Raw genomic sequence first — 144,179 nt, forward strand, 5'->3', positions numbered from 1 at the left:
TTTCAGTGTATTACTCTGTGTTTTAACCATTCCTTGGTTTTGCAAACTTCCCTACTGTCCCCTCATCTTCTATCCTGCATTTCCCTTTGTGCCACAGCTATTTTTCCAGTAGAACATGTGCTCCTCATAAAGCTGGAGTGTTGGTGGACAGTGTAATGTTGATAAATTGTTAGCAAGGGCAACAGGGCCCATGACAGTAACCACAAAAAGAACAACTAAACAGATAATATGAAATGCTTAAATTGTACAGTAATTATGAGGCTTATAGATCCAGTACAAATATAACAGGCAGTTTCACTTGTTCTCATACATCAATACACACAGGAGATAGGAAAATCTTAAGCCCCCCAAGAAGGTTAACATCTCTGTGAACTGGATCCTCTCCAGTCGAAGCCTCCCAGGGATTATTTTAGCCTGTGTCCCATTGCTTTAGTCCCTGGACTAGAAACCTTCCTTTAATTCGCACTACTCAGTGGAGCACCGCAGTGGAGCTAGCCCTGCTGTCTCCTACAGTGTATTCATACATGTGCTATCCTATCACTTACCACCTTATTTCCAGGGTTCCTGTTCCCCAACTTTACTAAGGTGTTTGTTACCTTAGGGCTTAATGCATCTCCTGTGCTGTGACTTTCCTTTAACGTAGGTGCTCCAGCACAAGCAGCTCTTTTATAGACTAGGGCACAGGAATTTCCAGTACTGCCACCCTCATGGCACATCTCACTACCTGGTGACTTTCTGTAAGATAGGGAGAGGTTAACTCTTTACAGAATTCATTTTTAACAATGACAAAAAGATGAACACTCTTGATGGTCCACTCCCCCCTGAGGTGGCACTACCACTTTCCTCTCATTTACTGAATCTGACACATATTCAGCAACTCTCTGTTCAGATAAAGACAGTACTTAAAATTCTACAACATCTTGCCAGCCTATTTTAATATTAAGCAAAATGTCACCTTATCTGAAATTTGGTTTGATTGGTGATTGGTGCATGTCATTTTATAACTTCTGCCTGAACTAATTCTGAACTAGTGCTGAACTGCTGATTTATGGCCTGTAACAGACACGTGTAAAATGATGTTTTAGTCTTTGAACTGAACCTGCTTTTTTTTAAAAGCTAATAGAAAACTCAACAGTACTGTGAACACGAGTGAAGTTTAACTATAAGACATGCATTGTTAAATACTACTTTAAAAGATCAATGTTTTTAGGAGAAGCAAAGGTAAAATCACTGGTGGGTGCATTCTAGTCAGTTACCCCCTTCATCAAAAAATGCACCAGCCTGAGGTACTGTTACCAAGTTACCATTTTCTTTCGCCTCCCAGGGGCCCCTTGTCAGGCTTGGGTGGGGTGCACGTGCACTCTTGCTGAACTTTCTGTGCTGTGGGTCCACCCTGCTAGAAGTCACAAATGGACACTACTGGTGGCATGGCTCCCTGTAACTTGCACCCTGGACTGGTGTATTGTTTAAGAAGAGGAGCACTAGTCCGGAGTCACATGTAAGTGACTAGAATCACTGAGGAGGTGCCTAACAACTTGGCACATCCCAGTGATTTGACATTGCCTTTTCCTTTAACCTCTTCATTGTTTTTACATACTTACAAATAAAGTGTTGTGGGATGGGTGCCTGATGCATGTAGTTTTCTAGAAAAAGTTTCCCAGTCCAATCCAAGAGTACATTTTGCTTTTAATTACTGAAATATAAGTGACTTTGGATGTACCATCTACAAGCTAAGAAAGCGCATTATTTTGTTTACATATTATTTACATAGAAACACAATTGCACGTAGGGCTTGGAGTTTTATTACTCAGCTGGAATGAGGTCCCTGCCTCATAGAGCTTACAATCTATCCTTGGCAGATGTTCAACTTGGTAGCAGCACAATCACAACACTCCCATCTTCTTAAAATCTATGCAATACAAGGTACTTAATGCATTTCTAAAAAAGGGTCAAAGTGGATTATCACCAACATTATTTATGCATTATATCTTTATCCCATTCACATAGGCTTAGAGGTGCTGAAGAACAATGCACTATATAATAAAATACTAATTGCTCATAGGTGTGTATGAACTTGAGGGGGGTGGGAGTATAACCATTTTCATTACACCAGCATTGTTTAGGGTGTTTATTTGGATTTCCTTTTACCTGCCACCTTTTCTTTAAGTGGAAAGAAAAATGTTTTTTCTGTCTCTGCTATGTTTTCTTCCCTGTTATTACATCAAGTATAGTTTTTGGGACAGCCCTCACATAACTCTACACCCTTAAATGGTGCACATGTTTTTTAGGGTATCAGAAGTTAACTTATCTTAAGGTGGCCATACACACGTTGAAAAAAAACTACCAACTAGGTTCTTCCATGTTGACCCATGTATCGGGCCCAGCAACAGACCGGTCTGCCCAATATCTGGCTGAAAATGGGCAGATATCAAAGTTGGCAGATTTGATATTTCCCAGACTTTGAAGACTGCAATGGCTCAGTGACGCTATCCTCTCCTGATGCCTGCATTTACCTTCACTATAATACAAATCTTTGCCTCTGGGCTTAACGATCGGCAGTTATCACCCAGCTCAGATGAATATATCTTTAGTTGTATCACCAGTTTTAGCACTGCCATTTAAATAAAAAAAAAAAAAACAGAGGGGGAAGAATTATGATGTGAAACGGGCACATTATGGTGGACCATTGGTAACTGGGGAATAAAATAGAATTCATAACAATGAGAGAACTTTAATTTACTGCAAATTACACTTCTAGAAATGTGCCATTGTTTTATAGGATAGATCACTACAATGCAGGACACCTGACAACCTTGTGTTTTTATATTTTTCTAACTCTTGTACCAAGAATTCACACAGGCTGCCGTCTATGAATGGTTGGACATTATATGTAATGCAATTAAGAGAAGAAAATACTGTTAATCAAATACTGTTTAAAAGAAGAGCGACCGTAAAACTGTTGTGGGTTACCCCATATGTTACATGCTAGATGAATTATATTTATGAGGGTATACACACCTATCTATGTAAAATGAATGGCTTTTTGTAGTATAATATTTATTTATCAATGTTTTTTAGCAGACAGGCCTTTAAGGTTCAAACAAGAACTGACTAGATGAGTCTAGTAAACTAGACTATTGGGTGTGCACAATAATTAGAGGATAGTGGGGTCAAAACAATAGTCTGTAAGAGAAAACTCATAAACTGTTGAAAATCCTAAAATATAGCCATACTTAAAGGGAACACAGTATGGGAAATGTATGAAATAAGAACAATAATGTATTTTGATACAGAAATACTGGAATTCATTGAAATCTGGGATTTATATCACCATAACTATACATCATACGGTGTTAAATGCATTTTTACATTCTGTTAAGCCCTGCCATGTATTGCTGGTTACAATATGTATTAGTTTTATGATGTTTAATTCCCTTTCCCTGTGTTTTCCTCTTCCCTCACCCCTATGTCTTTCCCTGTAGGTTTTCATGATTTATGGCATTTAAACCCTTTTTTGTTTTCTTTTTCTTTTTTTAGTGTAACCCCTTTACCCTCTGAACAGTTTCAGCTAGAATTAAATGTCATTTGTAGGCATAGACTATCAGCATTGTGTGAGACTTGAGAAAGGCAGCATATGCTTACAGTATATATCTACTACCAACATAAGCTTACCAATCTTGTGCTAAAGGAACAACAACATTAAACTATAGCATAGCTTTACAAGAAAACATTAAGACATTTGAGATCATGTACAGTGTCATTTATGTAGTTATGTATGTTATGTATATGGTGGGGTTAGGTGGACACTATCTAGTTAATGTACAAATGCCAGAAACTGGTAAAAAAATACCCCTATACAGATAAGGCTGTAATGATGCACCTGGCTGGCTCGTTCCCAGTGACATCACTAAGCTGTTCTGGCCCAGTGATATCAGAATCATCATGTCTGGTTCAGGCACTGTGTGATGATATCAGGACCCCTTTCTAGTTTTAGAGAGTTGATGTCAACAATAGATGGTGACAATTATTTTAGGTTACCTCTTGTTTTGGAAGGAACCTGCATATGTACACTTGCTTATTATACTTGGTATTAATTATTTGCCTGTTTCATGACCCAATCTTGAGCACTGCCTATCTTGACATATTGCCAGGACATGGACTTTTAGCCTTGTTAATCCCTTCTGTACCCTGCTGTGACACAAAAAGTGTTCATTTTTTCATTCTCCTTTTACTATTCCAGGGCCTGTTCCGCGACCTACTTTACCACCTAGATTTGTCTAGCTGTGCCTTACTAAAGCTTGTATCCTATTTTTAAGCACCTGTCCTGTGTGTGGCCCTTTTCCTGCTTCCTTCTTGGTCCTTATTGTAACCTCTAGGGCAGGGGTCCACAAACAGATGTAAAAAGTGTTGGTGAGCCACACAAGCATGAAAAAAGTTCTATGGTAATGCCAAATAAGGACTGTGATTCGATATTTGGTAGCCCAATGTGGATTGCTAGTCAATAGGAGTCTCTGCTTGGAGTTAAACTATGTCTCTGGGCTTAAAAACTTGCCTACAAGCCAGGAATTAAAAAATGGGCAACTACTTTAAAGCCACTAGGAGCAACATCAAAGGGCTGGTGAGCACATGTTGCTCATGAGCCAGTGGTTGGGGATCGCTGCTCTAGGGCAAGTGGTCATAACAGGCCCTAAGTGTTACAATACAAGGATTAAGCAGAGTATTAGTCAAATATTTACATATTTCTCATCACAATGCTGATAACTAGCATTAAATAGAACTCCATTCATGCTATTACAATATCAAAAAGCTGTATACATACCTTAAAAAATTAAGTTATAATTTAATTTATAAATATATGTGATTAGCCGTTGAATAGTCTTAAACCTCTTAACTTAGTACTAAAATATGTCAGTGCTTTAAATAAGCAATGACCCACACACACACATACACATCTCCTCCTTGCTTTTTTGATGAGAAGTGGCAGCAAGAAAGCCAATAAACTATTTAAGTTGTTGTGTGGGCTGATGCAAATAATATAAGGCAGTGATGTTGATGCTTGTGAATGAAAAGGCCATCTTTCTCCAGGCAATGGTGCAAAATGGAAGTACCTGCCATGCTACTGCATAGGAAGCAATTAGTAATCAGGGATGTAATTGTGCATTCAGTAGGAAATAAGAGGATTTGCATAATTATTGCATTGGATTATGTCTTTTTCAGGCTCCATGACCTACTATCGGAGTACCAATCTACCTCATGAAACTGGTCCTTACAATTTTGTTTTACTAAATGGCTGTCTGAATGGTGTATAACTCCTCTTCATTAATACATCCCAAGAAAGCATACAATATACAGATGTTTCTTTGGGACATAATCCAACATATACAGTTACCATGGCTTGTTGATATCAATTACATTTTGAACAAACAAATGTCTGATATATTACAAAGTATATAAATGTGAGTAGAAAATAGTACAGTATAGTTGCACAATCATAATAATGGACAACTGCAGTGATAATGTGTTAACTAAATAAGCTATTTGTTAATGAGCTGGGAATGGCTATGTACTAACTAAGGTGTGTTTCACTATAGGAGGAGCTTTACCCAATTAATTGTAGCTGAGTCTGACATACTCAGAGGTTTCACAGCAAGTTTGAGGTAAAGATAAAGTGTGTGCTGTGACTGGAGTGCAGCAATTCCATGATAGAGGCATTGTAAGGATTTGCCCAGCCCACCTATCCAGCTATCCATCCACCACCCCCCGCCCACTTATCCCAACCCCAACCAGACACCGGTTTGTGGGAAGAAAAGGCTGCAGAACATTTATTACAAGTAAAGTTGTTGTGTTAAACGTACCTTATTCAAAAAACAAAAAAGCATAAATATAACACAAAATAACATTTATTTTTGTATAACATAGCAAGGGAACTTCTGCCATGAGACAAATAGAGATACTCACCTCAGGCAGCAGCAAAAAGCCACTCCTCATAGCTTAAAGAGCCAAAACTATGATTCTTGGGTCTGCTGGTGCAGGGAGCGCTATTGCTCTAAATATGGAGGGGCGGGGGCAGCCCATAGGCTGTTTCAAGGTGGCACATGTTTTTCCTCTCCTTTAGGGCTCCTTCAGGTTTGGGGCAGGAGTCTGCGCAGATCTCTCTCCCCCTCCCTTTTCTTTACTCCCCCTTCCATAAGAATGTGTGATCTGAGCTACCAACGGCTAGAGCTACAGCAGAAAACTAGGGAAGACCAAGTTAAAAAGGCAGCTGTTATCATAAATAAAGGGAGGGAGCTTCTAGGGCTGTTTACTCAGGTATGGTAAAGCTTTCTGCAGAATAAATATAGCGTTCTAGGTGGCACTAATGTGGCTAATCTATTGGCAGTAAAATGCCAAAATGCCTTTCCTTCTCCTTTAAGCAACCTCTGGCTCTGTCATATCCCTAATTTCCTAATCTTCGCTGCAGGTTGTTGGGTTACTTTCCTCTTATACAGATACAGATCTCTTTGGGAAGCTTAGGCATTCTGTTTTGCACAATAATCCTGACAGATATTCTAACCCAAGTAAATATTTTCACTTGCAAATATTGTATGTATATAAGTAACCATAACTTTATTTTATAGCATTACTATATCTTACAATCTACGTGGATAACATCAAGGCACAAATAAGAGGTGGATCAAGTACCTATGCTTCCTCTACCTTCAGAAATGATTTCAGGCCACCAAAGGGTTTGGCTGTGTTATGAATGCCTTCATTGTGGCATTTGTTATCCTGCTGTGGCTGGACTTTAAAATCAGCTCAGCTTGACATAGAAAGGCTATCCTGTGTGTTCTCCACTATTCATATGTATGTGAACCTGTGGTTTATTTCTAGATAGTTTAAAATGTATTTTGCAGTGAGCTTTGGGAATCTGGGTTGTAAATTTCTATAAAAAATACATTTACTGTAGCAGCAGAAAGTTTTTTTATGTACAACGATATGTTCTATTGTTTTACTTCCCATATGGTGTCTTCTTTCATAAAATGTATACTTCATTAGGTTTTATGGGATTTTATTAAGTAGTACAATGTGCTTCAGGAAAAAAGCCTGGAAAAAGGCACATTTAGTTTCAGTATTACAATATAAATATGTGAGCTGTGTGGAAGAGGGTTGTGCTTCATACCACCCAGGTTGATGAAGTTATGAAATTTAGTATTTGGCAACAAGTGTGTGTAGAAATGGTTATTGGTTTACAATATTTGATATTATTTTCCAAATCAAATTCAAGACAAAGGGGCACTGAGAAAAGAACCCAAAATAGTGGGGGTTATTTATCAATACTGGGCAAATGTGTCCATGAACAGAAACCAATGGCAACCAATCAAATTGTTGTATACATTCTTCTAACTGCGACTGGCTAAAAAAAAGCCAGTTGCTGATTGGTTGCTATGGGTTACTGCCCATGGGCAAATTTGCCAAGTAGTGATAAATGAGCCCCATTGTCATTAAATACTGTGAAAAAACCTTTATTATAAAATACAGGGCAAAAAAATCTTAAAAATTAAAAAAAAGTGTGTTTCTTTTTGATTGTGATAGTGTGCATGTTATCAGTTTTTTTTGGTCAATATCTCTTTAGCCTTAATTTGGTAAATAGTATTGTATCTTGTTTTGCTCCTTTACTCCACAATTTTATTTGGTGTCTGTGTGGGAAATTAATTTTTCTTTATACAATACTTGATATTACCCAGAAATGAAGACACTTATTATTACAATTATATGTTAATTGACAATGATGGATCAACACTCTTATGTGTGTGAGAAGTTTTATTACAGGTAAGGTCATCCAGAATGCTGGGGACCTGGGGTTTTTCAGATAAGGGGTCCTTCCATAATTTGTCTCACCTAACTACTAAAAAATTATTTAAACTTTAAGTAAACCCAATAGGATTGTTTTAACTCCAATAAGGATTCATTATATCTTAGTTAGGATCAAATATAAGGTAAACATTGCAGAAAAAAATCCAAAAAATTAAATAGTTTGATTAAAATTGAGTCTATGGAAGATGGACTTCCTGTAATTTGGTGCTTTCTGGATAATGGGTTTTCACATAACAGATACGTGTATACCTGTCCTTGGCTACTTTTAGCCCTCAGCCTTTCCTGGACTACAACTTTAAGCTTTCAAATAGAATGGTGGGGCTTTAATTATTCAAATTAAAAACTGAAAGCTAATGTGTAGTTTCTGGTTTTTACTGAGGATCAGTAAATGTTCCTTAATGGCTTCTAATATTCATATAGTCAGTTGCAGGGGGTGTATTAAGCTATATATAGAATCTTTAAACAGAAAGCAGACATAAATTAGTCACAGTGAGTATATTGTATGTGTGTTCTATCATTACAATAACTGTTGGAACTGTAAATTAGAATTGAAGAAATTGTTTGTAAGATTCTTGCATGGCAAATATTTTATCTACTGTAAGACAAATTCCAGAAGTAAGACAGTTGCAGTTGAAGTGACTATTTTGGAATCAGGATTGTTAGGTTTCCATTTTTAAATTTTGCTCTTATGGTTTCTTTAATGAGATGTTTAAAGCATTAAAAATAGTAGTAACATTTAAACGGATAAATGGCAGTGACACCGAGGCATTTCACTAGAGCGCACACATGTCTAGGAGTGCCCATTTAACAGATCTTGAACGTTTCACATAATGCGGTTGTAACATCTCTTGGTGGAGGATGGTTACCTACTGTCAGATCAATGGAATCATAGCTTGACATTAGTGATAAATGAATTTGCTTGCCACCTTGTTCCTAGTAATTCTTTACAGAATAAAGGTTTTTACCTCAATAAAAATAAAGGCAAAACCAAAATGTGATGTCTCGTAAAAGTGTCTTATTGGGGATTCATTCAAGTGTACCCCCCAAGCAAATCTTAGGCTGGGTTTAACATGACCTATTAATGGCTGTACATGTAGTGGGAAAGTGAGATTTTTTTTCCTCTTATTAATATGATCTTTTTTTCCACATTTTGCCATTTTATCATATATATATATATTTGGTGTGAATAATTTAATTTATATTGTTCTTGTTGATTGCAGTGCCTTACATTATACTGTTACTGCACCTACCACGGGTGGGCGATATCGGGAGAATCCAGGCTAATTCGATCGTTTGGCCCTGGGGCCAAACAATCGAATTATAACGACGGGTATAGGCAAAGTCGGTCCGGGGACTGCATCAACAAGCTGATGCGGTCCCCAGTCCGAATAGATTTTTTAACCTGCGCGATCGATATCTGGCTGATTTCAGGCCAGATATCAGTCGGGCAGGCCTGTTGGTTGTGCCCATACGCGGGCCAATTAGCTGCCGAATCGGTCTAAGGGACCAATATCAGCAGCTAGAATTGGCCTGTGTATGGGGACCTTTACTGGTATGAATTTACTTTGAGTGGAAATGGAAAGCCATTTAAGAAATCTGGGAGCAGCATTAGATATCGAAAATTTTAGAAGTGAATAAGTGAATAAGTCCCCCAGTAGCATTAAAAACAGAGTCAGGTTATCAAACATAGGGGCACATTTACTAATCCACGAATCCAAATCACGAATGGGAAAAAATCGTATTGGAAATGAAAATTTCGTAAGATCGCAAATATCACGAAAATGCCCACGAAAAAATCGTATTAGTCACGATAATATCGTATTGGCGATCCGAAAGTCACGAAATTTTCATACCGAACAATTGTAAACAGCGGTAAAACCTTTCCGATTTTTTCGTGCAAACGTCCGAAAAAGTCGTGTGCCGTACGAAAAAGTCGTGCGGACGCCCGAAAAAATCGTCAAAAATACGATCGCAGCGTTCGCATGAACGCTCGAGCGTTCGTGCTTTTGTAAATGTGCCCCATAGTGTAGATTGTAACGCCTCTAAGGAAATAGACTGGATATGGACTTATGGCTATGACTTGTGGCTTCTGAGCTAAGATAAGGGTATATTTAGACAATATTGTGCAAAAAAATAGTTGGCAAGGGTTTGACTGTGAGACTTAAAAGGCAACATGTATGCATTTATGTTTAATCACAACTAACCAGGATTGCCATCTTTGTCCTATACTACATTTACACTCTTTTTCTGCAACATAAAAAATGTGCTATTTTCAACCATACTGTAGATGAGCTATATGGAAACTACAGCTCTTAAGTGGTTGCTGAATTCATTACACTCAGCACTGGTTAAGGGTAACACTTTTTGTAGGCCAGCAGCTAGTATAGGGGACCAGTGATGCTAATGTAGTAAAAATATCCAAATTATCTGCAGAGCTTGGCCTATGATGGCACACTGCAAACCATTCACTTCAAACAGTCTCTGCGGACTACTATAAAATTAAAAATGCCTTAAACTAGCTACATGTGGGGGGGAGGGGCACCAACTGAATGGATTGTTCATAATTAGGGCATACCCTTGGGTGTCCAGTTTGCACAGGAATTTAAGTACAGCAAACATAACTTTCTTCTGAATGATAACCTTCCCTATACGCTGATGGGAGACACCATACTAAAACATCAAAAATGATGGCCAACTTTTTTAAATGGTTGTCTTTCTACCATAGGTGTTAAGGTGATCAGTACTAGCTAACTAACTGTGCTAGCTGGTGTTAATCCTGCTTCAGGGGTTGATAGAGGTTACTGCTACTACTGGGACCAACAGAGAAGGCAGATGTCATGGCATGGACTGAATGACAGGGTGTGTTTAGGGACTTATTTGGAGTAACTGTACTGAAGGAGACTGAGAAAGAGAGTGACCTGTTGGTCTAGGGGTTAATGCTGCTGTAGGGTGCTTAAAGGGAAGGTCAATAAAAGGGTAGAACTTGATAAACTAAGCAGGCTTACTATTTCTATGGTAGAAATAAAAACCTTTTGCAAAGAATAATATTACATCTAATACTATTTATACATTTTCATATTTTAAACTAAAAAAAATGAATGTATGTGTGAATATTTAAGAACACTATAAATATATATAGATGTGTATGTAAATGCATGTAAGACTTTAAAATAGAAACACATTAACTATTTCACCTTGCTTTACAAAGCAGAGGGGTTAATATTTTCTCCTGCAACTTGGCCTCTTTTAAAGTCCCATCTCGTGCACACTCCCTTCTAATCTGATACCGCAGTGTACATATCTAAACATGATCAGTGACAGTTTTAGCTGCGGGGTGAGACTTTCAGTGACAGGGCTAGAGAGCTATGATTTGAGACCAGTCATTGCAAGTGACTTCAGCTGCCTCTTCAAGTGACATGCCGTTACTTGAGGAACGAGGAATGACAAAAGTTCTTTGGACAGGAAACTTTCACTGACAAGACGGTGACAGGTCTTTGCACAGCTGGTCTCTGAGATGCCTTGGATGAGGCCCACATAGATGCTAATTTAAGCTTAGTGGTGGCAAGGAGCCTAGAGCAAGCAAGTTCTTGTAGGCTTGTAAGTCATCTGTAGGCATGACAGCAGTGCGTGATGCAGTACACTTGTGGAATTAGTGTTGTTGTATAAGATTACTTATAACCCAGACTTATTTAAAGAAGATGGTGAAGTTAAATTACAAGCTGCTTCTTTAACTCCTACAAGTGCAGCCAAATTTTAAATAATTAGAATTTTATTTTTGTTCCGTACATTGATGCTGTGAAAGGAGGTGCACTGCTTGGATTTTGAGCCACCAGATCCTGCCCCATAGAGCTTCCAATTTAATCTTGGGTCCCTGAGGTAGTGAGAGATAAAGAGATGTGCCCTAAGCCACAGCAGCTGATACTGGGATTGGTGTTCGAGCTCTCACCTAGTTCCCGTAAACCTTAAGCACATTAACATCTGAATACATTTAGGTTAAATTTCACCAAATCTCCAGGATGTGACTTTTATAGTAGTTATGTATTTTTTTTAAAAAATATCCTTCTGATTTGTTTTAATAAAGATTTGAACTTCTTTAATCTAGACACCAATCATTTGAAAGTATTTATATATTTAGAGGTTGCACACAGCAATAGCAAAATAAATGCAACTGACGAGACTACATAAAATAACAAAACAAATTTAAAAAATCTTTAGCAAAAAAAACAAGCAACAAAAAAGTAGATGGCTGCTTCTCGTATACCTCTCTTAGATCCAAATAGTAAACTGCCACTTTGCTATCAGCTTCTTAAAAATTAACCCTGATGGTTAAATATAATTCTAATTTTGTTGTTCTGAATTTACAGTTTTTGTTCTATGGATATAGGGAAACTGGTCACTACTTGTTTTAAAATGTGAGTTTCTCCTTCCTCCGTTTTGTTGTTTTTTTCTAGCAACTAAAAATGTTTATAATTTTCGAAGCAGGATGGGCATATAAATTCTACATGGCGTATGTGAAAACAAATAAAATTTGAGAGAATGTATTTGAAAGAGTATTCAAATGTACAATAGCAAAGGGTTTACCTGATCAAATTGATGTTATCCCAAGTTACAAATGGTTGCATTTTTTGGAGCTCTCTTTCCAAGTAGCTATGAAATGACCTAATATGATGTTCATCCAGTTTATCTTTTACATAGATTAAGTTGCAGATTTAGCAGTTAGGACACCGTCCTACAGCATCCACTGACTAATTTAATCAGACGTGAGTTCCAATCACATTCTAGCTCAGCCTGGATTGAAGATGCTGTACAGTGTCTTTAGTCCAACACACCAATTTGGATTACATAGCCTAAACTCAAATTCATCTTCAGTGGAAGTAATAGGTGTGATTGAACCCTAATCAATTTTGATTGAATAGATCTTATGGAGTACTGTAACTAAATTGTTTACCATGACTTTACATATTGTAATCAAACATTTGTTCCTTTATATATAAAACACATTTACTGAACAGCTGCAATACTTAAATCACAAAAGAAACAAGTAAATCACTCAGTATTAATCATGTGAAAGCTCTACAACTAGATGAGATACTGGTACAATGTATCTACAGGGACTATTCGGTCTGTTTATATAAATTTAGAAAGGAAGTTTTTTCCTGTGTGCTTTTTTGTGTAGCCTCAGTAAAATCTTCAAGTGTAATGAAAATATTATGTTGAAATGTAATGAGACTGGGACAGTTTTTCAGTTTGTATGGATTTAGAAGTAAATATGTCCCTGTATGCAATCTGTTTCTTTGCCCTCTCTTTAACAAATGCAATGGTGATTAGCAGGAACTTGTGTGCATGTTATTTTTAAAATATATATTTATATATAGCTATATACCAAATTAATATGATATGTATTTATGACCCTTAAAAACACAGTAAATATATTAGGAATGTGTTTCCCATAGCTTCTCAGATAAAGACAATTTTCTTTTACAGCTTGCACCTTTATTTCTGAGACAGACTTGCTGCTATGTTGAATAATGTAATGCCTGTTAATAGTGTCAAGTACTTTCTGATTAAAGTTGTCCATTTAGTAGCTGTTTAAAGCATTTGCAAGTCTGCATCTATTTAAGGTTTCTCATTTTGAATGCTGGGAAATGTTCAGTGGATGGGCTAATATTGACAAATGTTAATGAGTTGGCAAACAAAGGCTGCTGCTGGTTTTGTATGAAACATATTTGCCATTACTGTGACCCCTTAATATAACAGAGATAAAAACGTGTACTGACTGATGAGTGAGTCAGCTCTGTTACAAAATGCAAAATTAATCCGAATTTCCAGAATTATCTAAATATAAGGGCACTTTTTGCTCAGGCACTTGACATTTGTACATTTTTTTACATTTTCTTTTGGTGTGAATGCCACAAAATTGTCTTGTAATGTTATTTTTGGTGCATTCTTTCTTACATTCTAGCCTGGCATATTTTTCCAATTAAATATAGACATAGCCCTCTTGTCTACTTTTGAGTGTATGTCAGTTAAATGCAAATGCACATTTAATACACCTATGCAAAGTATAATTTTAATTATACATTTTTAATTTGAATTCATTAATTTTTTTGTTAAGTAAAAACCATTGCTAATTTAAAAGATATACTTTTCAACAAATTTTTGCAGGTTTGTCACCTGATTCATTGGAACAATTAAAATATAAATTAAAAGAAATGTATAAAGTACTACATTCTAGATCATCGTTCACCTCAAATTATTAAAGTTTGCAAAATCTAATAGAAAAAAAAATAAAAGATATGGCCGTATTCTTATAATATCAGATTCTTTTAAAATGGAGCATTTAATTAGGTTCACACGTGTCTTTCCACTTTTATTTCCCATGAAAACTGCCCAGGGTATTTCAACCAGACTCCATTGTTCCAGAATTACATGAAACAGTTAAATGTATTTACCAGCAATTTTCAGTTGATAATTAGCTCAGCTGTATCTGCTAACCATGGCTTTTTAAGACAGATTTCCAAATAGTTGAATTGCATTTTGCAAGCTACCATCTGCTCTAAACCTGCCCAAGATGTCAACAATTTTATTCTAAATATTTATATACTGCCCATTCTCTGGCCATTCTTGCTTGATCCTCCAGTGAAAACCCCATATGACTTTAGCCTGATAATATGTTAAGCTGACCATACATAGGCTAATATTACCTACTGACAAAGTTGTCAGCTTACTGTTCTGTGTATGAGGCGGTCTTTCCATCAGGGGTTTAATTAGGACTCGATAAGATGATCTTCAGGCATCACAGCATTTGATTTGACCCCCTCCCAACAGGTCTGCCTGGGGCCAACAGGAAAATTACAAACAGGAAACAGGAAAACATTACAAACAGGAAAACATAAACATTGAAGATTTGTCATGAATAAAAAAACAATTATGATTAGTTGATATCTGACTGAGCACCCTTTATTGCTGTAGCACTTTCATCTAGGGTTGCACCTTATATTTATCTTTATCAATAAAAATAATAGAATATAAAAAGCTATCATCATGTTTGTGGTATCTTACTTTGTAAAAACAGACACATTAGGCATTTGAAAATTACAGTTCACTTGCTTCATGGTTTAAGTTGTTCATGTTACTTAGCCACTAGAATATCATTGGTGTAAGCATTTTATCCTATACTAACTGCCCTCTACCTTTGCCTGCTTTTCTTCTAATGATACACTGTACATATTTTATTTAATATAACTATACATTTTGAAAAATTGAATAAAACATGTTTATCAGGGCACAGGCTTGATTAAGAATACACAAGCCTTTGAAGCAGAGATTTTCAAAAATGCGGCTGCAACTAATTGCAGGCCAGAAACCAATTGCTCTCAAAGGGTGTGTTGCTGAGATTTTAGATGGAGTCATAAATACAACAATAAGCAGAATAAGGGCCGTGACACACAGAGAAATTAGTTGAGCCGCGACAAATCTCTGTTGTCACGGGTGACTAATCTCCCTGCAATGCCATCCCACTGGCTAGAATGTAAATCACCGGTGGGATGGCATACGCGGCACCGCGATTTGCTGAAGTTTCCTCTCAAGGCGCCACGTATGCCATCCCACCGGCGATTTACATTCTAGCCAGTGGGATGGCGGGGAGATTAGTCGCCCGCGACAACAGAGATTTGTTGTGGCGCAACTAATCTCCACATGTGTCATGGCCCTAAGAGGGAACATTACCCATTTTTCTGTTTAATTTGTTTAGAATTTTGCAGATTTGAATGACACTGATTATAAAATTAGTATGAGGGGTTAACAGATATAGAAAAATGCTACCATATAATTGCACCAAGTAAATCTCAATAAACATGGGTGAATGAGGAACAGAGGAGTTTCCTCACTTCTGTTATCTACAGGACTCCCTTGTGGTTACAAACCAATTCAGTCTGAAACTTCTTTGTACTAATATTTCAAATAACTTGGGCCTCTTACATAACCTTAGGGCTGTGGCACACATGGTGTTTTGACATTATGGTGTTCGTGATGAGCTGAGGTGGTCAGAACATCCTTAAAGGAACAGTAACACCAAAAAAATGAAAGTGTTTTAAAAGAATTAAAATATAATGTACTGTTGCCCTGCACTGGTAAATACTGTATTGTGTATTTGTTTCAGAAGCACTGCTATAGTTTATATAAACCATGTAGCTGTGTAACCACAGGGGCAGCCATTCAAGCTGGAAAGAAGGCACAGATAACAGATATGCTCTTTAGAACAGCTTATCTGTTATCTGCTATGTAACCTTTGCCTTCTGAAGCAAACTTACAATTTTTACCAGTGCAAGGCAATAGTATGTAACACCTATTTGGCTATAATATTGCCAACCCAGGCTAGTAGCGTGCTGTAGAGTATGTGTTACATGCGACCTTAATGAACAGGAGTGGACCTCTGCTACATGGGAGGTATTAATGGAGCTGAGGGTGTAGTTGAACTACAACTAGATAGAGCTTGTGTGGTGCAGATAGAATAATGGACGCCAGAAAGGTTCTTGATGATGAACTATAGTACAAGTTTATTGGACAAGGCACAACTTAAATAGTGCAGCAGGGATTATACTCACAGACACAGCAGTATAGGATTATGTCACAATGGATAGTAGCAGGTGTGACACTCTAGGAACAGAATAACCCACTTGGAGGATGCACAGGGGATTAGCTGGATACCTGAGATGAAGACCTTTCAGTAGGGAGTGTTCCGGCCGACTGTGGTCCAGGGGCTAGCACCTAACCTGGTACCTGGTGTCTAAAAACCGATCCCTAAAGAACGACAACAGAGCCGGGGTAGGCTAAACCCTTTTACATCTCCTGGATGGGGCTATTAACTGCCCTTTCTAGATAAGCTGACTATGCTCACCACTCCTAGAGGGTGCTATTAATAAAACTGACTGTGCTGGCTTTACCTCGTTCACGGGGCCCTGTCCCCGAGAAATGGCTGGTTCTCTTTACTGGGGCCTTATGCCTCAGGCTCAATGACGTGAAGCCCAGAGACAACAGCAGCCAGAGAGGAAAACACTCCTCCTTGCAAGACACTATATAGTCTGCAGAGGGCTAGACCTGGGCTAGACCTATTAGGTGTAGCCTAAGAACTGTAACCTGAGTGTAGAGGGCTCTGCCCTATAACAGTACAGATAAGAAAAAGATAAGGGATAATACCATAGGGAGCTTAACACTATGGGTCCCTACAAGTACATAATATATTAATTACTTTGATACACTTTCATTTCTTTGGTGTTACTGTTCCTTTAATCACTTGTCACTTCCTGTACAAAAGCGTGGGAAATGCTTTGCCTGTTACAGACTGGCAATGACAGGGACTCACAATTCAGAAATATTCAAGTGATCAGCAGTCAAAACCCCCTGGTTGCTACTGGCTAAAAGCTTGCCACAAATGAGCAGATTTGCTTTATGGATTTGCTATATCTTGTCTTTTGGCAGTAATCTGAAGGACCAAATTATTGGGCTGGGGGATTAAATAGTTTTTATAACTGGAATACAATAAGAATTGAAGCAAGTGGATTTAGATTTAATAAAGGAGGGATGTAATTAGAGACACAAAAGGGATCATTTACATAACAGATGTGTAAAGTGCAAAAAAGTGCACTTTTTGGACACTGTGTTCTGGCCTTTTTGTATCGCTCTTTGGTCTATTTCATTAGTGCTGCTTTAGTCAGCGCTGTCTTTTTAAGGGGTGGGGGGGGGGCACATAGGTGTCCCCCTAACCTGATAAATTTAGGATTAGCAGTACTAAGTACTAAGGAAAAGACTGGCCTGCACCCCCTGATGCTGCTTTCTGTATTAAGGAAAGGGCTGGCCTGCACCCCCTGACACTGCTTTCTGTATTAAGGAAAAGGCAGGCCTGCACCCCCTGACACTGCTCTCTGTATTAAGGAAAAGGCTGGCCTGCACCCCCTGACACTGCTTTCTGTATTAAGGAAAGGGCTGGCCTGCACCCCCTGACACTGCTCTCTGTATTAAGGAAAAGGCTGGCCTGCACCCCCTGACACTGCTTTCTGTATTAAGGAAAGGGCTGGCCTGCACCCCCTGACACTGATCTCTGTATTAAGGAAAGGGCTGGCCTGCTCCCCCTGACACTGCTCTCTGTATTAAGGAAAGGGCTGGCCTGCTCCCCCTGACACTGCTCTCTGTATTAAGGAAAGGGCTGGCCTGCTCCCCCTGACACTGCTCTCTGTATTAAGGAAAGGGCTGGCCTGCACCCCCTGACACTGCTCTCTGTATTAAGGAAAGGGCTGGCCTGCACCCCCTGACACTGCTCTCTGTATTAAGGAAAGGGCTGGCCTGCTCCCCCTGACACTGCTCTCTGTATTAAGGAAAGGGCTGGCCTGCACCCCCTGACACTGCTCTCTGTATTAAGGAAAGGGCTGGCCTGCACCCCCTGACACTGCTCTCTGTATTAAGGAAAGGGCAGGCCTGCTCCCCCTGACACTGCTCTCTGTATTAAGGAAAGGGCTGGCCTGCACCCCCTGACACTGCTCTCTGTATTAAGGAAAGGGCTGGCCTGCACCCCCTGACACTGCTCTCTGTGTTAAGGAAAGGGCAGGCCTGCACCCCCTGACGCTGCTCTCTGTGTTAAGGAAAGGGCTGGCCTGCTCCCCCTGACGCTTCTCCCTGTGTTAAGGAAAGGGCTGGCCTGCACCCCCTGACGCTGCTCTCTGTGATAAGGAAAGGGCTGGCTTGCACCCCCTGACACTGCTCTCTGTGTTAAGGAAAGGGCTGGCCTGCACTTCCTGACACTGCTCTCTGTGTTAAGGAAAGGGCAGGCCTGCACCCCCTGACGCTGCTCTCTGTGTTAAGGAAAGGGCTGGCCTGCTCCCCCTGACACTGCTCTCTGTACTAAGGAAAGGGCTGGCCTGCACCCCCTGACGCTGCTCTCTGTACTAAGGAAAGGGCTGGCCTGCACCCCCTGACGCTGCTCTCTGTACTAAGGAAACGGCTGGCCTGCTCCCCCTGACGCTGCTCTCTGTACTAAGGAAAGGGCAGGCCTGCACCCCCTGATGCTGCTCTATGTACTAAGGAAAGGGCAGACCTGCACCCCCTGACGCTGCTCTCTGTGTTAAGGAAAGGGCTGGCCTGCACCCCCTGACGCTGCTCTCTGTGTTAAGGAAAGGGCTGGCCTGCACCCCCTGGCACTGCTCTCTGTACTAAGGAAAGGGCAGACCTGCACCCCCTGATGCTGCTCTCTGTACTAAGGAAAGGGCTGGCCTGCACCCCCTGACGCTGCTCTCTGTGTTAAGGAAAGGGCTGGCCTGCACCCCCTGACGCTGCTCTCTGTGTTAAGGAAAGGGCTGGCCTGCACCCCCTGACGCTGCTCTCTGTACTAAGGAAAGGGCTGGCCTGCACCCCCTGGCACTGCTCTCTGTACTAAGGAAAGGGCAGACCTGCACCCCCTGATGCTGCTCTCTGTACTAAGGAAAGGGCTGGCCTGCTCCCCCTGACACTGCTCTCTGTACTAAGGAAAGGGCAGACCTGCACCCCCTGATGCTGCTCTCTGTACTAAGGAAAGGGCTGGCCTGCACCCCCTGGCACTGCTCTCTGTACTAAGGAAAGGGCAGACCTGCACCCCCTGATGCTGCTCTCTGTACTAAGGAAAGGGCAGACCTGCACCCCCTGACGCTGCTCTCTGTGTTAAGGAAAGGGCTGGCCTGCACCCCCTGACGCTGCTCTCTGTACTAAGGAAAGGGCAGACCTGCACCCCCTGACGCTGCTCTCTGTGTTAAGGAAAGGGCTGGCCTGCTCCACCTGATGCTGCTCTCTGTACTAAGGAAAGGGCAGTCCTGCACCCCCTGGCGCTGCAGAAACTGAATAATATCTGTCCTTCTATGGCTAGCTTTAGTGAAATTCTATGGTGTATGTATAGAAAAATGGGCTCATCCATAATGAAAGCCTTACAGTGGATTAGGGATGTAGCGAACATCGCCAAAAATGTTCGCAGACCCGTTCGCGGACTTTCGGCAAAACTCACGAATATTCGCGAACTTTGCGAACCCCATAGACTTCAATGGGAAGGCGAACTTTAAAACCTAGAAAAGCCATTTCTGGCCAGAAAACTGATTTTAAAGTTGTTTAAAGGGTGCCATGACCTGGACAGTGGCATGCAGGAGGGGGATCAAGCAAAAATTTCTCTGAAAAATACTTTGTAAAAAAAATCGCCAAAAAAATCGCAAAAAAAAAACGCCAAAAAATAACCCCAAAAAAAAAACCGCCAAAAAATAACGCCAAAAAAAAAACCGCAAGCTATTCCTGTGTATACGCAAAGGCGGAAAACCGAAGCGAAAAAACGTGGCGGAAAAAACCGAGGCGAAAAAAACGCAGCGCAAAAAAAAAAACGCGGCGAACCCAAAATGGCGAACATCGCCAAAAGTTCACGAATTTCCGCGTTCGCGAACACCCGATGTTCGCGCGAATTAGTTCGCCGGCGAACAGTTCGCTACATCTCTACAGTGGATGTGTGTGTTTGTCTAAAACCTTTACATACATGTATTCTGTATTTAATTGTTCTTTTATACACAGGACCTTTATTTTAAGTTCAGTGTACAATGAATTCATACCATCATCTGCATCAGATATGTATTTAGCTCATTTAGTAACATCCCCTGTTCAGTGTTAGGCTATCCTGTCTTTTTGTATCACCTGCTCACACTGCAAGAACTCCTCGTACACATCTCTAGCCCTGTGTGTCATTATCATTGCAAAAGGAAATGAATTCCCTGAGGTACAAATAAATCCACAAACATAAAAATCAAGCGTAGAGGTGCGATTACATGCACTGAGTGTTTATGTAAAATTCAAGCACAGCATCCAGTTAGATAATTTGCCCACAAGGCAAGCTAGAATACAATTTCTTCCATGATCTGCAACTTGGATTATTAATGCTCAGCAAGAGATCACCAAATGAGGCTGAATGCTCTTATACAGCCTGGATGGGCAAGTCAGCATTGTTAATGAAGAGGACAGTTTAGTTAGTGATGTGATAAATTGTACTGTGGTGTGACTTCGAGTGACTGATCTAATGAGGTAAGTGGACATCTTAGCCTATAAATGTGTTTATTTTCTACTTGTTTGCATTCATTCTGATGCTAGTTGTGCCTAAAAAAAGTATTTTGAGGCGGGCCTTTCTGGCAGCAAGGGTTACAGATGATTATGTGTGTCTTGATAGTGATAGCTAAGAGACTGCTAAGGGTACCAGCTTCTGAGTGAAGATGGTTATATGGTTTAAGGATATCTACAATTCACTTGTTTTCTGTGATATTTTTTTCATATGTTTTAAACGATGGTCATAATATCACAACACTGAAATGTGACTGTACCTGTAATGTTTTAATAATTTAATAATCTGTGTAGTATTACCTGTAGATATTATGTACAATAGGTATACACACTGGGCCTGTGTGGAGCCACACAGAACCAATTTTGTAGTGAAAATGCATACATTCATGCTTTCTTGCTGATACAAGCTCCATGTACTGTAGCTATATACAGGCCAAAGCCAGGCTTGTCAATGGAGCAATTGGGGTGTGTGCATTGGAGCGGATATGATTTCCTCCAAGCAGAGGACAATGGTCAATCCTCTTAGTGTGCCATTGCCTTAAGGGGTGCAATTGTGTATTGAGTAAAACTGACTTGTAATAGATTGATTGTTGCATCCATTAACTATTGTAACAGACTGATTGCCAGTGATACTTTTATATCGATTTATATAGCAACCTCATTGTCCTACTTTGGGCAAGACGAAGAAAAATTTAATGCATTTTACATCTTATTTGAACAATTTAGTTTTTACTTTTTATTGTAAGGTTACCTTACACGTTCCCTGCTTTTACTATATGCCTTTACAATCTAGCCTGTAGATGGGTAGATGGGATGGGAACCTCAGCCGTTTAGATTGGAGGAGTCATAGACAGCAAAACACTTTTGCAGTTACCATGAGGCATGAGGTCTTATATGTAGGCCTTACTAAAACAAAATCATGGCATCTTACAGCAGGATTCTTCAAAAGTCAATCATTTACATACAATCCTGTCATGAAGTAGGGAAAAAGTAAGGGTAAGTTAACAATTACTCACAGGGAGGACAAGTGTCATAATAAATACAATAAATACAGAGAGATTAAGTGCCCTGTGGTATGAGACACAGTATGAAGGAGGTCCCTGCCCCATAGAGCTTACAATCCAAGTTGTCAGGTAACATACAGGTACAAATTGGAAGGCAAGAGTGAACTAGGTATGGTCATTTGCCCTTAAAGTGGACCTGTCACCCAGACATAAAAAGCTGTATAATAAAAGCCCTTTTCAAATTAAACATGAAACCAAAAATCATTTTTTTATTACCACATCCATACCCATTATAAAAGCATTTAAAAATCCCAGCTGTCAATCATATATTGCCTGCCCCGTCTCTATGCCTTAGGCATAGAGGTGTGGCAGACAGTTACTTTCACTTTCAATTCAGAACTTTTTAGATGTTGCTGCACTCCTCACATCCCCCCTCCCTCCTCACCATGTAATTTTGTAACCAGTGCATGGGCAAGGGCATTAGGTCCCCCCATACTGGCACAGAAACAAGATATTGGCAGGATGCAATGCCTGCTTTGATAACAGTGTCCACAAAATGGCCCCTGCCTGCTTGCTGCAATTATGAATTCCAAGGCTGAAGAAACTAAGATTAAAATAATTTATATGGTGTAAGTAAAGTTTATTTTGCTTGAAAACCACAATAGAAAACAATTTGGAATTATTTCTTAAGGTGACAGGTCCGCTTTAAGCGCGTGACTAGACAAAATAACATTTTAGTGCTCCAGAAGGTAGCATCTGAGTTTTTTCTTAAAGAGAGTAAGTGATTGTTCCCTACGGAGGAATTCAGGGATAGAGTTACAGAGATAAGGAGGCTCTAAAAGGAGCAGAGGAGATGACCAGGAATGTGCAGGGAGACCAGTGTAGAAATGTAGTGAGGAGCAGAGGAGTTGAAGCGCTTTGACTGTTAGCCAAAGGATTTTGTATGCTATACTTTGCTTAACTGGCAGCCACACTAGAGAGATTACTGAACAGGTTCCCTCTTAGGAGAGAGCAGGAGGATCATTTAAAATATAAAGCACTGCCTTATCGTTATACAACATTATATAACTAACGTTATAGATACATACATATATATATATTGCAATATTCTAGTAATCCATTTGTAAGCTTTTCTTCAGATGCTTCTTATCCTAGAAAGGTGGGTGATATTTGCAGGAGACGTATCCAAATCCCAAGACTAAATTAGAATTCTGCTTTAAACAAAGTTATTGGAATTTTGCATATTGTCTCTGTGACAACCTTGCTTTATTAAGTTCACATAGCAGTATAATATTATTAACATTTGTTAACATTTATTTATAAAGCACATTCAGATATTTAATTGTGAGACATTTATATAAAAATTGCATGGAGATATGTGCTGTTTGTTTAATCCATGTATTTTAACGAGTTATTGGATTATTTGTTTAATGAACAAAGCCGTCTTGCTATTTTTAGTATATATTTTGTGCTAATAATTTGAATTGCAAGACTGCTAATATAGCTGTTAATTGACTGAAACCCATGTTTTTGACATAAAAGGGTTTGGGAAAGGAATATTTATACAAACATAGCCAAGTATACACATCCAGCCAAAAAAAATAAAAAAAGAGTTAGGTCAAACTTTATAAATATATTTTATTGTTCTTTTTAATAATCCCTGTTAATAGCCAGAAGAAATGTTACACCAAGGCCCTCAGAGAAGATTTCAGTTTTTTAACACAATGTCTGACTCATCCACAGATTAAACTAGACACTGAACTCTTGGAGTATTCTATTATAAAGCTTGGAGGTGTACATCACCCACTGCTATATTGTCTCCTGAGTGGATTTCTCAGTGCTATTCTGCTACTCTGGGATTCTCACCCTAAACTGCATAACAGAACATAAAACTTTGGGTTTTGTAGGAGATGAACAGTGATCCACAACGTCAGCTCTGGCACTCCAAGGCACTGAGACATGATGTCGGTTAGAACAAAAGTTTTATTAAATCCATTAAGGTCATCACCTGACCCATTTTGTGTGCTTTATCAGCCCTGTACTTAATCACAGGCATGCAACATACATACAAGCATCAAATCTATAATCTAACAGACAAAAGTGACTTTCTTAGAACACCACCTCACATTAATGGGTCCATAATCATAGTATAAACATATCTATTAGAAGACAGTTCTACCTTCTTTCACCAAATTTCCTTGATCTGTATTAGTTGAACTTATTTTATTTTTTACTTTTTTTTTTTTTTTAATGTTGACTGTATATTAGAACTATTTTTAACCAGTTAATTGAAGTTAAATAAATTTGTTTTTCAAATGTAATAAATAAAAAAGTTCCTTCTTTTAAAATCCATTTATAATTACTTATAGGGAGAGTTGTATTTTATAATTATTTTTTTTTAAAATACATTTGGTTTTTATTCATCTGGCTTGTAAAATTCTAAGCTCAGGTTTCTGAAGCCAAGGAAAACATTTACTTTTGGACCTTACTTTATTTTCTAATATTGTAGAAGGACCACATATATCAGCATCGTGCCTTGTCTAATTTCATTAATGTGATCTTGTGTCCATCCTGTGGCAGTTTAATGGCCAGTATTTGTGGCCTCCATCAAATAAAGTATTGGACATAAATCCCACGTCACGTAAATGAAGACATAAATGTCAGTCGGCATTACTATATAATATCTGTTTTTTTAATTAAATGAAACTGATTGTGACATTTATTAGATCACAAGTTACTTGTTAATAACTGTGAATGGCATAAAGATTGCTTATTTTGTAAGTGTAATTCTTAAACTCTTTGCTTATAATAGTTGTGTTATGATCCCCCTGTGTATAAAGGCAAATAACCCAGTGCAATACTCTGTGTTTGTATTACCTGGTGCATAACCTATTTCAAAGGGGCTTCATTGTAGAAGATTATTTTAAATATAGATACCTTTAATTTAGCTACGATAATCATAAGACGTAACAGTGAATCAGTAAAACCACTGGTTCCGGCATGGCAAAACTGCTAAACTCCTAAAATGATTTCCACAAAATACCAAAAACAAATGAACATTTTTTTAGTAGAGAACAGATAAAATGTAACTTAGAAAATTGTATAACAAAGGCTGCAATTACTTGTTTTTTTATGTCATTTGCATTAATTAATACATGTTAAGTCATTATTACCTTATAGATTTCAGTGTTTGAAGCAGTCCAAAGTACTGCTGCTTATTAACGGTCATTGCTGTAAAGAACTGTGTGTGCAGATGGAATTTTGAACAGCACATTGTGGTGAGCAAATAAAGTTATGTTTTGTAGTATGTAATTGTTGGCAGCGCAAAGGAACCTTTCTTAAATATATAGGGCTGTGCTTAAGAAGCTTGATTTTCTAATCGTTCTCTGAGTAATTGAAATACCTTGTTGGTTTCATTATTTAAACAGGTTCCTGATTCCAGTTAAAATCTTAAAATTGCAATAGAGGTTCAGTCTACCACATTCAACATGTCGATATTTTATTAAATTAAATTAACATGGAGGTTATGGTTATAGTTTCTGTACTGGAAAATGGTTTTCATTACATGTTTTATATAACCAATTTGTCTAAATCATGATGATAAAATTATAAAAAGTCTATAGCATCTGACTGTGGGAGCACTGTTAGATGCTGTGTCCTAAATTGTGAATTGCACATGAGGGAGCAGTAAAGCCAAGGTGAAAGGTAACATAATGCCCATAAGGGCTTGCAAATTCCATGGAAAAATAATCAACAACCCCCAAACCACATATTTTTTCTTCCTTAAATACTGTAATTTGAAGCAGCCTAAATGATGTTGTAACATAAGAGGCAGTGGTGCAGGTCTGCCCCGTTCTATAGTGCTTGCATTAGTTTAACCCCTACTTTTGACCTTCTAAGATATGTAAATAATGTTTAATGTGTAATCGTGAATAAAAAAAGACATGTATTTTTTGCTGCATGCATTCTGGGGTCATTTTAAAGAGATTTTACAGGAAGAATCACTAGAATAGTGGGGGTATTTTAAAAATGAAGCGTCTCATAATTGTATCATAACATAACAAGGGTGCTTATATTTTAGAAGGGTAACTGGAACAGAGTTTGCTAGTAACTAATACCAACCAACCAACTACATTTATCATGTACTTGACTACTGCAATTTGAATTCTGAAATAAAACATCTGATTGGTGACTTTGGGCTACAAGCCAACTTTAGACCTAAGCTTAAATTACACTGATGCAATTTTATGATTTTTAAATAACCATATGGTATCTTCTTACAGCTATCTTTCACTTCATTGTGCAGGTATAACCAATAAAGGGCCAATTATTTTAACTATATTCACTAGGTGAACTGATATAAAACATACCAGAACTGTGAGTATACAGTTTTCATGTTATAACTGTGTGATTATAGCAATACTATAAATCATTAATACAAATAAATCATCAATACTATAAAGTCAACCGAAATCTGATGTTGAAATACATAGCAGGAGATGAGAGGGTCACAGGTTGGACAACCTTAACATAATCAGTGATCTTCAAGAACTTTGACTTTTAAGAAGGAAGAAGCTTTTTATATAGGTTTTTTAACTACTAATTAATGAGCAGACTAGGGAGGTTGTAACATAGATCTACATTTTCTTTATCTAGAATATTCAAAATAAATATGGTTGGTGTCTATGGGTGAGACATGACATAGTAAAAAGCCACTATTTATACATTTTGGTTGTCATTGTACAGGTTAGCAATAATAAAATAACTGCCAGCCTAAGCAGTACAAATCACATACTTTTTTATTTGTACTTATACTTACATGTATAACCAAGACTCATTTCACAAGGGTTGAAGGAACTACCTGTAACCTAACAATTCTATAAGATGAATCCATCCAGAATTTGAATTTTTGGTTAGGTTATTCTAAGGAGAGGCTTTCTAGAGATAATGGCAAATTTGCAGGCACGATTGTGGCAATTAAAAACCCCCCATGCCTGGCAGCTTCTTGCCATTCATATGTCTGCTGGTAGGCTGATGGAAGCGTTAATAACATCCATAGACATACAAAATGAACTACAGTACTACTGAAAATAATTTTACACTGTAGAAATCCCAAGGATCATTTCTCTTATTCCCTAATGACACATTCATTTTATCTAAACTTCTTGCACTAAGTACACATATGACCCATATTTACAGAGGCCATGAAATATGTCTTAATGAATTTGCAACATTAAATAGCAAAGTAATTGTCTATGCCATCAAATATCCATGTGACCCATTGTATGTTGGCCAGACAACTAGATCTGTCAAAATACTCACTGAATTCATATTCATTGACTAATACCCCTCAAGCTAAACATTTATGCTGACAGTAAACTTAATGTCTCCCAATTCAAATGGCTGGTTTAGAGAAGTGACCTTAAGGGTAAACTTACAGAGCAAACGCTGTGAGATTTTGAAATTAAACAAATTAAAAAAATGTTCTAAATAAGAATACAATATCCTTTGTTTTATAAATGTTTATGATACAGTATTTTAATACTAAAGAGATATCCTAAAAATGATGGCCTAAGCAGATTTATTTAGGACTACAGGTATGTTATCTTTTATCTAGAATACTTAAAATGTGCGGTTTCCTGCATGAGGGGCCTTTGTATACGTTGGATCATCACACCTTATCTATTATAAAAAACTCGTCACCAATTTTGTTAGTTTAGTTAACATCAAATAAAAAGAACTTTCTTAAATTTTGAAATCTGATACAGGTAAAGGATCCCTCATGTGGAAACCCGATATCCAGATTGTTCTGAATTACGGAAAGGTCATCTCCCATAGACTCTATTATAAGCAAATAACTCTAAGTTTTCCTTTTTTTCTGTAATTATAAAACAGAACCTTGTACTTGATCCCAACTAAGATATAATTAATTCTTATTGGAGGCATAACAATCCTATTGGGTTTAAATGATGTTCAAACAAATTTTTTGTAGACTTAAGGTATGGAGATCCAAATTACGGAAAGATCCCTTATCCAGAAAGCCCCAGGTCCCGAGCATTCTGTATAATACGTCCCATACCTGTACCTGTATTACCATGAAACCTTTAATTATGGGACCACAAATTATTTAGAAATGCATATTTTTTGAAGTATATATATTATAAGCAATTATGGTTGCATAAAAAATGCTCAGATTTTACACTGGTGGGCTTCATGGATCGGTCCAAGCAGTCTGTGTAATCTTTCTGTTTCCAGATAGCTGTTAGATATTATCAGTGAAATGGAACTACCAGAAAGTAATCATTTCTAAATGTGCTATGTGTGACTGTCATGTCCAGCGCCACCATACTGGTTTTTCTTATACAGTTCTGTATGTTTCTGAAAACAGAAGATTTAATAATATCTTCCACATCAGCAGCATTCAATTCTATGTATTGATTTATATTAGCATACATAAGATTAAATGCAACGCCGGTATTGATTGGGAAAAAATAATTTAGCAATCAAGTGATCATTCTCAACAAAATCACAAGCTAATGTTAACCTGTATTTTAGTATCCTATAATCATCCAATTCTCGGTCAACTTTACGTTTTTGAGAATTAATTTGCAGTTGTATACATACAATGTTTAGTGCAGTCAAGCCCTTATTATCTTTTTTTTTTAACAAGCTTGACAGTTTTTCAAACATATTCACTGTCAGCCCTTAACAACCTGTCAACAACTGCAACGATGTGAAAATAGCAGATCCTGGCTTGAGCACTGCAAGAAGTGACAGCCGTGCCACAAGGATAACGCTTTCAGAACCGGTGGGCTAAAACTTTTGAAAGGTGCTTGAATTCTTCCAAGTAAAAAATGAACAGTCGGATGTCTGGAAAACACATACACTTGTCACATCTGATATTGATTTCTTTTCACGTTCAATTGAGATGTTGCTCAGCCTGTATAAGTAAGTGAACGCTAGAGGAGATACACTAAAGCCATTGTAGCCTGTTATTGGCATTAGTATGGCTGTTTCCCTATGTTGTTTCTGTGAAATTATTTGTTCCACAAGTTATATTTAAGATGCAGTATACAAAAAGAAGTCAAAACACAGTGTTCTAGGTATTCAAGGAAACTCTGCAAGTTGCAAATTTCTGTGGATCATATCTAGTATGATTTAAACACAACTAAAACCAACTGGAATGAATCGTCCTTAGATTTCAATAAGACAAACCTTGTCCTCTTTGTACTTATCTGGGTCATATGACTGATATGGAGAAAGTAAGTTTTCAGCAAGGCCTAAATATCTATACATTCTTTTAATATCACTATTGAGATATACATTTTTAGATGTATATATTTACATTTATTTACTTATTAAAAGGGACAGTGGTTAGTTCTATTGTGCTCATATGAATATAAATCTTTTTAAATGATTTGCGGATGGCAGTGGGAAAAAGGGCCCTGAACTAGGGGTAAGAAAAGAAGAGGTACGTGCTTAGTGTCCCCTCATTGTTTTCCCCAGGCACATGCCTCTTCTGTCTACCCCTAGTTCCAGCCATGGGTTCCTAGCCAGGAGATTGTTTTTATATATAGGAATTAGCTTCTTGGAATCCCCCACACTATGATATACCAATATATAGGCTTTGCTTGTAGTAAGGGTGCGGCTGATATACAGGTTATTGTTCTTTTTTTTTTCAACTTGAACTTTTTTTATTGATTTTTTGATATCCAGATAGAATAACAGTTCATGGTGCATTAGTTATACAATGTGGTTAAAATTTGCTGTACATAACAATGTCTATTGGTATCTCATGACCCAAATGTTTTGTTTCTCCACAGTATCCTAATATTGTGCATCTATATTGAAAAGCCATTAGAAAAATAAGATTTTTACATTCTATACTGTGTTTGTCGTGAGATATGAAAAGTTACCATGGAGAACTCTGTAGAGTAGGTTTTTGAGAGAACAAAAGAGTAGAAAGAGAACAGAGGAAGGTGATTGCTCTTGAGTTAAAAAGTTGATAAATTTGCAAGCATTACCATTTATACAGTTTTACATTGGTTAACTTTTATAGTGCCTGAACAAAATTGGGAATAAGTCCCACAGTTTGAGAAACATTGATGTTAAGAGTGGAACACATGGAGGAATTAAATAATTCAGTCTACACATGCCAGGTGACATATTTTTTTCAAATGTATTTACTTAGAATCCTATTTACTAATCATAACAGCTTATTCATCTTATGAGACAATCAATATTACATTTTGAAGCAATGGAAAAACTCCTAGCTTAATACATAAATCTCAGATACTTCCATACTTCCATATTCCATATTGTCATTAATTTAAATTAAATTAAACCTCAATTTAAACCTTATGTGGCCCCCTGCAAAAAATTTATTCCTGGGCTTCACACCTTCATGTGCATGATCTCTCCCCAATGCCCCCATGCATAAACAACTTGCGGCAGAGGGAAATTTAATGAAATAGTAAGCTAATATATGGGGTCCTATTTTCTTATAACTGAGATGAGAATGAGATAATAGCAGAGTACACTACTAGACTATTTAGGTTTCAAATTATGTAATGGCAGACAATACAAACATGTGATGCGGGTGCAAATGATCAGACTCGACTACAATAACCTCATAATTTGAGGACATGCACTAGAACCTATTAATAACAATGACAACATGGCATAGTGGCCACAAGATAACATGTTTTTACAGGCATTATATACATACAATATATACACATTATATATATGTAGGATTGTTTTATGATCTTTTACGGTGCATTTAAGGAAACAGTACATGCTTTTGACCCATATGGAAACGTATGCACAGCAGTAGGCAAGGAGTGGGGTGCGACAAAAAGTTCCACTAGCACACCCTTACCTCTTCCAATACTACACTTGATGCACAGCCTAGAGAGTTGGCATCTCACAGGAATCCAGCAGAAAATTGACCGGCACAATGAGTGTGATGCAAGCAGGGTTGGTGTGATGCAAGGAGTGAGGTGCACCATGATTGAAATCTTACAGAAAAGAATCAGAAAAGCATATGGGCCTGTCAAAAAATTTACCAATTCCACACCTGTAAGAGTACCATATCATTCCATCCATACCTGTTTTAATGTAAAATATTCATTAAATTTGTTTAGTGCTTAGAAAAATAAACATAGCCATTATGATGCAAAAAATTAGGAAAACAAAATCGAAAATATTACATTGCTATTAAAACCTCTCATTTTAAAGCCTTTATTTAAGTTCATGTGGAACTGTGAGAAATGTAATTTCTTTCATGAATCCTTTCTTTTCCGGCCTGTGTTTCTTTATCAGTTTGCTGTAACACCATCTGCTTTTATTTTGTTTTTGATTAGTCAATTACATAATGAACAGGCACAAGTTAAAGACCCTTGGTTTACTGGTTAGTCTAATGGTCAATCTGGTCAGCTAATCCCAGGTCACAGATGGCTTTTAATCAATGTCTAATAGCTATTTAGAAAGCTTAGTTTCAAATGTGGCAGGCTACTGACCGTAATACCTGATATTAAAAAGAAAAAAACACCAGATTCTATTTTTGCTACAGATTTATCTTTGTATGCTTGCTTTGTTCATATTAGTAAGATTGTTGAGTTTATACATTTCATTAGCTGGTAAGTGCTTGTGATAAAGAGAAATCAGTTTCCTGCTCTCCAGTCTTGACATCTGGCGTCATTCAGGGGAATAAAAGGCATGGGCAAAAGATAAACAAAATAAATGACTGTGCTTAATACAAGGCTAATAACGTTTAGGATTGCTTGGCCCTGAGTAGCTCAATATTGTTTTGGTTGGATGATAATTTAGTCTGGGACATGGAGCTAAAGCTTTATAGGCAAATCCTGAATCAGATCTTTATCTTGTAGAGGTTAGCAGGGGTGAAAGCCTGATGAATTATCTAAGTGTGAGGGATGATTATCCATACACGCCATTTCATTTACTCTCTAGAGATGTCAGGAATCTAGTTACTTACGATTCACTAGGTTGGCTAAGAACAAGTTTCACAAGTTATTTTTAGCCAATTAAAAATTGCTAACCTGTATCTGAATTTTTGGTCAGTTTTAACAGCTTTGTTTTCAGCTCATTATTTTAAAGGAAACAATCCCATATCTCCATCATACTAGTTATTGTAAAGGTCTATTTCACACACAGGTCTATTTCACTATTTCACACAAGTTTCTAGTGAAACACATTATTGTTTTCTAAGAATGAATGCCAATGCTCCTAAAATGGCCACTGGAGGAAACTTTTGTATTATTTATATAAATTTACATAAATTATTGTAATAATTGAGAAACTCACAAAAAATTGATCAACAGAAATTTGATAAATGATGTAATAAATACAGGAACATCATTGATCAAATTTCTGTTGATCAATTTTTTGTGAGTTTCTCAAAGCAAAAAAATCCAATTTTTAGTAAATCTGCCACTTAGATTCTAGATTTTTTTCTATGCCCTGAAATACTTTCTTTGTAAAAAAGATCATTGGCAGGTGCTGCTGATTATTTGCTTGTTTATAGGTTGAAAAGGTTAAGGAAGCTTAAATGACCTCTGAACCCACTGCAGGTGAGGATAAAGTAGTGTTTGTTGTTGGAAGGCAATTGAGTGCATTATATATGTACTTGTATTGATGTGACCTTGTCAACAATATAAGTTAAACACTTGTCTGTAAGACACTTACATATTTTCCCAACACAAGCTTTGTAATGAAGTGCAGACTCTTGCATACTTTACTGGCAATTTATACAATATTATGAGGGTGTTTCAGTGTTTATATCATTTAATAGGTCTCTTGTTTTTTAAATACGTGCATTATACAGGCTAATGAAGTCCGATAGTTGTCAAAGTACCTAATTCAACAACCAACTGGCCAATGAAACTATACTCTACAAAGAACCTTGGTTTGATTTAGTGAGTGCGAGATTTCTGCCATATACAAGTGAAGAAAATAACTGTTTATTTAAGAAGATGTATTAAAAACTATTTGCTGTTTATAAAAAGCTGATCTGTGTTCTATATTAATTGTGCCTGGTTGGTTTTGTTGACAAGAGTGTATAGATTGCAAAGCAAAGTCATTCACGGAATAATATAAATGGCAACCCCCATGACATCAATGTGAATGATGAGGTGATCTGGTTGGACGCAGGGGAATCACTTATTATTTTATTAATTATGCTAATTGAACAATGCAGTGATTTAGAATGTTCTAGTTTGTATGTATCTTTCTAGCTCCCCTGTGCAGAAGGATGAGGTTGATACATTAATTTATCTGATGTCCAATATAACATAATTAATTATTCTGGTGTAGATATACTCCTAAGAATGTTCTGCTCATAAAGAGAGTGAGTGGTTAAAAAATACATAGCAGTCACAAGTGCAACCTAGACTAGAGAGCAGGGTAGGCAGAAGAGGCACCTGCCAAGGGTGCAATGGTGGGGGGCACCAGGCAGATACCTCTTCTTTTTCCTACCTCTGGTCCCGGACCATTTCCCCCCACTGCAGCAGCCTGGCAACCCCGCCACCCAGTGTGTGTGCATCGTGTGCTCATTTGCGTATGAACGCGTGCACACAGTGGAGGGGGGGTCTGGTTGGGGTGGGCCAAGCCGACCAGGTTGCCTAGGGCACCCAGTCCGCTTGGCCTGGCACTGCTAGAGAGTTACAAAAAACAGAGAACCTGAAAAAAAATCATATATTATTCCAATTGCACAAAACTCCAAATATACTTTCCTACCATAATCAATATATCATCCATTATTAGACATTATTTAACTTTACTACTGTTAACTCAGAACAGTGGTACACCAGTAACCGCATGTTAGGTATAATAAAAAAAACTTTTAAAATAGGATTGACAAAATGATTAGGGGGGTTTAGAAATGACAAAGATGTTTATAGTTTGGTGCTTTTATTTAAAAAACAAAAAACAGAACAGGAAGTGATGTCACGGTCTGGCCAGAACTATACTCACTTTAATTTGATTTATTAAGAGTTTTTGTATTTCTTTAGACATTTCAACATTGAAACTTGCTTTTACTGCTGCCAAGTGCTCTTTTTATGGGACCCCAACCTGACAGAAGTTGGGAGCTACAACGTAGAGCTGCCAACTTTTCCTGCAGAAAGCTGTATAATGTTATTGCTTTATAGCTATTTAATAAAATATAGCTAATTCAGTAGAACGAATGTTGCCATCTTAATAGGACAGCTCAACTCTACCAGAGACCTCTCACCAGCCTAAAACAGTAGAACCCCCAGAGAAAAATCATGTAAAATCCTGGAACATGTAAAATCAAGGAAATGCATTATATATTGGTGGTAAGACTAAATAACTGTGTAAAATGAGAGGAAACGTAAATTGAGGTTTCACAGTATTCTTTACCAAAATAATCATGCTGCATCAATACATTACTGAATTGTCAGCATCTTTGCCTGGGAGAGCCCATTCTGATCTTGTCTTTTTATGTCTAGTGTTGATAAATCATTAAAAATATTGCTGTATAAAATGTTTGAATATTTCTTGTAATACTATTCAGGCTGCATCTGTGCCCTACTGATTCCATAAAATTAAAACAACACTTTATACAATTAACCATCTTGCACACTGTTAATTGGCTTGCTAATAAAAGTGCACAAATTAGCAGGTTTGTTTTAAAGTTAATGATGGCCACTAAACCTTTTAAATACTAAGGCCTTAGCACTACTTAGTAAAATAATTTTGACCCCTCTGCCTAAAACATTGCTTTTATTAAATACATTACTCACTATTGTTTCCCATATGGTAATAGCTTGGCTTAGATGTATTACGGCATCTCAATAAACAAGAGGGGACATATGTACTGTTTGCTTACTGCATACTTCTAATTTTACAGCAGCGGAAGAAATTATACTTTTGCTGGAAAATTGCACTAAAGGGACATGTTGAAAATTAACAATAATGTTTCTTATGTAGAAATTAATATTAAACTGTCGAAGTTTTCTTTTTCAGTAACCAATTACTTTAAGCACCATGTAATTAAGCAAGTGCTTAATATTCCACCTACAGATAATTATCTTACCTAACTTCGACCCCAAGATGACATTTACATTTTATATGCATCTTACCACCTTTTTTAGCATGCAATTAACAGGATTAAACAATACATGTAGGAAAACAATTTTGAGGATTGGAGGTATGTTTGGGAATTTCCAATTATTTTTCTCTTCTGTGAACAATGGGAAATTAAAAGAAAACTTAATAAGAAATCTATGCGGATATCTGTCATTTATTCTTTTGTAAGTCCAACTAGGAATCTGTTTTTGAACTCTGCTAATGGCTTTTGTGTATACAGGTAAAAAAATAAACAATAGCATTATAACAACAAAGGAAGCTACCATGATGATTTACCTTTACATTATTTCTATAGGAACCTTCCTAATCCCTGCATTTGGTATCATAAAGAGAATGTGGGGGAACCAATGTTTGTGATCATTTTATAATAATATTTCAGAGGATATACAAAAAAAACACTAAATTGCAAACAATTAGCAGATAGCTTTTACTGGTCACCTGTTAAAAAGCAAATATTTTATTGGTTTTAATGGGTTACGGAGCAATGCATTTCATTACATATGAGGGACAGAGTTATAATATTACACAAACACAACCAAACTTTCTTGTGTATATGCAGCCCCTGAAAAGATCACCTTGTGTGATCCACCTCTGATCTGAGCATCAAAAATGACCAGTTACCTAGCTCAGAGCATGTATGGGGACCAGCCTGTATAATAAAGGCTATTAAGTTGGCTATTCAAATGTCTTTGCCTGCCTATAGTTATGTGTCCCATGGGTTAACACAGGGGTCCCCAACCACCGGGCCGGGGACCAGTGCCGGGCCGTCGGCTGTGCTGAACTAGGCCACCTCTAGTCCTAAATACCTGATATGTTAATTCTCCAATGTGTTACACAGCCATGACAACAGCAATGTGAAGCCCTGGAAGCTTTCTACTGATTGCGACAAGGGCCAAAGTACTTAAAGTTCCATACTAAGCATCAGAGGATGTCAACCCTTAGGTGGGAGTAAGAAAAGCAAGGGTGCTGGGCGCATCTAGTTGCAGGGAAACAAGCTCAGGTCCCCCACTGAGTTTGCATTATGATGAGCTGTATTATATTTTATAATAAATAATAATAATAATAAAAAAATAAAGTGCAATAATAATTACATTTACATCATATATGTAATAATTCAATTATATACTATGCATTGGCTGCTCCAACCCCCCAACCACAACCCCGGTCCTTGGAAAAATTGCCTTGCTTGAAACTGGTCCGTGGTGCAAAAAAGGTTGGGGACCACTGGGTTAACAGATACATTATTTGCACCTTGTACCCCAGTCATCGAAAGGTCTCAATAGTGTGCAGGGTATAGTACAACCCCCTCAAAATCCAAAGAATTGAAGATAACCTAAACCAGTGTTTTTCAACCTTTTTTGGGCAAAGGCACACTTGTTTCATGAAAAAAATCACGAGGCACACCACCATTAGAAAATGTTAAAAAATTTAACTCTGTGCCCAGCAGCAGTGCCCCCCTAGTACTTTGGTGCCCAGCAGCAGTGCCCCCCTAGTACATTGGTGCCAAGAGCAGTGCCCCCCTAGTACATTGGTGCCCAGCAGCAGTGCCCCCCTAGTACATTGGTGCCAAGAGTAGTGCCCCCCTAGTACATTGGTGCCCAGCAGCAGTGCCCCCCTAGTACATTGGTGCCCAGCAGCAGTGCCCCCCTAGTACATTGGTGCCAAGAGCAGTGCCCCCCTAGTACATTGGTGCCCTGCCTACGGCACACCAGGCAACATCTCGCGGCACACTAGTGTGCCGCGGAACAGTGGTTGAAAAACGCTGACCTAAACTACACCACTCACCATAAAATCACTGAAAAAACAAACAAAAAATCTTAACTTGGACAAAAATGGTAAAAAGAATGTAATTTGGAACAAAGTATAAACCGATGGTTGTGAATAGTGAAACCCAGATTATGTTACAAAGGTTGGCTTATTAAATAGTCTGATAGCGATGAGCGAATTTCTTCACCAGGCATGGATTTGCAGCGAATTTTCCATGAAAATTCGGCGTGGGAAAATTTGTTTCAAGGAAATTCTTTTGTTGCATGTCAAATTAGGCACGTTTGTGGCAAAAAAGTGCCACTGACATTAATCTATAGTGAGCAATTTTCCCACTACGTCTTTTTAATTTTGTTATATATTTAACATAACTTTTGACTAACCATACTTTTTCACTTTTGGAGGTGACTTGTTTTACATGGTCATTTTGACACTGGTAAGACTTAATAAATGGATGGCAATTCATTTGATGGTTAGAAGGATGTCACTTTAGATTAGTACTTTGCGTTGCACTGTTTTCTACTCATTAGTCAGTTATGGATAGAGATTCACTTTGGTGGGTCTGGCCTTAGATTAGCATCTCTCTAATGGCTTCTAGTAATTTTACAGTGAGTGGGGTAATTTTGGGTAAATTCTTTAAAGTACTTTCTGTTGGAAATATCTTATTATATCCTGTATGTGGTCAGCAGTAATACAGCTGTAGGGTGAAGACACACAGAGCTACTTAGTAGCAGCTACTGAATGCCAGAAAATACCATGCCATAGACAATAATGAGAATTGCTTCTGATAAAACACACATAGAGACAATTATCAGTAAAAGATCAGTATTTAGTAGGCACAACAAGTAATTGCTACTAGTAGCTCTGTGTGTCTTCACCCTTAAACTAAGGCAATATGTTGGGGAGGACTTACTGGAAACTTACTGACGTGGAATTATTACTGAACCTGAAGGTGAAGCTGGCGGTAGTTGTATTTAGGATTGTTTAGTGAGTTTATCCTCCATCCCTGAATTAATCTGGATATTGTTTGTAGAGCAAAGGTAAATAAATAGCAGTTATCTTAATAGAACTGGAGATAAATGTATATAACACTCTAAACTTCACACAGAGGTGGAACACAGCTGTCTCAAAGGCCAATGGAAGTGTAGGAAAAATGTGTAGGAACAATTTTTTTATTTTACATTTTATTGTTTAATCCCCTCATTTTTCCTGAAATTTATGGCTAATTGCAGACAGGCTAAAGCATTTGTAATGAAATCAGAGTCAGTGCTTTGGAGTGATGACAAACACCGCTGCTGTATCAGTTGTTAATTGCAGGTTCTCAGGACAATTCTTTGTGTTGCTGTACATTGTAGCTGCTGGATTCTGTCACTTTGGAAACAAAGTTGTGTCTTGAATTTGCTTATGTCAAAAAAATGTAAAATAACAAAAAAAGCAGATGCTTCTACAACACTGTGATTTTGCTCACAAAGAAAAATGATTGTATCAGGCATGCATATTTTAACAAAAACACAGAAATCCAAGTGATGAAGTTCTGTGCAGCAAAGCTGGGCATATGGTACAAATTGGTTTAGTGAAGATAAGGCATTAAATAAACCAAGGCTTGAAAACAAAACAACAACAATGGGGAAAAATGTCATTATCCTTATTAGGTCTGAACTCTCTGGCTTTCGCCTGATACATTTAATTAAGGAGGCTTGGGTCTAATTAGGTTGCTGAAGACATATCCAGGCTTTATAAAAAATGAGCTTGCAGAGTTTGAATTCCAACTGATCTGCATATTATATTGCAATTGAACAGTTGTCCCAATTAGCAATAACATACAATTATTCACTCTCTACGTGTGCTTTTTTTTTTTGGTTAAATATCTGCTGCAAAAAGTTAACCAATGAAAAATGTATTCCTTTGCTAGTAATAGAAATATTAAATATGTTATACTTTGTATAATATAATAATAATATGTTATTACTTTGTTATTTTATGTATTTTGTTTGTAGGATAACTTTTATTTTTGAACTGTAATGAACATTCCTATAGCATTACATACAGATTTTTTTTGCTTTCAATTGCTGAAAAATATGTGAAGATCAGAGTTCTCCATAAAATTATTGGCTTGTTACCAGGAATCAATAATGCTATGCATTTACTGCCTGTGCCACTTCTTAATGGAATGTCCAACCATTATTAAGTAGATAATGTCTACCAATAGGGCACTAGGACCCCCATTTTAGGCATTAATAAAGGCAAAATATGCCCTGTCTATGGTATAAGTCCATTTATATTTCATTTAAGTCTTGCTGTCTACATACACCTCAAAAATCGCTTTTCTACTTCATCACAATTTCGTCTCACTTTGATTCAGAAAGCTTTCTGAATTTACATATTTACTAAAATTACAATGCACCAAGTAATGAACAACTTCATTTTATCCTCTTCATCAGAACTTGTTAAATTGCCTTAGTTATGACCATAGGTAGGGATCAGGGAAAGATAATCCTTTTTACCCACAATCGGTAACACCAATACACTGATTAATAAAAAGTACCGTATTGAAGGTAAAATCAAGCCTGTAGTCTGTTCTTAAATAGAAAACTTTCCTGTGCAGGTGCTTGAGCCCAATTGGATACTGAATTGGAGAAAGGTCTTGACTGCTGAAAGTGAAAATCATAACATACATATAACATAACATTTGGATTTGGGGGGTGGGCCATATTTTAATTAGAATGGTATAAATAGCCCCAGGGTGCCAAGGACCCTGTCCAACACCTGGGGCAGGGTCGGACTGGGGGGTGCAGGGCCCACCGGGGCTCCCGCCCCAGGGGCCCTGCAGATGCCCCAGCCGCGTCCCCTAACCCCCCCCAGGGGCCCCCTTAACCCCCCCGCAGGGCCCCCGCCTGACGTCCTCCCCGAGTTCGTATAAATTGAACGCGTCGGGGAAGAACTGTCAGTAGGGGGAGCGCCAGCAAAGGTCGGACTGGGCCGCTGGGACCCACTAGGGCCCGGGCTCACCGGGATTTTTCCCGGTGTCCCGGCGGTCCAGGCCGACCCTGACCTGGGGTGTTCAAAAGTGGCAGGGACCTGTTTGATCTCTTGCCCTGCAGTGTCCCTTTTGGACAGGGACCTTGTACACTAGGGGAAATGAGTGTTTCACACATTAGAAATAGTAGTTCATTTTGGATAAGCCATGATTAGTATTTAAAGTTGTGATGCAATAGTGTTCAGCAGTATGGTTGCATCCTCACAGTACTGCTCCATCTCTTTTCCTCATTACGCAAGCTACCATGAAACTGCATAGTTGCATTGGCTCTGCCTGTTCTCTCACTAAGGTAAAGCAAGGGTTGGCTGAACTGTTCCCTATTTTGGTAGGCACAAATCTAAGGCCAATGGAACACAAGGGCATTCTGGCCACTAGACCTTTTGTTGCCAGCCCACTAAGGTAAAAATCTCCCAGACTTTAAAACATGCAAATGATCCTAAATTGTTTTACTAATATCATATTATCTTGTACAAACTATATAGGCCCCACTTTAATAAGCATCAACGTTTATTCCTATTTTCATATAAGAATTTTGATGAAAACGTAGAGAACACTGGTTCTCCAGTTAGGACATTAGCTATTCCTGCAAAAAAACAACTTAGAAACAACTTAAATTGGTAAAATTAGTCTTAAATATGTTGCTTTGGGTCTAGCATTATCTAGTGCTCTTAGGCACCAGGTAATGACATCATTGGTGAGTACTGCAGCAAAAAAATCTAGTAGCACACTGATATTGCAAGCCGTGTAAAAAAGTGTTTTATTTGCCCAAGTACATACAGAAAACAAGAGCAACGTTTGGGCCCCTCTGGAGCCTTTCTCTAACTTGAGAAAGGGTCCGGAGGGGCCCAAAACGTTGCTCTTGCTCGATATCATTGGTGAGTACTAGCTGGATCTTGGGTTACCACATTGTTTGAGGTGGTTTGACATGCTCTGGTCTGGAAGCAGCCATGTTGTGAGGGTAACCAAGCAAACTCTGCTTTTTAAGAACATTTTCTAACTAAAGGTGGCCATACACGTGGCGATCTGACGATGTTTCGTACGACCATCGGTCGCACGAAACATTGTAAGATCCGCCACACACCATTCAGGGCTGAATCGGCAGGTAAGGAGGTAGAAACAATAGGATTTCTACCTCCTTCTGCCGATTCAGATCTGAAGGGAGAATTTTGGTCAGGCGCCTTCTATGGCGCCCGATCAAAATTTTCCAACTGGTCCGATCGGCGAGTCGTCCGATATCAGCAGGTTCCTGCGATATCGGTCGACTCGCCGACATACCATACACGCACCGATTATCGTACGAAATGAGGTTTCGTACGATAATATCGGTGCATGTATGGCCACCTTAAGGCAATATTAGAGGACAATTTGGTTTTGCTTCTCTGAAAAGATTTCTTCGCCAAACAAAAAGTTGAAGCTTGCTTGAATGAGATAGCGGTAATCTATACATGGGAATAAACAACATTGCAGCTTATGTATTTTCTTTGTATTAAGAACTTAGTTTCCCAGTGTTCCGAGTACAATTCTGCCTTCAAATGCAGCTTGATGCTAATCAGTTGGTCTAGATCAAATTAAAGCAATAGATCAAATTAAAGCATATAAGCTTTTAAGTAAAATATTGTTTCCCACCTCTGCATATGTGTGTGTGTTGGGGGTGGAAGCTGCCACATTGCTTACAGTGACATTTGCTCTCCCATAAACAGAAGCTCCACAAATACTAAAATATTTTGAAATGGAGAAGTTATCTGATATTTTTCCTCCTTCCCTATTCAATTCTGCATGTTTAAAATATGTAGGTTTATTATATAATCTACTGGCTCTTCAATGTGTTTGAAAAGGAGAATGCCCATGTGTATTTCTCCTACATAAGGTACTAACATTGCAGAGCTGTACTAGATGCATTCAGTAATAATGTAAAATATCATTTATGTCCCTGCATATTCTATGCAATTCCATATGTGCATTGCTAAGTAAAAGCAAATTTACAGAATGCTATCTAAAAAGGTTATTGTACTTGTAACACAGACACCCTCATTCAGCAGGAATAATGCATTATTAAGACTAAATATAGTCCTGAAGGTGATATGGTTCATTATCTGTAATTCTATATATTAAATCACTTTGAAGTGTCTATATTAGCCCTGCATATTTTTACATTTTGGACCCTTGCACCTTTTGATGAAAGAATAAAAATTTGACATAAATTATTGTAGCAGAATGCAAAACTTCCCAATGTTTCGTTCAGCTGGTTGTCTTACATGGTAATGCAAATCCCTTTCCAAAACTGTGACTCACTATTGTCAGAGTGGATAATGTTCTCTACTATTATCCCACATCTAGTGACAAGCCTATAATTTATTCCACTTTAAATAGTCTAGTTTATTTAGTCTTTTACTGGTACTGTCAGTTGTCAAGGACTGTGGGCGTAGAGGTAAGAATCAGTTTGTCGATAGGGTATTCTGGTAGTGGATTTTTTTATGCTTTCTAAGTGTAAAATAAAATATCTCAGGGCAAAAAATAAACCCATTATTAGACAACTTTTAAAATGCAAGCATTACATTTTGTATCCCTCTATAGCTCTGGATGTGCAAATATATTACAATTATTATAAGGAAATGGATTGTCTAGATATAATATGATTATCTACCGATCCTAAACTAAGAAGGCCAACCTCTTGTTAAAAAAATTTGGAGTGCGAGTTATTTGCTGCTCCTTTTGGGGCATAATCAGCTCATGGCAGAAGAAGCCTTACTTATCCAGACATGGCTACTTCAGGTACTGCTATTGTACAAGTCTCATATTGTGAGGAAAATGACCCATAAGAACTTCTAAGCAGTGATTGCCATGTATCAACACAGGGAAATACTAGGAAAAGCCCAAGATTAGTAGTTTGGTCTTGTATGGAATAAATAAGGTGGTCATTTGTTTCATTTTATAGCTACAAATATATGGTGGATTTTCATTTTAGTCACTGTCAGCACCAGTTACCTACTGTTATACCATTTATATCACTTCAGTTTCCAATTCCTCCTTCCTCCTACTGATTTTGGCATAGTATATATGTCATTATGCCACAATGCTCTGCTTTCATAAACCCATACCTTTCAAATGATATTATACTATACATATTTAGTACTTTATAAACAATCAATAATATGTTCATATTAATAATACACTTTACTGTAGCCTATTGTCGTTCTATGCCCATTGTGCCCCATCTTATAATTATTATTATTTGTAGTAGAAGTAGCAGCAACTAATCCACATCTTGCCTGAACTTTCTCTTTATTCCATGCTCATAGCTGATGAATGATAAGAAGCCTTTGTGCCTTTTTGAAAACTCCAGTTACTACTACCTACAACCCCTCCTCAATCACTTTGCCTTCTCTGTGGTGTCCATTGGCTAAAGTTCATAATAATTGTATATAAATCACTGCCCATTAATGCTGCACATTTTTTTGCTTTATACATGTAACTTGGCTCCTGTGCAATACTCAAGTGCAAAACACCAAAGTTGGTTTGCAATAATTAGAATTATTTGTTCAACTGTAACAGCCAATTTTGATCTTATTTAGCATTATTTCTAGTGCAAGTTATCAGTGCCCATTACCCTACTTTTGTAAACTGATTCTAGAGTAATTAAAGAGATACTGACACTGGAAAATAAAGCTTTTTTTTTTTTTTTAATTTGACAATTTTTATTATTTTTCTTTCCATTAAAACACATAAACACTCACATTGCAAAGGTATAGCCTTTCCAAAGGTTAGTCAACTTATGATCTCGCCTTCCGGCCATACAACTTTTATTAACTATACTCTATACTCAATATAGAGAAAAATTTAGAGGATAGAGAAACAGAGAAGAGAAGGGAAAGATAGGAAGGGAGAGAGAGAGAAGAAGGAGAAAAAGGAAAAATAAAGCTTTTTTTAATATTCTTCATAACATTGTCTTTGCATGCAATTTACAATTTTGTCTTAACAGTATTTGCCCAATGCTTTTAAATTACCTATCTGATCCCCTATGTTCCTCTATGAAGGGGCTGCCATATCTGTGCAGCAGCAGTGGATTGACATTAGAAGCTGTAAGTGCCAGGTTGAGTAGGGACAGGCAGTTTGGCAAACCAGTCAGGTTTAGGAACGTCAAGGAACAATTATATAAAAGAAGGTCTATCAGCAAAAAATGATCAACATAATCTATAGGTAACTTTTAATGTACATCCAGCCTGTTGACTGAAGTAGATTACTGTTAATCAGCTCACAACAGTATTAAGTTCTGGACCCTGCTTGCAAAAAGTCAGAACATATTTTATAATATTGTGCATTTTCAGACACATTTTTATTGCACATTTCTTCACAGTATTGCTAAATTTTAAATCTGGAATTTCTAATACTTATAAGGGTAAAAGTTTAACTGTTCATCGAGTGCAATTTGAGGCCCTTGGGGTCTATGACTGGGTTTGTCATTGAGAAACAGATGTTAGAAGAATGTGTTAAGTTAGTTTGCAGTGACTATGGTAGTTAGTACTGGCAGGTGACAGAAGGAATTATGAGAGGATTTCCCTGACACCTATGATAATGAAAGATTTCTTCCTTGTTCACTTCATTTTCCTTCTGTGTTCACATCTTTTTTTCCCCTCCAGAATTTTTTTTTACATATACTGTTTTCCATGTGAGCGCTTAGCTACTTATTCTGCAGTACAGCTGCCATAATATCCCTAACGCTGAGATCTTAATTTTATAACTTTGTTTTTTGGACTGTAAAATACTGCTTATTATTATAGGCATCCATTTGGCTAATGAACTGTAAAAGACCATATGTAGCTAATCCCCATTACATCAAAACTGTATGCCCAATAGATATCACTACAAAATAGATAGTGGTTAGAAGTCTGCAGACAATTTCATGATGTAGCACTCTTTGTGCATCATCTGCTTTGTTGCTGGATGCACTGATGGATGCTGGTTTGGGCCCAAGTCATGCTGCAGGTGTTGATAGATTGATCACCTGTACTTTATTCCTGAAGCTAAAGACCAGATCTCTGCAAGTGATTTTATAACGTGTAGTAAGATGAAATCTTCATGCAGGTGGTGCACCCAACCAGAGGTCCCCAAGCAGTGTGGTTTGACCCTCATGTCGTGCTACAACTACTGGCTGGGCCACTAAAGAGTGATACTGAAGACCACTAAAGAGTGATGCTACAGGTAAATGATATTTACTTCCCCCGAATTTATGGAAGTCCACTGTCAGGGTCAGTTAGGTTGAGATGGAGTATTTGACATCCAAGACATTTTTTTGAAAGCAGAGTTTGCAATAAAACACATCCTTAGGGTGGTCCTCATGTTGAAAAAGGAAGTAATTTTTACCGCTTCCTATGGGGATTATACTAATAATCAAATGTGGCAGTAGAAGTGAGTTTACAAAAGAGAATGCAGCTGTTTTCTTGATTCTCACAATGAAAGATGGGGATGTACTGCTTTGCAAGGTTCCAAATACCTCCATAAATGACATTTTATCACTACTAGTTCTGTTTTTAAAGGATTTATTTGACTTGGTCTTGTAGAAGACAGATGCCATTGCAAGTTACACTTCATATAGAATTTGTGAATCCATGGAGCAACCCCTCTAATCAAAAGTTGTCCAATTCTTCCTTAATTAAAAAATAACCACAACAATTTGACATTGCAATTAAACTAGCAATGTACTATATCTGTTTGAAAGTTAGTAATGTTCTTGAATTTAAATATTATATTAGATACAATGTCTCTGTAAAATGTATTTATAATTTATAGCTCAGGCCTAACCCCAACAGAAAAAGATTTTAAACACTCTTTAAATAGATGAATCTAGTTGGTTGTATTGAATCCCACCACATTTTTTGCTCTTTGTGACTATCTACTAGGAAGATGCTAAACAGTATGTTAATATTAATATTTTTGATACCTTGCATGGGTAATTTCCTTCTCATGCTAACACCATCATCCTGAAGCACAGATAATACAATCTGGAAGGATAAATGTCCGCTTAATACTGCATTCAGGCCAATATTTTATTCGCCAAATCTTCTCCAAGATGAAACCTCATTTGGCCGTGCAATTAGTCTTTACTAAAAAGGCCTTCATAATGCAGCTGGCAACTAACCTTTAATTACAGCTTTGTGAATTTCCTAAGGAAATACGATGTCTTCAGCCTGATTTTTTATTTTTGCTGGAAAGAATCTGTTACAGCCATTAACAAGCCAGTGATACTTTGGAGCAACCTACTTAAAATTTTCCTCCGGGGCAAAAATGTTTATGGCATGGTTTAAATAAAACATACTATGTGTTTTGTATTAACATATGTATTATTATCCCTGTGGCTGGAGCTGATATAATTCCTGACACTGTGAGCTAAGCCTCATGCAAAATTCATAACACTTCATTAACGTAAAAAAATATGCTGGTTTAATGCACTAATCTTTTGCTAAACGGGCTATCTTTTTAAAACTAATACACGCAATTAGATAGCTTCAGAAGCAAAGTGTATGAAGCACTAAATCATTAGGACTCAAACGGAATGCCGTATTTCCATATTTGTTCATTTTTGAGCACTGCATGATACGGGCCACTCACAAATCCTTTTGTCTTAATTAAGTTAATTTATTTAAATATATTTTTTGCGTAGTACCCAGTCTTTTTCTTCTGTTTATTGTGCTTTCACTGTATATAAAGATTTCTTTTAAATCTCAGGACAAGAAAGTAGAGACATCAGGATGTATCCAATTTGAAGGGGAATAGTTAGTCCTATATTGCAGGCACATACTCCATCTGGCCATCTGCATGTCTACAATAAACAGGCATATATATTTTTTTTTAAATGGTATTAAATGTTTTTTTTAAACATGGTATAAATGAATAAATTAAATAAGGCATACCTTCATATACAGGAAGTTCTGTCATACACAGCAGACATTAGTTGGATCACATTTCTATTAAATGCAAAGTTTTCCAATGAAGAAACTAAAGTGTAACTAACTATACACGAAGAATGGAAAGTGTGCCATGCTTTTATTAGTTTGGTCTTAAAACATTTCATTGAATGGCTTATTCATTGCAATAAAATTTTGGCAGAGCAAAAATATTTACAAAAAAAAAGTTTTACCAAAAAAAATTAATCTGGCCAAAGTTCAAGGTTTGAATATTCTTTCCTTGAACAGTACTACAGTATTAAAATATTGTTCTATGGCCTTTATATGTAGCTCAATATAGGTGACTGTAAATCTTTTCTTTTATAATCTGTTATAAAGGTTTGGATTGAAACATCTGCACAAAGAAGGGCCCTTTGAGTTTGTAGAACATGGTATGTACTTATTTTTATTTACTTTTTTTTGTGTTCAACAGGAAATTGTTGCTAAATTTTAAATACCCCTTTTTTGGAATGGAAGCATTGCAGATAATACTGTATACCAACTAAGATGAAGTGGAACTTACCAATCATGAAAATCTTGCACTGGATGATGGTAACCCTTGACCAAGGCATTGTTTTACTGGGTTAAATTAAATTCTGCTCTAAAAATTCTTCCTATTGTATTTCACATTTCAATCATATATTTTATTAAAATGGTGTTGTACATGTTTTGCCTGTGTTTATAGTCAGTGCTAAAAGTTTTTTCCAGTCCAAGGTACCAAAGCCCATGCCATGTTACAGTATGGGTTATATATTATACACCAATCCTTTTATTTTTCAATCTTAAGGTGGCCATACACAGAAAGGTCTGCTCATTTGGCGAGGTCGCCAAACGAGTGGATCTTTTCCCGATACGCCCACTTAAGGATGGGCAGCCAGGGCCAAACAATTGAATTACAACTATGGACATAGGAGCCAGTGCACCGAGGACCACATCAATGAGCCGATGTGGTCCCCGATTCATTAGAAAAATCATCCTGCCTGATTTTCGGCCAGATATCGGGATCAGATATTTGGGAGGCATGTTAAGGGGATGGCGGATAAGCTGCCAAATTGGTCTAAAGGACTCGAATCGGCAGCTAAAATCTGCCTGTGTATGGCCACCGTTACTAATTTTTCATTCCATCCCCATTTAAAAAAAGTGACAACGAAATTGAATTTTGAACAATTAAAAAAAGATAAAAATATTATCATCCTTGTTTCATGTGATACCAGGCATGAAAATGCATCAGCTTTCTTTGTTTACATGTTCTCAATGTATTAATAATAATTTGAATTTATTTGAAATAATTTAATATAGAACCGTGAAAGAATAAATGTGATTTTATCTCAATTAGTCAGGGTAATTTAAAGATACTTATCATCACCTAAACTGTTGTGGTGTTGGTTCTTAATTATCTGTTGCTGCATATTATGGTTTTTTTACCAGTGAACCAAATTGGAAGCTTCACTTTCCTCCTTTCCACGTTCTCTCTCCCGTGCTCTCTCTCTCTCTCTATATATGTGTGTGCATATGTATGTATAATAAACTAAATAACTTGTGCAAGTGGTTGAAACAGACTTGGCTATTGGGCAGCACATTTTGCAATGGTGAGGAGTTGTGTTTGCAGAATCTTAAATGTAATACAATTTCAATGTAGGACTAATGCATTTTTGCCTTCACATTTGTGTAGTGGATTAAAGGAGAAGGAAAGGTATATATCAAAACTGCTATATGTCAGGTCAGTTACTGCCAACCAAAACTGCTATATAATTTTTACTTTATTTGCTTGCTTACATTTATTTATATAAAATATATTTTGTTAATGTGCCTGTCATTCTCCCTAGCTTTCTAGTTTAGCATCACCTCCTCCAAGCTCCACCTGGTGATGTCCACACTGCAGATTTTTTTGACCCTGATATTATGACCATGTGTCACAGTATTTTTGTGTGATATCCAGATGTGTGATAGCCCAGGGTAAAGGGATAGAACAGATGCAGGATAGGTACTATATGGGCATAACTTGAATGATTGCAGAGTAGTGATGAGTGAATTTTTTTGGCAGACATAGGGGCTGATTTACTTACCCACGAACGGGTCGAATGGAGTCCGATTGCGTTTTTTTCGTAATGATCGGTACTTTGCGATTTTTTCGTATGTTTTGCGATTTTTTCGGATTCTGTACGAATTTTTCGGATCCAATACGATTTTTGCGTAAAAACGCGAGTTTTCCTATCCATTACGAAAGTTGCGTAAAAAGTTGCGCATTTTGCGTAGCGTTAAAACTTACGCGAAAAATGCGCAACTTTTCGCGTAAGTTTTAACGCTACGCAAAATGCGCAACTTTTTACGCAACTTTCGTAATGGATACGAAAAACTCGCGTTTTTACGCAAAAATCGTATTGGTAACGAAAAATTCGTACAGAATCCGAAAAAATCGCAAAACATACGAAAAAGTCGCAAAATGTTCGTTTTCAAGTCGGAACTTTTCCAATTCGGGTCGGATTCGTGGGTTAGTAAATCAGCCCCATAGATTTGCAGTGAATTTCAGCATTTCACCATTGGTGAATGGTTTTGCTTAACTTCCACGAAAATTTGCAGTAAAAAAATTTGTTGCTCATCAAAAATAGTTGCGGGTGCGTCAAAATAGGCACAGTCATGTCAAATTTCGCAAATTTTCTTCTTGTTTCTCAAATTTTCCGTGAAGCAAAAGATTCGCTCATCACTATTGCAAAGCACTGTCAGTGTGCTTAACTCCTTATAATATGGCTAACATAACCAAAGATTGTTCGTGTTTAACTTTCCTTTATCTTTAAAATTCTCATGATCATAAATTTGTCTAAAAAGAATATACACATTCACAAACCATTTAATACCTGATTAAACAGTGAGCCAGGGAATGTGAATCGATCACTTTGTATTGATGAATATATCAGATTCCAATTCATCTGGTAATGCAGCACCTTTATTTGTAGTACATGGATGTTATCAGAATGTACCTTATAAATTCTGTGAGGGGATGGGTTAGTTCTCAGAACTTCTTAGTACAAGGTGCTTTATCAGTGGGCAAGCCACTGAAATACACATGAAATCATAAAAGCAAATTAACAGGTTATATCAGTGAACTCTGAAGTGTTTTGATGTTTACTTAAAGTCTGAGTCAATGTAACAGTCCGCAAGCACCTTAACTGGCTAAATATTCACAGGGGCAAGTCTGCAGATTTACACATCCAAAGGATTTATCTTTGATCCAAACATGAGTTATGTGACATGAGATTGTTCATAAAAACACTGCAGATAAGAGAATAAGAACATGACTGCCACTAAATTAACACTTTTTCTTCCAGGGCAATAAGGAAGCCAGTGCAAAACTGAACAACATAATTTTTATGACCGCTTCTCTGTCTGTTCTACTGTCAGATTCCATGTGTGTACAATGAACATTCCGATATGAAGGTGCAAAGTACAATATTTATCCTTCATATTATGTAGTGATAGGAAGGGCACATGTAATGGATCGTGATTTTGTGCATGTTCCTTTACACACACTTTCACTATTGTATTCAGGTCTGTGGAAGCTTTCTTAAAGAAAACATTATTTTATTACAAAAAAAAACTATTATATTTAAACAACAAAGAACAGAATATTAATGGGCTAGCTTGGTCAAAGGAAGTATTTAGAATCTTGAAATTCAGGATTCTAAGTTCAAAACAAAAACACCTGTAGCAAATAGGTTTTAGCAAAATATGCTTAAAATAAGGGGGATAGGAGAAATTTGTATAATTTGATCTTAAATTTTGGTGTAGGCCAAAAAAGAATTTAATTAATTTAACTTAACACAGTTTTGGAGACAGCGAACTTGTAAAACAGAGCTGCCTGTTATACCAGTATTAACATGGCTGGAGAAAAGTTGTGGAGAATTTGCTAGAGAGATAGTTACAAAGTTACATCATTGGGTTGAAAAAAGACCAGAGTGCATCAAGTTTAACCTTTCTATGTAAACCCAGCACACACTAACATATACTGACCTATCTATACACTCACATACATAAACCCATACTGACCTATCTATCCACTCACATACAGACCCATACTGACCTATCTATACACTCACATACAGACCCACACTGACCTATCTATCCACTCAAATACAGACCCATACTGACCTATCTATCCACTCACATACAGACCCCATACTGACCTATCTATATACTCACATACAGACCCATACTGACCTATCTATCCACTCACATACATAAACCCATACTGACCTATCTATACACTCACATACAGACCCACACTGACCTATCTATACACTCACATACAGACCCACACTGACCTATCTATACACTCACATACAGACCCACACTGACCTATCTATACACTCACATACAGACCCACACTGACCTATCTATCCACTCACATACAGACCCATACTGACCTATCTATACACTCACATACAGACCCCATACTGACCTATCTATATACTCACATACAGACCCATACTGACCTATCTATACACTCACATACAGACCCATACTGACCTATCTATCCACTCACATACAGACCCATACTGACCTATCTATACACTCACATACATAAACCCATACTGACCTATCTATCCACTCACATACATAAACCCATACTGACCTATCTATCCACTCACATACAGACCCATACTGACAAATCTATACACTCACATACATAAACCAGGATCCCCCAACTCACTACCATTTAGTGTACTTTGCACTTGTCAACACTAAACCTCATTTTCCATTTTGCTGCCCAGTTTTCCAATTTAATCAAATTGCTCTGCAAAGTAGCAGTATCTTATAGTTTAAAGTTTATACTTATAGTTATAGTTTATACTTATAGTTTTGCACAATTTAGTGTCATCAGCAAAAATAGAAACAGTACTTTCAATGCCCACCTCCAGGTCATTAATAAATAAGTTAAAAAGCAAAGGACCTAGGACTGACCCCTGCAGTACAGCACTAACAACACTGGCCCAATTAGAAAATGTTCCACTTACCAATGAACTTATATAATAGAGCTTCCTGTTATAGTAGAATTTACATGGCTGGAGAAAAGTTGTGGAGTATTGTACTGAAATGTACTGAAAAGCACCCTACTCAATGAACCTTTATTACAATAGAGGGCAGGTTTATTAACATTAAATTCGAGTTTTTACTATAAAACACAAACTCAAATTAGCATTTCAGAAACTATTCAAGATTTATTAAACCCAACCCCCCATTTTAAATGATTCAGTGCCATGTAAGGATATTTTGGAGCATGATTTCCTACAGCCAACATAGTGCCCTATGTGCCCTTAGAGTTGCCTCTTGGTTATCTTTCTACTGACCATCTTTTACCATTTTACCAATAAATCTGGGGTGCAGATTCAGTCGTTACATTCAGTCACAAGTGTGCTTTGAAACACATTTTAAGGTTTTTGTCCTGGAAAACACATCTGCCTTTATGGGCATCTTGCGACTGATTATAATGGGAAGTAGGACATGAGTATTTTTTTTGCATCTTTTTGTTCTGCAAACTATATGTACCACAGTCATGAGTTTTTTTTATATTGTTTATTTGTGTCTATCCCCTCTGTATGAAAAAATCATGTGTTACAGAGATTTTTGGTGATTCTGGTAATTAGCAATAATCATGCCCCAGAGCCCATTCAGCTGCCATTATCCTAGGAACTGCTCCAAAGAGATGGCAGTTACAGGCTAGATACATTGACTTGCACAAGGAAAAAATAACTGGGTTAAGGCCAGATATCACCCTCATTCTGCTTGTCTTTAACAGGAATGGAAACCACCTGTCACTACTAGTTTCAGAGAATGCTCACTTGTACATTTTTGACTGATAACCACCTGTTTATGACTAGTTTCTATTCATGTTAATGACAGATGAGACAAAGGGGTAAAGGGGTATGAAGTGAAGGTGGCCATAAACAGGCAGATTTTGTTGCATGAAACTAAGGATTTCAGGATAATCTGATCAAATTGTCTACTTATTGTCACTTTTATAGGGTGCAAACAATTGTAAAATTCACAATCATTCCGATCACATTGTCAGTCGAATGGACAGGTTTAAAAATGTTTGTTGTGAAACAATTAAATTGGTCAGCAGATTGAAAGAACAGATCATCATCATTAAACGAACATTCATTGCACATGCCTTTATTTTAAAGGGTTGGGAAAAATGTGAGAGAAAACATAGGAACAGACAGGGATCTGTTAATATATGTATGATATTGCAGCCAACAGGCCAAACATATGACAAAACTGTCCTCACATATCATTAAACAGCCGCCATATCTTCACAGTGTGGCGACAAAATCTGTCCGTGTATGGTCAGCTTGACATTGGCCTCAATTAACCTTTATATTAACACTGATACCCTGCCTAAATCAAATGATTATTCTTTTAGTACAACCTAATTCTATCCTATGTACTCTATATATATTTTTCTATAGAAGAATTGCATTTATTTTTCTGTGTTGTTTTGTAAAACATATTGGCACCTGCACTTGGTAGGGAGCGATATTCTTTTGTCAGCCATGATTGTTTGAACCAAAGTAACTTTTCAGTTGCTAAATATTCATAACTCTTGATACACTGCTTGGATCAACTGAGCAGTAACAGGCCAATTATTATTTTCTTTCTATATCCATTATCTCAGGGGGCTCAAACTCAATTTACCTGGGGGCCGCAGGAGGCAAAGTCAGGATGAGGCTGGGCCGCATAAGGGATTTGACAAAAAATTGGCTTTCAAGGGATAATGCAAGGCACAGCGGGCGGGAGCTGCTGATTGCGGAAATGACGTTATGCCATCATAACAGTTATTATGGGAAGACGTTCTTTGTGCACAATTAGCTCCTTAGCAGCTAATTGTGCACACAGAACGTCTTCCCATAATAACTGTTATGATGGCATAACGTCATTTCCGCAATCAGCAGCTCCCGCCCGCTGTGCCTTGCATTATCCCTTGAATCGCAATACAAATTACGATCCATTCATTGCTTTTGAGAAGGCGTTGGTGTGGGCCACAAGATAATGTACCGAGGGCCGCAAATGGCCCGCAGGCCGCGAGTTTGAGACCCCTGCATTATCTAATGTGCTTTAAGACTAAGCGGGAGATTTACTAATCCACGAATCCGAATCCCGAAAGGGAAAAATTTGGATTGGAAACAAAAATTTCGCCGTCTTTTCGTCGCTGTCGCGACTTGTTCGTATTTGTTGCAACTTTTTCATTGCCGCTGTTGCTTTATCGTATTTTGCGCAACTATTTCGTTGCCGTCATGATTTTTTTGTATTGAGCAATTGTAAATGGCGGAAAAACCAATCCGTTTTTTTTGTGACGGCGATGAAAAAGTAGCGGAAAATATACAAAAAAGTCACGGCAGTGCCGAAAAAGTCGCGGAACATACGGAAAAGTCGCGGCGGCACCGAAAAAGTTGCAAAAATACTGGTCATGACGAAAAAAATGCATTCGGACGCCTTCGGACCGTTCGTGGATTAGTAAATCTACCCCTAAATCTGTCAGTGTACTTTCATAGACTAGAAATTAAGTACATTTTTGTTCCAGCATATCTACTGTCCTTTATTTAATTGAAGACCATTTCTCCTCTAGCAGTAAACAAGTGAATATGGTTTTTCTTTCATTACGAACCCATCTCTGTTCATTTTGAGGGTGAATAGCACTTGTGCAATAAATACACATCCAGTTTACGAGGTATATGTTTCCATTTGATTTGTGTTTGATATGTTGTTTAGACAGATAGATCTGGGCAGTTAAACTTGCACTTAAGCTTGATACATTGTATTGGCTTGACACGCAATAATGTTGATATATAATTCCTGTTGAATCTCTAATTAGATTTTGTCAGCATGGACCAAGTCATGGAAAATCCCCCTAATCTTCCTCACTGAAATAGTGTTTCTTCAAGAAACCTTGTTAATGGAGTCCCTTTTAATTAAGCAGTTGTCTTCAACAGAATATTAAACTTCATGCCCTTTCATTGCCTTCCTGCCCTTGTTATGTGTGTTAACTTCCTTCCCTATGCTGTAGAATGAATTTATTAACCCTTTATATTGTATTACATAAGAAGGGTTAAGTAAATAGTAAGATCTTAATGAAATGTTACTTTGTAAAACCATTTAAAAAATGGCAATTGCTCTTTAATAGTCATACTAGCTCACCTTTGGTTTACTTAAGGTTCTTTTTACTTAAAGGATTCTAATATAAGCCCATGCATTGTGTTTGTGGTCTTGTGTGACTATATTGGCCAAGTGTGCGCCATTGTGCTCAATATATAAATATGCAGTATATGATATCTAAGATATGTTTTCTATTACTTCCTTATCACAATATAGACTGTAAGCTAATGTCATTGGTGAGTAATATTTAGATACTGATATGCAATTTGTACAGTCTAGAGCCAGAAAGAATACAAAACAGGACAACCTGTTTGAAAAACATATTGAAAAAAACCTTAAGAACAACATCATATTTAATTTATTAGCTACCAAAAAAAATTGAGCTAATTTCCACATAGCAAAGTAGCTTGAAATTATGTTTACCTTACAAAAAGCTTTGTGTTTGGATAAAGTTCCCCTTTAACACATGTGATCTGTCTTGGTTGATGGAGGACAAATATTTTAGTCCTGTCACAACTTTGTCATCAAAATATATGTTTGGGTAAATATATTTTTTTCAGTACTCATTTTGCTTCAGGCTATTTAGACTTTCTTTTATTTATATATTTATCATTTATAAATATTAATATTTATTTAATAAGATTCTGAATTATACAAGAAAAGCTAAAATTCTTGGAAACAACATTGCTGCAAAAGGTCCATATAACAATGAATGTCAGCAAACCTCCTTTTCCCTTCAAGGTAACTTGCAATATTATGTAGCAATGCTTCCTAGACTTCTAGGCTCCTGGATCACGGGGAATTTTGTCCATCCCTGCCCTCAGGTGGAGAAAAGCAGCAGACAAAGCTACTCTCTCTGCCTGTCACTTATCTCTTGACATTCTAGCTGCAGTGTTTTTGAGGTCCAAGTGTCCTTGCCTGTGCGTAGAAAGGAGTGGTGACAGGTGGAGGGGGGCATATTCTCCACTACTGTTTTTCTAATGCGGCTGACAAAATGCCCAGTGTGCCTGAAGACTAGGGATGTAGCGAACATCGCCAAAAATGTTCGCGAACCCGTTCGCGGACTTTCGCCAAAACTCGCGAATATTCGCGAACTTTGCGAACCCCATAGACTTCAATGGGAAGGCGAACTTTAAAACCTAGAAAAGCCATTTCTGGCCAGAAAACTGATTTTAAAGTTGTTTAAAGGGTGCCACGACCTGGACAGTGGCATGCAGGAGGGGGATCAAGGGCAAAAATTTCTCTGAAAAATACTTTGTAAAAAAACCACCAAAAAAAAACGCAAAGGCGAAAAACCGAAGCGAAAAAACGCGGCGGGAAAAACCGAGGCGAAAAAACGCGGCGCAAAAAAAAACCGAACCCAAAATGTCGAACATCGCCAAAAGTTCGCGAATTTGCGGACTTGCGAACACCCGATGTTCGCGCGAATTAGTTCGCCGGCGAACAATTCGCTACATCTCTACTGAAGACTTTAGGCTAATGGCACTCCAGGTGTGTTTTTCACATGAGCTGTTGATCTAAACATGTACAGGTGAATTTGGGGCCAAAAACTATATATAATATATATGTATATGTATCTCTCTCTATATATAGTAGTTCCAATGAGCTGCACTCACAGGTTTTATGCCAACAAAGGATGTTTATTCAAAAAGTGAAAGTGATGTTTCAGCTGCTCCCACAGCCTTATAAAAAAAAAAAAAAATATATATATACAAGGGTCCCTGATGAAAGTTCCAGACAGGAACTGAAACATCGGACTGAATAAAGCCTCAAATCTTCTTATGTAAACCTTTGGTGATTCTTCATGAAAAACTGCCTGCGAGTGCTGTCATTCTAACCTTGTGTATCCACGTTTATCTGCACGGGCACCCAGGTATCATCTGTATTTTATGGTGTGCAGCTTTCCAGCAACTTGTTTCTATATATATATATATATATATATATATATATATATGGAATATGGAGCTATATATATATGTATATAAAATAAAAAATACAATATACCTTTAAATAGAAACAGTAGCAAAATTGTTCAAATACATTATATTAAAACTATAGCAGTCAGCCTGTATATTTAATATGTATTGATTGGCCTACATCCATATGTTTAACTTTTGGTCTTGAAGAATTTTGATAGTAAAATTGAATTTTCCAGTATAACAGCTGCCCTAGCTGTGCACTGTAGTCTAGTGTTATCTGATCCATTGTGTTTATTTAATTCAGATCTGACAACCTACGACCTTTGCCTCTGTTTGAATTGAATGTGTTTGCTCCTGATTTCAAGGCCCATTAGTTAGACTCTAATGATTTTTTCCTCAAAAGCAACAGTAACTTCTGTGCTCTGACCACCTGTTTGTACTGTACATCAAGTAAGAGCAGATAAGACAAGCTTCAAATCACAGTTTTAATCATTCCCATCCAATTTGCCTCTAAAACAAAAAGAAATGACTAAAAACCCTATACCAGGCCATTTCCCAATACCATGTCTATTTAAATTAAAGTTATAGGTAATGAGGCAACCATCAGATTTAATGTTCTCAGCCTTAATTCTTTCAGAAGTTTCAGAAAAAGTCAACCATAAGGGCTTTTAAAAATTGTTGCGCCTGTCAAAAAATTTTCGCAAAAGTTTCACCAAATCGAAACGGGACAAATTCGATCATCACTAGCAGAAATGCCTGTATGTAAGAACCCTAAATATGTTCCTTTATTTCTAAATTTCAGTTTAGAGGAGCTGGCCTATCTTTCCATATAGTTGATATATTATGATTATGATATACGATTATGTTTTCTTACTCTTTGTCACAATGGAAATGCAGTTCTAATTGTAAACATGTCAGGTTTTCTTTTTAAGAATCAGATTTTGATTCCACCATATATTAGTGTGCCCCAAGAACATTTTAAATTCTGTAATCTATGACAAGCTAAGTTGCAATCTCTGCTGCCAAACCAACATTTCCTTTCAAAGATGGTTAAAACGAATGCTTGCAATTCTGCCTACAATTTCCCTTTTAGTGCATACCTTTTTACTGTATGTTTATGGTGTAATAAGTGAATATAAAGTGAAGAAGGCGGATAGTTAGTTTGGTGCATTCTTTCTATGGAGTCCCCCTGTGGCACCACAAGTGGAATGGCTCTGAGTGCAAGTTATAATTATAGAATTATATTCAACTCAAACATGAAATTCTGGATATAAATTGTGAGTCAGTCCCATACTTATTAAGTGCCTTCATATCAGGCAGGAAAATATTGCCTAGATTTAAAAAGACCTGCAGACTCAGAAAAGCAACTCTAATCAAAGTCAAATAACTTAATGGCAAATTTCAGATTTTTAAATCTCAAGTCAATGGGTGAATTTAATCATATTTTCTAAATTTTAAACCTTTTATATTTGTGTATACTGGGCCAGCTGTGCAGTGCTAATCCATTAATGAAACATATATTTTAATTTTCAAATATGCAGTGCTGCATGTATTTCTGCCTTTTGGCTGCATCGTGCACAGCTTGTCCTTTCATATTGCCAAGCTGTACATAGTGAGCCCATTTTATCTGTCTGCTAAAAGATCCATGGGTTTACTTTGATTATGCTAAGTCCCAGCAGAACTGCATTAAATCTAAACAAGATTAATCCAAAAATGCACATGAACTTTTCTCTTGGACTGTGTTACCATGCATAAACAAACAGCTAGGTTAATATAATTTCTCTGTTTTATTAGTAGACTGAATTCTGTATTCTATACAATTAAAGGGGCAGTATCTACACAATAGTAAAAGTGAGCCTTTTCATCGCCTCACAATTCATTTTTGTGACAAAGATGCATTTAAAGATCTTACATACATATCTTTAACTTAGTGGGGCATGAAAAAAGTGTGATTTGTGCATGTAAAGTATATGTTATGCTAAAGTAAATAGAGGAGTTTCTTAACTTTGCTTACACCATTTCTGCGCCATTTTTTAGCTCTTGCTGGAATGCAGGTGAGCAAAATATCTAAACATTGTACAGGTATGGGACCCCTTATCTGGAAACCCGTTATCCAGAAAGCTCCGAGTTAGACTCCATTATAATCAAATAATTCAGAATTTTAAAACTGATTTGCTTTTGTCTCTGTAGTAATAAAACTACTTGATCCCAACTAAGATATAAATAATTCTTATTGGAGGCAAAATAATCCTGTTGAGTTTACTTAATGTTTTATTGATTTTTTAGTAGACTTAAGGTATGGAGATCCAAATTAAGGACCCCTTATCCAGAATACTCTTGGTCCCGAGCATTCTGGATAACATGTCCTATACCTGTACTTGCTTCCAATATAACTTTTCTAGTACATTGTAGTAACAATGCAATGGAAGCTGTCTAGACTAACCTGATTATTGAGACCTCATATGAGTGGGTTATAGCTCAATTTGGACATTCAAGCTGTAGCTCTACTTGGATCGATCCACTTGTTTAGCCCCCAGGCTAAATCAGGCATAATAGGCCTATGTAGATTCTTTGGGAGACTTTATCAGGTGGTTGTTGTGGTTCTCTCCCAAAGAATCTACATAGGCCTATTATGCCTCATTTAGCCAGGGTTAGCAAACCAGATACTTATGTAACCGAACTTACAGCCAGATATCAGTCAGACAGGCTGTTATTTTGGCTTCATACTTGCATCAATTAATTTTACCAACCCAATCTGGAGTGGCAGAGGTGCAAGCTATGTCAGTGTATATGTATGATTAGCTTAATCCTTCTTGATAGGCTGCATACTTATACAAAAGATCCCTAGTGACCAATGAAAATCTTGGGATTTATCCTTATTAAGCCTACTTTATCACAACATATATGCTATATTTATAACAACTATCCAACTTTCAACGCGCCGCATGTAGAAAGACGCGAATGAACGCGTTCTGGATAACAGGTTCCACACCTGTAATTGAAGCTCTTGAATAGTCCCATATACAAACTATGACTGTGGTGATTAAAAGGTTGGCTGGATGATCCTTAATTTGAGAAAAATTGTCATAGGTTTGCCTTCAGTAATGGAAAAAATTCAGATATTTATAATGCAGTGTAAAATGAAAAAAAGGTGTAATAAGCTGTGTAAAATAAATGGAGAAGTTCGCCGTCTGAATGCCAGATTTAATGCTGTTATTTTACGTAAATTTCGGTGGAAGAAAAATAATGTGTGAATAATTTATGCCAATTTTATGCTGTTTTTTACACGGCAAAGCCTGCGGATGCATGGCGAATTTTGTCGCAGTTTTTTACGCAGAATTATAAATCTGAGCCTAACCTGAGAGAGAACAGGAAGAATAGTCAACTAGCAAATTAGTAATATGTATTAGTTCTAAACCCTTTTAATGTCAGTTTGGCCAGCAGTGTATTGGTTTGATGGCTTTTTAGCACCTGTTTGCTTACATTAAGCCATTCTAACAGATCATTTCCTTTTCTTGCACATCAATCAAGCACACACTTCAAAACATTGTAGGAGCAGTCAGTTAACCACAAGAACATGCTCCAATCACACACCAAATGAGTGCTTTGTGTTTGCTCTCTTTTCTAATTGTAGGGACAGGAAATGCTATCTCATTTACTGTATTGACCCAATTCTAGTTGATCTAACAAAACTGCTCCTGGCTATGAACATCGCACATCATACACAGATTTTGTATTTTTTGCCAGTTTATTATGGGATTAAAAGAATAAAGAATAAAATAAAGTACTATATTAAATTAAATTTATATATATACATTTGCTGAAACCTACATAACTTCGTGCTGAAGTCCAAGAGTGGAGGTTAAGGAAGGATTTGTAGTCTTCTATGTGTGCGGCACGACGGTCTGCATTATATTGTTGAAAGTGAGGTCATTATTTGTATCCTACCCAATATACTGTATATATTTATATTCCTTTCACAGGTTACATATCTCTGAGTTGTTCTCACTTTCACAAAGCTGAACTAATGCTTTAAATTAATTTACTATCTCAGGTTGTAAAGCCGCTGTAATATTGAGCAAACATTGTTGGCTTACGCATTAACTGTAGCTAAGGTTCCTGCAAACTTTATCAGCTTTTCATTTTGAAGGTGACTAGATGCATAGAAGTCTTTCTGCCAAACAAATGTTTGTTTAAACTTGATGGATATGTTAATTTTAGGCCACATCACAGAGATATTTCTTTTATCACCCAAGGAAACTATTGCTGCTCAAAATATAATGAAGTTAATGCAGTTTTAATGAAGGGATTTTGTCCTCTGATATGACTGACTTTCCTTAGCTGTGAAAAGAGTAATAACCTATTTCCTTTGTTTGAAAAGTATTACAATTGTGTAAAAAGGCATTTATGGTAGATTGAGCAAGAAGTATTGACCATGTCTCACTTCTTTTGTGCTCTTTTGTGCATTTTGGAAATGTAAAAGTTGTCCTATAATAAACCTGTTTATTCAGATATTAGGGTCTTGGGTTTTTATTGTATGGGAAGTTTTGATGTGGAGCCTGCGGCAGGTGGTTAGTTATTTTCAAATAGGGGTGGAACATATTGCATTACAGAGGATCTGTGCACTACCCACTATGGAAAACCATTGCATTGTGGAAATAACTCCAGACCTTTGTGCTCCATTTCACTGTGGACTGTGCCATAAGTCAAGGGCTGCCTGTGTTAGGCAGCAATTGATTTAAGAGGGGTGGACAGGGGGAGGCACATAGGTGCAGCAAGCCTGGTGTGCAGATGCTTAGGAAATGAGCACATATTGGCATAGGGGGTATCATTAAACATGGCAGTACTGTGAGCAGTTGTTTGGCATAACTTTTAGGGTTTATTTTTCCAGCCCATCCCAATATCCTTGCATTCATGTTGTTGTGGTTGTAGGATTAACTGGACACTACTACCATAGTTTTCCTCAGACTTACTTGTCAGACACAAAGGTGGACACCTTGGCGTGCTTGGAAAAAAAAGTTGTTACAGGTATAGAACCTGTTATCCAGAATGTTTGGGACCAAGGGTATTCCGGATAAGGGGTTTTCTGTCATTTGGATCTCCATACCTTAGGTCTACTAAAAAAATAAATAAAACATTAATTAAACCCAATAGGATTGTTTTGCATCCAATAAGAATTAATTATATCTTAGTTGGGATCATATACAAAATACTGTTTTATGATTACAGGGAGAAAGGAAATCATTTTATAATTCAGATTTTGAAAATTTTTAAAATTTCTAAATCTGAATTATTTGATTAAAATTGAGTCTATAGGAGAATGGCTTTCCATAATATGAAGCTTTCTGGATAACAGGTTTCTGGATAAACTAGCACTAGTGCTATATTAAGAGCTCTGCTTCCTCCATTGAGTGAAAGGACTAATGTGAGGCAGTCAGGATCATTTGTTCGTCACAAAACTGCCAGCACTAATGCTGAGGTCAGGGGAAGGCTGACAGTGCTTAAAAAAACAGCAGTTGTTTTATAAAAAAGGGACCAAGGCATAAAAACCTAAGGTAATTACTTTCTCACTTGTGCTAAAATGCTGATCTCTCCCTGCATGGTCACTACTGTGATATTACAGGTGAAGACAGTAAATAGTGCTTACATTTTATATGTGACTGATCTAATTAAAGTTAGTTTTTACTCATACTTTGCCATCTATCATAAATACATTTTTCTCCTGGGCTTTTTCTAACCACTACTTTTAGCTTATGGATTTTAAAGTATATTCCCCAAGAAGTGCTTTGCCATTCATTTCTTTTGTTTCTGGGACATAATTTCATTACTTTTAGGTGCATCTCTGCAAAATGTACACGATGACAAGTCTTATTTTCCTGCAGCATAATCACTTGTCATCGCATTGGTGACAAATGGACTTACTGTATATTGCACCACAATATTTTCGAGAAAACTACAGTACAAACTTAAGGAATAAACAAATGCAGGCATGGGCCCCCTTATTCAGAAGCTTTAGAACCTGATGCCTGCCAGATAAGGGAGGTTCCTGATTGCATAGGGGATGCTAGATTTAATTACTCTGCTTCATTTTCCCTTCCATACTAGAGGGAGTTAGGCAACCCAACTCACTCCTAAATATGGGAAACCCTGGCTTTGCAGTTCTGGATACCACTGGGTCCAGTACCTTTATATAAAGGCCATCTCCCACAGACTCCATTTAAATCAAATACTTCTACATTTAAAAAAATGATTTCCCTTTTCTTCCTTATAATATTAAAACAGTATATTGTACTCGATCCTAACTAAGATATAAATGATCCTAACTGGAAGCAAAACAATCCTGTTGTGTTCACTTAATTTTAAGATATATTTTTTAAGAAGATAAAGTGGGATTATCCAAATTACGGGAAGACCCCTTATCCGACAAAATCCCCAGGACCTAAACATTCTGGATAACAGGTCCCATGCCTGTAATTCATGTATCTTGCCCTAGGTATGCAGCTGGTACCCTTTGGACCCTCAGTAAAACATTTGGTGCAGGTCCCCCCATTTTTAAAAACCCCTAAGCAGCTATACATGGGTATGTTAACATTTTCATAATCTTAGACCTTCTGTTTACCTATACCATACCAAAAACTCTTTTTCTTCTGGGTTGAAAGATGCAATAATGTTTGCCTAGAACCTGGTTGCAGTTGTTACAATTCATGTAGATACAACTCCGTCCCATACTATTTTTTTTTTCTTTTTCAAAATGCTTTAGTTTTTTACAGAGAGCTTCTGCAAAAACGACATATTGCACTACATAGTTTGGTTTGGCCCATAAACTAAAGTGTTAAAAAAAATAGAAAGAAAAACCTTTCTGGAATTTACCCCATATCTTTCCAAAGTGTGGGTGCACCTCTGTTCCGAAATGTTTTTCATTCTTTCCTTCCCCTGGCGCCTCGTTGTGAATCAACAAGCTTTCATGCCAAGATAGTAGGACTAGAATTGTGTTCAGGAAAAATAGAGCCCTTCTGTATTCAGACATAATGCTTCGTGCAGTGTGTGAAATCCAAGCATATGTTTGTAACAGAATATGGGAGTTCACTGGTCAGGTTTTCACTCCTTGAAGGAAACTTTAAGCTTGGTTCGGAAAAGCTGTGATTAGCTGCGACGTAAAAAATAGGTTTTGCCTGTAACTGAGGAAATGGAAACTATGAGCATATATTAACGTGAATATGAAGCTTTCGTTAACAGCTGAACTACATTTTAATATTGCACAGTAGCCAAATAGCAATGACTGCTTTCAGCACAAATGGTCACAAACAGCTGAACTACTAAATCATGGGGCTAAAACATGGGGCTGCTGGGAGATTTGTGTCTTAATCTTTACATGGTAAAATCCGATTTTTTTTTGAAAATGTACATCAGTTTCCAGCAAAGAAAAAATGGGGTGAAGCTTTGCTTCGCTCAGTTTGCCTATAGCCATGTCGTACAAACTACATATATATGTATTAGGCATCTCTACAGCATCAGGCACATACAGTTATACCTCTTTCAAAGATAAATGAATGGTAAACACTGTGCACCACAAATACATCTGTATCAAATCTTTTTGCTGCATGCCTTGTTTCCATGCAGTCTACAGCAGGCTGCCTCTGATTGTTAATTAGCCCAGAAGCATGTTGATTTCATATGTGGACAAGTTGGGCATCCATGCTAAAGATGAAACTTTTAATACATTGATTGAACAACCAAATATGGTTGCTGACAGATTGTTTCAATATACTGTATCATATGATATGAAATGTCTTCTTTCCTTAGAGACCAATGAGATGGCACTGTACATTTTATCTAAATATACAAGGAGAACAAGCTCAACAGCTTATTCCATAGAGGCTGCCTGCCTTAGGGGGACTCTCTTAAAAATACTTCTTGTTTTGCTGGAATTGTGAACCAAAAATTCCCTTCAATGGTTGAATTGCTTTTGAAGCTGCAAAAGTCACTGATGATCTATGCAATCAGAGTGCTATGTAGATGAGTGAAAAAATGAGCCTTAATGTACACAGACATGCAAATAGGAATAATCATGTAGCAATACAAAGCAGCACGAGTGCATTTATTCCTTTAGTTGTTCAGTAAACTGTCTGTACCACTGCTGTAACAGATTTCCAAAATAGAACTGCAGATCTGCACGCTTATGAGGGCAAAGCAAAAAAAAAAACAGTTCTCTTTTAGGTCAAGAATGAAGTACAGATTTTCTTAGTAAATAGATATACTTTGGGAAATGCTATTCAATTCTCCTATTAATTTAGGGTCTACAATAAAAACAGAATAGCAATTTTATACCTTTACATTAGTATTAGTTTTTTTCAGTGTTGCAGTTTAATGTAGTTTCAGATGTCATAGAAATCAAAGTATTTTGCACAGTGGCATAACTGCCATACAGCAGATAGAGGGCCCGGTGGATGAGTGGAGCCAAGGCAGTCAAGCAGTTCTGCTGTCTGGTTTCACCAGCACCCCCATAACTTGTTGCCCACTGCCACCACTATCAAGCAAATGAGCATAGGGGAAGGATATGCAATGAACATAGAGAGGGGCATGCAAATGAGGGCGAAAGCCCTCCCATGTGGTGGGGCCTGGAGAATTTTTTTTAAAGGAGGGGTAAGCTGCCTAAAATTACACCACTGATGCTGCATAACTAAAACAGCAATGGAGCCATAGGGGGCTATTTATTAATGCTCAGTTTTTTTTCCCCAAATCTCTAAAAAAATTTGATTATTTAGAGATTTACTATGTGTATATACAGCTAAAAATCAGAATCTGACAAATATGGGTGCACCAAATCCACTATTTTTGGATTTGGGCAAACCTTTGTAAAGAATTCAGCCGAATACCAATCCAAATCCTAATATATATATGTAAATTAGAATATGGAAGGTTTAAAGAGCGAAAAAATGTTTAATTTCTGTATTTGTGTGACAAAAAGTCAAGTGATTTTAAGGATTCAGATTTGGTTCAGCCAGGAGCGTGGCTTTGGCCAAATCCGAATCCTGCTGAAAAAGGCTGAATCCTGAACTGAATCCTGGATTCGGTGCATCCCTTCCAACTATTCGCCTGCTAAAACTTGCCGAGATCATGTAAAAGTCAATGGCAAATGTCCCATCCCTGAAGGGATGGAGGGATGAGTCTTGTTTGCTGCACTATTTCCTGCTTCGTAATAGTTTTCCATTTTGGCAAGGGCCTATCTAGACTATTTATCACCTCAGGTGGGAAAAGTTAGGACACCCTAAGCTTTTCTTTCTACCTCTGCTTTGGACTGCAGTTGGGGATGTCTCCTACAGTTGTGCTGCTCTATGCATTTTCCCTTGTAGAGCTAAAACATGAGGTAAAACAGCGTGTCTTAGAGTTACAAGAATAATGTGGGGGTGTTTAAAGTAATTTTACCATTTACAGCCATATTAACGTTGGGGTGACTTGACCTTGCCTCTGGTGGCAAAAGAAGTCACACATAGCCATCTGCTTTAGAAATGTCATTATTTCTACTGGGAGGAGACTGCAAGAGTACCACTTAAAACAAAGTTCTTGCTTTTAATGATGGCTGAAACCCCTTGTAAAAGTACATTTAGACCTTCATTTAACAGGGTGTAAGAACAGGGCTTACTAGTTCACAATCAAGAGATGTGTAAAGAATGATACATAACGTATAGTGTATTTACACAAAGTTGGATTGGATTGAATCAGAAGTTGTTGTATGGGGTGAGTTTATTCTTTTCAAACTAAAGGTGCAGTATGAGATTTTTATCTGTCACTAAGTAGTTGATGTACTCTGTCTGTCCCATCAACAGTTTATGAGTTTAAGAGTGATTTCTCCTTCTGACTTGGTGGAGTACTTGATAAGAAGAAACAACTTTTTGGGGCAGATTTATCAAAACACGAGTTCGAATCCCGATTGGGAAAAATTCAGATTAGAAACGAAAATTTCTAAAGATCACAAATATCACGAAAATGCTTCTGAAAAAATCATATTAGATACGATAATATCGTATTGACGATCCGGAAGTCACGACATTTTCGTACTGAACGATTGTAAACAGCGGAAAAAACGATCAGATTTTTTCATGCTAAGAATACGAAAAAGTCACGCAAGCGTCGAAAAAGTTGTGCAAGTGTTGAAAAAGTCGCACAAGGTACGAAAAAGTTGCGGAAAATATGCTCATTATGAAAAAAACGTGTTCGGACGCATTCGGAGCGTTCGTGGATTAGTAAATGTGCCCCTTTGTGTCTGCGTTTCTGGGAACTTCTGAAAATGAAAACTGTTCATAGTAGGCAGCAGAGAGTGGAATGTCAATTAGTGATAAATTAAAGGTGGGTATCACTGGTATCTCTGTCTATTTGTGGTAAATGGGAGTGACCCACAGAAAAATTCTTGTCAGTAAGGGCTCTCTGTCCCTAGTGCAGTTGAAGGAAGATGGGAAGCCCTGTTGCAGTTGATTGGAAGTGAGAGCTTTAACCCTGGTTTGTCAGTTCATGTTTGCTCTTACTGTAATTAAGACACAAGAACGCATCTCTCGTATTCTCATGGATTTCCATGATTGGTTGCTTTATGTCATTAGGTATCCAGTTAGCCGAATGACTGCTTCAGTTCCCCAGATGCATTACTGTGTATTGTTACATTTTTTTCCACTTTAACCATTCGATTGGATTTTTTGTTTTTCCCTGGATTTTCCCTGGAATTGCATATTTTTTAAGAATCTTTATACTTTATACTCAACAAACTCGGGAAATCCTTTCATATAAATAAAAATCTATTGTATTAAATGATAGAGCCAAAAAAAAGGAAAGAAAAAGAAAAGCCCTCTGAAGAATCAGTGCTTAATTACAACTTAATTAGCATAATTATGCATGCTAATAGCATCTCAAATGAATAGCAGTTGTCAGGAGGTTGGGACCATCTGTAAGAGTGTCGGATTAATACATCATTTTTTATTTCTAACAACGCAGTAACTCTTTCCCTGAAAGTGATTTTCATTAATCAAGTTCATTTTTATTATATAGAAAATTTGGCATTTTTCATTATGGGCCATTATCCCTTTCCCCATGCAGTCCTAATACAATACTAATGAGACCCCATGTGGCTGCTCCACATTGACAATGACAGTACAGGTGTATTATTATAATTGTTACAAACAGCACATTGTATCTCAGGAATAGTGGAGTTCTAACCTCAAGATATCAGACTTTCCACTTTCAACAGTCCCCAGGGTTACAGTGCAATTTCCAGAGCTTTATGAAAAACATACATGTTTGTGACTGGCCAAGGAATGAAGTAACCCATTATAGGCAGGAGAACTTGCATGGAATATGTAAGTCATTATGCACCAAAACAATGACATTAATTAATGTAATAGTATGGGACTTTTGCTTATTATTACAGAGGTGGAATCATGCAACAGTTAGCATAATTAAATCAAGTTTAACTTTTACATAAGCTATGATATATTGGCCTAGAGGCAGGCAACTGACACTGTAGGCGAATATATACTTTTACATTCAGTTAAACTAGTGTGCAGTCCCTGTGTGCTTTACTACATAGTTCCATTCACCCAGAATGTGTGTGCAGCTAAGACTCACTATGTGGTGCACTATGTGACCCACTATGTGGTGCAGTGCAACAGGGGAGTCCTTGCAATCATTTTAAGGGTTCCACTGCACAGTTTCTCCATTTGGTGTGTAATAATTTAAATTTAAGTTAAATTGCTCATTCAGTGGGCCCATACACTGGGACAAGCTCACAAAGCTGGAGTAAATTCACCCAGGGGCTGTACCTTATAGTAACAACTCGTATATTAGCTCTGAATATTTAAATATGGAAAGATAAAAAAAAAATTTCAAACAATTGGATGCTATTGGTTACTGGTCTAGAGTAGCATTTACTCCAATTTTAAGAATTCCTCCAAGAGACCAGTAGTCATGCAATTTTGATTGGCTGGCCTTTTAGGTGTTTGGCCTGTGTGAACTGAACAAAGTACTATAATGAAAGAGGAGACAAAAGGGCTATTATTCTTTTATATAAACCCATGAAAGTTAGTAAAATCAATATATTTTTTCCATCAGCCCATTAAAAATAGCTTTGGCCTGTATTGCAAGCAGGTGTTAAATAAGGCCTTTGTTTGTCACGTAGTACCCTTTAGCACTACCTTTTTCACGTAACTTTTTTGACGTGACCGCAACTTTTCCCCCAATGAATATTTGTTGCAGCAAATTTTTGCAGCAGGTTCGTAAAAAATTTGCCAAACGTGGAATTTTGCTGCGAATCCATACCTGGTGAAAAGTTTCTCTCATCACTACCCAAATGTGGTACTATAGCCCTGTTTTAAATATTAGACAACTGTTTTCCATGTAGCTAATGTTACTGATATTAAAAATGAGCATTGGAGTCCTATAGGATTCACAACTGCAATATAGCTTTATTTGCCTTTATGCATATCTGTACTACAGCAGTTAAAGAGAAAGACACCCTTTGTTTCCTTACAACCCAACTTCACTTTTGCTTCTAGTACAATAGTTCATGGGACGGGAATATAGCTGTCATCAATGACATATGATTGAGTAACATCACCATGACCTGTCATAAAGCTGCACTGTTGAACAAATACTGAACACATTACTCACGGAACATAAGCACTGCCATGGAGAATGATTGCAGCCTGTAAGCTAAACAAGCCCAAACAAATCCTTTATTGCAAGTTTGCTGTCTTTTATTGAAGGTACAGCTTAAACGTGGATTCCTTTATAGTTATCAGTGTACATAACGAGTGAAAGGTCTTCTTTTATCTGCAATTCTCCGTGTTAAAATTGTGTGCATCTGTTTTATCAGTCTAGTTGCGTCACGCTGACAAAAGTGTTGTCATAAATTGTCTCTAGCTCTGAAAAAGAGTATTCCAGATGGTTACAAATATAAAACTGTAATCCCAATTTAAAGTCATGTGACGGATATGATTTATCATTTTGATTATCTGGCGAGAGATAATTTAAGTTGGATCATGTACCCACCTTTGAGATGTATTGGCTCATAAGCAGCAGCATTTCTCCCTAGTCCCAGTTCCCTCCATTAAGTGTAAAAATAATTAGTTATAAATGCAGTGGGCTACTGGGACGCTTGCTGACACTAAAACAAAGACATTTGCATTAGTTTGTCTGCATCAACATTATTGCCACAAATGAACATGTTTGCTGATACAGAGTCCTTTCATCTAGAATGGTTTCAACAGCTCACTTACTTGTTCCCTTAATGCAGATAATACCGCAGGTATTTGCCAAATCGCCTTTTACTGGGATTGGCTTCATGGATCCCAAGGGCATATTTATGCCTTCTATATGTTTGCTCGTACTCAAAATGGACAAGAGCATTAACTCCCACACTTGGCCTTGTGGGTCTGTTTTTTTCTTCACGTAGCTGAGCACTATCTCTTAACATCAATGAACCAATATTTCTTAAATATAGTCTTTGTTTTACTAACCCACCACCTTTTTTCCTCAGAATATTTTTTTATAACATAGCACTTTAGAGGTCATTTATTATGTGAAAGGGAGAAAATTGCAAAAAAGGTGCATTCCACATATCCCCATATGTAATAAAAGGGACAAGTTTGCCCATGAGCAGAAACCCATAGCAATCAATAAGATGTTTGCTTTTAAACAGTAGATTCTGCCTGCTGATGTTTTGCTATGGGTTACCGTCCCATGGCAAATTTAGTGCCTTTTATTACATAACCCCCTGCTTGCATACATTAAATACATCTCTGCCTGCGTTTGCCCCTACACGTCATTCAGCATGTTAGGGAGTGGCAATGGACACGGGCTACAAAAGAGCCCTGTATTTACCACCTGCCCCATGGGCTGACTTCCACCTGCTAATGCTGAATATGCCTATGATTAAGGGCATTGCAGCACTAAACATGTTAGGTTTTTTATGGACATGCAAAACTTACATTTTTACTTTATAAAACTGTCATAGTTGGATTTTTTGCAGTGCCTATCCAGATTCTGATGACATGGTTTATCCGCTCCCTTTTTGGCAAGGCACCAAAGCCCAACATTTAAGCTGGTGAGTTTGTACCAATTGCACTTTTTAGGGATAATCTTCTTATTAATACAATGCTGAATATGCACCAGATTCAAGTTCAAGGTGCAGAGAGCATCCAGATCCTCGACAGAAGTGGTGTTTAAATAAGCAAGAAGGAGACACAAAGGGGCTGATTTACTAACCCACGAATCTGACCCGAATTGGAAAAGTTCCGACTTGAAAACGAACATTTTGCGACTTTTTCGTATGTTTTGCGATTTTTTCGGATTCTGTACGAATTTTTCGTAAAAACGCGAGTTTTTCGTATCCACTACGAAAGTTGCGTAAAAAGTTGCGCATTTTTCGTAGCGTTAAAACTTACGCGAAAAGTTGCGCATTTTTCGTAGCGTTAAAACTTAACGCTACGAAAAATGCGCAACTTTTCGCGTAAGTTTTAACGCTACGCAAAATGCGCAACTTTTTACGCAACTTTCGTAATGGATAGGAAAACTCGCGTTTTTACGCAAAAATCGTATTGGTAACGAAAAATTCGTAAAGAATCCGAAAAAATCGCAAAAGATACGAAAAAATCGCAAAGTACCGATCATTACGAAAAAAACGCAATCGGACTCCATTCGACCCGTTCGTGGGTAAGTAAATCAGCCCCAAAGTATCATACTACCCCTTTTGTGGGCAGCTTATGATTGGCCCATTTGGAAGGCTGAAATTTGATAGAAAGTTGTTTGTTAATTGTCACTTGCTTTGAGAGTTCATCTTCTCTGACATTGACAGCATATCTACTACTGATTTAATATACTCAGGCTGCTCAGGTTGTTCAGGTCATTTGGCCTTCATAGTTGTGTGTTTAATCAAAATACACTTAGGCTAAAAAATTGAAATAGTAATTTGCAAATTGTGCACATGCAGGGGGAACAGTTGTAAAACCATATTAAAATGAAAGATTTGAGATTTTTTTTGCATAGTTTTCTCTTGCACATCAGACTTCAGGTTGGAAAGACTTCTGGAGGAACATTTTTTGAGTGTTTTTGATATTTATACATTGCCATACCAGCTGGTCGTCAATGCTATGGGTGTTGGCAAATATTGCTGCTGACCATGAGCTGTTAAAATACTATATTGTTGCTAGTTCTGAAGTAGCCACCTTTTTTACTAGAACAAGTTTTTTTTTTTTTTAAATAAATGGACTAAACTGATAACAGATATTAGAAAAAAGTCTTATTCTATACTGAAAACCCAGATGCCTTCCATTCATTTTTAGCTATGCTTTATGAAAGTTCATTACAGTGCAGTGTTCTAAATTCTCCTGTATGTCATAGATGAATTTACTAATCATATTTTACAAATGCCTTAGATGTACAAACAAGCTCTGTGCATGCTAATACAATCGATTGCAATATGACCTTATGACCTTCCATAATCACTAATAAAAGAAAAACACAAAATATACCTCTGAAACTCTGTTAGTACAGGTTAATAACACTAACATAAGTTTAAATGTTAATTGCATTTTTATGGGGCAGATTTACTAATGCACGAACGGACCGAAAGCGTCCGAACGCGTTTTTTTCGTAATGATCGGTATTTTTGCGACTTTTTCGTAGCTGTTGCGACTTTTTTGTATGTCCTGCTATTTTTTCATCGCTGTTACGACTTTATCGTATATTTTCCACGACTTTTTCGTCGCTGTCGCAGAAAAAATTGGATTGGTTTTTCCACCGTTTACAATTGCTCAATACGATAAAGTCGTGATGGCGACGAAAAAATCACGCAAAATATGAAAAAAACGCGCTGGCGACGAAAAAGTCGCACAATTTTCGTTTCCAATCCGATTTTTTCCCATTCGGGATTCGGATTCGTGGATTAGTAAATGTGCCCCTTTGTGTCCTCAAACTTTCAGCTGATCTTGGTAAGCATAGTCCAACAGGCAGTTAGTGAGGTACAGGGCTTATTTAACTAAAGAATATATGGGGTGATTTAGTGTCAGTAAATGTGGGTGATTGGAGAATCTTGGCCTTGGCTAATGAATGCCCAGCTTTAGTGTAAAATAAAGAGAACAAAATATGATTTTTTGAATAGTGTATGATGGTAAAAGGGGAAAAACCCAGTGTCATTTGCAAACATTTAACACCAAAGTGGCGTTGTTTAATGTAGCAACATCCTTTTTACAAGAGTTTCTCACAATTATTAACATTACAGAAAATTCCACTTGTCCCTAATTTGCTTAAAATGACTGCAAGCATTTTAATTGGCCCATAACAATAGAGCTTAAGTAAGTTAGATTTTAATCAACGCACTCATGAAATGGCAGTATTTTTAGCAATAAATTGCTAGTTAATAAACTTACTTGAGCTTTCTTTGTAAATGCCAACTAAAGACTTAAGCATTCCTTGCAAATTTAATTACTCATTTATTGCTCATGTAATTTTGAATTAATTACACGCCGAATAGATTTATATTCTATGTACTTAATAAAAGTCTTTAAGTGCTCATTTAGCAATCAAATGGTATTTAGAATTTTCTTCGTTTACCAAAAAAAGTCTTTGTTGGGTTTGTGATTGTGTTACCATATGCATAGTATAGTGTTATGCTTTTATGATTCATGACCTGTACTCTGTATATAATATAAATCCACATGTAGGGCAATATGTTCTTATAGTTTGATTTAGATTATTTTAATGTTTTTTTGTATGAGAAGTGCTTGCCTTAAGAAGGCTGCCAGAACTGTATACTTTTGGGTAGCTCTTTTTACTATATTGGCACTAGTTACAGGACTCCTTTTCACCCCTGTAAATATTGCAGTAGACTTACACCTAGATATCTGATACCTGAGAGCAAGGCCATAGTAGCAGGTATCAACCTCCCTGTGTGCTGTGCTGGACAGGTATTGACTGGAGGCTACTGGTCCTTGGCATGCAGTTTAAATAGCCAAACATGCCATGGGGGATTGGGCTTTGTGACAGAACAAAGGGTGTGTTTCATTCAGTAGTAAACGTAGTCATGGACAGTTCAGAACAGTATTGGACCTCTCGTTAGGCTTCTGCATTTTTTTCTATGAATCTATGACCACAAGCAATTTAGACCTTACTGACCAAACGTCCCGATATGGACAGTTGTTCAGAATATGGGTGAATGATTGGATCAGAGAGGTTTCCCATGCAAGAGACAGTGTATATACACTACCAATTGTGTAGCAGCAATGTATCTTTAGTCTGTTTAGTACTGTAAAAAATGTTTGTGCAGTTATGCTAGATTTATGGAGGTGACTCTTACACAGCAGGGGATGGGCAGTGCTGTAGGTCTGGTGCCACCATAGGCACTGGGCCTAACTGTGCCCCCCCCCACAGATTGCAAAAGTGACATCACACTCACAATTGCGCTTGCTGCCACTTCCACTATGTATTTTTCTTAACAAATAAAAAAAAAGTTAGTGATTATATAGAGGGCCTCCCTCTAAAGGTGCCTATATATAAATATGGCCCTGAGGATGGATATTATTCCCAGCATACTCCAAGATAAAATTAGGTTGAAGTATCCTGGATGATAAAGTCCAGCAGCACCCAAGCACTCAATGTTGGGCAACTGCTTTAGGGCTGTGGCCCACAGGGGGATTAGCTGCCTGCAGTTAAATCTCGGCTACCAGAGTAGCGGGCAACTAATCTCTCCAATTAAATGTTTAGTAAAAGTGTTATTGTTAAGTGGTTGTTTGCCTGCTCCATAATTACGAATGCCTCTAATCTTTTTTCAACACGTATTTCAAATATTTAGTAACATATTCAACACTTAAGCATATACAAATAAAAGTAAATGTCATTTTAAACCATGATAAAATGATTTCTTTAAATGTTAAAGATTTGTTCATAAAAGTAACCTAAACATGGTTGTTTTAAAAAAAATAAAAATAAAACATCTATTCCAGACTTATAGTATATAACTGTCAGATTTAGATTTTTTTTCAGTTTAAAGTTGTACTCTTGCATATGTTAATAGTACAAACAAGCCAAATGACTAAAGTACTGCCACGGTAAAGAAAAATAGCTCCCTTGATGGTTTCAAATACAACAACAGCGCAATATGGCCTGCGGCATGCTCCATTTCAAGCAGATAGAAACAAGTGTTGTGAATATTGCCCATTCTTTTCTTGTGTGTCGCTAATATGCTGCTTTTCTTTTAATATACATGCTTAACCGAGCAATAACTCCCAGAGATGACTGTCAGATTCCACTACAGGGTATCCCTTGGTATGATATACTGCTGAAGGGATAGCCTTTAAAAGCCATGCAAGACAAAGCATGGTTTTGCCCTTTATGTGTGGAGATAAATGCAGAATAGCTAGGGAATAAAGAGACGGGTCAAAGAGAAGAGAATGGGTCAGCAGCGAAATGAAAATCTTGTTCCTTTGGGCCTGGTGTGAAGTTCTATATTAAACAGAAATGTATAATCTCTTCCAATGCAGATGCTCAGTTTTTCCTTGCCTGGAGGAAGTTGGAAAGTAAGTTTTATAAGGAGCAGGCTACCAAAGCTTTAGCACTGCAATGCATATATACCTGGAATAGCGCTACATACCCCTCAGTAGCATAACAGATATTTAATGCAGTCTGTAACATATTAATTTATCTTAATATAAAGCATTTTATGGTATTTTCTTCTCTACCTGAGCTAAGTTTTCTGCTGCAGTGGCTTGATCTATGTAATGCTTTAATTAAACTCATGTATTAACTCTTTGGCTTGGAATATGGGATATTTATACTAAACTAATCTTGTGTCACTGGAATGCAGAGGCACATAGTGCTTTACAATATTTTACTTGGACAGGAAAGTTCTTTAACAATTAGCAGCCTCCTACTTTTAAACTTTTAAAACTAAAACATTTAATTGTGCACCTTCACAGCATTTCTCTGTATTCTCAGAACTGTCATTTAATGTTTTCCTGGAATTTATAAGGACATTTTAATGTACAGAAAAAAACCTTGATGAAGATGTCAATTATATCACATACAGTGTACTAATAGATAAGGAGTAATTCATCATAACCCATGTCATTAGTAATAGAAAAGGCACTGTTCATTTTATTACTTTGAGTAAGATCTAGGCTTTATCTTGTGGCAAATAAGCAAAGTTTAAAGAGGTATGGTGCAAATTACATGGGGTGCTTCTTAAGCAAGCGACTGGTGATCTGGTATCAGATGGTAAATGAAGCTGAACATGAAGTAGAAGCTGAATCGTGCTATGATAAGAGACAAAAAATGTATTTAAATTATAACCCTCAAGATGTAGTACAGAGTCAAAAGAATATCTGAAATCTTTTTGGCATCTTTGCTGGTTAGTTAGCAGGGGCTCCCCTCACTGCAAAGTAACTGTTAAAAACAGATCAGAAGAACAATGACAATGAAATAGCTAAGAAGAAAAGATTAACCTTTGGTTTTTGGGTCCCTACATAAAAACGTTTATTCTTATGAAGAGAAGTCACTCCAAATTTGTTCTACATTTGGAACAACTAATGCCAAAATCTTTACATTTTTCTAGTCAGCATGCTGTTGAGGTACCATTAGTTAGCCATCCATGGAATGTACATTTGCCTTGATGGTTTTTAGAATTTCACACATCCATTGTAGTCAACTGCTGTTTGCCTCCCTCCTCAAGCACACACTTATTAAGTGAGCTGCCTATCAACTGTCTGAACTGAAGCTGCACAGCACATAAGGTCACAGAGTGCGGCTACTAATCAATGTGCATCCTTGTATCACAGATACACAGCCTGTCCTCACTTGCCATACATTTTGTGTTGAATTATATATAAAGGCTATACAGGCTACCGTCGTTACAAAAGATAACTGAAAAACAGTGGTGATTTGTCATGCATAGTCATAGGCACAAAATGCAAAAGACAATAATTAGATTTTGCTGTTTTGTACCTTGCCCCATCAGTTTTGTGCTTGAATAGCAAAGTGTGACCAGATGGTTTTCCTTCCTCCATTCTTCTGTCAAAAAGTAGCAATGGTGCCATACTTTATGGCTGGTATTCTAGCTTTCAGCTTCCTTTAGAAATATTTATTTGGTATTCAGTCTTTTGGCACTTTACACATCACTCTCATGTAAGTTTTTTTACAAGTGGGCAAAATAAGCAGAACATGTCTCAGTTTTCTCTTTCTACTACTGTACATGGGTATCTGTACTAATAAAGAGGTAGCAATTTGTGCTAGTTTGAGAGCTACCATTTATCACCGCAAGTGGTCTGTATGTGCTTATTGGACATGATTGTGCTACTATGTGAAAGTGAAATTATAGGGATGCTGCTTAGAACTCTAGCTATGTGTTAGTTCGGCTCTCTGGGAGATCTGCAGATGTGAGAGATAAGGCTATGCATGTTACAATGTGTGCAACAGGTCATGAAATGTCTTGCTTGCGAAAGAAAAGAAGATATATAAATGTTGTAAAGTGCTCGTTTTCTTAGAAATTGCAACCCTATAAAGGTTGTTCACAGAAATGTAAAAGGTTTTGGCTAATATGGTGCCAACTATTGCTATGATACAATTTGCTTCTTTATGTGTTTTTGTAACAGACCTTTTAAAGTGACGCTGACTTGATTCATTTTTACATAGTCATAGTGAGTAAAAACTGTTTGCTCTTACGCCCTCTCAACATACATTAGTGTGATCCTTTATCCAGTAATCATAGGGTTTGAGTGTTAATACATACGTAATCCAGCCTTTATCAGTTACAAACTTCATCCTTCCTCCTGCCCAGTGTCATGTTCACATGCACAGTCGTGGGACAAATAGGAAGGTATCATGGAAAAAGGGAACATTTGCTGAAGAAAGCTGAATTAAAAAACCAGCTTGGATCATTGTGCCTAAGTTTACTATGTCTAATAGGTGAATGTCAGTTTTATTTTAAGAGGTGTTTGGATTCCAATATTAGATATAACCTGATAGATATATTCTGCTACTGACAGGAAATCCTGTGCTGCTTTCCACTTTTTGGTGCTACAGGAGTCCTGTGTCTCCGCTACATGGGAGAGGGTAAATGGCATGCCTACACCCAGGGTCAGGACAAACTGGGATTTGGAAACATCTTTCATCCAAAACCACACATAGAGATAAAGATATGTTTATTGGCAGGACACTGCATCCTTGAATAATTTGGATACATGCAGCCTGCCAGCCAGGAGCTACTTCATGTAATAGTGCAGATTGTAGATTGTTTGATCTCTCTTTTGCTGGGGGGGGGAGGGGGAATCCCCACTTATGTGGCAGTTTCTTCAGAGTCCTGATAAGGGTTCCCTTTCCTTCTGCACCCTAAAGAGAGTGTGCTTTTCAGCCACTGGGCGTGTTTCCACACGCAATAATACATGGGATTTCACAGCACCTTACTCTCTGTTTTTCTCCTAGCACTACCTCACCAGGCCTTCCTGTCAGCTTACAGGGGAGGGGACTCTACCCACTCCCTGCAAGGAACAACACAAAGTGAGATACAGGCACTTGCAGCCTCCCTACATAGATTTGAGGAGCTGACCATATTGCCTTTGTTCAAAATGTTCTTCAGCAGTGAATTGGTCATACTTGTTACTTGGGAAGTCCACTTATCGTGTGCACAAGCTTTTAATAGCAGAGATAGCCGAGGAGCCAATAAACATTACCTTGTGTGTTTTTCACCAAGGTGGATTAGATTTTATGTCCTTAATATCAAGTTATGCCTTGAAATGACTCCAAGGCTGTTCAGTTATAAAGTTGTTTTTCCTAGAAATTGTATCCAGTGCAAGTGCTGAATTGAGCAGCAACCCCAAGAAACTGATTGTTACAAGTATTTAATGAACTGTGGTCTGATATAGTTAATGCACTGTGAAATCGGTCATTAATTTTAGAAACAACCGATTTCAGGGGAATTGCTGCAATTATAAAGCTTTTATAATCCAGCGGCAACAAACAACAGAGGAGAATACAGAGAAGTAAGACCTAGATAGAAAAGAGAAATGATCTGGAATTACGCTGTAAGCATAACCTCTGGCTAAACTTTTTAAGTACCGCGTGTTTAACTCTCTTCTTTATCCATCTGTCTATATCACCAGTTGGCTAAGAGTAATGGGACCTGTAGTTCTGCAGCAGATACAAAGTTCTCTTTTTGGACAATATAATATGCCATATATTTGATTATGCTGCATCTACATATTTTTTTTTTTTTTAATTTCACGGAATAACAAGCCCTCCCAGTGTAGCTGAACTGTACCCTACAGCATGGAGCACCGCTGATCAGATAAATTTGTATTATATCTTATAAATATCTAAAATATGTACACTAAAGGTGTAAAGAGATAAAAATGTATATGTGTGTGATTAAGACAAAATTAATTAAGATCTCATGATATCATTTACTGGGCAATCCCTGCAAATGCTGACAACAGGGGCAGCGTCAATCAGATGGGCCGCTGCCAACAACACCAAGCTCCCCCCCTCTTCCTTAAAATAAGTAATCCCAAGGGATTCCATACCTGTATTACTAAAAAAACATTTTGTTCATGATGAACAGTAGGTGCCATTTGGGGTATACCTGATCAAACAATTTGTTAGGACTTTTCTAGTGGGCTATCACACCTATAATGATCCACCATATTACCAATTGTTTCTATGCATAAATGACCACAAATTAATAGGGCTTTTCTACCTGAATAAAACATCATATCTACCAAGAATAGCCATACATCTTATCTTTTATACTGTACATTTCAGTAACTGGTCATATAATGTTGCATTGCTTCAGAATGAGTATGAGCATTTTACATTTTAAAGTGCCCGTTCTTCATACATCCATAGTGCAATATATTCTGTGCAATTCAGAGCTCCACAGATTAAAAAATAATATTTTTTTGCCTCTGCCTAATAAAGCTCCAACTTAACATGTCTCACTTTGCAAATATCAATTACTGTTCAAGTTCATATTTTTAATTCATGGTGAAACAAAACAATATTACTTAAATAAATAAAATGTAATGTAAAATATAAGGGGGGGTTATTTGTGACCGTCTTGTTTACAGTACATGCACCTTGATGTTGAATGAATGAAAGGCTAGTGCTTTATTACCTTTAAAAGTTAACATGTGACATTACCACTCTTATAAAGATGTTCTATTGCATGATATGGCATGTCCCTAACAACATATTTTATGCCTTTTCAATCTGCATATTTATACAAGCAATAAACAGAGTCATAAGCTCAGTTCCTGTCACCATGGGCCATAAGAATCTCTTATACAGGAATAAAAGAACAGTTAAATAAGGAAACTTTCACCCACAGAACACATTTGAGGTGATGTGAATAAAAACATGTTGCACATGGAAAATGTGTTGGATTGTTTTAGAGATTATGTCAGAGTCCAGTTACCTGACAAGGGGACTCCTCAATTGCCCTTCGCTTTCAGCCATCCCTCTGAACCCCATTGTTACATACCTTAATAAAACACCAGGAGCCAGAAATGAGACCACAGCATTTATTTACATTTTGTCAAATAAATAGGACCTTGCCAGCCTCACCCAAGGCAATATTCAAAGCCAGAATTCCATAAGAGATCGCTACTATAATCTGCTGTTCCTTACTGAAGACTTGAGATCAACACTATGTCATTAAATCCACCACTGAGTATTAGGCTGCCTCTACCTACAGAGAGGATGGCCTCAAACTCTGCTTCCAGCAGGAGCTGCATCTCCCACCATGAGAGAAGTTCAGTAGCCCTGCTGCCAGTCCTGAATCTGCAGTGCCTTGATGATAGGAAATCCAAGCAGGCTGTTACCTAGCACAAGCAGTAGTAGCGTCTGTATCAATCAACCCACCGTGCAGTCAAAGGAGAGAAGCTCCTTTCTCCCTCTTCTAAAATTTCCACACGAGCCCAATTGAAAAACTTCAGTTGGGTTCGTCCCCACCATAAATGTATAACTATGTTATAAAATATTTCTTTTTGTATCACACATACTGTACCACAGGATAGATAAAATTGTCCATTAGCTCTATGGTATAAATATATATATATATATATATATATATATATTTTTTTTTTAAATATGTATGCAAAACATAAATAAATACTTTCCTTTATTGAAATACCTTTAAATCTATGACCATGTGCAATTATCAACATGGCTAGCTATGGATGTATATTTTTTGGACACGTTACAGCAAGGCAAAACTTCCCACTAGGATGCCTGGCATATCAGTCCAAATAGTTCTCAGCTACAGGACTTGATGAGCACAAAAACCAAAACCACTGGAGCAATCTATTGGCCAAGAGACTTGGCCAATAAAGAAAAAGATCTTTAGACAGCTATCTGACGGCTATTAATAATATATAGATAGATGACATCCGCAACTGGATAAGCCCAGTAAAATTAGAGGTCAAACTCTGACGGCAGGCTGCTGAATCAAATGACTATATCTAAAGAACTACTGTACAATAAGTAGTGTTAGCAAAGCCCAGGAAAGTTACTGAATTCAGGCTTTGCCCTATTACCAACTGAGCCCCACCACTCTCTGTATACTTCAACTATAGCTCTCTGTATACTCCAACTATAGCTCTCTGTATACTCCAACTATAGCTCTCTGTATACTCCAACTACAGCTCTCTGGATACTCCAACTATAGCTCTCTGTATACTGTAATGAGTTGCAGTAGCTGCAGCTCAATGTCACAGCCTGGATTCCTATTTAATAGAGAGGGTACATTTTTGGGCCCAGGCTGACTTCCATGCTGCCTGAGTGACTACAGTGAGATTAACTGCTGTAAAACTGCAAACAAACAGCAACAGCCTGCCCAAATAGATCTATCCACAAAGCCAGCAGTATAGTGAGGGGTTAGTGTTTATATACTGCAGCTAATAACATTATATTACAGAGAGAGCTCAGCCTCATGTTTCTACCTGTTCAGAAGAAAAGAAGTGAACTTCTTCTCTTGTGACATCACATCCCTATCCTTCTCCACCCCCAGCCCAGCTTTCTCCCTCCTTAAGCTAATGCCAGATGTGGCGTTTTTACACTGTGTATTTTCTCCGCCTAAAAACGCCGCACAACCCACACAGCTAATCGTGCGAAAAAGTAAAAACGCTGCGTATTTCCGCAAGGTCTGGCAGCTGCCTTTGTGTACACATAGGAATAGGTTGCTGTGCAAATAACGGCGTATTTCGGCAAACGCATGAAAAGTCCGTGGTAACGCGCTTTCTAGAGTATTTACACATAGTGTGTTTTCCATCGAGACTGTTTAAGTTATTTCTATGGATGATGATATTGTGCGTTTTTGAGCCGCCGAGAGAATTCGAAAATACGCAGCGTAAAAACGCCACGTCTGGAATTAGCCTAAACTTATTGCTTCTCACCAATCACAGCTGCATATGATTTTCCCAATCTTTCACATAAACCAGTGTAATCTGGCTGCTGGTCATTCGGATCCCTTGTCATGCAGCCCCTGCGTTTAAAGCTTCAGGGCTTCCTTTCTCTGCAGTCAGAGGTAATCGAACAGAAATACAATAAAACCTGCATTTGTTCTTCAGACAGAATTTAAATAAATAAGCCAATTCTATACTATTGGTGTATTATTGAAGACTCTGTTGCTGCCAACCCCTTTTACCATTTCTTGCTTTTTCTAACAAAAAACTTTATGCTTTGGTCAGAATTTCAGGTAAATTGCTGTAAGGCACTTGTTTCACAGCTGAAACTTTATTTGAACTCAATAAGATTCTGTGGAAATTTGGAAAGGTATTTTGAGTGGACACCTAAAATTAGACCTAGCAAAATACATGTAAGGAATCTGGAAACCAGAAAGCTCTGAACTACGGGAAGGCCATCTCCCATAGACTCAATTTTAATCAAATAATTCAATTTTTTAAAAATGAATTGCTTTTTCTCTGTACTTGATCCAAACTGAGATATAATTAATCTTTACTGGAAACAAAACAATCCTATTGGATTTAATTATTGTTTAAATTATTTTTTGGTAGACTTTAGGTACGGAGATAAAATGTAGCTCTGTAAAATAGTAGTAATAGTAGTACTCAAATTTGCCCTCTATTATAGCTTATTTCAATTTTAGCATTTTTTATATGTTACATAGCTAATTCAAGTTGAAAAAACTGCTATTCTGTGCTTTTAGTTCCTAAAAGGATTGATGAAAATTAAATGACAGAAATGAAAAAATGTACATGTCACAGAAGCCCCTTTGTTTAATGTGTATAGAGAAGTAGAGAATGTAGCTTTCCCTACTATAACTTCCCGATTGGTGTATTTTCATAAATTCTCTCTTCCTTCATAGTATTTCAAGGCCCTGCCAGCTGGAAGAAATGCAAAGCCCAGATTCCACTTAAGGTGGCTGCATAGTTACCACTCCAAAATGACTGCAAATGGTTTTGGAACTGAAAAACACTGTAGACTATAAGCTATTATTATGTGACCAAAGCAGTTATTTCCCCACAATTTAGAGCATTTTTTCCTTCTAGGAAATCAATTCATTTTCTGCCATAAATAAATAGGACCAAAAAGAATATTATTAGCTAGCTATGTGTAATAAGTTTGCAACTTTAACATAACCATTCATTTTATATTCAAGTGTTCTTTTAAATACAGTTTTCGATCTACCAGATGATACTTGGTTGGCCTTTATTCCAGGGCTCCTGTTTAAACTTAATGCCACATTGTAATACATGGGCAATTTAAATATAGCATTCAAGTTGCTGAAGGAGCCCTAGGAGTAGACTACCTTACCCTGTGTTTATGGTTTGTGGATTTATTGGTTTGGAATTATTAGTTATCTGCATCTTAGCAAGTTCCACTTTTTAGTTCTGTGTTAGTTCAATGGAAAATTTCAAAAGCCAAATTCCATTTAATAATATGTTTTAAGAAGAGGAAAAAGATTTCCAGTGCAATTCTCTCTATTTTTTCGTCTTATTACCAGAGATGAACAATATTGAAAATTATATACTGTTCCATTTTTACTGCATTCACTAGGAATTCTTATATAAATCTCTAACTGTGGGGCTTTTGGGGGGGTCCAAACCCATTGGAGTGTTTACTAGATAAAACCATAGTATGGTCACTGTTGTTGTTATGTTTTTATACTGATCCCAAATTGTCCCTCTCAGAATACCTGCTAATTGTGGCCTGACTTATTAGAAGGGGGCAGCTAACTAAAAGTAGTAAATTGTGCTGAGTGACAAACGCAGTCCTGTAACTGCTTGAAGCTAACAATAATTACAAGGTAATAGCCAGCGCTGAGCCAAGATCTTTTAGTGCCCAAGACCTGGCACCCAGATAACCCACCCACCTGCTACGGGTTGCTTGCATCCACCACTCATAACCCTTCCCTGCCACCACATACCTCCTCCACCGCCTTCATGTCCCACCATCAGTCACCTCCACTAGGTTGCACCCTTGATAGCTACTACTTCTGCCTACCTGTAGTTCTCTCCTTGGTTGTAGATGCACCCTATAGCAGCTTTAGCTTGTCTTTAAATCCTATTAATTAGCCATAAGGTTTAAGTTACTTCATCCACAAAGTGCCTCTGGTACACACCCAGAATTAATTTATGCCTAATTTTCTATACACAGTAACTGTATTCTGCATTTGATGTTAGACTCACAAAGTATAGCAACTCCAAGGCAATCTGAACAAATCAACTATCAGAACATGGACAATGCTGCCTCCCCTTAAATTGTAGTTATGAGCACATCAAAAAAAGAGACTGTATCCAGTTTTTAATTTAATTTTAAAATTAAATGAATGCAAAATGTGCTTCCTGACATGATGGGGGTTAAAAGGAGAAAACCACACCGAGGTAGCTGCAAACAAGCTACCCCCTTTCTTCTCTTATCTATCTTTAGAATCCTGGGGCCGACGCATGTGTAGTAGAGTGAAAAAGCAGTTAAAGTCAGCTTTTTACTCTACTGCGCATGCTCAAGCAGCGTGAAGGCAGAAGAAGGAAGAGGATCGCTCTCTCACAGCTACCCTGGCCTGGTGAGATTTTTTCCTATCAGGGGCACCAGTCCGGGGTATAAGGCAAGAGATTACAATCACTGGGGGTGCCAAAATATTAGGCATTGTACCTTTCCTTCTCCTTTAAGGACTTGACTCCCCAAGAAGTATTAGGGACTGTTTTTAAAATTCACCTAACTCAACATAAAGAAGGGAGATTGGTGAGCAAACCAGGCAGATGGTTATCTTCTCTTCAGTGATTCACTTTGGTGCTTTCTCTTTATATCTAATACTGCTGCTTTCTGTCCACTCAGCAGTATGATTGTAACTACGAGGAGGGTGAAAAAAGTACCATTCCTTGTGGAGGTATAAATAAACAAGAATAGGAATAAGTGAGATACCTGGGGGGGGATTTAGGTGCTGCTTTGGTTTTGGTTCCCTGGAATGGGACACTGGCTAATTGCCAGCACACAGATATCTCCAGGTACAGATTGTGGTTATGATATTTGGAAGTAGGCCCCAGCACAAGAATCTGGATGGATAGGAAGGTTCTCTAAAAACACAACTACACTGATGACTACCCAAAGTGCCAATACAGTGCCTAATGTACTGATTAAACAAAGGCGCAGATTAGATTAGAGCTCACCAAAAAAAAAAAAAAAAATCACACGTTTTATCCATTCCTATGGGATTTTTAGAAACATATTTATCAAATAGTGAACTCTGACTGTCACCCATTGATACATATGCTTCTAAAAATCGCATAAAAATGAATAGAAAGTGGAATACAATACAATCATCAGTTGTAGCAAAGCCAAAATTAGGTTCAAGGAGGCCAAAGAATCAGGCAATGCACGCCTTTGTCTTGAGAACATGTTTTTAATGGTTTATATGGAACTTGGTTCCTGGGAAGGAACCCTGTGTAAAAAGGTAGATCTCAGATGATCAGGTTTTCATTTTGTTCCCCATGTCTGTTTCATAGTCAGTCTTTTATATGTTATTTCTTAAGGAAAGCATTATTATCTGTATTTATTATAATGAAGTGATCGTAAAGTTTTAACATTTTTAGTAGTCATTCAAAAGTAGGCCATATACAACAATGCTTACCTTTGAACAAGTGGCAACCGTAGAAATGTGTGAGAAATTGGCTACACATGTCACAAAATGGGTTCTTGCTAAATTTGTGAAATTGCATTTTTTTAAACAGAGCCATGACTTACATACCTTACACCATATTAATTCTGCTCTAATCTTATTATACATAAAGTATAGTTCTTAATGTTCCTAAGTTCTTTTAGGGTCCTTTGATCATGTTAGCACTTTTACATTTACAGTTTTTCTTTCAACTTTTGGATTTGCTAAAGGTTTTGGAAATACTAACTACACTACACTAAAATAGAAAGGGATTTACAATAATATAATGAAATTACTGGTTACAAACCTTTGGTCTAAATATAATCATTTTCACAAATCAACTAATGAAATGTTGAGAGTCCTATGAATATTTATTCCCACATTATTAATCCTTTCTATGCTGCCATCTTTGAAGGCCCCCTAAATAATGCAATTAACTGTTAAAGATTTCCTTTCCCTTTATGCTCCCACCAGAGTATTCCAGTCTGCCACACTGTCTACATTTCTGGGGCTCATTAACATAGATGGTTCAGCACCAGAGAAAAAGCAGAGTTTAAACATTTATACTAATACTTTACCTGTTTTTTCATAATTTCTTTTAAAGACCATACTTACTATGTAACTTATTTTACTATGACTTATTAAAAAAATATATACCATAAATATGTGTAAATATATATTTTCTACTATATAACAAAATGACAGGATTTAAAAATAAATATATAAATCATTATTAAAAGCTTTTTACTAATATTACCTTTTGTTTTTTAAATAGTAAAATATACTAATTGTAATGCTGTTATGTGAATAAATGAGAGTTAAAGCAAACCAGGATTAGAGAACCACCAGCTGTTCCTAACAGCATGTGTCTGGTGACTTCCCCCCAAGGCCTCTGATTTCCAAGTACACCTGTGTTTAGCTCCTTTGAGTCTCAGATGTATTGGTATTTTGTGTACTCATCTAGCATATACTTAGTTTACTGTCCCTTGGCTCGTCTGTATGATAGGTTTCCTTACATATCTTTGTGACCCTGAAGAATCAATGGCTTGATGGATTGCATTAACTCTCATTGAACATCTCATTGAGAAACTATGGAGCGACAACAAAACCACTCTCACTCTTTACATATCTATTTCTTTGCATACTCTAGGGTCTACATCTATTGGCATGTCAAAAAGGACTTGTTCTTTTCAAGGTCAAAAGAATTTGAGGCTTTTTCGTGCTGCCCATAGGGAACAATTTACTGATCAACATTGTATCTTTACATTTTTAACATAATCCAGGAATATATTAAAATGTAAGATAACCAAGATGAATTTTTTAAAGAATACATAACAGTTAAACAAAATCCACATTTGTTACTGAATCATAAATGGTGTCTATATAAATGTTAGGGAACAGCTGATTTACAAACACAAAAAAGTACTAAAAATAATCTGTAGCATGTTTGTCTAAGATAAAATACAGCTTCCTAATAGGATTAGCAGTAATTTATGCTATTGTCGCTGTCTTTTTAATGCCACTAGTTTAATATTTTTTCAGTTTGTTTTGTCTAAAGAAAAGATGTACCATTGTTTTTCCTCACATACAGTAAATGTGTGTTTGCTTCAACTTGCAATTTCACTTCTACTAAAACTCCATTATTCACAGGCTTGGTGCCACAACCTTCCTTTTCACCTCCTGTACACTTGTTGTTATAGTTGGTGCTTTAATAAAGAAGACAGCAGAGGATGCGGTCTGTAATCCTCTGGGGCATGATGACCTAAAAGTTGGGTTGAACCCCGACTCGTATTTTAAAGCCCTTGACAGTAACAATGATGTTGATGTTATTATTAGGGAAAAAGATAATAGATAGAAAGTCTTTCTTCCAAAAAAGGTATCAGTTTTACCTAAAAGTAATGAGTAACAGGATATTCTGGTCAGAGTGTAAGGCTAATGCCCCACGCCGGCAATAAATCTCTGCTACCATGGGGGCGACTAGTCTCCCCAAAACGCCTTCCCACCGGCAATAATGTGAATTGTCCGTGGGAAGGCATATGCATTTCTAAATCGCCTGAAATTTCCTCACAAAGAAAACTTTGGGCAACTTAGCATTGTGTATGCCTTCCCACCGGCAGTTCACATTATTGCTGGTTGGAAGGCATTTTGGGGAGATTAGTTGTCCACGGTAGCAGAGGTTCATTGTAACAAATAATCTCCCCGTGGGCATTAGCCTTAGCAGAACACTCCTCTAGATTTAAGATAGACTCTACAAAGAGATGCAATAAAACTAAGCCGATATTATTCCAATACATAAAGCTAAAGAAGAAAAAAATAGAAACACTTTTATGCAGCCTTGTGTCTTAGTAATTAGTAAACTTTCTGTTTAGCCTATAGCAATCAATCATACTTTACCTGATCAGACAACAGCAGTAGGATTAATGAAAGCAAAAAATTCTTATTCTTATAGGGCAATTATTGGAGCAGGATAGAATAGATTTTTCCTATTCTTATTCTTATTCTTATTGGTTGTTTGTCTAGGCTAATACTGACACTTTTTTATGAGCTCCCCCTATTATTATTTATTATTAACATTTATTTATAAAGCGCCAACATATTCCGCATCGCTTTAGTGGGTTTCATACATTGGACATACAGAGTAACATATAAAGCAATCAATAACCGATACAATTGGTGAAGCGAGCCCTGCCCAAAAGAGCTTACAATCTACAGTAGAACTGTGATTTCTCCAGCTACTGCTGAACTACAACTTTCAACAGCCATGGGACTGTTAGTGGATGTTGGCAATTATAGTTTAGCAAAACAAAAAAGAAATGCAACATTTTGAGATATTGTTATCAGTTTGCGTATCAATAGTTTAGCTTCTATGGGCTTCCTAGTCTGCTTTTATAAAGATTATCTGCTTATAAATGCAGTTACCTCCAGAATAAACATTAGCAGCCATATACTGTATAATAGTTTTGTTTCTTTTTTTTTGGTTTCATGAAAAAAAAGACTGCATTGCTATTTTCCACAATTTAGAATTCTCATGGGTAATGTAGATGTACAAGCAAGTAAATTTGTCACCATGCGTAACCACTGCTTTCTGTTCATGTACTAAATATATCCCAATGAAGTCATAGCCATTTAAACTGAGATTTCATCCATCAATATTTTTCTTCCTCTTTGTATATCCTTCTGACCCTTGACTGCTAAGTTAATCTCTCACACATATCCTTGTTCTGGATCACATGTCTTCACTATTGATCTTAATTGCACATTTCTTTAAAAGGAAACAATTGTTATACAGAAAGCATTTTTCGATAAAGAATACAAAAATGGATAACTGTGTATGTTTGCATATTTTCATATCCTTGTTTTATTATGCATATTATTAATTAGCATTATATTATAATTAACATTAAAAAAACTGTTGGAAGAAAAACTAATATTTAGGACACAATTGTTTCTATTATATACTATGGCAGAAAATATATACAAAAATTTTCCTCTGATTTACAGATTGGTAAATGCTGATATTTTAATCAGAGATTTACTTTTATGTTCTTGAAATTGATTGTGTGAATCTCTCTGTGTCATATTCTCTTAATTGGCTGCCAAACCTATGCCTGCACTTGCTTTTAAGCCTGAGCCTCTACACTTTTTATCTGGCTGAGCGTTACTAATAAGTTCATGTTCATATAGACAGGGGCGATTCTGAACATATCGCCGCCTGAGGCGGCTCCTGGATGCCGCCCGCTCCCCAGCGATTACCTTCTGAGCGCAGGAGCGGGTCCGGGGGCGGTGAGATCGCAATTGCGCTCTCTGCACTAGAAGAGCCGAATTTCCAGTTTAAAAACCGGAAATTCGGCTCTTAAAGTTACCAGGAGCGGCTTTTTGCCGCCCCTGGTAACAGGGGCGCTTCTGTCGCCTAATGGCAGAAGCGCCCCTGCATATAGACAAAAGTAAAAAAGTAAAAGCTACTGTATGGGCTGAATACTATCTGAATAATGCCTGAAATATCCAGGTCATTATGTGATTATTTCCGATATGTTTTCTAGCTGGAATTACTTATAATCTATCCCTTTTTTAAAGCATTTAAAGCATTAAAAAAAGAAGATAAATCACGCTCTGTTAATAAACAGGGCTTTTTAAAGACATGCAGTGGTTATAATTTATTAGTATACATATATTTAAATGTATATATATATATATATATATATATATATATATATATATATATATATATATGCATATATATGACAATTCTCATGGGAAATCTATTGCCATTATATCTAGTATATGAAGTATTTTCATCTAGGAAAATGTTAGCACTTTATACAGTCATTTCTATAATAACGATCATTTGTTATTCTGTTCCGTTTCTGAATTATTCAGTTTATTCATTTCTATGTGATATTAAAGTATTATTTCAAAAGAATATAATTATTTATCTCTTAAGTACCAACAAATAAATGAATAGCTTTTCTTTTTGTGTGTGTGCATATTTGTATTTATGTTAAACAGCAAACAGTTCATTTAAATCTCATCATCATTTTATAAAACATGCCCATTATTTTGTTTTTATATCTTACAAACTACAGATGTCTTTAGAAGTACCAACAATTTATGGAATATTAAATTGCTGCAATATTCAGGTCACAGATTTTTATAAATGATATTTATAAATTATATACTGTGTAATGAAACAATTGATTATGTAATCAACTGTAATTTATAAACAAATAGGGCATCTGCAGAACATCTACCAAACCATCCCTTGGATTAAAAATTTGACTGCCTACTTCCATAATTGCTAATAAATCCAACTAACAACAGTTCTTTTGTAGATGTCTTCTATTGATTATGCTTAACGGGATGGGTGGAGTCTGCTCCATTGAGTACCTATTCAGTTATTGACTAAGTGCAGTGCTTTCTTGCCATTAACATACTATGTACAGTATCTCGGACTAATATATAATCTCTTTGCAAGGCAAAGTTTAGAACATTCATCGGTATTAGTTCTATAATGCAACAATAATGGATCTGTTATTTTAAGCATCTTTACAACTTTTTTGTGTACTAATAGTTTATTTTTTTGAAGATATATTTTGATTATCTTTTCTTGTTAATTATAATTACAATTATTTTTAGGATTATACTAAAACCAATTTTAGCCTGATATTGCAGTGAAGTATGAATATAGTAGGAATTTGGAAATATTATTTTGTCTGTAACTGGTATAAAATGTGAGCAAATGCTACAAAAATGATGTAAATAATTGGGAAAATGTTGTCTTTTTGCTGTCTTTTTTCCATCAAGGTCATTAAGATCCAGCCATTGAAAAAGGAAAGCTAAGCCTAAGGAAGGATGGCAAAAGACTATCACACAATATATTTTGATTTTTCTTTCTGGGCAATTTGAATATTTGATATGTGGAAATATTAACTATGTCAACTACGACCAGTGATAAGAGCTTAGTATAATTTCAAATACTTATTTGTTTTAGTAATGATGGGGTTAAATGAACATGACCCAAATTCCAGGTCCATTATGCAAGGTATGGGATTCGAGCATTGGCTTGGGAATAGTCCAGGTTTAATGAATGCTACAATTAGAATTTGACTGAATTACACACAAATAGCTCTGCACACACTTTAGACCTGCCCCTGGGGAGCTACGGGCAACTCAAATTTACCCACAGGCATTTCTGATTTTTATTTTTTCCCATTTTGGAGTCTGCATTTCATTCTGCAATTTCATATTTTAAAATCAGAAATACTGAGTCGACCTCAATAAAAACGCCTCCCAATAGCATCAACATTCATTCAATAAACAATGTGCTCTTATGTGCAGTATATGGCTCAGAAAAGAAGACAATATGCCCCTAAATAGCCCAACTGTGTATATATTATGGTGACATTCTGCTGAAACCATTACAGCCCACATGTTCATCCTTTCCTTGATATTAAGAGAGAATAACGGCATATTTACACACAAACAAAAATTCACCAAGGAGATGATTTAAAGTGTTCCCTCTACTTTGCTCTGGGGCAACAAATGATTCCATTGTGTACAATGTTGTTTACGTTAAGAAGAAAACAAGATGATATCCTAAGATTCTCTATGAAATATAAAATGTTATTTGCATAAAGTTTTTAAATATAGTGTATGCTTTTGTAATGGCCATACAATGTATTTGTGTAGATACACACATGCACAAACGTCTTTACAGTGGTGTGAAAAACTATTTGCCCCCTTCCTGATTTCTTATTCTTTTGCATGTTTGTCACACTTAAATGTTTCTGCTCATCAAAAACCGTTAACTATTAGTCAAAGATAACATAATTGAACACAAAATGCAGTTTTTAAATGAAGGTTTACGTTATTAAGGGAGAAAAAAAACTCCAAATCTACATGGCCCTGTGTGAAAAAGTGATTGCCCCCCTTGTTAAAAAATAACTTAACTGTGGTTTATCAATTTCAATTTTCAATTTCAATATCAATTTCTGTAGTCACCCCCAGGCCTGATTACTGCCACACCTGTTTCAATCAAGAAATCACTTAAATAGGAGCTACCTGACACAGAGAAGTAGACCAAAAGCACCTCAAAAGCTAGACATCATGCCAAGATCCAAAGAAATTCAGGAACAAATGAGAACAAACGTAATTGAGATCTATCAGTCTGGTAAAGTTTATAAAGCCATTTCTAAAGCTTTGGGACTCCAGCGAACCAAAGTGAGAGCCATTATCCACAAATGGCAAAAACATGGAACAGTGGCCGACCAAAATTACCCCAAGAGCACAGAGACAACTCATCCGAGAGGCCACAAAAGACCCCAGGACAACATCTAAAGAACTGCAGGCCTCACTTGCCTCAATTAAGGTCAGTGTTCACGACTCCACCATAAGAAAGAGACTGGGCAAAAACGGCCTGCGTGGCAGATTTCCAAGGCGCAAACCACTTTTAAGCAAAAAGAACATTATGGCTCATCTCAGTTTTGCTAAAAAACATCTCAATGATTGCCAAGACTTTTGGGAAAATACCTTGTGGACCGACGAGACAAAAGTTAAACTTTTTAGAAGGTGCGTGTCCCGTTACATCTGGCGTAAAAGTAACACAGCATTTCAGAAAATGAACATCATACCAACAGTAAAATATGGTGCTGGTAGTGTGATGGTCTGGGGTTGTTTTGCTGCTTCAGGACCTGGAAGGCTTGCTGTGATAGATGGAACCATGAATTCTACTGTCTACCAAAAAATCCTGAAGGAGAATGTCCAGCCATCTGTTCGTCAACTCAAGCTAAAGCGATCTTGGGTGCTGCAGCAGGACAATGACCCAAAACACACCAGCAAATCCACCTCTGAATGGCTGAAGAAAAACAAAATGAAGACTTTGGAGTGGCCTAGTCAAAGTCCTGACCTGAATCCTATTGAGATGTTGTGGCATGACCTTAAAAAGGCGGTTCATGCTAGAAAACCTCAAATAAAGCTGAATTACAACAATTCTGCAAAGACGAGTGGGCCAAAATTCCTCCAGAGCACTGTAAAAGACTCGTTGCAAGTTAACGCAAACGCTTGATTGCAGTTATTGCTGCTAAGGGTGGCCCAACCAGTTATTAGGTTCAGGGGGCAATTACTTTTTCACACAGGGCCATGTAGGTTTCGATTTTTTTTCTCCCTAAATAATAAAAACCCTCATTTAAAAACTGCATTTTGTGTTTACTTGTGTTATCTTTGACTAATAGTTAAATGTGTTTGATGATCAGAAATATTTTGTGTGACAAACATGCAAAAGAATAAGAAATCAGGAAGGGGGCAAATAGTTTTTCACACCACTGTATATCTAGGTTAAATATGATACAAGGCTTGATCCTTCCCCCCGCAACAATGAGTACAAATCAAATGTTAATATGCAATATAAATACTGTATCTATTTTTTTATTATTTAAACCTCTAAAGCAAATGACTGGCAACATGTTTACAGCAGTAAAAACTGACACCTAAATAAAAATGTTCCAGCACTTTTATTATTTTGGGAGAATCCAGTTATGGATTATTTTATTTATTTTATCATCCCTTTGTTTACACTTGAGCCCGGACAGCAAAAGACTAGGGGGCTCACTATCTATTGACAAAAACCCTGCATTTTTTTACATAAACCAGATCCACTACCAATTTCCATTAACACAATCCACACAATCCAACCACCTAAGCAAAAAAAAAAAAAGTTTTTTTTTCCCGTTTAAATTAATATATCTAGTTGCCATTGCTTTGTATAATATGTACTCCATCTTAAATTAAGTACTTAATTTTATACAGTTTTGTATAGTTTGTGTATAGCAAGTGAGCATTTAAAGGGCAAGGAAAGTCAAAATCTATGAAGCACACTATTAAATAGTACTACTGTTGCTGTGTAAAAACGCTATAATTCTGACTTGCATAATGAAAGATTTACAGAGATACACCCGCTACATTCTACATACTTGTTTCAGTGAATGGCGCCGCCATTTTGTCAGCACCCTCCCCCCTCCGCTCTATCTCTCTCTCCGGTCCGCTCCCTCCTTGCCTCTCCCCCCACCAGCACCCGCTCGCTTCGTTGTGTCAGCACCCTACCCCCCCCTCTGCTCGATCTCTCTCTCCGGTCCGCTCCCTCCTTGCCTCTCCCCCCACCAGCACCTGCTTGTCGGCTGCCACACACCACCCACTCACTTCGTTTTGTCAGCACCCTACCCCCCTGTCCAATCGCTCTCTCCGGTCCTCTCCCCCTTTGCCTCTCCCCCCACCAGCACCTGCTTGCCGGCTACCACACACCACCCACTCGCTTTGTTTTGCCAGCACCCCCCTCGCTGCTCCGCACTCCCCCCTGCCTCTCCCCACCTTGCCTCTCCCCCCACCAGCACCTGCTTGCCGGCTGCCACACACCACCCGCTCGCTTCGTTTTGTCAGCACCCCCCTCGCCGCTCCCCTCCTGCCTCTCCCCACCTTGCCTCTCCCCCCACCAGCACCTGCTTGCCAGCTGTCTGTTCTTCTTCTGTGCCGCTGCCGCTGCATACACACATAGACTTGGCTGCATACACGCCATGGCAACTGAATGCTAGGGGGGGTGCGCATGCGCCGTCTACAGTCCCAAGTCGCCAAGTCTGGGCAGGAGCGAGGCATTATGGGAATCTTCTCTACCCAGCTCAGTGTTTTTTCTAACTGTTTGGCTTCAGATCTTCTGAATGGGAGAAATATGGGGAGACTTAAGGGCACTATTGAGACAACTGAAGGTATGCCTGCATTTTGAGATTAACTCTTTACTAGCCTTTCCTTCTCCTTTAATGACATAAAGATACACAAGTAAGCCCTATCCTGCATTTTAAAATGCTGCAATACTGTTATTTAGAATTATTTATATAGCAATATTATACACTATAACATTCAAAGCACCTACTTTGTTTCTCATTACATTTATTCACTTGTCTCCCTGTATGTTTCTACATGTCTCGCTTTCTCATCCATTCCCCTCAGAACCATCATCTACCCTGTTCTAAATACTTTTGTGCCCCTTGTACCACCCGCAAGTAAAGGGTAATGGTAGGCTAAGACTTTCATTCCTACAGATCCCAATTAACCAACTCCACTGTGACAGTAGAAAAGGTGTGAGCTACATCCATAGTCATCTTGTTCCAAAGCACACCAACTGTTGGTTTGTATATACCTGCTATAAATTGAGCACGCTCACTGCTTAGTGCTTTACAGCTTTTGAGTGTTGAAACAGGGATGCAACTGGATCCAAAATTAATCCTAAACCAAGTCAGGACCTTCCATCTAACTAAATCACATCCTGAGATCTAAAGCTAATGTCCCCTGGAGCAAGTCTGTCACCCGCGATAGATCTCTGCTACCGCAAGCAACAAACCGCACTGAAATGCCTTTCCACCAGCAACAATAGGAGTTACTGGTGAAAAGGCCTATGCTTTGCTTCGGCTTTTCATAGTTGTGCGAAGTTGCCTGCAGGAGGAAACTTTGCAAACTTCAGAAAGCCAAAGCTGTGTAGGCCTTTCAATCGGCAACTCCTGTTGTTGTTGGTAGAAATGCATTTTGGAGCGGTTAGTCGCTCGCAAAAGATCTCTGCTACCAGGGGCGAGTATCCGCTCCTAAATGCCTTTCCACTGGCAACAACTTGTTCCATGAGACAGTAGCCTAAAACTTATAGGATACTGCCAAAACCTCTGGAAATGCAATTATTATGTTTTAACCTCAGTTTCCTAGGAAACCTGCCTGACTGGTTATGAATTTAGACGCATAAGATAATCATAAACTTTACTGTAATTTGCTCTTACCTTTAGGACATTTGTTGAGTGGTAAACTCCACAACAATTTATTCTCTACGGTGGCAAAGGGTAAAGTGTGTAAAGGAAATTAGTAGCACCAACTGAAAGCATAATACATACAGTCCAGGACGAGAAAAGTGAATAAACCCTCACTTTTTGTGAATTATTCAGTTTTCTCAATTTAAAAACTTTAGTCTTTTGTGTACTCTTTTGTTATGTGAGTTTATTCTGTAGTGGGTAATGGGTTTCATTCTTTTTTTCTTTTGATTTTTATGGATCACTAAGGGGCACATTTACTAACCCACGAACGGGCCGAATGCGTCCGATTGTGTTTTTTTCGTAATGATCGGTAATTTTGCGTTTTTTTCGTATTTTTTGCGATTTTTTCGGCGTCTTTACGATTTTTGCGTAAAAACGCGAGTTTTTCGTAGCCATTACGAAAGTTGCGATTTTTTCGTAGCGTTAACACTTGCGCGCAAAGTCGCGCCTTTTTCGTAGCGTTAAAACTTAAAAGGCGAGACGTTTCACGCAAGTTTTAACGCAACTTTCGTAATGGCTACGAAAAACTCGCGTTTTTACGCAAAAATCGTAAAGACGCCGAAAAAATCGCAAAAAATACGAAAAAGTCGCAAAATGTTCGTTTCCAATTGGAATTTTTCCAATTCGGATTCGAAATCGTGTCTTAGTAAATCAGCCCCTTAGTGTGACCAGACAGAGGAAAATGTGAATTAAGTGTGTTTCAAGGCTTATGACCTCTGTTTACCAGAAAACTCTGCAAGTAATTCATGTAGAATATTTTTCTGGCAGCTGATATGGTAAACAAAATGGTACATACCAACATCCTAGCACTGTCTTAACTGAACTGATACACATTTTTTACATAACTACAGTTTAAATCACTAAGGCATGAGGCCAAATGCACGCAGAAGTCAGACATTGCATTTTGTTCCAAATAAACCCTTTAATCTACATGTTCTTTTCAACAAATTTGGACCTTTCCGCTTCTCCCAATTTACCTCCTTTAGATAAAACATGTATCCTAAATAGTTTAATGTTTTGTTCTTTATTAAATGGGTCCATATTATAATTGGTGCACAGAGTGAGGTTCCACACACATAAGAATACCAGATCATTTGCAAGCAATTACAATATATTTGTATTGAGCAGCTGTAGGGAGAATGCATCAGGAAAGCTAAAATGGTAAACATGCTGCTTAACTTTTGTTTGTAAAATGATTTTTTTGCCAGTATAAAACACTTTATTTGTTTTTGATGTTTTTTAGGTAAAATAAAAAAAAAAGGGAAAAAAATTGGGCTGCACGTGCACATCTGTCTAACTGGAAACCCATGGTTCCCCAGGGGAGATTATTTTGCCCAAACTGTTTTTCCATAATACACAAAAGCCACCATCATCAATATCCACATAGTGTTTAGTAATGTGCTTATATTTATCAATTCACTTGAATGTAAAAAATGTATTCATCATATTATCATATACTGTATGTATTATTATAAATGTATTAATTATATTAATCATGATAAAATTAATCAATATAATAAAAGGCTAAGAGAAATGGCCTTGGCGTTTTATGACATGGACTCTACTAGCCTCATGCTTTACAATAGGAAGGTACAATATTCCGATATAATTGGATTTGCAGTCTACTTCAGGGCTGCTTTAGAAATTATGTATCATATATAGAAGCAAAATAACGCTATCATTTTCAAAGGAATAAAACAAACGCAACTAAAAAATAAATATATGAAAACAATAAATGACAATGAACAAGCTAAATCAATAACTGTACATGACAAACGTGCAGTAGGGTTATATATATATATATAAGTTATATCGCTGTAAGCACATCCTTAAAAATTGACAATTGAAAATGTATACTAATATACAAACAAGTAAGAAGTATGAAATGAGCCAAGGAACACTGCAATCTATATATAATAGTCCATAATACTGACCTTGACTTAAGTCACTACAGCATAGGGTTTCTAGGAATGGCATTGACATTTATTTGTTCACGCTGATGCTTCCTAATCCATAGAACATTTTTTTAGTCTGCATGAATTTGTATGCTCATCTTATATTTTATTCAAAAGCCTTTTAATATTTAGATATTGATTCTATTATTTCATTTGCATTTTTACTTGTTTTCATTGAAATGTTTGAAATTTTATCAAGGGCTGAATAATAGGAGATTTGTTAAGTTTTCCCACTTTCTAGCAGATTGTAATTTTTTTCACATTCATCAAGGTTCACTTGTATGCTGGCAACTGGTTGCCCAACATTTTGGCCACAATGGAGTAGTTTAACTTATCGGCAATGTATCAGTTCTATAGTTGATTGATTCAAAAAGGAGCAATAAAATGGATGCAGTACTTAATAATTAGCCATAATAGATGCCACTGGAAAGTCCAATTCGTTAATGCATTTTTTTTCAATAGTCTTGAAAAATCAGTAGTACATAAGAATCCTTGATTTTTTTTTTAATTGAATGTAGTCTAATTATCATTATTAAGAATTATTGTTATATCTGTCCTTTTACTGCACAGTGTGCACATACCCCCAGTGTGGCCACTAGGAGCTTTAGAGAGCCTGATGGTGGGGGTAATTGTTTTGATTTTGATGTACAAAGAAGCAAGCTAGGCATAAACCAATGCTTTTGCCTGGATCCTCTACGTATTAATACAATTATATAATGAACATACAGAGGCATGTTTCACATACTTTTTGTATGTTTGCTTTAAACTTAGCAGTGCAAATGTTTTAATGTTCTGATGGACTACATGGTTAATATAGATCAGAAAATAGCCTAATGTTTTTAGAGAAAGATTCGCTCTAGTCACTGCAAGGATTTTTACAGTAACAAAACAGGTACATCTCCCATAGTCTAAATTTGAAACAAATGAATCACATTTTTAAGAATCATTTCCTTTTTCTCTGTATTTATAAAACAGTACTTTGTACTTGATCCTAAATATGATCTAATTAATCCGTATTGGGGTCAAAACAAATTATTATTATTAGGTTAAATTAATGCTTTAATGATTTTTAGTAGACTTATGGTATAGAGATCCAAATTACGGAAATAACATTTATCTGGAAAGCCCTGGATATCCTGAGTATTCTGCATAACAGGCCCCATACCTATAAGGGTAAAGACACATGGAGCTACTAGTAGCAGCTACTTTTTCATGGCTACTAAACTCCAGAAAATACCTTGCCATAGACAATACTGAGAATTGCCTCTTCTAAAACACACATAGAGACAGTTATCAGTAGATGATCAGCATTGTCTATTTTAGTAGCCACAACAAGTAGCTGCTACTAGTAGTTCTGTGTGTCTTCACCCTAATAGAAAGTTGTATGAGCAGAGTATAAAATAATCTGTAAGAGGACAGGAACAGGAGTGATCTTCATGATTAAATGCACCTTCCTAAATAGCAACTACTGGACTTTAGGTAAATCAGCTACACACTGAAAAGACTGTCAACTATATATGAATGGGTCATGATTGTATGAGATAGAATAAACAACACATGCTTTAGACTAGATCAATTTTGATTTACAGATTATAGACCTTTGATAGGCAAACAATTTTTGGATTTTTTTTAAACGTGAAATTCTAAATGTTTTTTTTTTATGAAAGACATTAAAATAGTTGTGGTGTGCACAACATTTCAGGTTTCAGGGGGCTTCTGCCTCCCTTCCTTAGGAGAAGCATATACAGTATATGTGTGTGTGTGGATGATAAAGGTCCCAATGTGGACCAATACATTGTATAAAAGCTGTATGTGAACCCCTTAGTGCTTATTCTAGGAGCACTTGTTCCCCTTTTAACGTGCTCTGCACCAGATAAAAGAACAGACACTCTTTGACTAGCACAGTGCCAGGAGGTGCAGCTAGCCCTGTCTTTAACATCTGCATTAGGTCAGGCAGTAAGGACAGGGTCAGGTGTGTGTTGCATCTCCTGCCACTAAATACCTTGCACACTTGAATGACACCCTATCTTCAGTCAAAGCTTTATTAGTAAAGGGAGCCACAGGTCTTTGGGCTCTGAAATGGATCGCAGAGTCCTGTGGCTATTTGCACAAACTTAAGTATAGCATGCAAAGTGCAAAAAAAATGGCCAAAAATAGCCTTTTTTCTGCACTTTGAGCACTGAACTTGGGTTCACAAATGAGCCTTGTGATATGAGATAGCAGATGTTTTGGGGTTAAAACTCAGGACTTTTGTAACTATAAATAGGTTAGTGTATAGGCTTGGTAGAAGAAGAATGTTTTTAAGGGAATATTACTGTGTAGGTAAAGAAAGTTGCATTATAATGAATTTCATTTGTAGGGAGCTGCTCTGCTGAAGTCTTGTAAAAGGGCATGTGAGGAGGTTACTGGAGAGAAGGGAATTCTAAGGTAAAAAAAGTGGTTGATGTGGAAAGTGCCAGGAAATTAGGCAAGGCTTTTCTAGCAAAAATTTTTAAGTAAGAAACTAAGGGGCTGATTTACTAATCCATGAATCCTAATCCCGAATGGGAAAAAATCGGATTGGAAACGAACATTTTGCGACTTTTTCGTATTTTTTGCGATTTTTTTCATCACCATCGCGACTTTTTCATAGCCATTACGACTTGCGCGAATTGTCGCAACTTTTTCATAGCCATTACAAATTTCGGGAATTGTCGCGACTTTTTCATAGCCATTATGACTTTCATGAATTGTTGCGACTTTTTCATAGCCATTATGACTTTCGTGAATTGTCGCGACTTTTTCATAGCCATTACAACTTTCGCGAATTGTCACGACTTTTTCGTATTGAGCTCGAAAAATTCACGAAAAAGTTGCAAAATACTGATCACTGCGAAAAAAACGCATTCGGACGCTTTTCGGATGTTCGTGGATTAGTAAATGTGCCCCTAAGTTTAAATTTAATGTGAGAGTGTATAGGTAGCCAGTGTAGGGATTTGTGCAGGGAGATGCAGCAGAGGTGATTTGACAGCATGAATTAGAGCATGACTCTTGCAGCAGCTTTTTGGATTGATTATAGGAGGGATAAGCAAATAAGTGGCAGGCCAATGCAGAAGAGGTAGTCTATGTTGGAGATGATTAATGAGTATTTTGGTAGCTTCCTGATAGCTTCCTGGGTCATTTTATTGCAATATGTTTAAGATACAGTTGGCAAGATTTGGTGAGACTTTGGATGTGGGGAACAAAGAAGAGTGTAGAACCAAACATAATTTCAAGAAACTGAACCCGTGTACTGGAACTGTTTCCATCATCAATTCCAAGACCTTTAAAAGCTATAAGAGCCTTCACAATATGATCTGTGTATCTGTTGACATGAAAAATTATTATTTTTGGTAGTGACTGTATTTAGAATATCTGCATACCTGGTAGCAAAAATCCAACTTGACTAACCTACAATCCTTTAATAGTCCTTTTAGAATACAATGCGAATGTACATCCATAATTATTGCTATGGCTCATGTCCCCCCCCCCCCAAAAAAAAATGTTAAATAAGACACAGTATATACGGCCTACTCTTGCAGTACTTGGAGTACTCTTGGAGTACAATAAAAGCTTGAGTGCCGAATCCATACAGGCCTAAAAAAAACAAGCTTGTCTGCACTGACTTCAGCCTGTAACTTTATTTTAAAATGTAAATGGTGTATCATTTCTCCCTCATTGTTTTGCAGTCGAATTTGCCGAGAGCGTCTGATATTGAGTTGCCTGCAACAGACAGCCCCTTTTATTTCTTTTGACAGCTTCTGTAAAGCTTGATGTGGAATTTACATAATCGATGAGGTAACCCTGTCACCTTATACATAGAGTCTTTAAAGAGAATAGTTTTATGCAAATGGGTTATTGATGGTGTAATGATTAATTGGACCCCGGGCTTTGTTAATATGCAATTGTTGTAGTGCAGCTTGCATTTATAATCATTCTGGTTTAGTCATTAAGACTACTGTTAGGGGCTTAACTTGCATATGGTCATAGAGGAGTTCAAGCACAATAAAAACACCAGCTTGTGGTTTGCAGTCATGTTCTTTTATTACTGCTTGATGGTTAGGAATGGTTCTCTTCAATACAATCCATTTGCATGTCAAACGGTTGGCACACAAGTACTGCTGTGTATAATATTGCTTAACCTTATGAAAACTAAAGGTTTTGTTGCTAAAAATATATTTCAGTTTAGTGTATAAACTCTGTGAAAAAGAGAAATGTCAATAACCTGCTTTATTTAATTGGATGTTTTATGTTCTAATGACTGTCCTTAACTTGTGTTAACTCTCAGTTCCAGACCTTTATGGTCTTTGGTAAGAATGCTGTTAATTATTTGCAAATTTTAAATAATATTTAATATATAATATTCTCTGTGTTGAATTCAGTAGTGATATAGTTTTGGTGTAAACTATATATTTATATAAAATATACATGTTGTAACCATGGCTTTCCCTAAAGAAACTGTCTGATGATACATATTTACTTATTTATGCAGTTAGGTGGTGTGTGCTAGTTTACCAAAATGTTAGAATGTGTAAAGCACATTCCATCTTACAGAAATGCTGTACCTAAGTTGACAGCTGTCCAGTTGCTCTTGGAATATTTCCAAGTTTAGGACAAACTGACATTTCTAGTGGTCTGTCATTGTTTTAGTTGTCCTAGCAACTGGACAGCTTCTACTTCTAAGCTGTCAGCGTATCTCCTACAATTGAGCAGGGTTAGAAGAAACAAACAGGATATATGCTGTCCGCCTTAATACTTGCTATATGTCTTGTGTATGTTGTACACATTTAGAATAGTTTTTTAGCTTGGTGCAAGTTGTGCCAGTTCTGTAAGAAATTGGCTACTTAAGGAACAACTGTTTTTTAGTCTAATATGTCTAATGCACAATATTCTCCTTATACATTAAGAAGATCTATAAGTAAATGTTATCTTGAAGGTCCTTTTCCAAAAATAAGGTACATGAGTAAACCTTATTTATATTAATAGAAACTTTCTCAGCAGAGTCAAGAGTTAGGGCCATGGCACATGGTGAGATTTGTCACCTGCAATACATTTGCACTACCACGGGCAACACTACCACTCCTGAAAATGCCTTCTCACCAGTAATAATATAATACATAACACGGTGCAATGCCCCAACCAGGTTGACAAAATGTCCTGTGGATGTCCTATGGACTTTTTCAGTCCAACAGTGCTCTGGTTTAAAGTTTTAGGGGAATGTAATAAAAGTCAGCAATGGAAAAATTATTTGCAATGCAAAAATATATGCCTCTGTATGAACAAATTTGCCATTGCGTGAATTTAATATGGGCTTTGTGAACATGGAAACTGTTTAGTGACCATATATAACATAATAACAGTCCAATGAACAATATTGTTAAATGGGAATTTTCATTCTTATTTTTTTCAGTTTACAAGTTTTATTACATTCCCCCATTACCCTGTTACCCTACTGGCCAGTAAGCGATGGAGTAACAAAGGGTTTAATGGTGTCTATTTGGTGTCAAATTTAATACTAGAGATTATTTTTTTTAAGGATAAATGCAAGTACTAGGTGCTAACAGTTTTGAAATAGTTATCTTAGAGCCATAGATTTAGCACTTCTGGTGTAGTGCAAGTGATCATGTTATACCTCTGTCAATGAATATGATCCAAATTTCAAACCACAGTGCTCTATTATACTTAGATTGTAAGCTCTACGGGGCAGGGACCTCCTTCCTACTGTGTCTCATACCACATGGCACTTATATATATATATTTATTGTATTTATTTATACATATATATTATATCACTTGTCCTCCCTGTGTGTAATTTTGTATTCTGTAATATTGTGGCGCTTTATAAATAAAGTTATACATACATACATACATACATACATACAAGCAAACCTTGTACTTATCAACTACCATGTGCATTTTGCAACTTGCCCAGGTTTGTAAATAAGCCCTGGTATCTCCTGCTGAAATGATCAGGTTGTGTTTACAATTAAATTTTAATTGTATTGCTTGCTAAATATCAAACAACATATTCTGCATATACATACACCAGTTATTTGCATTCTTTTAAAAAATTCAGATTTTCAGTATATTTGCAGGTAAAAAGCAGAAACACATATAGAAGTGAAAGGGTTAACCGTTATGTATTCTATGTTATTTAGTTACGTCTGAGATCTCTCCAGCTGTATGACACATACATAAGGAAACTCTTAGCACTACACAATAAATATACAGGCAGGTTGATTGACTCTAGATGAAATTGACCCTTGTGTGCTGTGATAAGGAAATTAGAATGTAAGCTCCAGAGGAAGGGACTGATGTTAATGATTAGCAAACTCTATAATGCACTGCAAAATGTGTTGGTACCATATAAAAAAATGTTAATAACATAAAATGGAAAGAATAATTATAATTCCCTATGGTCAATGGGTAAAGCAGTAAATGTGATTTTGATAGAAAAAACTAATTTAACATTAACATTAATTTAACATGTCCTGTTATATGTGACTATTTTTCCTTGTGATGCCCATAATGGCCCATATATCATCTATATACAGATTGTTGTGCTAAAAAATGTTTTCACCTGGTAGGTGTATAAAGATTTGGTGTCTCTGACTGACTACTAGTCTTTATCAGTAGCTTACAGAGCAGGGATCCCCAACCTTTTATACATGTGAGCCACATTGAAATGTAAAAAGTGTTGGGGAACATCACAAGAATGAAAAACGTTGGCTATTTGGTAGCCCCTATGTGGACTGGCAGCCTACAGAAGGCTCTCTTTGGCAGTACTTTGGCTTTTTATGCAACCAAAACTTGCCTTCAAGCCAGGAATTCAAAAATATGCACTTGCTTTGAGGCCACTGAGAGCAACATCCAAGGGGTTGTGGGCAACATGTTGCTCCTGAGCCACTGGTTGGGGATCACTGTTACAGAGCTTCCATGAAAAATGTGCCAACTCCTGCAAAGCAGATAGCAGGGTTACAACTTATCTAGTGGTATAGGTAAAATGCATATGCACCAAGGCCAGTCTGCAGCCATTAAAAGCAGGAATTAGTAGCTTACACTAGCACTATGCAAGCTGAATCTGATCAAGTACAATGTCAACTTTCCACATATTGTTAAGTGGTCAATCCATATATGTTTTGGCTTTGTTGTACATTATGTTTTTTTGGGCCTCTAGCTGCTGTCAGTTACTGAAATTAGGGACTGACAATATATTGTACTGTATATATAAAATATAAATAACGCAATATAAGGCTGATTAGTAATTAATACAATCAATTACTACATGGTAGCTCTGGAAACAGTGCAATTAGCCTCAGAATCAGCCTTGTAGCATCATCTTAACTTAGAGGCTAACCTCCTATAACAAGTTTGAAGGCCTGGATCCTAGAGATGCTGAAACTTTAGGCTGATACAGTAAGTTGTATGGCTATTTTTAGCCATATTTTTTAGGTCTTAGTTCTTTTTAAAGTGATTTGTTACTTGTAAATGGTTCCTATTAATGTCATCTTTTACATCTTAGTGTATGGTGATGTCATTGGTGTCACATGCTTTACTGAAACTATGTATAAAAAATAACTTATCCCCTTTTTTAAAATATGAGGATATTCGTAGTTAGTTTGGAGTTCCATGACTTGTGCTTTTATGGTCATGGAACTCCTAGGGGACTTCTAATATCCTTAGATTCCATAATATATATTATTTTAGATATACAATAACTTGGACGTTTCCTTGTTTTAAATGTAATATGTCAGTAATAGGGACTTTGGTAACCATGGCATATTTGTTTTAAAATGTCTAATCTGGCCAACAATAGCTGCATTATCAGTAATGGGAGACTAGTCAGGCTATCCATTGCACCAGAGAACTCACTGCAAGTATCCATGGCTGACTCCTTATCTTAACCTAACCTGTCACAAGTCCTGAGTGGTGATGCATTTAAAAAAATGCAATTATTTGTTATCTTTCCTTACTGTTACATTTAGAGACTATTGCTTCTCACAAATCTTCTGCATTCTGAACAACACTGACAAATTATACCTGGCACACTAAAGTGGCTGATTTGAGTTCTCGCGTTTACTGGGAAGTTTTAATTTTCAATGAGCGCGCTGTTGAGCTGTTGGAAACGGAGGCCTTTAATCACCGTATGTCAAACTCTTCCAGTGAATCAGAGCACCCTGCAATACACTTAAAATCATATAACACTTACTGAATACAGTCTCTAAATATTAAAAGGATTGATTGTGAGAGATTAAAATGCCATCTATATTTTCAGCACTCTGTTAGAAGTCACAAAATACACTGTTGTTCAATAGTCACTACTATGGCAAACACTTCAGTAGATGCAATCCAAAACAATGCAGTGTGCAGCAAGGTGGCAAAGGGGTTAATAGGCTAAAGATTTCTCCTGATATGTTTCAGAAACTGCCTTCCAATTAGAAATAACCTGATCATTTTTTTTTCTAGGAATCAATAGTTTATCTGGAATAACATTAATGGGCTATGATAGCTGGGGTAATGCTTAATGAATGCAACTCAGTGATCTCTAAACTGGAGGCTTCTCAACTGTCGCTGAACTGCATGTCCCAGCATTCCAATGGCTGCTGAAGAAAGGTGGGGGGTGTATTGTTCCAGATGGAGAATAACAGGTTGCCAATCCCTGAGAATTAATGTTTATTTTGCAATTAAATATTACACTGATTAAACTTAACTGACTTCAGAGAAAGATCAGTTTTAATAGTTATTTGTAATGGAAGTCTATTGGTTTGTTTTAGTCAGATTCAGATACATTAGAACTCATGTACATTTGCAAGTACAATGAGCAAAGTGACATTTTGAGCCAATCACCATGTTTTTTTCCCAAAATTCAGGCATCACTGTGGTCTCAAATTGATGATGTGCCCAAGTGTAATTGCACCGTGCTTACCACAACTGTTTGTGCACTTTGTTGCACAAATATTTTCTCCCTGCCTGTGATCATTTCCTGTGTTTGGTGTGCTACTTTGGCAATTGGTTCAGGGCACTAAGGGAACCCTGGAGCTGCTGCCTGGTCAGGAGGTGGCAGTAGCTCCAGTGTTTCCCTGCGTCAATATAGTAAGTGCAGTTGGACTGGATTCGGAATGGGAAGCAGAAAGGGCTGAGCAATGTCAAGCACATGTATAGGGTAGTGCAAGGAGCGCATTTTGATGCAAGTACATTTAAGGAAAGTGGTTTTACATGCAACTGCTAGGAAATTTCAGGGACTACCCTACATGAGCCCTATTGTCTTCTCCACCCTGCTCTTTTGTTTAAATCTAACCCAGGTTTCTCTAACTCTGAGTTTATGAGCCTTACTTGCTATGAGGCCAAATTTCAAATGGCAAAAAAGTGGCATAGACCCTATATCTATAATCTTATAGATTATAGGTAAAACAAGACAGGAATTTTGCTAAAAAAAGACAGAAGGAACTACTTATGCATAATGTTATAGCACTGATCCCAAGGCCATGAAAGCACTATGGAAGCAAATACTCCACAAATCATTGAAACCAGAATATGTATTTACTATACTTTAAAAAGCTCAAAGTGCACATGATTCAAACATCTGTATAGTGTACAATGCCTGTTTCTTTCTTGTGAATCCGCTAATGCCGGGGATTACAGATGTCGGAATACCATTTGCACTTTGGACTCTCCTGGCTCTAAGCAAAGACAGAGACTCATATAATACACACATATGCAAACATAACATGAATACAGTCTTCTCTTAATACAAGGAAATAGCTTTTCCATATAACAAGAATACTTTATTGAACATGAGTTATAATATTCAAACAGGGCTTTTATCTGAATGACAATATACAACGTGAACATAATGCAGGGTCATTCTGAATAATTTAAATATCTTTTCTAGATTAAGCTGTTGTCCTCCAGTACTGGAACTTCCCCGCCTCTGCAGTTTATGTGCTGGTGCAAATTCTCAAACTAACTGTTAAATAAACACTGCTAAAGTGCCACCGTTGAAATGATTAAGTAAATGGTAGGAAGCCATTTGTAAGGAATTAATATTCATGACCATTTTATGGATCCATAAAAAATAATGTACCTACAGATATTTTCCCATAAGAGCAAGTCAGTGCCAAGTGGCTCAACATTGCAGGTTGCAGGTTAAGAAAAAAAGAGATCAGACGTATATTTTAAGCAGTATAGATTAACAGGCTATATTGAACACCACCTGTAACCTCTATCTGCTGTAATGCACTGCAGTACAGTATAGAGGTAATTAGGAGGCACTTCTTTGTATATTATTGCTCTCACCAGAATAGCACTATCAAAAATACAATAAATCTCGCCAGTATCAAAGCAGAGATGGATTTTTATACTAAATCAGTGGCAATGCTGGGGCAAGAACCAAAATCATCTTACACCAAATCAGGATTCCCAGTCTTTACAAGCATTTCAAATATGTGTTCAGGTATATGATATTAGGCTAATGTCAGACCAGACGTATGGCGTATATTTTCGGCAAGCTGAAAAACGCTTGCCGAAAATACCGCCATACGCCTCCTACCTGTGTGTATGGCGGTATTTTCGGCAAACATTTTTCATAGCCAGAAAGGCTATGGAAAGGTTAAATAGACATTTGGATTCCTAAACGAATCCTAGATTTGGTGCATCCCTATAAATATATATTAATATATATATTTTTAGCATCAGTTGCATACTACCTAATTCTAAGTAGTATGGTGCAGGTTTTTTCTATTAGATTGTGACCATATATTGGTCAGAAAGTTGTCTTTTGGCACCATCCATGGGCCAGTAAGCAGTGACATTAAGGGAGTTATGTAATAAAAGGCACTAAGTTTGCCCAGAAGCAGTAACCCATAGCAACCAATCAGCAAGTAGAATTTACTGATCACCTGTTTAAAAGGAAACATCTTATTGGTTGTTATTACATGTGAGGGTAGGAGTGTTAGGTTAACCGACAATATTAGCCATCGTATGATCTGCTTTAGGGTCTCCATGCTGCAGAATTCTAAACATCAGCTTTGCACATTTTGATTTTTCAGATACATAGGATGATTTATCTTGCCATTATTCCTTAAAAAATCCGAAGCTATAAAGCCATTGATAGCTTTACTCAACTATCAAGAACTGTACTTCAACATGCAAATAGAGAAAATCACTGTAATCACTATAATTTGTTAAATTTGCTCAAAATGAAAGCTGGTACTGTTTAACTTAAAATAGACATTTCAGCCTGTGAATGATATGGAAAATGTAAAAGAATCCAAAACAGAAGGTATAATTGTATCTGATTCCTTATTCAGAGGCACAGTGAAGTTATTTATTCAGGTTCAGTTTAGAGTAGAGGGCTCTCTCTGCTGTAACTATTAGATATTCCCAAGAATCCCAAAGAATGCAGTACATGAATGAAAAATGTTGAGGCATAAAAATAAGCTCTCCTCTCTGCACAGAGCATTTACTCCACTATCCAAAAAGGACTCTGTCAGGTTGTCTTTTAAGCAACAGTACATAGATCAACACTGTACATCTGCCAAGACTGGAAGACACAGTGACAAAAGTTGATGTGACAGGCCCTGTCAGATTCAGCGCAGAACTAAAAATGTACAAATCTGAAGCCAGGTTCTGATGGAAATATTGAAATGAAAAAAAAGCACATTGCATCTAGTGTTCTGTGTAATGAAGTGTTTGTGACAGGGATTCTGGCTATTACTTACAGGTACAGAGAAACTGAGTACCTGCACATACTGCATTCAATTAAATGGTTAGGAAGTAGAATCATTCCAAGTAGGATACGGAGAAACATGTCAGCATGCCCCTCAGAATTGGGCTCCCCTCCCACACCGTTAAAAATGTTATACTGCCTGCTTTTTTAACACTGTAACATTAACATGACAAGAGTTTCTTTTTGACCCTTTCCATCGTATGCACAGAGTATTTCGGTCATGTAACATAATTATTGTGAAGTTGTAATCAGAGAAGCAGTTGCAGTTTCTTGTGTCAAATGTCTTCTGCATGATAGGAGCTAGTGATATTGGCTTTTATTAGGTTATTTGAGCAACAGACAGACTAAATTATATTGGCAGGACTGATGGAGCAAAGTTTGACAGACCTGGTTGAGGGCAGATCAACTTCTTAGATATCATGTGTAACGTTCATGTTAGAATGGAACCAGTGTGCGACCGCTGTATGCAAAATCTGACTCCTACAGTATAACAGGAACTCCCAGCTCTAACCGGTGTTCACCGACGCCCTTTTGGGGCCCCGGACTTTCTGCTGCGGTCCAAGCTGGGGTCCTGTAAACCTTCAGAGTTCAGACGAGATGCGAGGTACAGGCAAGGCAAAGGCAGAACGTAGTCGGGGTACAGGCACAAGTCGGGGCTGGCAGCAATATTCGTAGTCGGGGTACAGGCAAACGGTCAAGGCAGGTAGCAAGTATCGTGGTCAGGGTCAGGCAAAGGTCAAATCCGGAAACAGCAAACAAAATGCAAGAGCAGGTACTGTAGATAACAGAAGCCAGCTTGGGCAATGAAAACAATGAAGGAAGGGGTTTAAATAGCCGAATTTGGCGCCAAAAATCAAAGGAACCGGAAACCTAAAAAACCTACACAAAGATGGCGCCTAATGCTTCAGGGCGCGCGACTGCGCATGTCCGCGCGTCATCGCGCATGCGCAGTAACGCCGCGCCGTCCCTGACGAACCCGGAAGTGCGGGCCCCTAATAGAGCGCGTCTGCCGGCCGGCGCGACCTAAGGTAGGGGAACGCGCCGGTCCGGCAGAGCGCCTCACATCATGTTGAAAAGGGAAAGAGATTGTACTATTAATAGAGAAATTTTCCATAACCAACCTACCTACCTTCCCTCTCCCATTTATAAATGGGGCTTATCATAAAGCAGCTGCAAGCCAACAGAAATGTACCACCAGTTCCTAAAGCCAAGAAGGTCATATAGTAAGCAACCAAAGTTTGGTCAATAGAGAGGCGGTTTTCTTCTCCAGTCAATACACTAAATAATTCTCCCATATTAGGAGTATTGTCTATAAATATTTGCAAATCCTATATGGTGACCAGAAAATTAGATGACGTATTTTACCCTAGCACTAAACTATAACTATTAATCACAAATTTAAAACTATTAGCCACTTAACATCACCACCATCTCACAAAACTGGAATGGTGCTAGGCAGTGCCTATGGTGGACTCATGGAGATAGTGCCAAGTAATAGTTTGGTTACTCCTTAATAACCATTATCACCACCTAAAAATTGTAGATTAGCCTTCTTTGGTTTTAGGACAGGACTGACTGGCTGGGTGGAATTTTGGGGCTGATAATGGTTACTAAAGAATATTATTTGCCAGTATATTCATGAGTCCACCATAGGGATTTGTAATTGTTGTTATGGGCATGGCCCTGTACCATTTGAGTTTTGTGAGATATACAGCAAACTGGGGGTCATTATAATAATAGATACAATAATATAAATAAATACAAAGTACAGTTGCATTAAAGATGTCAAAGAAGGATGCTAAATGTCAAAGAAACTAGAAGATCCCTGTCTTATAGAACTTACAATCTAAATGTGTTTATCTCTCTTACTCTCTCTTTTGGTTTGTGGCTGTATGTGTGTTCCTGTGCAAATATGTCTCAATTTGAATCATGGCTCTTTGTGTGTATATATGTGCCATTCTCTTTCTTCTTCCTTCCATTATCATATTTATACCGGTCTTATGCAGACGGGGAGATTAGCTGCCCGTGACAAATCTCCCCGATATGCCATCCCACCGGCTTGAATGTAAATCACCGGTGGGAAGGCATATGTGGCGCTGCGATTTCCCAAAATCGCTGAAGTTTCCTCTCAAGGCAACTTCCACGATTTTGGGAAATTGTGGTGCCGCATATGCCATCCCACCGCGATTTACATTCAAGCCGGTGGGATGGCATTTTGGGGAGATTAGTCGCCCGCGACAAGGGAGATTTGCTTTTCTCTGTGTCTTGTGTGTCTCTTTTGTTGTTCTTTGTAGTCTCAATGTGCTTTTATCTCTGTCTTGTGTGTCTCTTTTTTGTCTCTTAATTCTTTTTTTTTGTTTTGCTTTTTCTGCATGCATATCTCAGACTCTGTGCTATAACAGACTGTCAGTGTTTTTGTTTCTTCATTTTTTCAGGTCATTCCATTTGCCAGCATGCCTCTATTCATTCAGACCTCCAATTAATGACTTGTATATATTGATATATGTGATGCTTTGGAATTTAAGAGATCTGTTGTCAATCAATTGAAATCTGCCACAGTAAACATGTTTATTTTAAAAATTCAATAAAAACTATAAAAAAGGAAAAAGACCTCTTCTCCTTTTCTGTCTTTTTATACAGGACTTTCCCAGTCTTCAACACAATATATACCCTGGGGAGAAAAGGGTGTCCTGGAAAAGGTAGGAAAATATGTTGTACTAAATATCAAATGGATATCAGATGTCACAAATGAGTTTCTTGACACAAGGCCACAGGCCAACTGATTTTGTGTACAACTCAAAGGTAACTTGAAGCATCCTTATGTTTAACAGTGTAGGGTGCATTATAGGGCATATTTATTAAACTGTGTAATACATAGTTGTGCTTTTGTTTTTTATTGCAAACCCTGCAAACATTAAAATGAAAACAAATAGTCATGGTATTTATAATTGTGTTCATTTTCTTTTCAAATTTTCATAACCTAATAAGCTATGCCGTAAGTGCCAGCAAGATGTTGTCCAGTATTATAAAGAGCATAGAGTCAGGGCATAACCGGTAAGGCCCTATCTAGAATATGCAGTACTTTTTCAGTCTCCAGTTTAAAAAAGTACATAATTGCAATAAAGAAAATCCTGCAAAGAGCAACTAACCTGGTAAAGGTTGTAAAGCATCTTAGGTATGAAGAAAGACTGCCCAGTTGAGAATGGTTTAAATAGAGAATAGTAACATTCATTGTTGATATAATTATGTACTGTATACTTTTGTATGTTCTCCCTTATGACTGCTTGGGTTTCCTTCAGGTCCTCCAGTTTCCTTCCACATTCCAGAAACATAATGGACATAACTGGCTCTTGATGAAAACTGGGTATTTAAGTTTAAATAGTTCCACCTTATGTTAAGTACCTTAAGTTCCACCTTATGGTGGAATATAAAAAAAAAATCTAAAGCTTCCTTCTTGCCTAGTAACCCAAAACAATCAGTCAAACATTTATTGGTGAGCTATAGCACATCTGATTGGTTGCTATAGCTTACTAATTGTGGGCAAACTTTGGAATTTGAATTATATTTTCCCTGTAGACTCTACAGTCCACTGAGGCAGGGACCGATATGACTAATGTGAATGATGTATAATCATTTTTAAATCTAAATTGATTAGAAAAACAATCCCTTGAATTTCACAGAGAGAAGCCTTACTATTCTTGCAAGGTGTTGCCGAAGTATACAGAGCCAATAAAACATATTGGATTGCATTAAAGATAAAAACAAAAGAGGTTAACATATAAAAACAAAGCATTGTCTATAATATGTCATGTCAGTATTGCTGTCAATCAGTAGCTGGAAAGGTTTTAAGCAGATGACTTCCCATGGGATGCCAAGTCACTATAGAAGACTACTGTAGGCCTCAGTTTGCTTGATGGATTTGTTGTGACAAGAAAGAATAAAAAAGGGCCCCAGTTTGGTACAGCAAAATGGGAAATTACCTGGCAAAGGTGTCAAAGATAATTAACATTGTTATTCTTTGTGCCTGTGGAACTTGACATATAGCTATTTAGAAGATTTCTCTGACAGGATTTGGTGTTGATCACATATTTCTTTTTAAGTTTTACTGTGAAATGGTTTACTAGTCTAACAGGTGTTATACTATAGCATTGTCATTCATGGTTAGGAACAAGATACATCTACATTTTGCTTCTGCAAGTATGGTGGTGTTTGAGTGTGTGCATGTATATACATGTGTATATATATATAAGTATATAAGTGCCTGCACTTATTCTCTTACAATGTGGGGTGTAATAAAAAATCCAACAAAATCCCTTATGTGACGTGACTTTTATTTATACATTATGGTACAGTATTTAATATTTTGGTTCCATAGAGACCTCTCTCAAGACCCTTAATAAAGGTTCCAAGCACCCTGCCCTGAACTTTACATTCAGAGTTCCAGCAGGTATAGGCTACAAGCTTTACTTACCTTCAGCAGGTGGTAATAAATGGGTTCCCTTGTACCAACCAACTCTGCACCTTGCAGCCAGAACATAGACAGAAGTTCTCTGTGAATGATCACTTAGGGTGTGCTTTTGTTCCCATTTAGTTCCCTTGAACTTTTGTCATTGACAACATGATGTTAAAGGAACAGTAACAATAAAAAATGAAAGCGTATAAAAGTAACTTAAAGATAATGTGCTGCTGCCCTGCACTGGTAAAAGTTGTGTGTTTACTTCAGAAAGACTACTATAAATTATATAAATAAGCTGCTGTGTAGTATGGGGGCAGCCATTCAAAGGAGAAAAGGCACAGGCACATAGCAGATAACAGATAAAACCCTATTGTATTCTACAGAACTTGTCTGTTATCTGCTATGTAACCTGTGCCTTTTCTCCTTTTTTCCAGCTTGAATGGCTGCCCCCGTGGCTACACAGCAGCTTATTATATAAATTATAGTAGTGTTACTGTAGCAAACACACCAGTTTTACCAGTGCAGGGCAACAGTGCATTATATTTTTATTACTTTAAAGCTCTTTTATTTTTTTGGTGTTACTGTTCCTTTAATGATTCCTGTAAATGACCCTTAATGCCCTCTAGTTCTAATTAACCCTGTGTAAATCTATGCTCATAGCAACACATTGTATTTTTTTGAACAAGTCCAAATATATTTTAGACTAGGGGCTATAAAGGACAGTAAAACACTTTTATCTGTAAAACTCCAGGTCTCCAGGGCTTCAGATAATAGATATCATAATGATACTAGTATCATGTATGAAATTAATATTGTGTGAAATGAACAGGAGCATTTGGTGCAATAATCTTACCAATCTCAAGTGGTAATTATAAATATTACAATGAAAAGTTCAAAAGTCAGATTTAAAATAAAAAGCTCCTTTAGCATCTTAGTGTTTACTCTGTTTTGATTGGCACCATTATTGGACTTCTGTTTTCGCTGGTACCTTCCTGTTGTGCTGAAGAGAAAAGAAACAGCCTTGACCTTTTCAGTGACCTCAGTTTTTTATTATTTTATTTTCTGTGCAGAATAGTTCTGCTATTACATTTTGTGCAAAAGTTCACTTTTTTTTGTTTAAAAATGAAAGTCAAATTACACACTAAGGAATCACAAAACACTGAGTCATACTTTAATGTAATAAACAGCTCCATTTAATAAGAACTACATTTATGACAGAAAATTATGAATTTCTTGGAATAAAAAGTGTGCAATCTGTTTTCTAATGTTGCTCTTTTAATAAAATATATTTTGGAGGATCTGTCTGTTTTCCAGTATCTGAAGAATTTATCAGCCTTCTGGGTTAAAAAGAGGTTTGCAACACATTCCTGTGCTTACGTTATGGTACTATCTGGTGCCAAGGGATTACTCCAAAGTATAATTATCCCGTCTGTGTTTTCCTTAGACTACACACTTTTTTGTTATGCATTTTATACAGCAAAATGACGCCTGGCGACCAACAAGGGATGCACAAGAAATTTAAGCAATCTTGTAGTTAATTTTTAAACTTAAGACCATTTATTGCACTCCCCCTTATGTATCCTAAGAACGTCTCTACTGCTTGAACCTCTGCTTGTATCTTTTACTTTCATGAAAACAAAGTGGTAAGTAGTATAGTCAGTGTGAAATCAGGAATAAACAGAGAAATAGATAAAAAAACATAACTAGAAATTTGAGACGGCAGCTGAATAAAAAAATATTTCAGTGCTGCTGCAATATGATGGCAAAAAACTATTGGCACATGTGGTATTTTGACCACTGCAGGGCGTCAGTACCCAAAGTCACCTTTCAGTATTCTTGCTGAAATAAATTCCAATTGCTTTGGCTAAAGCCATATACAAACTGTCAATTTTGTCTCTCCAGACCGAGTTGGTCGCTTATTGGATCATGTATGGGGCCCTTTAAATGACCCTCAGCAAAAATCGCTTTTGGGCATTGATGCAGACTTCTCTCAGCAGGGTTCCGTGGGTCCTGGTTATATATTATGATCTGGTCACTCATATGGGGGTTGAACATTTAATTCAACCCAATTTGGCACGTGATGAATATCAACCCCCTGTGTCTGTCCTATGCAGATCATTTCCCATTCTCTCCAAGTGCACCACAGTGGTCAAAATGTTATGTGTGCCATAGCCTTGTCATAGCTGCATGACAATAAAATGTTTGGAACCTAACTGTTCTCTAGTGCTTAGGAAGGCCAGACAGACCCTGGCCCTTGTTACTGCTGGTATTTGGCCAGCTATCCATTATGTAGGTACTGCTTGGATTGCCATGTGTATTTACATTGTTTATTATAATCTAGTTCTGCTCCAGATGCAATTATACAGTGTTAGTTTAAGTTCAACAGTTCACCCACAGACATGAAATGTATCTTGATAAATGGATTGCTCAGTGGTACTCAGTTTGCAGTGAGTAAGTGCATTACTTGATTTGGCCAGGCCCCTATGCAAAAAAAATAAATTCTGGACTCACCTGCTCAAGTTTAAGTGTTCTCAGCCACTAATTATTGCAGCCATAGGTGCCCCCTCCCTCCACCTACCCCCAACTTGCTCATAATTCAGACAGGAATGTTAGATGATGCAAGCTGCAATGGGGCTCTGCCTTACCACCTGCCCTATGAAGGACAAAAGACTGGACTGACCTACGCTCACTGTACTGTGTGCACCCCATCCTGGATCTGGCATGAAAGTGTACAGCACAGCCATTTTCCTGGGCAGAAATACTAAATTACTAAATTACTCACTGCAGATTAACAATGAGACTGTAAGGGCTATTTTCTGTCAAATTAGTAATTAAGACTTCATGTATTTATGTATTTTAAAATAGAGCTGCTTTGGTCTGCATCAGCCAAAGATTTAACTTTTTTAGGGCTCTGGCTCACGGGGAGATTAGTCGCCCGCGACAAATCTCCCTTGTCACGGGCGACTAATCTCCCCAAACTACCATCCCACCAGCGAAAATGTAAGTAGCCGGTGGGATGGCACACGCTGCGCAGGCGATTTCGGCAAATTGACGAAGTTGCCTCGCGAGGCATTTTGCTGAAATCGCCTGCGCAGCGTGTGTCATCTCACCGGCAACTTACATTTTCGCCTGTGGTATGGCAATCCGGGGAGATTAGTTGCCCGCGAACAGGGAGATTTGTTGCGGACTACTAATCTCCCCGTGTGCCAGAGCCCTAAAAAAGTTAAATCTTTGGCTGATAATGAGACTGGAAAATATTAAATCTTTTGCTGATGCAGACCAAAGCAGCTCTATTTTAAAATAAATAAATACATGAAGTCTTAATTACTAATTTGACAGAAAAAACTGCATTTCAAATGCTGCATTCCATTGACTTTGATTCTCTATGCTTTCTTTTGGGTACAGTAACTGATGCAAACCTGTGCCCATAAAGGAGCCCTGTTCTTTACACCTGCCTTGAGCATGACTTAAAGGAACAGTTCAGTGTGAAAATGAAGCTGGGTAAAATAGACTGCGCAAAATAAAAAATATTTGCAATATAGTTAGTAAGGCAAAAATGTATAAAGGCTGGGGTGAGCAGATCGATAAAGGCTGGAGTGAGCAGATGTCTAACATAATAGCCAGAACTCTACTTCCTGCTTTCAGCACTCTAACCTCTTAGTAAGTCAGGGACTTTAGGAGGGCCACATGGGACATACCTGTTCAATTAGTTTGTGAGCACGCAGGTCAGATTTAAATTCAACTAACTGAACAGTTATATCCCATGTGCCCCCCTCAAGTCCCTGATTAGTTACTGACTGCTAACAGCTTAGAAAGCTGAAAGCAGGAAGTAGAGTTTTGTCCATTATGTTGGACATCTGCAAAGTCCAGCCTTTAGAGATTACATTTTTGCCTAACTAACTATATTGAAAACATTTTTTATTTTGTGCAGTCTATCTATTTTACCAAGTTGTTCCCACTTGCATGCCATTCACAATCAAATTCTCCTCCAAAGCAGGACGCAAGCATTTTCTCCTAACAGCAGAGTATTGTTAATCCACAACTCCCAGAATTCCTTATGGCGTAAGCATTTGCATAACTTTTCCTAGGAAATGTAAGAACTGAAAAACCTTCTTTGTGCATTGCAAGCATTAAGCTAATTTTTCCTGTGAAATGCAAGCTTTGCACAATATGTGTAAACTGCTAGTGCAATGATACCTTTCCTGAATTGAGTGGTGCACAACCACCTTCAGTCTTCATAGGCCTGTGGTATTACCTGGTGTATTGTTATGGTATATTCAGCATAGCACCTCAAATATAGAAAAGGTACAGAAACAACATTTCCAAAGTTTTAAATTTCTAAACCAGTACTATTATTACAAATGTATTTTATTTATTGGACCTAACCAGACATACTTTCTTTTTCCCGAAACCCATTAGTGTAACACAAACTACTGCCCCTCATTTCACTGTTAGCTGATTTCAGCAAGTGTAATATGTCTTTTACACGTATGCTTTAGCAAAGGAGTATTGATGTAAGCTCAAAACAATCAGGAAATTGACATGCCACCATTAAAACCCATTAACATGCATCCTGTTTCTCTATTTACTGTAAACCAAATCCTTTTTAATCTTCATTTTACTTGATTTTCTGACTTTCAATTTGGGGTGTAGGTAAAACATAGGGCTGCAACATTATTGCTGACCCTTTGCTGGCAAAGGTTCTGCCCCACCATGTTTGCATGTGCTCATCAATGGAAAAAGCAAAGCTTCAGCCAGAGAAAGTGTTACGCTTCCATGCTCCCTTTGTTATCTCCCTTCATGAACTGGCTTCAAGATTAACATGTGATTTGACAAGTTTTAGTAGGAGGTTTTAGTTGCCCAGCGTATACAGACTCTGTGAGAAGGGGGGTGGGGTGTAAATAGTAGTTCATCTTTGCGAATCATTTTGTTTTTAAGTAGAAAAAATAATGCATGTTATATATTTTTCCCATTTTTGTACATGTACATTTAAAATGTATATGATTAAGTTTACGCCGAGCTGTTTTCCAGTAGCACCTCAGCAATCTAGGGGCCAAATTCAGTTGAGTTAGAAGAAGGTTTATTGTGTGAAAACTGATGGACATAATTAAATTCAGAAAAACATTTCTTGTGGTTTATCAAGTGAAAACTCCATTGAAGTCTATGGGAAAAAAACTGGAATTGGATTAGGCCCATTGTGTCACTACTTGTACTGGCCACTGTGTCATAAAATGCTGTCACTGGGGTCATTTATCAACACTGGGGTCATTTATCAACACCGGGCAAATGTGCACATGGGCAGTAACTGGAGACGTAAAACAAACTCACCCAAGCTTAGTCTCCTTCTGTCACATGGCCCAGTTGACTCCTAATATTTAAGTAACCCATACCAAACCCTAAGGGCAATGCAAAACTTTATGCCTCTGTGCAAACAAATTTGCCTTTGCGTGAATTTCATGGGCTTTGCAAACGCGGAAGCTGTTTAGCAACCACTTCCAACAGTGACTTTATTCACTATATTCATTTTATTGTTTGCGACAGTGTGCAGTGTATGTAATAAAACTTCTTAATGAAAAAGTTGTTAATTTGCTCCAAAATATTACGCTACTTTCAAGCAATGCAATAACAGTCTAATGAACAATAATATATTGCAAAATGCTAATTTTTATTCTTATTTGTGCGCAATTTCTTCTGTTTATGACTTTTATTACATTCCCCCTATAATTGTGTAACTGTCTGATGTAACAAAATGGTTTCCCCCATCCCCATGTCAAAATAGAACCTTAAAATGAAATAAAATAAGACAATATATGTGTAGCCCTATTCTGCTACTGAAGGAAACCCTGTATTGATTGCATTGGTTTAATTTTAGGACACTGTACTTTTAAATCCTTACAGATGGATCTTTACTTATCTCTTGGGTGGGTGCTGTTTGATGTTACACTGTTGATCAGAAACTGCAAATCTTCATCGAGTGTATACTTACAACTTTCAGGTTTAGCATACACAATGCCCCAGAGGTAGCATTGCCTGCCATGGTGCACAATCCCCAGCAATAGGCACCCTCACAGTGGTCTTGTTCTCCAAGGATCCCTCTATCTGTAAACCTTACCTTTGATTCTGTAATTTGGTGGCCTGGTGGCCTTGTCATGGTGTCCTTGTTGGAGCCTCTGGCTGCTCTACTAACTAACCCCTGATTTTATCTTTTACTCCTTGAGTGACCATTACAAAACTGCTCTAGAATTTACTTTTCTTATACTGTAACCTTCCTTTGTTTCAGGCCCTATCAGCACCACAGCACCTCTAGCAGCATGTGTGCAGACCAAAAAGTAGCTGAGCGCATGGAACCTTCCCTTTTTATAGGAAAGAATTACTAGCCATTTACTAAACTACCAGATGAGTACATTTAAAGGGATAGTTACCCTTTACTGTAACATTTGGATGATGTAGATAGAGACAATTTGCAGCTAGTCTTTGTGTTTATTTTTTATGGTTTTTCAGTTATTTATCTTTTTGTTCAGCAGCTGTTCAGGTTAGAATTTCAGAAGCTACCAGGTTGCTAGAGTCTTATTTACCCTAGAAACCAGGCAGTGGTTTGAATTAGAGACTGGAATAGGAGGGACCTGAATAAAAAGATAAGGAATAAAAAGATAACATTGTAGCCTTAGGGCTCTGGCACACAAGGGAGATTAGTCGCCCGCAACAAATCTCCATTGTTGAGGGCGACTAATCTCCCCGATATGACATCCCACCGGCGAAAATGTAAATCGCCGGTGGGATGGCATACGCGGCGGCAGAGGAGGAAGACAAATAATTCAAAATCTATAAGAAATAAATAATGAACGTCCAACTGAAAAGTTGCTAGGAATGGGACATTCTATAACATACTAAAAAGTCACATTAAGGTGAACAACCTCTTTAACACAGCAAAGGCAAACAACTTTCCTTCTATAACTAAGAACCCAATCTAGCTGATTAAACTACGCACAGGGGACTAAAGGACCTAAAAGCTGGAAAAACCTTTACCCTCCTACATAAGTAGCCAAGTTTTATACTGCATAGTTCTTGCTTCGTTAACATATTCATGTGTCTCTATGTATTACTAAGATGTAAGTAGATAATTTTGCTTTTTCACTAGCAAAAGTATTAAAATGAAAGCTTTATTACAATATACTACTTTGGAAATAATTAAAAGTATGTAAAGAAGCAGTATATAAAGATCATCTCTATAGTTCTGCCTATACAGTTAGGGGCACATTTACTATTGGTCGAATCCGAGTCCGAATTGGAAAAATCGGATTTGAAAACTTTTTCGTATTTTTTGCGATTTTTTCGGCGCCTTTACGACTTTTCGGAAATTATCGCGACTTTTTCGTTACCAATACGATTTGCGCGAAAAAACGCGAGTTTTTTGTAGCCATTCCGAAAGTTGCGATTTTTTCGTAGCGTTAAAACTTGCGCAAAAAGTTGCGATTTTTTCGTAGTGTTAAAACTTGCGCGAAACGTTGCGCCTTTTAAGTTTTAACGCTACGAAAAAAGCGCAACTTTTCGCGCAAGTTTTAACGCTACGAAAAAATCGCAACTTTCGGAATGGCTACGAAAAACTCGCGTTTTTTCGCAAAAATCGTATTGGTAACGAAAAAGTCGCGTCAATTTTCCGAAAAAATCGCAAAATACCGATCATTACGAAAAAAACGCAATCGGACGCATTCGGCCAGTTCGTGGGTTAGTAAATGTGCCCCTTAGTGTTTGTTTTTGCTTACATTTACACCAAATTTCCTTACAAAGTGACAATTTATCTCTTCTAAACATGGTTCCAGTGGCAGTTGGGGACTTAGTAGAACTATCAGCCATTTTCAGGTGGCTGATTTTTGCCTATTTCTATACGATTATTTTTTGGAGGGCTTCTGTCATGTTCTGTGATTTTAATGTTCACTTTCATCCCAAATATTAATAAAAAGTAGTTGTCAATATGGATTTTTTACATTTGAGTCTAGCTACATGTTGCTTCTCTTTTTCTTAGACTTACCACACATTTCACCGCACATTTTACCAAGAAGTTAAGGCATGCAAAGAGCATCGATGGGAATACTATTTGCCCTGCAGAAAAGATGTGAAAAGAGCTACAAACAGACCTCCTTCCTCTAAGCAATGATGGTTCAAAGAGCATGAGCAGTCAGAGAGAACGTTCCACTAAGGCCTCTGAGCCTGAGGGCCCTGCAGGAAAAAGAAGAATCAGGATTTTATTATTAGTATGGATGTGTTCATTTAGGGGGCAGACAACATAGCTTATAGGAAGTTTGTAGAATAACTTAGCCCCATAGAGAGGATTGCAGGAAATGGTTTAGGTGGACAAATATTTTTTTTTTCTGAAGTGTACATAAGAATCAGGGAATTAGCAAAGAAATAAGGAGGTATTTGCTAACAATTTTCAATGGGTTAATTGCAAACCTGCTAAGCTGAAGTGATAAAACATGATTTTCCAAAAAAAACAAACAAACCTGGAATCCATGCCTGCTGAAATAATTTGCTCATCACTAATTTTTACAATGAAAATTGGAATTGCAAAAAAAAGTCACAGTTAGAAAAACATGATTCATTTTTTTGCTCCAACTTTTCAAATATTTTTGCTGTGATTTTTCCCAACTGAGCAAATATGATCTCGAAGATTGATAATTCTGCCCCCTGGTAATGCCTGCTTGCCCAGCAAACATAAGTTATAACTGTTATATCAGGAGCAGAAGAACAAGTCTTTGTAAAAATCTTGGGGGTTGAGTTAAAGTACTAATTCAACTAAATTCAACTGTCCAGCAAAAATATGTGCTAGCAAGAAGCCTGTATATATTCCAGACTAAGAACCAGGAGATAACTATACATTAATGGGACAGGGGCAGTTATGTCAAGACATACAGATGAATTTAGATGATATTTAGATGAATTCCAAAGAAAAACAGACAAGTCTTTGTTAATGGCACAAGATAGACAAAACTGCAACAAAATAAATAAATACCAATGATATAAAGGGTATAATTTATATGCTCTATATTATTTATGAAATAATCCTAGGATGGCTGAGTATGTAGTTTCTCTTTTTCAGTACAACATCAATAACCCCATGCTCCCAATTCAATCCCAAACCAATAATCTCTAATAAATAATGAACAAGAACAGTAGAAAATCCCCTACCTGTTAAAAATAACAATCGAAACCACAGGCATTTCAGGCTTCAGTTGTCCAAATTATGTTCAGTCCCCTCATTTCTTCAAGCAAATGTTATAAAGTACATGAAAACATGATCATTAGATCAGTTCTGAATATTCTAACTGACCTTTGGGTCATGCACCCCCATACACGGTTTGGGAACCTCTGTACTACAGTGTTTTACTGTAGACACCAATCATCCACATATTGTTAGGAATGGAAGCTACAGTAATGTTGCCTGTTTTCCATGACACCTTTGAACCTTTTCCATAATGCAGCTTTAAGCTTAACTTGCCATAATCATATATATCCAACAGGCCCCACTTGCTAGTAGGGTGCACTGCATTTCCCTTCCAGCTCTGTAACAAGTCACTTTGCATTAATAGCAATAATAGGCATGGTATCTTGAACTCCTATTATTGCAGTACTCACACCGGCCCTTAGCAATTACTCACATAATAATAATAATACAATTTTAGTACTCACACCCACATAGTGCTCACACTTGCATACCACTTGCAATATGTACATAATGTGATGCAGTTTCTTAGTAGATGCAAAAGTAGCTAAAGCATTGTCCTGATGACTGATAAATGCTGTCATTCCATCCCACCATGAATAGCAGACGCTGCAACATGGTTCTGCCTTGTGCATCCCCTAGTGGATCACAACGACTATGATTCAGCTCTTTGCATGCTCATAAATCTTGTTTCAGTGAACTGCAGATCCATTTCTGCAGCATATCTGCTTTGTGAAAGCTGTTCAAATCAGTTTTTCTATGAATAGCAAGGTTTTAAGTTGGATTTTCCATGCTCTGTAGCATCTTTTATTTCTGATAGTACAAGCTCTTCCCTGACAGCCAAATTCACAAGCTTTCATGTAGCTTTCCCTGTGAAATGCAATCTGCATATCAGTTTTCAACCGTGCTGTGAGTTTCAGTGTATCATTTTTTATTTGAATTTCAAGCTTAAGGGACCTTATACATATCCTAAATATATCATCATGTTTTGTATAGTAATGTATAATATAGGGCAGTACATCAGTTCTCATATCCTTTTATAGTATCTATTTGCACATTATGAGACACTGTCGCTGCTACTGTGTGAGCACTTCACCAGCTATTTTGCTTTAACTAAGCCCACAGTTTTGTTAAGCAATGCTGCTTGAAAGGCAACACATCAGGACGGCTATCAGAGTTTTTAAGTCCATAGTTTAACAGTGGAAGAAGAAACTAGAACCTTTCCCTCCCATTTCAAATCCAAGAGACTTAAACTACAATTTTAAATATAATCCAATTCTAACTATACACAATGAGGCAGATTCATCAAAGTACGAGTTCGAATCCCGAAATTGGTAAAATGCGGATTAGATATGATAATTTCTGATGATCGGAAATTTCACGAAAATGCTTACGAAAAAATCGCAATAGTCACAATAGTATAGTATTGGCGATCCGAAAGTCACAACATTTTTTGATCCTTCTGTGCATGTTATTGGAAGCCTCCCATAGGACTCAATGGCACTCTGCAGCTCCAACCTGGCTCAAGGAAAGTCACGATAACGAAGCTTTAATGAATCCGAAACTTTCATACTCACGCAAATTTACGAAAAAGTCGCAAAAAATATGCACAGTACGAAAACTTAAAAATAAGATTTTTTTGTCTTTGGAAACAATCGTACTTTGATAAATGTGCCCCAATGTGTAACTGAAAAAATCAATAAAAGCAGATTATAACAATAATGATCTAAAAGGATGATTTTTGGAATAGTCTCACTAAACACATTCTTCTCCTGGACATTAAGGAAGGGGTAGGATGAGGACTAGTTTGCAGCAGGGAATCTGTCCTGGTTTGCTTAGCTGAAAAAAATTGCGAAACTGCTGAACAATTTACAAAATCGTAACAAAATCACAAAATGCATTGTCAATCTGCATTTTTTTAAAACTTCTTTTTATGCATGCAACTTTTTTTTTCTCATTTCAAATACATTAAAGTCAATGGGTGTTTTTTCTCACTCCAAGTACATTGAAGTCAATAGGTGTTTTTTCATTAAAGTTAAAGTTAATGCCTGGCTAAATTCGCTCTTCACTAGTTTGTAATATTCCTCTACTCTCTAACTGATTTCAGATTCAGAAAACCCTGACAAACAAAAATCAAATGGATTCAGCTTAATTGTTACTCTAAATATTACTTAATTTTTACAGATGTTTTCAATCATTCAAGTCTCTCTCTGGTTGGCATGGTAATTTGGACGATAATAAAACAGTCTTATTTTCAAACTAGAGAGTTTGAAACAACCCCCCCCAAAGAAAACTCACTGCAAATTGCTTTAGAATGGCATTGCCTACAACATACAAAATTCATACACAAGGGCTGCTAAAGTACATGCACTGATATCATATGAAACAATGTTTCATACGCTATTCTGTGCATTTATGATGGGAGACATGGCACCCATTTAGCGCTGAATCATCAGATGGGATAGAATTCCTTGGTTTCTACCTGTGATGATTCAGCTCTGAATGTTAGTAGCGATGATGGTCGCAGGAAAGATCCTAATTGTTATGTGTATAGCCACCATAAGGCCCATTAAAGGCTAAAGTGGTATAAACTAAACGTGCATAGAAATTGTTTAAATATACCTTTAATAATACCTTTTAGATCAAAACTGGACAAACTATCAAAATTTTTCAGAAAGACAGAACGAAAAAGGTTTTAGAGGACAAAGTTTGGGACTAATTTAAGAAATGTTCGCTTTACTCAAACAAAGTTATCTGATGAATAAAATAGTCTTAATTCCAATCACTAATTAGTCGTAATTTGTTGTAAAACTGTTTCTGCTCAGTTCTATTTTTTATTTTATATAACCACATATTTGATCCAAAGCAATTAATAGGGCATTCTGTGCATGGTAGTCACAGGCTGGCCAAGCCATCCAGGCGCCCTAGGCAACCCAGCCTGCCATCTTGCCCCTGCACCTTCTCCCCCCCGCGCATGTGTGTGCATGGGCTAGGGGTAGGCAGGAGAAGTTGTTGCCTGGTGCTCCCCAATCATTGCGCCCTAGGCAGGTGCCTCTTCTGCCTACCCCTAGTTCTGGCCATGATGGTAGCAGACTCTCATTACAGGTAGTCGAGGCAAACGTTAAAAAAGATGGAACTAACATACAAAACACAAGATATTAATAAGACAAGAATACAGATGTAGTCCTAAGTTTTTAGTTAGACACAGAAAAAGGCTGATTGACAGCCACCAGCAATTTCTATGTTACCGGTACTTTGATTCTCCAATGAACAGTCAGTTGATGCAAAGATACATTAAATAAAGTGTTACCCAAGTTGCACGCAAGGAGTTCTTTGCCTTGCAATAGAAATTGCTTTAAACTCTGCACCTAAGGTAAATATTAGACATTAGGATTTAGTAAAATTGACTGGCTGCTCTTTGGCCACTTCTAAGGATTTGCTTGTTGGCTTCCAATGGAAAGCACAGTCTGATATGGTTTTGGGATATATTTTTATGCCAGACAGATTACAATAATAGAGACAGAAGTAATCTTCCCAGAACTCCTCCTCACTGGGTTCATGTAACAGAGCTTCTTTGTAGCAGTCTATATATACAGCTGTGTCTACTGGATTGTGCCCAAGGAGTTGTACATCATCGTTTGCTAAATTTTAATCATGCTAATGTTTGCATTTGTGTGGAGTTCACATGTCCCACAAAGCTTCTAATCCTCCGTTTGCGATGCTAGGCAGAATGCCCAGACTCACTCGGTTCCGCCCTTGCAAATGGCACTTGTTCCATTCACTGCTACAGTGGGTAATACATTTATGGATCAGATAAGAAAGCAGCCAAAGATCTGCCCCTTTAAACTATAAGCTTCTTAAGTTGATGATATCACTAATTAATTTATACCAATAAATGCTCTTGGCTCCCTTTTTGGCAGCAATGAAAGATAGAGAGTATACAACTGTGACTGAATAAAAGCTTAAATGAGGAGCAGCATTAAAAACATTTGCTTTGGATTTTTAGCCTGGTTAATTTATTAGGTTGCAACTGGGACTTGCAAAGCAACAAAGCCCAACGGAGATAAAAATGTGCAAGTTTTACAAAGTGGAATGTCTGAAATCTATTAAAGAACTAAGTAGAAATCAAGAGGGAATGATAATATGTTGAATGGAAAAGACCCAGTGCTCATGTTCTTCTTCGCAGAAAAGGTCACTGATAAATGGCAAAGCAGAGGCACCCACTGGCATTTGTACAGGAATGCACACACACACAAACTTATGCAGGAGCTAGAAAGCTAGATTTTGTACTCGCTGCATTAAAATTGGTCAAGAAAATTATAAGAATAGACAGCCCTGTCTGGCTCATATCTATATAAATGTAGCTGTGCATACTTTGCATACACAGTATATATATATATATATATGTACACATACACATCCTTTCTGTACTGCCCATCCTGACTTAAAAGGACTAGGAAAAGCTGACAAATAGTGCAGAGAAAATAAAGGGCCTTGTGGCTAGAACTGTGGTTCTAATATGTCTAATGTTTATTGTATTCTACATACTACTAACTGCATTCCCAACATTGAAGCGTGTGGCAATCTTTTAATTAATAGAGAAAAAAGAAAAAATATACAGAACAAGATTCTTGATGGACAGACGCCATGGCAACCTCATTAAATCTGTGATTTGGCTTTTTTTTATTATGGCTTTTCGCTAATGAGAGATGGGGTGGGTAAACACAGGCCTCACTCTGGCACCAGCCTTTCCCTGTGCCTGCACCTGGAGCCATTGTGTTAGCCTGGGTGCAAGCACAGGGAATGGATTTTGGTGTGAAATGCCTACTCATGCGTTCTGGTCAATCTTGCCAAATTTTGCCATTCACCTTGAACTTTGACTTGTTAACAACATATGTGCTTACTCATGTTATTAATCAACATGGTTCTGCACAAACATACATGCCAAGGGCTCAATGCAATAGTCCAGCCAATAAATTTAAAATAGTAGCAAACAGACAAAGATTCTTCAGTAGCAATACTTTAAATTAGCTTTTAGTATGTTACAGATGGACCTATGCTAAATGACTGGTGTTTTGTAATTAATAGCCTTTCTATTCAGCCATTGCTGGGGTCAATTTTGGTTACTGACCCAGCAACCTAAAATACAGATGCACTGTGAGATTTAAATTTTTTGTTATTCTTAATTATTTTACTTTTATTTTCCTTATTTAATTGCTTATCAGGCTTTTTGCAATTAATCCATTCTGACTACCTAACTTCTGCAACCAGATCACAGTTTAAATTCCAAGCCTGAGATCTGCAGAACAAAAAATGTAAATAATTTAAAAACACAACAAATAAAAGATCATTGCATATTTTTTACGTAGATGGTTATTCAACCTCATGTTTTCTGACAGCTGCTGAACTGTAAGTATGACAGTCGCCAACCCTGAACAGCCACAGGTTACTAATCCCTAAGACAATTAATAATTGTCATTCATGGGAATGTCTTTTTAAAATATGTTTTATGCTCAAATAAACAGAGGAAATCTAATAACTCAGATGGAGATACAAACAGTATAATACACAGTATGCCTGTATGTGCATATAACATGCAGACACACAGAGAAGAGAGGCATAAGCAAGAGTTTAGTGTACAGATCAGCATGTATGGGTTGTATATAGCACCATAATTATTTCTGAATGAAGAACTCCCCAAATATCAATGACTAAAATCTATTAACCAAGTGACTGACAGTAATGTAGAGGCAAAGTGCAACTTGGAATTTTATATTGAACACAGCATCACCAACAGTCATCCTGGGACTGATGATATTGAAGACAATGCTCTGAAGTATTGAAGGATGGTGATCTGGAGCAGAGTAGTTTGGAGACAATAGCTTTTAATTGCAGGCAATCCATTGACTACCATTTCCTCTCATTATTACAGTATTTGGCTTTTGTATCAACAAATGACTTTCTTCACTGGTTTTAAGATCAGAAATCCTATATATTGAACTAGCAGTCACACTTGCTGTTCACACAAAAAAAAGCAAAAAAAAAAAAAGTGAATATTGTGTTTAAGGAGTTGAATTATTATTAGTAAATACAGTGATACTGGAGGCAGTATTTTTTTTTTTTTTAAAAAAAGAGGGAAAGACACTGTTCTTGTATTTACTGTACATATCAAACTAGATTAGAGTATTAATATAGAGGACAACAATGGGGCATATTTGATGTATGTAGCTTACCATTTATTTTCTTCCTGTTTTGGCACAAGGAATAAGTAACTATTGCAATATGTAATGATACGCTGAAGCAAAGATTGGGGCTTTTCGTGCAGAATGCATTAAAATAAATGTCAAATGTGGGCAAAGCTCTGAGGTGAAGTAGTAGAATAACCCAGACCAGGGAGGGTTTGTAGGGCTCAGAATAAGTTTAGTTGCACGTTGCTTCACTATGTCTATGCTCAGGACTGGCACCAAAAAGTACAAAGACTACTCTAAGCAAAGCCTCTTCGGAGCGACAAAATTATGCTTTCATGCCCATTTTCATACCAGAAGGCACTTACGGTAATAGCTGACTGAAGGTTATTAGTGAATCTTTTCGCCAGCCATGGATACGCTGTGAAATTCCACATTTTGCCATTGGCAAATCTTTTCACAAAACTTTGACGAAAATTCACAATGACAAAAATTCACCAAGTGAGGAAAAAAGTTATGGTCATGTAAAAAAAAGTTGTGTTTGCATCAAAAAAGTTGTGTGAAATATGTTGCAGTAGCAAATTAGCAAATTTTTTGCTGTTTTGCTAATTTTTTTGCAGTGAAACAGGACAGATTTGATGTTCACTACTGACTGACACTGCCTAGAATTGTAAAGTCTGTTATCTAACCACCAAATTCTTATACATTGAAGCAGGGATCCCCAACCTTTTATACCCGTGAGCCACATTCAAGTGGAAAAAGTGTTGGGGAGCAACACAAGCATGAAAAAGTTTCCTGGAGGTGCCAATGAGAGCTATCATTGGCTATTTGATAGCCCCTATGTGGACTGGCAGGCTATAGAAGGCTCTGTTTGGCATTATACTTGTTTTTTTATGGCTCCAAAACTTGCCTCCTTTACCAGAAATTCAAAAATGAGCACCTGGTTTGAGGCCAATGGGAGCAACATCCAAGGGGTTGGGGAGCAACATCCAAGGGGTTGGGGAGCAACATCCAAGGGGTTGGGGAGCAACATGTTGCTCGCGAGCTACTGGTTGGGGATCACTGCATTAAAGGGAAAATGAGTTAATTCAGGCATAGGAAAAAAAGGTGCAAAAACACGTTTATAAGAACATTCCTTACTTTATCAGGTTCACAGTTTCATGCACCCCCTCTTTCACCTATTATTAGTGCCATTTAAAAATCTGCCCTGTGCTATTTGGGCCAGAACACTGCTTTTTTGCATAGAGAGGTTCAGAGATGGAGATCTGGAGAAAGGACACAGCAGAAGACAAGATACAAAAGCATAGGTAAGGGATAGACAAATGGGATAAAAGTGAGAACAGAAAGTATTCAAAGGGGTTGATGAGGTGAGAGAAAAAAGGGGTTAGGGCTTTAAAGGGTGGAAAAGAGGAAAAATAAGAAATAAGTTTGCTAACAGCTGATATAAAAATAATAAATAAAAAAAATTAAAAATAAATAAAAGGGAAAACTCGGGGAGACATTTAAGAGAAGAAAATGGTGTCAAGGTGCGACAATTTTATGCTAGGGAACCATTTTATGTACCATTTTATGTTGGAGAATTCGGTTCCATTTAATGCTGAAGGCTTAGTACCATGTAGTACTGTGGATCACTGCACCATTTAATGCTGCATTATTTCCTGTTTTGGGTCACTGTGCCAGTTCACAATGCTGTGAATCACTGTACCATGACATGCTAAGGATTCTGACCTATGTTAGGGAACTCTGGGACATTTATGCTGTGGGAACCTATATCATTTAATTCTGATGGTCACTTTGTCATTGAATGCCATGAGTGGTTGTATAATTTAATTCTAGAGAACACAAACCATTAAATGCTGTAGTTCACAGTACAATTTAATGTTGTGGTTCCATTTAATGCTGAAGGTGACCGTTCTATTCTTCTATAACAATAGTATACGATATCTACTGGTCACTGTACCTTTTAATTCTGGGGGGCTCTGTACTATTTTATGCTGGGGGGTTCTGTACCATTTAATGCTGTGAATCACTGCATAATTATAATCACTATAGACACACAGACTGAACAGAGAATTAGCAAAATACGTAATGAGTGTGGCTTTTAAGAGTGGTCCTGTGAAATGTTTAATGCATCTTTTGTGCTGATATATTTTTCTCTAGAATACACCCACACACACATTTTGTAGCTCCATAACTAATAGGACCTAAATCTGACCCTTCTACAACTCACTTGCATTACTGTTATTCCTGTTTAACATTTGAGACCCATCCTTTAAGTAGCATGTTACTGTTTATGACAGGGATCTTCAGTCAGCAGTTGTTAGTACACAATTTCCAACAATGTCCTAAAACAATCTTTGTATTAATGGTGTGACAAGTAGATGAAATCTCAGTCAAAAAGCTACTGGCTAAAGATGCTTGCCATAAGATGAGTCCTAGTGACATGTCCTCTCGCAGTATAATGGTGATAATTTGAATCTCTGCAAGATATATTTCCCTTTAAGAAGATGGCAGTGATTAAACTCAGTTGTGTGTGCAGCTGATATGCAGTGTTGTGGGATATACATCAGACTGTAAAAATAAACAGTTCCGGGCTGCTAATACATTGCCACTCTTTTGCCTTTAATCCAGTGCATATTGTCTTGGTAGTGATGTTCCCATATCAGTGACAGAGTTTGTGTCACTGAGTAATAAGGGATTGAACCCCAGGTGATATTTTAACAAGTTGTTTTTCTGAAGCAGAGCTGCAATGAATAGATATGTCCCGTCACTGGTATTTTTTTTAACATTAATCATTAACTGAGAAACAACAGGACATTCTGTCTTGTTTGACTTAATTGAGGATGAACTAAAATAAAGAGCAGGGTTTTAGCTAATGTCTGTGTGCAAGTGGCTCAAATGGGAAGATATTAAACCAGAGTTTTCCAAATGTGGTCTTGTGATACGCCACCAGTGAATGTGTAATATTGCTATAACAATACTGCCAACTGATCCTACTGTCCTGCAGTGTGAATCTTCTAGGAATGCTGGTTGGTCACAAAAGTGTTTTTATACACAAATAAATCTTCCTACAGTTCAAAATTACAATGAATTATTGTATAATTATAATTATAATAATGGGGATATGGGGAAATATTCTGTGGGTAGATTAGATTGAGTAGTGGGAAAAAATACACTGAAGGGGCCGAGCAGTAGTTTTAAATACACAAGTGTAAGGCCATATGAAAGGGTTGGGATGGAGTGACTTAAATATCTTTATGAAACAGTAGCTGAAATAATTGGGCAGGGGGAGCTGGGAATTTGTTGAGGAGGTGAGGGAGTGTTATACACAGACAGGAGGTAATGATGTCTAAATACAATATACTGTGGAAGGAATGTAGAAGAACTAGACATAGAGACTAAGAGGTTAAAAGGTAGACAATATGGGATGAGGGGAAGCTAAAAGAGAAAGTGAGTGAGAAAACAGTGGATAAGTTTCTTGTGGGATCAGGTTATATATAGTGCTAAATTCCTTAAAGCAATTCCGTTTTTGTTTTCATTTTCTCTCTTGTTTAGTTTTTCCTGAACTTCTTTCCTTAGCCACATCCTGCATAAATGGTTTCATTGGCACCTATGTTGTTCAGCACCTGGTCCATTGTGACTTTTGTGCTTTGTAATGTCTGAGATGCAAAATGCAGCGTTCAGAGCTTTAAGGGGCAAGGGTGTATAATACCTAGCATCCTCAATTGACAAGGTGCATGACAAAAGCTTCCTTTTATTCACTGGATTTGCACATGGAAAATTGTGTCTCTAGTAATTTGGGTGCACTTTGGATACATAATGCACCTTGTTACAGTTATAATTTGCACTCAAATGCTTGTCATTTGCTGTATGGTCATAAAATGGTATTATATTATTTGGAGATTTTTTTTTTCAGGTCACTAGTTCCCTGGAATTCTGGAAAATGCTCAGAGAGGTGCATCTTTGTAGTCTGTACTTTTCACTTTCCTCCAAAAATGTAGGAATGATAATATTGTAGGAGGCCATTGGTTATTCAATACTAATTTCAGTTTATTCCACTTAATTGTTTCACTACTTTTGACATACAAATGTGGGTGGTAATAATTATAATGGATGGCTGAATGTAGGAAGTTCCTATAGATGTGATACCCCTCAGTGTAGAGCTTATAGTGCGCTACTCTTTTAAGGAATTTAAATTTATATGTATGCTTATTGCAAAAATATTATGGCCACTTGTATAAATGGAGCTGGAAAGTAAATATAAATGTATGATGGAAAGTATTAATGCTGTAGGTAAGGTAAATACTGATTCCTATAGATTATCATAATAGTTTTTTTTGAATTTATAGAACTGTGCGTTTTTTCTGCGACTTTTTCGTACTTTGTGACAAATTTTACACAACTTTTCATATTTGTCGCAACGAGTACAAAAGTTTCGGATTGATTAAAGCTTACCTTTGGCCAGGTTGGAGACGAAAAATGTGTGACTTTCGGATCGCCAATGCGCTATTATCGAGACTATTACGACTTTTTTGTTAGCATTTTCGTGTTATTTCCGATCATCAGAAATTATTGTATCTAATCCGAATTTTACCCATTTTGGGATTGTAACTCGTACTTCGATGAATCTGCCCCTAGGTGTGGAGTATATTAAATAATTATGCTCAAACAGTTGTTTTTGTATTACTGTGAGATTAATGTTTGCCAATATTTTTTTTCATACAAGTGAAATATACAGCAATATTTGAAACAGTCTTTAACAGATATTCATTTTATATTGTATTTTTAATGAAAAAAAAAAGATACAAAAGAGGGGGGGAAAGGAGGAAGGAAGTGGGATGTTGCCTCTCAGCTGGAAGCCAAAATGTAGAGGAAGGGAAATAGTGTATCTGAACAGGACTAAAATCGCAAGGAACTGCCCAAGTGCTGCATAACCACAAACTTGAGGAAAATGCCAGGTCCTCTAGCTGTAGAATAAAAGGGGTGAAAGAAGGAACTAAGAAAGTGAGGAGTTAAATGAATGCAGCTGAATTCCATAGTCAAAATGCACCTGTATTAGGTGTTCCAGTGCTCCCCAATCTATCTGGGCAAGAACTGATTGCGTATGTTCTTCTACTGTTACTTTTTCCTAAATAGTAACAATCTAGTTTGTGTCCTCTTTTATTAAATGTTTTTTGTCTTTGGCCACATTCAGGCTAAACTTCTAATGCAAGTACCCATCTTCCCCCACTAATAGTGTAAGCCTATGTTACCAAGGCATATTCCCGCTTTTGTTTTTTTTCCTTGGTCAGCAAGCATATTTTAAGTCTTCTCTGAATTTGCACTCATGGTACATTTATAAGAAATCCCTTTTGCCGCCTAATGATTTTTACAGGAAAGTGTCCTTGATTCCTTTTTCTGTTTGTAATCGAGTAACATAGCTTCTAAATGGCTCTAATGGATTCAAATAAAGCGTCAATTAAATTCTCGCATCAATGATCTACAAATGTCCTTAAAAAAAAAGTAAAAAGTGTTCAAAATACTTTTCATGTTTTACTGTTCATAGATTTTATTCCTGACTTGCACCAGGGCCTACAATCAAATATCAAATGTTTTTGAGTACCTCTAGTTTAGTATATAAGTTTCATTAAAGTATAATCTTATGCATCCATAAGCCTTGGGCAAGTGGTGGAAACCATCCAGCGAATTATCATGCACATTTTTTAAGCATAATATAAGAAGGTTTAGGGAGCCCAAGATTCTGATATGGTTTACTTGTTAATTTATAGGACTGTTTCATTAAGCAAATAACTTCTAGGTTGGTGACACACAGAGTTACAGGGTATGGACCAAACTGAGTTCTAAAAACTTGTAAAAAAAGAAGGAAAGGCAAAGTCACTTGAGGGTGCCAAAATGTTAGGCACCCCCAAGAGACTTGAATCGCTTACCTTTTAGCCCGGGCTGATGCCCCTGTACGGAGAGAACAGCACCAGCCCGGGGTACCTGCAGTGCTTCCTCCTTCTTGACCCGCTCGCGCGCGCATGCACAGTAGAGTGAAAAGCCGAACTTTAACAGAGAAGTCAGATTTTCACTCTACTGCGCATGCGCCTATTGTGTTAGTCTTAGCGAAACGAAGCCGGAAGGTGGAAGTGCATTGCTCCAGGTACCCCGGGCTGGTGCTGTTTTCTCCTAACAGGGGCACCAGCCCAGGGTACAAGGTAAGCAATTAAAGTCACTTGGGGGTGCTTAACATTTTAGCACCCCCAAGTGACTTAGCCTTTCCTTCTCCTTTAAGTGTATATAAGGCATAATGTTTGCATTGGTGGGCTTGTCACTTTACCAGAGGTTCCACATAAAATATCTCAATGCATGTTTCTCAATGCATTTGGCTTTAAGGGGCTGCACTGTGCATTTACTGATAAACCAATTAATAAAATGCCTTTTGGTGATTATACTGCACCTAGGATTAATGGATTTCTATTGCTAAACTATGTAGCAGGAAAAGGCAATAGTAAAATAAATAATCATCTGTTAATTACACAGGCTAGAGATACAGGTTTCAGACCCTTTTTCTTTTTGGTTTTCTTCACCTATTCTACAAGCTTTGTAATTAATTTTGGAAAGCAGATAAGACAGTGGAAGACATAAATTCATGCACTTCCATAGATGGAGAAAAAGTGGTTTTCTAGACCTGTGAGTCTTAAATTAGTCATAGTCTCTCTCTTCTCTCATTTCTTTGTTCATTAGCATGTCGGAAAACCTATTAAAAGAAGAAAGCAAAATTAATTTAATTTACAGGCCGGTGTCTGATGTTGAGCCGCTTGAAATTGAGAGGCATGCGTTTTACATATAAGTTAAGGGAGCTCTTCCTCCTCGCATTTTAGACTTTAAACGCTAAATCATTTTGTTTAAGATCAAATAACAAAAACCTTGACTATACCAGCACTCTGCTTAATAAAATGGCAACTTGAAAGAGGAGAAAGGGGTAATTATGCTGTTACATTAAAAGAATGAAAATTGCTTTGTGAAATAAAATGGCAGCATAAAGGTTCTTTGACTTCAATGAATCCAAATGAGTGCCCTGCCGAGTAGAAGGCTTTGTGAGATATATGTTATTTTTCTGTGTAATTTTATGGTCAGAATGGTGTTAAATTGTTTCTCATTCAGGTCATACACTTGTATTATAGGCATTTTAGCACTGCATAGCTACAGCCTCACGCTTAGTGCTCAGAAGGAAACCATGGCTAAAATACAACCTACTTTTAAATGAAAGAGTAACAAGATGCTGAAACAGTATAACAAATATATAGGGCTGTCATTTTCATAAAAAAAAACAGCCTCTTGTCCAAACAGAACAGGCAGATCAAATCTTAACCTCCTGCCTGGTCAGTCAATTATAAAGCAATGTGCAAATGTGTGAAGAAAAGGGTATCACTGTACAAGCCATAAGGTATGTACTGTATATAGTAATTAAAGAAGGATAAGAGACTGTTTGGCACATATTCTGTGGGTAGCAGATGCTGTGTAATGCACTGCTGGGTGACTTGCAAACTAGGCACTGGGAGTTGGGTGTGCAATATGCTGCAGGAGCATTAGAGGATGTGTAATGCGCTGCAGTGAAATCTCTGGTAATATAATATAGCTCAGGGGCATTAGAAGGACTGAGCAATATACTTCAAGGATTTTGATTTCTGCAATGTACATTAAAGGCTCTGAGGTTTATCCATAATACTAGTAGGGGAATGGAGGCATCTGACTGCTCAGTTAACTGCAGGGCGATATACGAAAATGAATGGGTTGCAAAAGTACTAACTTTGCTTACATACTTAAAGGGGGACTGTGCAATACACGCAGTCATTTATTGCTATATAGAGGAGTAAGTAAGCTTGTCACTGCCACATGGCGGGGCAGCATTGCAAACTCTGAGGAGACCAAAATCACCACTAAGCTTAGTCGTGAACATGTGTGTCAAAACAAGCATGTTATATTAACTTTAAGCCTTTACACTTAAGTATGCATGATACCCAAAATATCTATTGTATGACTGAGAGAACGGTACAATAACTCAACTAGACCTAAGGGGCAGCTTTGAATTAACCTTAAGCAATTCTGTATGAGGGCTCTGTGTGCAGGATCCAGTGCTTCTTTCTTTTTGCCATCTGCAAAGAGACTCAGACACTGCTTAAATTAGCCAGACTTCTCTAGTACCCCAGTGACCTGCAGTGAAGTGTTGGGAAGTAGGGGCTTCCTACGGTTGCTTAGAACCCTCCTCACTCTGAGTTTCATTGGGTTCATGATTTAGGAATACCTGGGGTAGTGATGTCAGGCAGCACAGTAAAACTCCTACCCTCCCTTCCTGCATTTGTGTGGTCTAATTTAATGAATGTGGTGGGGTGGTTGAGTACAATGGGTTGGTTAGGAGGGGTGCTGTATGGTTAATGGATGGCTAACAGGCCTGGCACCTAAGGGGTAAATAAGTACCCCAGGAAGGGAATTTGTTTGGGGGAAGAGGTGGCATGCTGACAGTGCTAGTTGCATCGGGGAGTTATAGGATTATTAAGGCTCATGGTTGTTAAAGAGTTATACAAACATTCATGCTCATGTTGTATTAGTTATTTTAATTTGCTGATGGTTTTTTGGTACTGTGTACGCTAAAATTAATAATAAAAAACACAGCTTGAGGTCTTGCGCGTTTCATGACAGCGCACTTCCTCAGAGACCTCTGCGGCTACAGACTCTGGGTGGGAGCACCCGAGTCAACAGGACCATTTGGTAAGCATAATGCTTTTTTTTTTGGAAGTAGGTTCTCCCTGGCCATGAGTTTTTTCACCTGAGTGCAGGGTCCAGGCAGGTTGCACCTGGACCAGAGGATTTGAGCGGTGAGCAGTTTTTATGTGGGGGAACCTGTATTGCTTTTTCCAGACAGGCACCTGTATTTTTAAACTAATTTCCATGTTTAAACTAGCCCTTAAACTGTGTGCTGTGGATATATCATTTTTTCGTCCGGTGTGCATCTGTCATGGCTGCCAGCAACTATATATCCCTATTTTTTATACACACCCTTCTTGTCAGCCCTGCCTATCTTGCCTACCCTGCACTGACACTGATTTTTCTCCTGACTTCCTCATTGTGGTCTTTCCAAGTTACAAAAGTGCAGAACCACTTTTTAAACATGTACTTATCAAGTAAAATATGTGATTTAAGGGCATATATGCTGGAATTTTAGCAAGGTTTTCTGGTGACTTCTATTCTTGTCTGTCCATTTGGTATACCTCTTTCCCCCTTAAATTAGCTGTAATCCGCTTCCGTTCTTTTCTTAGTGATAAGCTTCTGCTTAGGCCTTTTCGTGCAGCCTATTCATCAGTGTGGCCCTAACTAAATATTCTGCTTATAAATGAATGATCATAAAATCTTATGACATTTATAAAAGTATTGCTTTGATAGGAATGACAGAACTAAACCAAATATTAAATTTGCACAGTGCATGCAACACATAAAAATTTTGATTCACAAAGATTAAGGGACCTTCTGGTTCGAAAAATTGGGCTTTTACAGGATTCATTTACACCGACAAGAGAAAGAAACACCTGACTGAGGATTTAATTGTACCAGAACTGGGCACATCAGAACTGGGCACATCAGAGCCTTGGACCCTACAAAGCTTGGAATAGGGGCTGCATGGCCCATGCTCAGCTCACAACAGACACAGGTCAGTTCAGATGTTGGGGCTGGTTTAACGTAAGGGTCTGGGCTGTTAGGATTGTTTGGAAAGGCTTAGCTCCCCACCATTTAAGGCTGTGGAGTGTTAAAGGAAAAGTCCCCACCACAATCCCAATATAAGGGGGGATTGATTTGTTATTTTGTTATCTAGCCGTTGAGGGTGAGACTATTAATTTAGTTTAGGTATTATTGGGGCTTAGTGTCAGGCATGTTTTGGGATGCCAGACAATGCTTGTCACAGCTGTGGTGAGGCCCTTGTCGGCCAGGGAGACCTATCCTGATATGCTGTGTCCATTTCTTCAAATTTAGTTATGCCATTTTATGAGTGTCAGTGACAAGCACATGCCTAGTGAGCTCTGTCCTAACATTAGGGGTCACAAATGATCAAGGAGATGCACATAGAAAAAACTTATTAATAACATCTGATGCAAACAGCACTGCTTTCTGACCTACTATGTAATAAGAATATGAATTCTTTCATAATCAGCCTTTTTTCATAATTTTTATTTTGTTATATTTCTATATATAAACTAAATTGTAAGTCAATCAGAGGATATGGTGGGAATCTGCAGAATATTACTAGTAGCATATTCAAAAGCACTGATTTCTGCTGTACCGCCACAACAGCTTTGGTTGGGCTGGTACAGAAAGCCAAAACATAATATTTAGCATTTCTAGCCTACTTATTTGTTAAGCTTTAGTTCTCTTTTCATTTATATATAAAATAACTCATAGTGTGAAGTTGCACAGCTCATTATATAAGTACTTTATCTAAAAATTATCACCCCTTAAGAACAACTACTGTATGAATGCCTCACATGCTATTTTTGGGTAAATGGTTGACAGAAAGTTGACCTTAAGTATAGCTTAAGGATCATCATACACAATAATAATAATAATTGCATGTGGAGTCAATTATACATAGAGGACATTATTTGTGGCCCAGAGCCTGTTGTTAAAAGACAGACTTCTAATAAAATCATGTTGTCTAACAAACTGCCCAATGACCCTGTGACATGTGATGGTCTGGTCATTGGTGTCAGCATTACAACTACCAAAATGTTGCCAGGATCACATTACGCACAGAACATGTGCCATTTCAGTGGGGACAGTTAACAATAAACAAGATTATTTATACTTTCCAAAGATGGTCTGTGTTCTTTGTGGGAACATAGCCATCCACTTTCTTCCATGAAACCATCTGGGTTTATGATCTACATTAATAATTAGAGTAATGGAAAACCAACATGTTAATGGGGTAGGAATGGATTTGTTAATGTGTAAGTGTTCTGTAATAGTCCTGTACTTTGAATCTTTTGACTACACCCTGGGTGTAACCCTGATAGCTAGATTTTCTAGTAAACAAGTGATAAAATAATAAATGGTTTTACTAATGTCTTAAGGACTCTTGGTCTTGGCATTGATTTGAGATTAGAAATCACTGTAATCACTTTCTTACAGTTTGATCATCTCTTAGATGTCTGAAACAAAATGGCAAAGAAATGTTCAGGGCAAAAAACAGAATTCTAATATCTAAATCAATGATGGGTTGGTCGCATACTATTTAGGCAAGTGTTTCTTGCCATAGTAAGTCTTTTCCAGATTTCTTTCATTACTCAGGTGCATTTGTATACTATCAGACCTGTTAATACTCTCCAATTTTCTGTAACATCAATGTTCTCTTTGCACTATTCTATTTGAGTCATGTTTCAGCCTGATGTTGTTGTCTACATATAAGCTTTCTCTCACTAAAATCCTAAATAGCTAAATATTTTTCATGGGCATGCTACAATCTTTACACAACTATACCTACAACATGATGTTTAGTTCAGCTTATACTGTTTTTATTAATGAATCTGCAGTGAAGTATCTGTAGTTATCCCATCTGTAGGACAGATGTCCTTGCTAAAATTCAAGGTGCACTTTTAGACACATATTACTCTTTTATACCCACAATGCATCATTTCCTCTAAGAATTCCAGAATCATTGTGGGCACCCACTGGGTTGCAGGCACTGCAAGTTGCACCCAGTTCATCAAAACATGCATATGTCTGTATGAACTATGTGATATTGGGTGTTTCAATTTCAACTGTTTTTCACACAGAGGTCTACACCTGTGCTTAGGGAAGCATTATGCAGCTTACAAAAATATATAAATGCAGAAGAACACTGTTTTAAGATAAGATAAACAACACATAAAGATAAAGCCAAGCAATGGACAGGTTATATTCCCATACTGTTTTACAACTTTATTGGTGTAATGCAATAAAAGAAATTAAGTTTGACCAGTAACCCATAGCAACTAATCAGCAGGCAGAATTTACTGGTTACCGGTCTAAACATCTTATTGGTTGCTATGGGTTTCTGTACTTAATACTTTTTTTTACATATGGGAGTGTGTCTTACATCAATTGTTTGAGATACAGCATTCAGGTTTTCTTTAATGCAGCTTGTAAGATACTACAATAAATTTGTTTTATGATTAATCAAAACTTTAATTTGGTTTCTGAGCTATCATGTGATGCATTTGTGTGTTCTATGATTTTCTATATTAATATATAGCTGCAAATATCCAGAAAAGTGATGATAAATAAACTCATCTTCATACAATGCATTGCTGACTGCTGGTACACGTATACATGTTTTTTCAACAGACATGTCAAGTTGCATGAAAAGGGTACTCCTCACTTCGCCTTGAACTTAAAATACATTATCATACTGTATATCCACTGTTTTGATCCAGAGAAAGGCAAAAAACCCAACCTAAAGCTTGTGCCAATTATCGCGATTGGAAGCTTTCCCTGGATTAGTCAATTGTAGATAACATGAATTAATACAATACTGACTCTCAAGTTTATACTGTATAAAGATACTGAAACCACAATATAACAATACATTCAAGAAAACATCCACTTTCAGTTATTAACAAAATGAGAACATAAAGAAGAGAAATCCTGACATTTTTGCAAAATATGCAAAAAAGAGGGAGGGAGGGAAGTTTCTACCTACTCAGAAGATAAAGAAGTGAGTGCTTTTTTTCTTGACATCACATCCCTCTCTTTCTCCGCCCCCCCAGGCCAGCTTTCTCCTGCCTTAACTCTTTCCTTCTCACCTAATCATGGTTGCACCTGGTTCTGCCAATCTCTAAATATAAACCCATATAATCTGGCTGCTGGTCATTCAGATCCCTTGTCATGCAGCCCCTGTGCTCATATCTCCAGGGCTTTCCTTTCCATTTCAATCACCTGTAAATTCGGAAACCCAAACAAAAATACAGCCATTACCCACCTCACATGTCACAGCTTTACCTTCACACATTATGAACACAACCTTACATTTTATGGTTCTCTTTCCAAACCCAATAGCTTTGGTCCCAATGTCATTGGACCAGCCTCAGACATAATCAGTTTTTCATTGAGGCCAAAGGTGGCAACTAATAATTTATGTTGAGTAAAAATTGGCGAAACTTCAGAAAATTCACCAAAATGCATTGTGGTCAATTGCAGTTACTGTTAAAAATTTTAGCTCTGAAATATCATAGGCTTCGCCTACATTGCTGGAGAAGCTCCTTTCTACTTTGTCACAATTGTTTTTCTTAGAAAAAAAGACCCCATGCCTATTTCTTTCTACTTTATCAATATTGTGTCATCTAGATTTCTGCTCAGGTCAGAAATTCTACAAATCTGGTTCCAATCCTATTGGTTAATGGGAACAGCAAGGGTCTTCCAGATTAAAGAATTAAACATGTAGCGCTTAAAAAAAGAGGTCAGCTTCACAAATCTTTCTTATTAAAAGTAAAATTTACATTGGTAGTTACTATTCCTAATACTAAAATGGTTAGATCTTCACTTAGGGGCACATTTACTAACCCACAAACGGGCCGAATGCGTCCGATTGCGTTTTTTTCGTAATGATCGTTTTTTTGCGATTTTTTCGGAAAATTGACGCGACTTTTTCGTTACCAATACGATTTTTGCGAAAAAAAACGCGAGTTTTTCGTAGCCATTCCGAAAGTTGCGATTTTTTCGTAGCGTTAAAACTTGCGCAAAAAGTTGCGATTTTTTCGTAGTGTTAAAACTTGCGCGAAACGTTGCGCCTTTTAAGTTTTAACGCTATGAAAAAAGCGCAACTTTTCGCGCAAGTTTTAACGCTACTAAAAAATCGCAACTTTCGGAATTGCTACGAAAAACTCGCGTTTTTTCGCGCAAATCGTATTGGTAACGAAAAAGTCGTGATAATTTCCGAAAAGTCGTGAAGGCGCTGAAAAAATCGCAAAAAAAATACGAAAAAGTCGCAAAATGTTCGTTTTCAAATCGTTTTTTTCCAATTCGGACTCGGATTCGACCCATAGTAAATGTGCCCCTTAGTGTGTCCCATATACTATTTCCACTTACCAGTTTTCAGCCAACACTAGGTTCAATATGTGTCATGATGTTACATGGTGACAACATGTCAAGCAGTCACTTAAACACACACATCCAAAACCTGTGTAATTTTAAGTTAGTGTACCAACCAATAGCAACTAA

The sequence above is a fragment of the Xenopus tropicalis genome, chromosome 4, assembly GCF_000004195.4.
Source record: "Xenopus tropicalis strain Nigerian chromosome 4, UCB_Xtro_10.0, whole genome shotgun sequence".
Lineage (NCBI taxonomy): Eukaryota > Metazoa > Chordata > Amphibia > Anura > Pipidae > Xenopus > Xenopus tropicalis.